General features: G+C 42.2%; 1 protein-coding gene across 1 annotated transcript; it reads right to left on the bottom strand.

Moving 5' to 3' along the window:
* Window positions 1-64490: 64490 nt before the first annotated feature.
* Window positions 64491-134456, bottom strand: LOC147446722 (putative LRR receptor-like serine/threonine-protein kinase At1g67720). Its single transcript, XM_086526292.1, has 3 exons — window positions 134245-134456; window positions 64940-65072; window positions 64491-64775 (listed from the first exon to the last, which is right to left on the bottom strand). Exons 1-3 carry the CDS (start codon window positions 134454-134456, stop codon window positions 64491-64493), a joined length of 630 nt encoding a protein of 209 aa, XP_086382418.1.
* Between the last annotated feature and the right edge of the window lie 9723 nt (window positions 134457-144179).

The following is a 144179-nucleotide window of genomic DNA, read 5'->3' as shown; positions in this document are numbered from 1 at the left end:
CAGGTTCTGAAACTATTTCTAGTTTCCTGCGTGCTCTTGTGGACGCCCTCTTGGATACTTCAGGCTGTTCTTCCTCCTCATCGGCTTCTCTAAGCCACTCATTCTGGGAGGGAACCTTTGGCCATTGATCTCTGGCTCCAATAGCTTCATAAGCTATTCTTGTCAGAACTTCAGCTCCTCCTATATACTTTGGCTTCTCGTTGTGCATGGCAATTACTTGCTCATGGATGTGTTGAGCGTAATTCACCTCCTTTGGCATATTGCTCTTCAATGCCCATGTGATGGTAGTTGCTATGGCATGGGGTGGTGTCGTGTACTTTTGCGGTCTTTTACTGCAAATATGGAGAAATTGGTTGTACAGTCGGCAAAGGGTTGCCACTCTTTGGTCTGCCATATCTCCATAAGCTGCATTCTGTTTCTTGGACCCATAAACCTCTATAGCCTCCCTTCTTTCCCTGACAGAGCTCCCTTTGTTGTGCAGCTTTAATGCATCTGCAATGAGCTGTGGAGTGATCTGTACCTCTACTTTCTCTCCATCTATTGCTGTTGATCCGAGCCTATCACAAATTTTTGTTTATCATATTTTGTTGGTTTTCCTTGCTTCTAGAGGTTTAAAATAAAAGAAAGAGTGAGAACAACCTCTTGGAAAAATTTTAAAAAAAATGATTTTTTCTTGACTAGTTCAACGGAGGTGAAAGGTAGAGGGAGAACCTAGTGGTAAAGGGAAGGGAAAATATGTAAATGTGAAAAGAAAAGATATGATGTGGTTGTGGAGCCATGCACCCATGATTCAAGGGTCATGAGTGGCTCATATCATCATGGCTTTGGAGCCATATGATGATTCAAACAAATGGGACCCAAGTGGAAGACTTGGTAAAGGAAGAAACCATACACATGATTTTGCTGAATTTTTAAAAAATACTTCCACTTCGATCCAAGAAACGTTGTCTTCATCAAAGTTGTAGCTGATGAGCTGGAGATTCCGGCCATATTTTTTTTATAATTTTTGCATCTACGGTCTAGGAGATATGGAAAAAATGGTGGACGCCAGTTTTTTCAACTGTGGTGGAGACCACCCCCTCTACCTTTACACACACACACCCTTCCTTTTCCACATTGAGACCTTCTCTAAAATCAACCATTAGTCTTCTCACCCTCCTCTCCTTCCTTCTCTCTCTCAAGCTCAAAAACCCATCAAAGTTCCTCTTCTAATCACCTCTCAAGTCATGCTTAATCTTGTACCAATTCATAAGTTCTCATTCAACCCCTTCCTATTATTACTAGATATGTATTGATTTTATGTAGATTCTTTACATTTTAAAATAAGGAAGCTCTTGGACTCAAGCTATGGAGAAAGGAGTGAAGACAACACAAGTGATGATGGCGCTAATTGGTCAACAAATCACTTGGAAGGAGCTTCTTCATTGGTTGAATGTCCCTAATCAAGCTTCATTTGTACAAATTACACTTGGATCTTAACCTCACTCCTAATCACTCTCTTTCCTATATAAAGAGGCCTTCCCCTTTGTAATTTCAAGCCTCCCTCAGCCCCATTGAGCCTTTGTATCACTCACCATGAGCCCATAAGCTCATTCATTCACTCTATTCTTGCACATCCTAGAGTGCAAATTGTTTCATGCTAGTAACCTCTCCTCCTCTCACTTATGTTAATTAAGAGAAATGTTTTATATGTGTGTGAGAATGCTTGATGTGATCTTGGCTAATCCTTGAGTGATTGTTTGGTAATCTATATGCTATTTGTGTTGGGAGTGTTTGAATTCATCCATTCCTTGTACACACACTACGGTTAATGCTTCATTCATAGTGATCTCTCTCTCTCTCTCTCTCTCTCTCTCTCTCTCTCTCTCTCTCTCTCTCTCTCTCTCTCTTTGTGTAGCGGTTCTAGTCCACGCTTCCAAGACTAGGTGGTGCCCTCATCTCATTTCCCTTGTGGTGCAATGGAGTTTGTTTTGGTGTAGAGGCCGCCATTCCAAATTTCCTTCGTCATAAATTGGTGCCCCCACGGAGGAGTTCTCAAGCAGTGCTCTATCAATCCTATGAAGGAAGATCCATCAAATTCTCCAAGACTTCCACTATGGTCTCTCCAAGAAGCTCGAGAAAAGAAGCATCTTTATCGACAAACGGCACGTATGCGGGTAAAGAGAGTTAACTACACACACCCTTCTTTGCTTCAAGGAAAATCTTGTAGTCATCAAGTCCCTAGGTCAAAAAATTGTGTTGAGTGCTTTGTGGCTAGTGTGAAGACACTTCCTTTGAAGCCTCCACTTCAAGTGGTGAAAGCACTCTCAAACTCAGGAATTAACAAGTTTTTGGAGAGGGAGCTACACATCAATGGGGTGCGGTATTGGCAAGAGGCTACATATGGTGATGCACTCCAACTACTACTAGCAAGAAGGCTCAAGGTGGTTGAGAGGGTAGCCATCGAACCCTATGAACTCTACAAAGCTGAAGATGGTCACACCAAAGCTAGGCTAATCACTGGTGAGCAAATTCTTCGCATCTCTCAAATGGTGGGATCCAAGAGAGCTCAACTTCAATGAAGTGCTTCATGGAAGTTTGTAATTAATGCACCAATGAATAATCCCATTTTCTACAACTTTCAATCAGTTCAGAATATTAGGGTGAATGTGCGCATTGATTGAAAGATTTTTTTCCAACAAAGATTGGTCTTCTATTTTGGAGCTGAGAGGTTGAGAGAGATATTGCTGTCCCCTGACCCTATAATATTTCCTATTTTGGAGTATAATGTATCTTTTGATGTTCACATCTTCATCTTGCTTTAAGCATACTCCATGAATCATAGGGATTTATATGGACCTTTCCAACCTCTTGCTAGACAAACTGTGCATATAATAGCTAGCACAAAGCTTAGGTTCCAAAACATCATAAGGGACTTACTAGGCCCTCGTCGTCTAGCTGAGATTAATGCATCTATCAATCCATTTATTCTACCCTTAATAAGATATGATTTGGGCCTAGACATTTTCATCTTTGTGCTGTATTGAGAGGAAGGCAACCCACTTTTATGATGGCTTTCCCAAAAAATTTTGGGCGTAGTGGGGAAAATGCTGGGGATTTTTTGGATAACTTGGAGATGGCTTTCCTTGTCTCTGGGAGGGATGACGAAGCATTGAAATTGAGAGCTTTTCCTTTGGTGCTCAAAGAAGAAGCTAGGGTATGGTTCCAGGCTCTAGATCCAACCCAAAGAATTGATTGGGAGGGATTGAAGGTGGCTTTCCTACGAAGATTTCAACGAGCCAATTCGGCAGAAGAACTATGGCAACGGCTTCTGTCCCTTCATCAAGTTGACCCTCATGGTTATGCAACCTATGAGGAAGGTTTTTTGAAACTTTGGGGCCAATGGTCAGACTCACTAAACCCTGGTGAGCGAGCTCCCAATTGCCTCCAAAAGTATCGATTTATCTCAGGTTTGTACCCCTTGCTAAGGGAGAAGGTAAAGAGCAAATTTCCAAATGCTTTTGAAGATGCCTTAAGAATTGCTAGGGAAAAGAATAGAAAGATTCTCTATCAAGCCCAAGCTGGCCAGCTAGCTTTGGGAGGCAATATCACAACTATGGAAGCTTCTCACATACCTCCAAATGTGCCTAATGCACCAGACCTCAATAGAGGTCAACAAGAAGATATGCTCCAACAAATAAACACTCTCACAAACCAGCTAGAGGGGTTGAGAGTAAATCTTGTGCAGGGTGCAAGAAGGCCTATTGAGGGAAATGGTGGGAATCGGCCACCAATGCGACGTCAAGCAAGGGAAATGTTGTGTTACAATTGTGGGGAAATTGGCCACGGCATGTATAATTGCCCTCATCCCAGAAGATATGACTACCCTGTCAGAGGTCCTCGACAACAAGTAAGTCCACCCCGTGCTAGAGCTCAAGCACAAGAGCAACCACAACCTCAAATTTTGCAGCCACCTCGTGCTCAAGCTCAAGCCCCTGCTACTCAACCAAATGTGAGCATCATAAGGATGGAGGAGGTCCTCAAGGGCAGAAGCAACCAGGAAGAAATAGCTAAAGGGAAGATGAAGATAGATGAAGTGGCTACAATGCCTATCAAACATGTGCGTGTCCAAGAAGAAGTAGGTAAAGAAACAAGTAAGGATGCAAGCAATGAAGCAAGTACATCTCGGGCAGCTAAAGATGAAGCCAAGAAGAGAAATACCCGTACTAGGTCTCAAATTGACATCTCTGATTTCCCTATGGGATCTCGGACACAACCTTATGACTTGACAGCTGATGTGAGTTCTCAAGGACCAAAGATTACTTGGCCACAACTACTTCATATCTCCCCAAAGCTTCGACGACAATGGTCAAAAATGGTGAGCACGAGGGCAAAGCGAAGTAAGCTAGTAAGTGTAATCAAAGCATATGGTCTCAAGGATATAGTGCCTTTGGTGGAGGCTCAAATCAAGGGACAACGGATTCCAAAAACTTACATTGACAGTGGAGCAGAGGTTTGTGTCATGACAGAAAAGCTAATGCATCAATTGGGTTTAGAGGTAATGGAATCATCAAACTTTAGGGCAAAAATGGCCAATAATGTCTCTGTCACTTGTGTGGGTGTAGTGAAAGCTTTGAGAGTTTCTGTTTTTGTAATCACTACAGAGGTTGATGCTTATGTGATGCCAGTAAAGGGAGAAGGATACCCCCTTATTTTAGGACGACCTTGGCTCATGGGTATAGGAGCTAGGCAAGATTGGGCAACAGGAGACTTGGAGTTGAGGCCTCGCATGGGTGGCCATAGTCGGAAGGTGGTTTATAACCTAAAGAATGGGCGACAAGAGAACCTTGAACTAGAGACGTCAGCTGATGAGTGGAGCTCAAGTGGATGCTCCTCATCTATGGACGAGGAAGAGAGTTCAAGTGAAGAGAGTGATAGAACTCTCTAAGTCATGGGCATCACCATAAAGGAAACTACCTCATCAGAAGACAACCCAAGGATCCAAATGGAGAATGTGTGGGATGCCAGCCTAGAGGAGATGTTATCCCAGGATATAAAGGAAGAAGAAAAGGAGGGTTATGTAAATGTTCTCAAGAAGCATGCATCATTGTTTATTTCTGATTACACTCACATTACAGGTGTCACTGCAGTGAAGCATCATATCCATCTAAAAGAAGGGAGCAAGCCAGTAGTACAAAAACTAAGAAGATTAGGAGTTGTGCAACAAAATGCACTGTTGTCTGAGGTGAAGAGACTCTTAGAAGCAGGATTCATATACCCAGTAGAAGATTCAGAATGGGTCTCCCCAGTAGTGGTGAGGCCAAAGAAGAATGGTAAATGGCGAGTGTGCGTGGATTACAAGCCACTAAATGCTGAAACAAAGAGGGACCACTTCCCTCTCCCATTTCAAGATGAGATTCTAAATGAAGTAGCAGGCCATGAGAGATACACAGTGTGTGATGGCTACTCTGGCTACTTTCAAATACGCATTGCAGAGGAGGACCAGAAAAAGACTACTTTCATCACACCATGGGGATGTTTTGCATTCCGAGTAATGCCTTTTGGTCTCACCAACGCTCCAGCCACCTTTCAACGATTCATGAACATGGTCTTCCAACCTTACTTTGGTAAGTCCATAAGGGTTTTCATAGATGACTTTTGTATTTACAGCTCCAAAAGTATGCATCTCGGCAAGATTGATGAAGGATTTACTCGTTTAGCTAAGCTGGGTGGACAACTAAACAAGGACAAATGTCACATTGGGGAAAGCAAGGTTACACTATTAGGGCATGTAGTGTCCATTGATGGAATCGAGGTAGATCCTGAAAAGATAGAAACATTGCTAAATCTACCTTCCCCAACTTCCATCAAACAATTAATCTCCTTCTTGCAAAAGCTAAGATATTTGAGTAGATTCATACACTTACTCTCCCAAGTGATATTTCCTCTACAACAGCTGACTCGTCAAGAGACGCTTGTTTGGAGTGAAGAAAGTGAAGGGCATTTTAGAGAGATTAAAAAAATGTTAGGGTCACTCCCTATAATCCTCCAACCTTGTTGGGAAGAAACATTCTTTGTAAACCCTAGTGTGGGAGAAGAAGCCATTGGTGCTGCCCTCCTACAAAAAGATCCAAAAACATCCTTTATGAGGCCCGTGTATTTCGCTAGCCGCCTCATGGAAAACACAGAGAAGGCCTACACCCTGATGGAACAGCTAGTGTTAGCTCTCATGTTTGCGGTAACCAAATTTCGGCCATACTTGCTGCCGAAGAGGTTTGTAATTATCACTGTGGAGGATATGTTTCCCTATGCACTACAACATATGGAAATCTCTGACAAAATAGCAAAGTGGGTGGTGCGACTTCAAGAGTTTGATTATACAATACAGGTTGAAAGAACAACTCAAGCATGCTTAGCCGACATTTTAACAAACAAGTGCTATGAAAAAGTTTTCCATTTGAAGAGAAAGGAACTTCCACCACCTCCAGCTCCAGAGGCTTTGGTCAATGCTTATAGCCTCTACTTTGACGGAGCATACAAGAGAACCAAGGATAAGGCAGCTGCAGGCATTGTGGTCTTATCTCCATTGGGAGAGAGGATCCATGGTGAAGGGATCACTCTAGAAGATGTCCACTCCAACAATGAAGCAGAATATCATGCTCTAATTCATGGCCTTTGTTGGTGCCTCGATAATTCAATTAAGAGATTAAACGCTTTTGGTGACTCCATGCTTTTGGTAAGGCAAATGCAAGGTACATGGGCTTGCAAAAATGCCCGTCTCTCTACTAAAATGAGAGAAGCCAAAGCTCTTATGAGGAGATTTAGGGAGGCACAAGTACATCATGTGCCAAGAGACCAGAACAAGGATGCAGACCACCTAGCATCATCAAAGTTAAATGAGTCAATAGTGGGAGCAGTGGCCATCAAACTTCCACTTCAGCAAGGCAAGGAGGACTTGGAAGATATTATGCACATTCTGGAGCAAGGAGAGGCTCCTAAACACTTGAATGCAGGGGAAAGGCGATGGTTAGCTAGGAAGGCTACCAGGTATCGCATAGTAAATGATGACTTGTATTGTCTAGGTAAGGATGGTATGCTTAGGAGAGTGCCTTTGAAGAGTGAAATTGAAGAGTGAAATTGAAGAAATTTTAAAAGCTTGTCACGATGATATATGCGGAGGACACTTTGCACACGACGTCACTAGTAGAAAGGTTCTACAAGCTGGGTTTACTTGGCCAAGTCTTCACCGTGATGTCAAATACTGGTGTCAAACATGTGACGAATGTCAGAAAGCAGGACCACGACGGCTCATAGCTGAACCTCAGAACCCAATAAAGGTATATGGGCCCTTTGAGAAGTGGGGAATTGATGCCATGGGGCCTCTACCACGTACTCAGTCAGGTAAAGAGTACATCATCATGGGAGTAGACTACATGACTAGATGGGCTGAGGCTATGCCGACCAATAGAATTACTGCTAAGGATGTGAGTCAGTTCATCTTTGACCACATCTGTTGCCGGTTTGGCACCCCTCTTGAAATACTATCTGATAGAGGACCAGGGTTTAGAGCAGACTTGGTAGGAGAACTCATGAAGAAGCTAAATATTCAGCATCAACACTCTACTCCTTACTACCCTCAGTGCAATGGTTTGGTGGAAAAAGTAAATGGAATCATTTGCAAAATTCTCACCAAACAGGTACATGCCAGGCGCCAAGATTGGGACAAACACCTGAATGGAGCTCTATGGGCCTATAGAACCTCCTTCAAAACCACATTAGGGTACACACCCTTTCATTTGGTTTATGGAAAGGAGGCGCTTTTGCCCATTGAAGTGAAGTTAACAAGTCTTCGAATATTGGGTAGCCAGGTAGGCTCTCAAAAGGAGAAAGTACATCAAAGGATCATGGATCTAGAGAGGCTGCAATTGGATCGTGAAGAAGCCATCAACCACTATTCTCAAGAAGCAGAGAAGCGCAGAGAAACGTTCAACAAAAAGCTAGCATCCAAAGACATCAAAAAGGGATCTCTGGTGCTTCGATATGACAATCGCTTCGACACTCGTAAGGATGGAAAGTTTCTTTTTCGATGGGAAGGCCCGTTCTTGGTCACCAAAAAGTTCAAAAATGGCTCTTACAGACTTCAAGACATTGATGGTAAAGTGCACAAGACCAGGACAAATGGATGGCGTCTAAAGCCTTATCACATCAGGATAAGGTCAGCTCAAGATCAAAGAAAGTAGGCTAGAGGCATAAATACCCCTAGCCAGGTTTGGGGGGGCTATGATCCGAGCCTATCACAAATTTTTGTTTATCATATTTTGTTGGTTTTCCTTGCTTCTAGAGGTTTAAAATAAAAGAAAGAGTGAGAACAACCTCTTGGAAAAATTTTAAAAAAAATGATTTTTTCTTGACTAGTTCACCGGAGGTGAAAGGTAGAGGGAGAACCTAGTGGTAAAGGGAAGGGAAAATATGTAAATGTGAAAAGAAAAGATATGATGTGGTTGTGGAGCCATGCACCCATGATTCAAGGGTCATGAGTGGATCATATCATCATGGCTTTGGAGCCATATGATGATTCAAACAAATGGAACCCAAGTGGAAGACTTGGTAAAGGAAGAAACCATACATATGATTTTGCTGAATTTTTAAAAAATACTTCCACTCCGATCCAAGAAAAGTTTTCTTCATCAAAGTTGTAGCTGATGAGCTGGAGATTTCGGCCATATTTTTTTTATAACTTTTGCATCTACGGTCTAGGAGATATGGAAAAAATGGTGGTCGCTAGTTTTTTCAACTGTGGTGGAGACCACCCCCTCTACCTTTACACACACACACCCTTCCTTTTTCACATTGAGACCTTCTCTAAAATCAGCCATTAGTCTTCTCACCCTCCTCTCCTTCCTTCTCTCTCTCAAGCTCAAAAACCCATCAAAGTTCCTCTTCTAATCACCTCTCAAGTCATGCTTAATCTTGTACCAATTCATAAGTTCTCATTCAACCCCTTCCTATTATTACTAGATATGTATTGATTTTATGTAGATTCTTTACATTTTAAAATAAGGAAGCTCTTGGACTCAAGCTATGGAGGAAGGAGTGAAGACAACACAAGTGATGATGGAGCTAATTGGTCAACAAATCACTTGGAAGGAGCTTCTTCATTGGTTGAATGTCCCTAATCAAGCTTCATTTGTACAAATTACACTTGGATCTTAACCTCACTCCTAATCACTCTCTTTCCTATATAAAGAGGCCTTCCCCTTTGTAATTTCAAGCCTCCCTCAGCCCCATTGAGACTTTGTATCACTCACCATGAGCCCATAAGCTCATTCATTCACTCTATTCTTGCACATCCTAGAGTGCAAATTGTTTCATGCTAGTAACCTCTCCTCCTCTCACTTATGTTAATTAAGAGAAATGTTTTATATATGTGTGAGAATGCTTGATGTGATCTTGGCTAATCCTTGAGTGATTGTTTGGTAATCTATATGCTATTTGTGTTGGGAGTGTTTGAAGTCATCCATTCCTTGTACACACACTACGGTTAATGCTTCATTCATAGTGATCTCTCTCTCTCTCTCTCTCTCTCTCTCTCTCTCTCTCTCTCTCTCTCTCTCTTTGTGTAGCGGTCCTAGTCCACGCTTCCAAGACTAGGTGGTGCCCTCATTTCATTTTCCTTGTGGCGCAATGGAGTTTGTTTTGGTGTAGAGGCCGCCATTCCAAATTTCCTTCGTCACTGTCAATGTGGCTTTCCCATCCTTCTGAATGGAGGTTGCCAACTCATACACTCTTCTTGTATCTACACCTGATGGTCTCGAGGTGAAGAATCTGTGCAAGTCTTCCCTTTCCAGGTACCTGCTGATGTTCTCTGACCTGCTATAATCCACCAATTCTTGTGGGATCATCGGTATATCCACCGCTTGCCCTTGAGGATCTCTGAAAGTCCCCTGGTAGATCTTTATTCCCTCTTGTTCCAGTACTGCTTCCTCCACCCAAGTTTTGGTTGGCTTGAGGGTTTCTGCTAGAATGTCAAAGGGTTCTGCTTCTGCAAGAGCATCTTTGATTGTCGGTCTTTTTCTCTTTGTTGCTGATGACTTGGCGGAATCCATGGATCCTGTAACTCCAATTTCAGAAGTTAGCGTCTTTTTAGTACTGAAAGCCGAAATGAAGCTTTTAACTATTCAAATGACTTGAAAATTGAAACGTGAGCTATTCAGGGCCTAAGGATGCAGGGTAGGTGAAAAAAATGCAAACTGGGCTCAAAATCATGCAGGAGACATCATACGCGTATGATGTCTTTTGTGTCAAAATGACTTCATATTGGTTGTGCTTGTAGCTGATAGTGTATACATGAGTATCATATGCTTGGATTTGAGTTTGGATACCATTTGGTCAAGTTTATGCCAGTTTAGTCCAGTTCAGGCTCTTGGCAAAATTTTGAAAGGGAATTGGATTTTATGATCCAAATTGGATAAAACTTGGTGGTTCACCTTCAAATGGCATGTAGATCACTTCTGTTTGGTGGTTGAAGCCCTGAGGTGCCAAAATCACATAGTGAGACATCATACGCATATGATGTCTTTTAGTGTATTTTTGGACCAAATTTCTCTATAAGCTTGGATTTGGCTTTAGATAGGCTTATTCAGTGGATTTATGAAGTTTGGATAGATTTTGGGCTAAAAATGGCTCTGGAGACATCATACGCGTATGATGTCTTTTTCATCAATTTTTTATGGGATTGGTTATGTGGACTCCCCATGTACTAGTGAAGGACTGTCCCTACTCAAATCTTGGTTTGGACTTGAGTATGTTGGATTTGGGCTAAAATAGGCTTTGGATGAAGGATTTTCCCTTACTTGGACTAATGGGGTGATCCACTTGACCAAATGGTTCCAAACTTCATATGTAGCATGTATTAGATATATATAATGGATGCATGATGTCAAATGAGCAGTTTTGACTCTGTAAGTGCAAATAGACATCATACGCGTATGATGTCTTTTGTGTCAAAATGGTGCTTTTTGGTTCCAGATGGCTTGTAGATGTGTTAATCAACAATCCCACAAAGTTTCAATGAGTTTGGAGTTATTTTGACAAAATTAGGACCAAAAATCAATTTTATGGCCTACTTTGCGTCTTTTGGGTTTTCCTTGGGTTTTCTAACTCCAATTCTCATGATACTTGGTTCATAGGATGTGATTAACATGTGGAATGAAGCTATGCACTCAAATGTTGAAATGGATGTGAAAATCATGCTGTGAGACATCATACGCGTATGATGTTTTTTCTTGAAATGTTGGTCTTTTTGTGCAAAGAATGCTTTGTGCTAGTGCCCTAAGCCCTGCTAACTAGTTTTCAACTTAAAAAGTCATCAGTTTAGCTAAAAAGCCCCCTTATAGGCATTTCAGTCTCCGAAGTCGTCTTTTTGCCTTGGAGTTGAATTTCTTCAACTTTTCTTCTCGAGAGTTGCATTTCCAGCTCATTGGATATGTTGTGAAGCCACCTATTTGGTTGAACTTGACTTTGGCTCCCCGTTCTCCATCTTTCTCCATTTGGTTGCCCGAAAGCGTCTTTTTCACCATCGGTAAGTGAATCAGCTTTCTTTTGGGTTTTGCTTGCAAACATAAGTCATCCATGTATACTTGAAGCTGCTTGTGAAGTTTCATGTCATTTGGTCGTCAATTTTAGCCGTTATGCCAAAATGACGCTTTGTGTGTCCGCAGCCAAATCGGTTGTTCCGACCTACTTTTGGTGATCCAAACCCGGAGATACTCCATGGTTGCATTGCCCTCGATGTTGTTAAGCTTCCTGAGAAGTTTTGTGTCGTTTCGACAACTTTTTCCTGTTTGCCTCTTGCAGGCTCTGTCGACCTAGGGTTTTTCAAGTCGTTCTTTCTCGAGCTTTGAGTGTTAGAAACCCATCTTCTATGCTAGGGTAACCCACCTCTAAGTTCTTGCAAGGTTTGGTTAGGCGGTTGTGCCCCTACCTAGCGTTCTTTCCCATTCCCCGTCTGCTCTTGTTTCTTGGTTTTGGTCAGTTTTCACGACAAAAGTTAACGATAAGCATCAAAAGCTTATGGCAACGAGTCTACCTCTCATGTCTGGTGTCCTCTGAGCCCTCGTAGCAGTCGTAGAAGGCGGTAGAAGGTCGGATGCTCCTGTGTGCTCTTTGCTCTCTCGAAGAAGGTAATAGTGGAAATGAGCTTGAAAGTGATGTGAAAAATACTTAACTTCGGGCTTCCCGGATCACTTGTTACCAAATTTGACATGTGCTCCTATCTCGTCGTGAAATGCACTTTAGGATTTGAAATTTCTCAATTTGGACTCCGTTTGACCTGTTTCTGAGAAATCTGTCCACTTTGCCAAAATTCTGTCATTTCGGGCTTTCCGCAACTTTTTCAGAATTGTACCCAATTTTTACCATGGGTTGCCCTTGTCATTAGGACCATCACCGTCTATTCTTTTCTTTTTTCCGATCTCATTTCACCTACTTTTTATTTTTCTTTTACTTTTATTAAGAAAATCATAAAAAATAAAGGAAAATAGCAAATTGAAGCCAAAAAATTCCAAACATACACGATAAATAGCTGGTAACCTTGTGTATATTTTAGCTCCAAAAACACTCTTATTTAGTGATATTTACACGTCTAGAGACCCAAATTCATCATTTGATCTCTTCTTGTTGCAAAACAAGGTATATAAGGGCATAAATATTATCAATATCCGCAATCAAACATAAAAATTGCAAAATCATGTAAGACACTGCCCTTGTAATATAATTTTTGTTTTTCTTTGTTTTTGGCGCTTGTAGCTGCTTTGTAACTCCTGTATACCTGTATACCTCCCCCCCTCCTAGTCTGAGTCCTCCCGGACGACTATGAAGTGTCTGTGGGCGAAGCATTGTAGTTGTTTTGGTCATAAGTTCCCAATGCAATTGCAGAGCGATGATACAACAGTCTTTCTAGTAAAGCTGCTCTTTGTTTGATTGAAGGATTGGTGGTCGGGTTTTGGGTTGGTGATACTTCGGTAGTAGAATCAGTAGATGGATTCATCTTTACCTTGTTGTTCTTTTGCACAATCCAAATTTGCTTCCGCTTCGCTTGTGCTTGCCACAAACTCTTTGCCACCCAAACCTGCTTTGTCCTTTGTGTTGATTTCCTCGGCTTGAAATACCTAGGAGTTTCCGTTGATTGTGCTGAAGGGAGTTCCTCTTTACAAATCTTTGGGATCCAAATTTGCTTGCTATGGCTTTGTGCCGTCATGAATTTCTTTGGAATCCAGATCTGTTTCACTGTCCTTGATTGTCTGGAATCACTCTGTTGTCTGGAATTGAAGACTCTGTTTTCCACCTTTGTGTTCTCTGGCACAACCTTTTTTGGTCTCCATACCAACTTTGACTCCGTTTTTTTCCAAGGTTGAGCTGTTATATTATTGTTTGTCTTCCTTATCCACTGTTGAGAATTCCTCGTCGAAGAGCAATCCGATTGTGTAGAAACTTTTGGTTGCCATTGCTTCTTCTTTTTCTCTGGTTGTTGTTTACCTTTGTCTTTGGATTCGTCCTTTGGAGTTGGCTCTTCTCCTTTGGTGAACTTAACTGATTGGCTTTCACCTTCGTATTTGATAAGCACTGATTTAGAACTCCAGTCAATCATTGCATTGTATTGTTTCGGCCATGGTTGTCCTAGCAATAATGGTTGTTGTGTAGCTTGGTCTTCAACCACGTAAAACATATGAGGATACACATATTGGTTAATCTGTATATGTAAAACTGTGCATCCGACAGTTTTGATTGAATTCTCAGAGTAACTCTTTAACTCTTGCTTGGCAGTTTGTAGTTTAGTGTCATTTGTCAATTGTCTATACAAACTGAGTGAAAGTAGGTTAGCTTGAGCTCCTGAATCCAATAGTGCTCTGGCTTTGATTTGGTTGGTTCCTACTTTGTATTCAATGATGGGTTCTTCTTTGTCATTATCCATTTCTCTTATACTGACTACGTTTATTCGTATTGCTCCTTCATTGCGGTGTTTCTGACGTAGTAGTCTTCTTTTCTCCATTCTTTCTTTCGCCTCGGCTTGCGCTTCCTCCAAAATCATTTTCTTTTTCTGGACACGCAGCTTTTCTTGATGTATTTTGAGAAGAATGTCTTGGGTTAGCGGAAAAAGATACTTTTTCACTCTGCATCCACTAATCCAATTGGGCATTTCTTCTCCGTCTAATGTAGCAAGCTTGACGGCTCCACTTGGTGATAGATCTTTAATCACCAGAGGTCCCATCCCTCGCTTTTTAAGCTTCTTAGCATGCTGTTTCAGAGTGTAAACTAAGACATAGTCCCCAACCTTAAACTCTTTAGTCCGCACATGCTTATCAAAAAATTCCTTTTGTCGCCTTTTTTGAGCGTAGATAGAAGCTATTGCTTTTAGGCAAAGCTCGTCTAGCTTTTCCAGGTCATCTATTCTATCAGAAAGCTCGTGCCCTGTCCACTCTAGATCCTTAGCCACCCTTAAGGTTGAAATCAAGAATTCTATTGGTAAGATAGCATTTAGCCCAAAAACCATGTTATATGGGGTCGTTCCTATTGATGTTTTATATGCTACCCTATATGCCCATAATGTTGAATGCAACTTCTGGTCCCAGTCAGTTCTCGACTCAGATACAATCTTCGTAAGGACCGTGCATATGGTTTTGTTTGTTGCTTCAGCTTGTCCGTTTGCTTGTGGATGATACGGGGACGATTTCTTATGGATTACCATGAATTCATCTAGAAGGATCTCTATCACTTCATTTATAAAATGTGTGCCTCGATCACTCACAATTTCTATTGGCAATCCATATCGTACAAAGACGTATTCATATAGAAATTGTGCCGTGGTCCTGGCATCCGCTTTTTGAGTTGCCTTTGCTTCGACCCACTTTGTTAGATAGTCTGTAGCCACAATGATGTATTGTGCATGAGTCTTATATGCAGGAGGTGAAATGGGTCCGACATAATCAATCCCCCATTTTGCAAAAGCTCTTGCCCCCATCATTGGTCTAAGCGGCATATCATCTCTTTTAAGTGGTACTTTGGTCCGCTGACAGTCATCGCACCGTCTAACGTATTCCTCAGCGTCCATATGTAATGTTGGCCACCATATTCCTGCGGCTAAGACAAGTTTTGCTGTCTTATCACCCGAGAAATGGCCTCCACCTACTCCTCCATGAGCTTGCTCCAGGATTATCACATACTCAGACTCTGATGCGCAAATCCTAAGCTGGTTGTCTTTACCTCTCTTATAGAGTTGATCTCCTATTAACGCGTAATCTCTAGCTTCTGTCTCTACAGATTTCTGACGAGCTTTTGACGTTCCTTCTGGGAAAGTTCTATTTGTGAGATATTCAACAATATATTGACTCCATTTCGGAGCGATCATTATCTGATATAATGTCGAATACTCTGCTGGCGGTTTTGATGAACATACAATACATACAGTGACATATTCATGTACGCTTTCTTTCATTCCTGGCCAATAGACTCCCAATTGTAACAAATTCCTATATGTGTTCCTTCTTGAACAATGAAATGCACATTCTTGAACATGTGCTTTGCGCAGATATATATTATATTCCTCAGGATTGATGCATAGTCGTAAAACATGATCATTTCCCAATTGATACAACCTTCCTGCAACCAATTGAAGATTCTTGGATTGCTGAATAGCAATATGTTTCTGGTTGTATTCTCTTCTATCGAACTCTCCTCCATAGGTTAATAGGTTAACGATATTTTGAGACCACTTCGGTATCATTTCTATGTTGAACAAGTACGCGTCTGGCATGTCATCATCTACTCCTATAGGGTCTTCTCCATTCGTCAATCGCGAAAGATGATCAGCTCTAAGATGTGTTTTTCCTTTCTTTACTACTACCGTGAAGTCGAATTCCAGCAAGATAATGAACCATCTCACTATTCTCCCGGTATTGCATGGTTTATTCACTAGGTAGAGCAAGGCTTGGTGATCCGTAAAAAACACAAACTTGTTGGCTAGAAGATAATGCCGAAATTTCTTCACAGCATATATCATTCCTAATCCCTCTCGCTCTGTTGTGGTGTAATTCTTCTCTGCATTGTTGAGCTGTCGACTGGCGTAACAGATAGGAAAATCCATGTTTCCTTCTTCTGGCTGAGCCAGAATGCATCCTATTGCATATGTCGAAGCATCTATATGCACATGGAATATCTTCTCCCAATCTGGTGATTTCAAGACTGGAGCAGTAATGAGTGCCTCTTTCAATTTCTTGAATGATTCCTCACAATCCTCTGTCCATTCAAAGTTCACTATTAGCCTGTAAAGTGGTTGGCCTATTATAGCGTACATGTAAATGAATCGTCTATAATATCCGCAATGTCCCATAAAGCTCTGTACTTGTTTCGCATTGGTAGCATATCCACTATAACTTTTATCTTCTCTAAATCCGTGGATATTCCGTTTTGTGAGACAATATGTCCCAGAAATTCTGCCCTGTCAGACCATAAACACACATTTCTCAGGATTGAGACAAATGCGATATGTCCTACATTTCTCAAATACTTTTCTTAGGTGTTCTAGATGCTCATCTCTCAGAAGAGAATGTACACATAAGTCATCCATGTATATTTCTAGAAACAACCTTAAGTATTCTTTGAAAGCATGCGTCATCAGCCTCTGGAAGGTTGCCGGAGCATTGGTTAGACCAAAAGGCATAACCCGATAAGCATAAATTCCCCACTCCGTTGCAAAAGCTGTTTTATGTTGATCTTCCAGTGCTATGGCTAGCTGGTTATATCCTGAAAAACCATCAAGAAAAGAGTATGCTGTTTTCCTTGATACACGCTCTAGAACATGATCAGTTATCGGCAGGGGATAATTGTCCCTGATTGTTACAGCATTCACTTTCTTTAAGTTGACACACACTCGGAGTTTTCCGTTCTTCTTGGGTACCACCACAATCGGAGATACCCAATCGGTGTGTTCAATCTCGTATATGAATTCAGCTTCCATTAGCTTATCTATCTCTTCTTTGATTCTCTTAGCAAACGTATCATTATATGTGTATGGTCTCTGTCTGCTAGGCTTTGCGTCTTGTTTCAGTGGGATTGTGTGGTGGCATATCGATGGGTCAACTCCCTTTAAGTCCTTATAAGACCATGCAAACACATCCCTATACTGTCTGAGAAGACTCAAAAGTCTCTCTTCCTCGCCTGGAGACAAATCTGTGGCTATGTACACCAGTCTAGGTGGATCACCTGGAGCTGCTAAATCAACTTTTTTTGCATCCTCTGGTCCTTCATAAGATTCGTTCTCCTTTCTCTCTCGAATAGGTGGGGTTAATACCACCTTCCTATCCTCTATTGTGAATTTCCTATAGTGAGAGGGAACATCCATGTTTTCCTTGATTTTGGCTTTTTCGTCCTCTCCACTCTCAAATTCTGTTGTCCAAACTTCTTTCAGAGTTTTCTTGAGCTCTCTGTACTTGTTTCTATGTTCTAACTTGGACTCCGTGTGTTCTCTGTTGCGCTTGCTCTTTTCTGTTTTTTCTGTTTCTGTTTTCGTTCCATTCCTTTGAACTTGATTTCTTGAGCCTCTTTTATTTTTTCGTAAGCTCTTTTGATCATTGCCTCTCATTCTTCCAGAAACCTTGTCCTTAACACAATCTTCCGCCTTTACAAGCATTAGGAATTGATTTTTTCCTCTTATTCTAGGCATCGGATTGGTTCTAACCCCCTTTGTTTTTTTCTTTGCTCTATAGCGTTTCTGGCGTTGTTTAATTTGGTTCGGAAAATCATAAAATCGGACATCCGTTATAGTTTCTTCGTTTCCGCTTGAATTGTCCGTTGACTCGTTGTCTGCTTCATTTCCCCACTCAGGATGATCGCGAATGTCGTGAAACACCTCCTCTTCATCTTCCTTTTCCAGTGTATCGTTCTTTTCAGTTTCTTTTTCGAGTACAGTTCTCAACATGAAGTACGGAACCACGTTGTACCCGTCCTTGTCGCAAAATTTTGTTGTGGGACCATCCGGAATTGCACAAACATCTAGGGTTGCTAGAATGTGTGTCCATTCTAATGGTTGAAGTGTGTCCTCTGGAAAGGGTTCTCCTATATAAGTTTCATCTTCGATAGCCCTTTCTAAAACACATTCTTCTCGTTTCAGACTTCCACATTTCAAAGCTCCACACATCCATAACTCCTTGGGTTTACCTAACCAAGCTGGAAATTCGGATCCTGCCAAAGTAGTTGAATCAAACTCCTCCACCGGTGTTCGGTTCACATCTTTGTAGCTATGGTCTTTCAGGTTCACACGTGTAGTGGTTTCCATATTTCTCAGGTATATGTGATCGTAGCCCCAATCCTGGACCATTTTCAACTGTCTCATGAATGGTCGTCCCAGTATGATATCATAGTTATTCTCCTTGCCAAAATCGACAATAGCAAAAGTATGTTCATATTCAATGCCGCAAGAAGTCACTACAACTTTCTCTAATAACCCCATAGGTTTCTCCATGTGTCCATCTGCTAATTGGAGTTTCAACCTAGTCTTCCTTATTGCTGGTTTCTCCCATTTTTTCCAGATTTCTTTTGTAGCAATGGCTACCCCAGCTCCGCTGTCTAGTATTGCCATCGTGTTCACTCCTTGGAATTCAACTGGTAAGGTTGTATTCCCCTCTTCACCTTCGCAATACTCTCCGACCTTGTTTAAGGGTACAGGCTTAGCGTTCTTTTGTGGTTTACTCAGCTCCTGTATACCCTCTTGCAGTCTCGATGTTGGGTCTTTTACCCACAATTTCTCCAAGCATTTTCCTACAGTGGTCCACATATGTGGTCTTAGCCTCAAAAGCTCAGCTAGAGTGATAGTGCATGCCACAGGTGTTGACAAGATCTCTATCAATCCTTGCGAGTCCATGACTTTTTCTGATGAGATTCTTCGTGAGGGAAGTGCTCTAATCTCGGATTTTTCTTCATACTCTCCTAAGTATGAAGGTAAGGTATTCAGTGAGTGAGGTTTGCTCTCCATTGTTCTAACAGAGCCCTCATCTCCTCAGTAAGATTGCAGATCCAAGTCCACTTGAGATCCTGCCTCAAATTCCACTATGGGAGGGGTCGTGATGTCCTTTTCCCAATTTGTCTGATTAGCTTGGCAACTTAGCTCGTTTGCAAAGTTTGCCTCTCTCACTTGTTTCCAAAATTCATTGTAATCCTCATCTCTTCCGTAAGACCTCTGTATGACTGGATGAAAACTCTCTATCTCCTGATCGGTTGTGTTCAGTACTATGCGTTCATCCTTGTGTGTGTTTTCAGGCTTTTGTGCACTGGGAGTCTTTTCAGCTACCCGTGAAACGATAGTCTCTTGCTGAATTGGGTTTTCCGTTCCACAATTCATTGTTTCTCTTGGTGGTTCTAATAAGGCTTGTGCAGTCTCGATCATTCTCTGGCACATTTCAAGTCTCTGCTTTTCCAATTCCGCGTTTGGGTATGTCATCCACCTCTGTTCTTGTGTTTGGTTGTTCTTTAACCTAGCTTCGTAAGCTCTCATCAGTGCGTCCAATGGTTCGTGTACTTTGTCGATTAGCACTGATCCCCCTGAGCTTAAGCTAGTTGTTTCTTTGATACTCTTTTTTTTCGTTCTTTCAGGGCTCATCTCTCGTTTCCCGTTTTGACTCTCAAGTTTTTCTAATCTATCTTTCGTTCGCTTTAGTTCCTCAGCTAAAATAGCGTCTTCACGTTCTTTTCTCAACTTCATGCGTGCTTTTCTAGATTTCCATGTGTTTTTCTGACTCCGCGGTCCTGGACTAACCATTTCAGTCGCTAACTTTCCATTCTCATATTCTCTAGTGGTTTTCTTAGCTTGAGCTCTAGTAACAACTTGCGTTGGTATCAGAGTTTCATTTTCAGACCCACTGCTGGTAGGAAGAGTTTCTAGCATATTCAATGTCGTCTTTTGCACTTTGTTTGGATTCTTTGAACAATCCTCAATGAAGTGAGTAACCCCACACTCAGTGCAATAAGCGTTAATTCTAATGATTTCCGTATGTGGAAAAACATTCATCAGATGGTCACCTCCACACTTGTAACAAGGTCCTAGTGATGGTCTTGGTCCCATTTGATTCGTTCTTTGTGGATAGGATGGTCTTTGTCCTGTTAACCCTCCATGAGCTATGAACATCAATGTTCTTGCGTCCAAATTGTATCTTTCTTCATCAGAAGCACTAGTAACTGTTGGTGTTCCAACATTCCCAATCATGCCCCATGGTTCTGGTTGTTTGGGTTCTTCTGGTGGGTAATACACAGTTGGAGACATGTGTCCACCAGATTCTTCATAATAGGCTTGAACAGGCACTAAGGCTTGTTCTTCCTGATTCTCTAAGGTTGGTGCATATCTAATGCCCACTGGTCTTGCTCCTGGTAAAGGTGGTTGTTGTCCCAGTACCGGTTGCGGTCTTTCTATCCCCATAGGTCCTGGTACATTTCCCGTTGGGTATCGAGGTACTGGATGTACTTGAGGTGGTGCTAATTGAGCAGGAGGTGCATACTGACGCTCCCTTACATACCCTTTGTTGTAATAGCACTCCTCTGTTGGATGGTTTGTCCATTTTTGTTCAATAGCACACCATTTCAGTGTTTTTGGCAATGGTTTTTGGTATGGTGCCATCCTTTTTAGAGCATCTTCTATCATTTGCTCTACATTTGGCATGGTTGTTGTTTGAACATTCTTTTTAGTGGTAGTCTCTCTCGCTACTGAGGAAGAGCTACTGGATGCAAAATCTGTATCCGCTAACACCTCTCCATAAACCGTACAGTTATCCACTAAGTACAATGCCTCTCTCGTTACTTGCTCGAAACTTGTACAAGCTTTCAAGTGCAAGTCCTTCTTGAGAGTGTCGTTCCTCAGTCCCTCAATAAAGAGAAAAGATCGTCTGTCATCTTGTGGTCGTTCACGTACTGGACATCTCTCAATGTATTGTTTGAAGCGAAGTGAAGCTTCCTTCACTTTTTCGTGTTCTCTCTGTTTAAAAGCATATATTTGTGAGACCGTATTGTGCTTAATCCCTCGTTTTGAGAATTCCTCAGCAAACTCTCTTAGCAAATGGTCAATGTCATGGAATCCCCTTATGTTCAGTGGTTGAAACCATGTCAATGCCGTGCCTTCTAGAGTAAGACCAAATCCCTCGTATTGTGTATGGAAATCTGTTATCTGCTCAGCTCTTAAGACTTGCTTAAAGAGTGACACATGTGCATACGGATCTCCTGAACCACCATACTTCTTTGGCATACACTTCGCTACTTGAGATGGTCTCATACGTCTATGGTCTGCTACCAATCTCATTGCTCTTGTGTCCCGGCTAAAGCTTTCTCTAGCATCATGGACTTCATGGGTTACCCTTGTCGGTTCCCCTGCCCTGAATCTACTACTAGGAGGTAAATGTGATGGTTCCGCTTCGAACCTTGGACGTGGAGTGGTATATGTGTGGATTGGAACTGCACTACCTCGATTCGTATCCATTGACTCTCTGGAATGTAATGATCCCATTGGTCCGGGCTTCGAGTGCTGAGGTTGACTGAAAGAGTCAGCAGCCTGAGTTCTTTGTCCTCCTGTCGTCATTGGGTTTTGCCCTCCATTTGTTGGTGCTGGTCTTTGTGAGCTAGAAGTAACATAATACTGATGTAGTGGTCCCCCAAAGTATGTATATCCTTCTAATTCTTTCTTGCCCATTGTTGAGTATTGCCTCCCATACTTGTCGTAAGCGGCAATTTTCACTTCCGATCCCTCTGTGTAGGTAAAGACATAAAGTCTTTTTTGGTCTGTCAACTCTCCGGTGTAGGGTTCTTCACATCTATAATAGAGATCTTGCTCCCCATTATTATATTTGTATAGCCCCACATAGATGTTATCAGTGTTGATCCTTGTAGTTTCATTCTCTCTTCTTAACCTCGCATCAGGGAAGTTCATTATTGGTGCTTTCTCCTCAAGTTCTTCATCTACTTTGGCTTTGGTGCCCATCAATCCCCACTTGTCCGCAATGTTAGGGTTTAGGACTTTCAAGTACATGGTACCCTCATCATCTAGATATCTATCTCCGCTATAGCTCACAGGCACTAAGTCCTTGAACTCACTAGGTCTCTCCTCTATCTTTACACAATAGCGGTCCATTCCATCTTTGTAGATCTTAGCACCTTGCTCATTGTTGTACTGGTATTTTATGAACAATAGCTTCATTGTGGCGGAAGGGTTTGATGATCCTGCTGCCATATTTTCTCTGTTGTTCAGGTTCAAGTGTTCCAAGTGTTCGGTGAAAATCTCGTAAGATCTCTCCGAAGAAGTATCAGAGACACTTCCTTCAAAGATCGGCTCTAATGGTTGCACCCAACTTTGGTTTACACTTCCCTCGGTTGATATGACACTTGCTGGTTCCCCTTGTTTTGGTTGGTTTTTCTGGAGGTTCCTACCCGATCTCAAATTCATCAATTCCCCTAAAGGACTTTAACTTTTCCGTCTCGGCAATTTGTTTTCCCCAAGTTTTTGTGGTCAGAATTGATCCAAACTGATTGATACTTGGTCAATTGTTTAATCTTGTCAGTTGGACAACTTCTGTTTCATCAAGTGAGAATTTTGTTGCAGTTATGCTGAAAAAGACATTATACGCGTATGATGTCTTTTTTTCACAGATTTGGACTATTTTGGTTATGCTCACTCTCAGTAGCCCCCTTAAGCTCAGTCCACTCACAAAATTCAGTTTGAACTCTGTTTAAGCAAGTTATGGCTGATTTAGGCTTTTCTTGGCAATTTTCCGCTTTTAACTTGTTTTTTTGGTCAATTGTGATCCAAATGGGATGAAACTTGAAATATAACCTCTAGACAGCTATTACAATGGATCTGTGTTGGCAAAGTATCAAAATATGTCCAAAATTAGGTCAAAGACATCATACGCGTATGATGTCTTTTTCATCAATTTGGGTCAAGACTTGATATTTATGCTTTCTACAGTGTTTGTAACAATCTTGTCAGGTCAGATATCAAAAATAAGCAGTGGATGTGCCAAAAGACATTATACGCGTATGATGTCTTTTGTCCCAGATTTTGACTATTCTTGGTTTTAAGCCTTCTCCAATGTTTATAATTGAGTCTCAAGTGTTTTTGTCAGGTTTGAATATAAAAACAAGATCTGAATCCAAAATTTTCTGTTCTTTGCGTTTCTTGGGCTCCGACTTGTCTTTTTGGGTTTCTTTGAGTGTTAATGCTCTTGTTTAAAGTTGAAATTAGGGTATAACCCCCCTTTTGAACACTCTGGTAAAGTCAAAATTTTTGTTTTGGTCTCTTTTTGGTCATTTAGACATCATACGCGTATGATGTTTAAAGTTGCAGATTTCCAGTTTTTTGGCACAGAATCCTTCCTAAAGCTTTCTCAAGTGCTCAGCAACTCCCAGATACACAGAAAATTTCTCTGACTTTTGTTTATTGCAAGTTTCACTACTAACTCGACGGTTTAGTGATCTAACATGCAATCAACCATATCAAGCAAATACTCCAATGATTATTAGCTCAGATCAGGATCAAATGAAGTCCTACCTAAGCTATTCCTAATCATAAAATGGGTTTGGTAATTGTGATTTTAAAGAGATCCACTGCCACTCACGGACTAGCAAATTCTTCTTCTATCAACAACTACTCAACACCAACAAAACAACAAACAAATCTAAGCTAAACTAAAAATACTGTCAACACGGAAGACCCAGGAATACCCCACTTCCTAGTATCTCTCGAGATCTTCGGAGTCCACCACTCCTAGATCTTTTCTAACTAAAGTATACAAAGTAGTTTATACGACTCACCTCGTAGGATTAGTCTAAGGTCACCTACTTAGGGCTCTCGTCCTCGGCAACGGCGCCAAATGTTAAGGCGGTTACGCCGCTAGCGGAAGCTAAATAGCGAGAACTCAACCAACAACAGAATTTGTCAGACGAGGACGGAGCTTGACCCGCAGGCGCATGGAAACAACTAGGTGGGTGTCAAACACCTACTCGACCTTCTAATGACAATCACTACTAAGGAAATCAAATCTAAGTTCTAAAATACGCAAGTGACTGAAATCCGTACTACGAACGAATGCTATACGAAACAGGATCTAGAATCAGTGAATCGATCTCAAACTCAAGGGGAAGTCTATACACTAGGTAAGAACAACACCCTAAAGACTTGAACTGCAAAATCAACCTATAACCACTCCGTGCGGTAAACGCGTATGAAGACAGGCCGGAAAATACAGGTGATCGAATCTTGACCCAGATGGTACCAATGTGTAGCTCTACTCGTTGTGGTTCTACAGATATGCTGCACGCTCCATTCCGACACACGAGTTGGAAGAAAACTCACACCGAAGCTTGTAGGAACTTACCACACATAGAAGCCGATAGCACGCACTCTTGGTATCTGTGCATAGCTCTCGCCGTTGCTAACACAATGGCGGTGTCGCTTCTCCAATGGCGGCTCCGTAGCTCGCGTAGCAAGTAGATAAGACTCTCTCTCTCTCTCTCTCTCTCTCTCTCTCTCTCTCTCTCTCTCTCTCTCTCACACACACACACACACACACACACACACACACACACACACACACACACACACACACACACAGTCACGGCGCTCAAAAACTCACTTCGATTAAAAACTGAATCCCCCCTTTTAGGTTACAAAACTTTGGCTTATATACCTCAGCCTTGGAGGTGAGAACATCTCTAACTAATTACATCAGCAAGTGAAATTACTTCGGGATTACAAGCTGGAAACTCAATTGAGTCCCGTTACTTAATGAATGGCTCAAATCAAAATTAATGTCGGAGAGACATTTATTACAATCAATGGTTACAAAATGATGAGTGTGAGCAAAAATGTGGGTGTGATCCTCTGCTGGCTCAACATCATGTTAAACCTCCCGACCTCCCCCGAGCTATCTCACTCTCAATCTCAATCACAGTCTAACTTTCAATCACAATCTCAATCTTTGGATTACAACGAAGATCATAATCCGAGTAGCAATACGATCACAATCTCAATCTAATGCCACCTTGTACACATCCCATTTCACTTTGTTGAGTAGATATCGCATTGGTTTCTTTAATATTTACAAAATAGCCAAAACAACATACTCGTGCAACCAATTCAGCATGATAATCAAATTATAAAACATAATTTTGTACCATTATAAATGAGTATAATCACTTCTTGGTTGGATCAAACCAAAGAGATATTACCTGTGTATATTTGATTATAAACTAACATGTTCTTGTTTGTAGGCTACCCTACTGCTACTTTTTTTCTATCATAACTTTGTTATACGAACCCAGAATATAGACTTTCAGGCACTCAAAACGAAGAAAATAGGTCTGTTCGACAAGGCAGAGCGAACAAAATTATAGAAAATCTCTTATTCAGGCTAAAAATGTAGCTTTCACACCAAGACTCATAAAAACCTTTTTTTTTTGTCTCCATGACTTTTTCACCTTACTTTAGGCTTTTCCATGTATTTTAAGCTAAAAAGATAAATATAGAACATTGATATTGATGAGAACATCAATTTTGACTACGTTTTTGCTTTACATTCTATAGCCAAATTATCTTTAATTATTCAATGTTGAGCCAACAGAGGATCACACCCACATTTTTACTCACACTCATCATTATTGTAACCATTGATTGTAATAAATGTCTTTCCGACATTGATTTTGAATTGAGCCATTCATTAAGTAACGGGACTCAATTGAGTTTTCAGCTTGTAATCCCGAAGTAATTTCACTTGCCGATGTAATTAGTTAGAGATGTTCTCACCTCCAAGGCTGAGGTATATAAGCCAAAGTTTTTGTAACCTAAAAGGGGATTCACTTTTTAATCAAAGTGAGTTTTTGAGCGCCGTGACTGTGTCTGAGAGAGAGAGAGAGAGAGAGAGAGAGAGAGAGAGAGAGAGAGAGAGAGAGAGAGAGAGAGAGAGTCTTATCTACTTGCTACGCGAGCTACGGAGCCGCCATTGGAGAAGCGACACCGCCATTGTGTTAGCAACGGCGAGAGCTACGCACAGATACCAAGAGTGCGTGCTATCGGCTTCTATGTGTGGTAAGTTCCTACGAGCTTCGGTGTGAGTTTTCTTTCAACTCGTGTGTTGGAATGGAGCGTGCAGCATATCTGTAGAACCACAACGAGTAGAGCTACACATTGGTACCATCTGGGTCAAGATTCGATCACCTGTATTTTCCGGCCTGTCTTCATACGCGTTTACCGCACGGAGTGGTTATAGGTTGATTTTGTAGTTCAAGTCTTTAGGGTGTTGTTCTTACCTAGTGTATAGACTTCCCCTTGAGTTTGAGATCGATTCACTGATTCTAGATCCTGTTTCGTATAGCATTCGTTCGTAGTATGGATTTCAGTCACTTGCGTATTTTAGAACTTAGATTTGATTTCCTTAGTAGTGATTGTCATTAGAAGGTCGAGTAGGTGATTTGACACCCACCTAGTTGTTTCCATGCGCCTGCGGGTCAAGCTCCGTCCTCGTCTGACAAATTCTGTTGTTGGTTGAGTTCTTACTATTTAGCTTCCGCTAGCGGCGTAACCGCCTTAACATTTGGCGCCGTTGCCGGGGACGAGAGCCCTAAGTAGGTGACCTTAGACTAATCCTACGAGGTGAGTCGTATAAACTACTTTGTATACTTTAGTTAGAAAAGATCTAGGGGTGGTGGACTCCGAAGATCTCGAGAGATACTAGGAAGTGGGGTATTCCTGGGTCTTCCGTGTTGACGGTATTTTTAGTTTAGCTTAGATTTGTTTGTTGTTTTGTTGGTGTTGAGTAGTTGTTGATAGAAGAAGAATTTGCTAGTCCGTGAGTGACAGTGGATATCTTTAAAGTCACAATTACCAAACCCATTTTATGATTAGGAATAGCTTAGGTAGGACTTCATTTGATCCTGATCTGGAGCTAGTAATCATTGGAGTATTTGCTTGATATGGTTGATTGCATGTTAGATCACTAAACCGTCGAGTTAGTAGTGAAACTTGCAATAAACAAAAGTCAGAGAAATTTTTCTGTGTATCTGGGAGTTGCTGAGCACTAGAGAAAGCTTTAGGAAGGATTCTGTGCCAAAAAACAGGAAATCTGCAACTTTAGACATCATACATGTATGAAGTCTAAATGACCAACAGAGACCAAAACAAAAATTTTGACTTTACCAGAGTGTTCAAAAGGGGGGTTATACCCTAATTTCAACTTAAAACAAGAGCATTAACACTCAAAGAAACCCAAAAAGACAAGTCGGAGTCCAAGAAACGCAAAGAATAGGAAAGTTTGGATTCAGATCTTGTTTTTACATTCAAACCTGACAAAAACACTTGAAACTCAATTGTAAACATTGGAGAAGGCTTAAAACCAAGAATAGTCAAAATCTGGGACAAAAGACATCATACGCGTATAATGTCTTTTAGCACATCCACTGCTTATTTTTTATATCTGACCTGACAAGATTGTTACAAGCACTGTAGGAAGCATAAATATCAAGTTTTGACCCAAATTGATGAAAAAGACATCATACGCGTATGATGTCTTTTACCTAATTTTGGACATATTTTGATACTTTGCCAACACAGATCCATTGTAATAGCTGTCTAGAGGTTATATTTCAAGTTTCATCCCATTTGGATCACAATTGACCCAAAAAACAAGTTAAAAGCGGAAAATTGCCAAGAAAAGCCTAAATTAGCCATAACTTGCTCAAACAGAGTTCAAACTGAATTTTGTAAGTGGACAGAGCATAAAGGGGCTACTGAGAGTGAGTATAACCAAAATTGTCCAAATCTGTGAAAAAAGACATCATATGCGTATAATGTTTTTTTCACCATAACTGCAACAAAATTCTCACTTGATGAAACAGAAGTTGTCCAACTGACAAGATTAAACAATTGACCAACTATCAATCAGTTTGGATCAATTCTGACCACAAAAACTTGGGGAAAACAAATTGCTGAGACGGAAAAGTTAAAGCTTAGGGGAATTGATGAATTTGAGATCGGGCAGGAACCTCCAGAATAACCAACCAAAACAAGGGGAACCAGCAAGTGTCATATCAACCGAGGGAAGTGTAAACCAAAGTTGGGTGCAACCATTAGAGCTGATCTTTGAAGGAAGTGTCTCTGATACTTCTTCGGAGAGATCTTACGAGATTTTCACCGAACACTTGGAACACTTGAACCTGAACAACAGAGAAAATATGGCAGCAGGATCATCAAACCCTTCCGCCACAATGAAGCTATTGTTCATAAAATACCAGTACGACAATGAGCAAGGTGCCAAGATCTACAAACATGGAATGGACCGCTATTGTGTAAAGATAGAGGAAAGACCTAGTGAGTTCAAGGACTTAGTGCCTGTGAGCTATAGCGGAGATAGATATCTAGATGATGAGGGTACCATGTACTTGGTAGTCCTAAACCCTAACATTGTGGACAAGTGGGGATTGATGGGCACCAAAGCCAAAGTAGATGAAGAACTTGAGGAGAAAGCACCAATAATGAACTTCCCTGATGCGAGGTTAAGAAGAGAGAATGAAACTACAAGGATCAACACTGATAACATCTATGTGGGGCTATACAAATATAATAATGGGGAGAAAGATCTCTATTATAGATGTGAAGAACCCACCGGAGAGTTGACAGACCAAAAAAGACTTTATGTCTTTACCTACACAGAGGGATCGGAAGTGAAAATTGCCGCTTACGACAAGTATGGCAGGCAATACTCAACAATGGGTAAGAAAGAATTAGAAGGATATACATACTTTGGGGGACCACTACATCAGTATTATGTTACTTCTAGCTCACAAAGACCAGCACCAACAAATGGAGTGCAAAACCCAATGACAACAGGAGGACAAAGAACTCAGGTTGCTGACTCGTTCAGTCAACCTCAGTACTCGAAGCCCGGACCAATGGGATCATTGCATTCGCGAGAGTCAATGGATACGAATCGAGGTAGTGCAGTTCCAATCCCCACATATACCACTCCAGGTCCAAGGTTCGAAGCGGAACCATGACATTTACCTCCTAGTAGTAGATTCAGGGCAGGGGAACCGACAAGGGTAACCCATGAAGTCCATGATGCTAGTGAAAGCTTTAGCCGGGACACAGGAGCAATGAGATTGGTAGCAGACCATAGACGTATGAGACCATCTCAAGTAGCCAAGTGTATGCCAAAGAAGTATGGTGGTTCAGAAGATCCGTATGCACATGCGTCACTCTTTAAGCAAGTCTTAAGAGCTGAGCAGATAACAGATTTCCATACACAATACGAGGGATTTGGTCTTACTTTAGAAGGTACGGCATTGACATGGTTTCAACCACTGAACATAGGGGGATTCCATGACATTGACCATTTGCTAAGAGAGTTTGCTGAGGAATTCTCAAAACGAGGGATTAAGCACAATACGGTCTCACAAATATATGCTTTTAAACAGAGAGAACACGAAAAAGTGAAGGAAGCTTCACTTCGCTTCAAACAATACATTGAGAGATGTCCAGTACGTGAACGACCACAAGATGACAGACTATCTGTTCTCTATATTGAAGGACTGAGAAACGACACTCTCAAGAAGGACTTGCACTTGAAAGCTCGTACAAGTTTTGAGCAAGTAACGAGAGAGGCATTGTACTTAGTGGATAACTGTACGGTTTATGGAGAGGTGTCAGCGGATACAGATTTTGCATCCAGTAGCTCCTCCTTCGTAGCGATCGAGACTACCACTAAAAAGAATGTTCAAACAACAACCATGCCAAATGTAGAGCAAATGATAGAAGATGCTCTAAAAAGGATGGCACCATACCAAAAACCATTGCCAAAAACACTGAAATGGTGTGCTATTGAACAAAAATGGACAAACCATCCAACAGAGGAGTGCTATTACAACAAAGGGTATGTAAGGGAGCGTCAGTATGCACCTCCTGCTCAATTAGCACCACCTGAAGTACATCCAGTACCTCGATACCCAACGGGAAATGTACCAGGACCTATGGGGATAGAAAGACCGCAATCGGTACTGGGACAACAACCACCTTTACCAGGAGCAAGACCAGTGGGCATTAGATATGCACCAATCTTAGAGAATCAGGAAGAACAAGCCTTAGTGCCTGTTCAAGCCTATTATGAAGAAGCTGGTGCACACATGTCTCCAACTGTGTATTACCCACCAGAAGAACCCAAACAACCAGAACCATGGGGCATGATTGGGAATGTTGGAACACCAACAGTTACAAGTGCTTCTGATGAAGAGAGATACAATTTGGACGCAAGAACATTGATGTTCATAGCTCATGGAGGGTTAACAGGACAAAGACCATCCTATCCACAAAGGACGAATCAAATGGGACCAAGACCAGCACTAGGACCCTGTTACAAGTGTGGAGGTGACCATATGATGAATGTTTGTCCACATACGGAAATCATTAGAATTAACGCTTATTGCACTGAGTGTGGGGTTACTCACTTCATTGAGGATTGTTCAAAAAATCCAAACAAAGTGCAAAAGACGACATTGAATATGCTAGAAACTATTCCTACCAGCAGTGGGTCTGAAAATGAAACTCTGATACCAACGCAAGTTGTTACTAGAGCTCAAGCTAAGAAAACCACTAGAGAACCTGAGAATGGAAAGTTAGCGACTGAAGTGGTTAGTCAAGGATCGCGGAGTCAGAGAAACACATGGAAAGCTAGAAAAGCACGCATGAAGTTGAGAAAAGAACGTGAAGACGCTATTCTAGCTGAGGAACTAAAGCAAACGAAAGATAGATTAGAAAAACTTGAGAGTCAAAACGGGAAACGAGAGCTGAGCCCTGAAAGAACGAAACAAAAGAGTATCAAAGAAAAAACTAGCTTAAGCTCAGGGGGATCAGTGCTAATCGACAAAGTACACGAACCATTGGACGCACTGATGAGAGCTTACGAAGCTAGGTTAAAGAACAACCAAACACAAGAACAGAGGTGGATGACATACCCAAACGCGGAATTGGAAAAGCAGAGACTTGAAATGTGCCAGAGAATGATCGAGACTGCACAAGCCTTATTAGAACCACCAAGAGAAACAATGAATTGTGGAACGGAAAACCCAATTCAGCAAGAGACTATCGTTTCACGGGTCGCTGAAAAGACTCCCAGTGCACAAAAGCCTGAAAATACACACAAGGATGACGGCATAGTACTGAACACAACCGATCAGGAGATAGAGAGTTTTCATCCAGTCATACAGAGGTCTTACGGAAGAGATGAGGATTACAATGAATTTTGGAAACAAGTGAGAGAGGCAAACTTTGCAAACGAGCTAAGTTGCCAAGCTAATCAGACAAATTGGGAAAAGGACATCACGACCCCTCCCATAGTGGAATTTGAGGCAGGATCTCAAGTGGACTTGGATCTGCAATCTTACTGGGGAGATGGGGGCTCTGTTAGAACAATGGAGAGCAAACCTCATTCACTGAATACTTTACCTTCATACTTAGGAGAGTATGAAGCAAAATCCGAGATTAGAGCACTTCCCTCACGAAGAATCTCATCAGAAAAAGTCATGGACTCGCAAGGATTGATAGAGATCTTGTCAACACCAGTGACATGCACTATCACTCTAGCTGAGCTTTTGAGGCTAAGACCACATATGTGGACCACTGTAGGAAAATGCTTGGAGAAATTTGGGATAAAAGACCCAACATCGAGACTGCAAGAGGGAATACAAGAGCTGAGTAAACCACAAAAGAACGCTAAGCCTGTACCCTTTAACAAGGTTGTTAACCCTCGTGGCTCACGGACACCCTATCGCCTACGACGGACACTGTAATCGTATTATTTATTTAAGTAGAGTCAGGCACCGGGCTTGTCGGTCCAATAGGAAAAGGTAGAGTGATCGCCGATGAGAGGCGCACTCTAACACGAACATGCTAGGGCTAGTTGGCTAAGCATGGGCGCCCAAGTGTGAATGGGGTGAGCTCACATAAAAGCCAATTAAACCTAAAATTGAGTCATTCTCTCATTGTGCAATAGAAGCTGCTCTTGCTCCATCTCCACCTTCTCCTTCACCATCTCCTTGTGTGTGTGCGTGTGAGAGAGAGTGAGAGAGAGAGTGTGTGTGCGATCGAGCGTTGCGGCGGCACGATGGCGGCGAGGCGGTTGAGCGCGGCGTAGCGGCGTCTCCCTCTTCTTCGCGGCGAGGAATCCTCTACGGCAGGAGCATAAGGCGGTGAGTGACACACCATTGCCCTCTTTGAGCTTACTAGTTAAACTAGTTGTGTGCTTGGAGCCGTCTGCGGCTTGTACACGGTGTATCGGCAAGTCCCTTGCTTCGACAGTGCTGCAAGGAGCGTACATTTTTGGCGCCGCTGCCGGGGAATAGCCCTGCACTAAGCCCAAGAGGCACTTTGTGTTTCTTGTATGAGTGGTTTGCAGTAGGAAAGAAGAGGGAGAGAAAGATGTATTTTTTCTGCAAGTTGTTAATTCTGTTTTTCTGTTGCGCACAGTTTGCATTTTCTGTGTTTTCTGCTGCGTACATTTAGCATTAGTTAGACAGTTAGCAAAATTCTGTTTTTCTGTTTACACACAGTTAGCATTTCTTGCTTTTTTTTGCATTTTCTGTGTTTTCACTGCACAGTTCTGTCAAGTTTCAATTTCTGCATTTTCTGTGTTTTTTGTGTTTTCTGGTTTGTGCACAGTTAGGCGCACAGTTAGTTAATTAAGTAGGTTAGTAATTAGGTGAACCACTGATTAGCAGGTCAGTAGGTAGGTGGGACAGTAAATAGGTAGGTGAGGTCAACGCGCACCAAATAATATCTCAAAAAAAAAATGTTTTCGGAAAAAAAATTTGAAAAAAAAATTTTTCGAAAAAAAAAATCCGAAAAATAAAAACGCGAGTGAGTGGGAGGTTAAATTTTCGAAAATAAAAAACGTGAGTTATAAAAACGTACGGGTTGGTCTATATAAAAGATAGATCGGGATCATTTTCCCAAGCCCAAGCCCAAGCCCAGGCCCAGGCCTCAGTCCTCAGTCTTATGATAGATACTAGACTCACTCTTATATATATACCCTACTCCCTCAAGAGAGAATGAGAGCATGTGGGACAAGTCCTCCACTCTCCTCCCTTCTCTTCCCCCTTGCACCCTTAGACTTTCTAGTTTGGGCCTAGTTCCCTACTGGAAATTGACAGTTTTAGGGATTCCGAAGGTATAGAGTGACCAAACGGAGGGCTGTAAAGCACGGCACGACCCTCTGACCGATACGCTCGTTTCGAGCTATCACACAGCCCATTCCACGACACGCTCTAAAAAATCTAGCAAAAAAACAAACAAAAAACGTGCTAAAAACTAGTCACAAGGCCTCCTAGAGCAGCTTTTTGACACCTTAGGGTATCAAAAGCACATGCACTTACGCTCTGGGCGGGTGCTAGAACACGAGCATATTGAGGGTGCCTCTGTTCATACGGACACCCATTACCCATCCACGATAGGATCTAGACCCTCAGCGGGGACACAAGGTAGCACCACCCAAGACCCTAAAATAGCCGCTAGTGATTCCTCCTCCGACTCAGAAATCATGGAAGCATACCCTACCCAAAACACTGAGAGAGAAAGCCATGCACCTCCCGAAGCTCCACAGCCTAGTACTAGTATGTTTAGCCGTTTCATGGAAACATTAGGTAGAGCTACTCGCTCGGAACCTTATGCAAATGAAGCACACGAAGGGGGTGGGGAAGTGGACTCTCCTTTCACATCGCACGTGGACCCCACACCCCCAAAGAGTGTCCATGTGGATATCCTGCCAACTTCTTACCAAGAAGGCCCTGTTGAGTTGCCTCCTTCAGAAGTTCCCTCTAGAGTACCGTTGGTGACAAGTAAAACCACGGGGAGCAACATTGCTTCTACCTCACAAGAAACCGTTAACACGTCGACTCTAGAAGGATTGTTCATTAATGATCATTGGACATACGACCTCCACACTGAGGTGTGGACGGATCTACACTCTGGCCACGCCTACCATGTAGGATGGATAGAGATTGTACAATCCACCTCTAGTGCCACGAGCATCGAAGATCAACAGAAAATGATCTGTAATGTTATCCATGGCATTATTCAATCAGAAAGGCAAAACCGAGGGGTAAATATACTCTCAACTGGTCCCATGAGATTTCTGGATACGAGCAAGGCTCAACAGCCTACTCCATCACAAATGGAGACTCCTCTAATGAGCCCCATGGACCCATCTTACGTCATTTCACCTGGGGTCTCTATGCAATCTGAGCCTCCGAGCGACAACTTTAGCTTCCCTAACTTGGCTCAACCCTCTATTAAGGAAAACCCAGTGCTCACTCCAGGGATAAGCCTGACAGAAAATGTACCGATGACATCTACGGTTAGCGCAGTGCCACTACCTAGTGTCGTAGTACCTAATATGGGGCCTCGACCGTATGTGCCTCTAGCCCCTTATGCACACATGGCCCCCACACCTCCAATTGTACCACTTGTTTATGCTCCTCGAGTGCCGCTCCCTAGCCCTTATCCGAGTGGACCTATGTCCGGTTATGTTCCATATCCTGCATCATCCACACATATGCCAAGACCGGTACCCGTCCCTCTCCCACATATGATTCCAAGAGTACCTCCACCGGCCCTGCCTCCTCACATAGGTGACTTGGCAGCGTTTGCTCAAACCATAGGTCGATCTATCGCGGAAAATATGCGTCATGCATCTGATAGAGAGCCTAGAAGTAAGGCAGTACAAATTGCCAAACTCACGCAAAAATTCAATGGGGACGAAGATGCTAGAAAACACATTGAAATGTTTGAACAAGTATGTGATTCCTTAGGGGAACGCAACGAACTACATAAGTGCAATGCCTTAAGCTTGACATAAAGTGGGAAGGCTGGAGATTGGTATAGGACCCTAAGGGTGGACGAGAAAACAATCTACCCTACCCTTCGAAGGTTGTTTCTAAAAGAGTACATACGAGAAGGTGTGCTTTGGGGTGTAGCATCTTAGCTACAGAAGGCCGAACGTAAGGAAGGAGAGTCAGTAAGGGACTTCATTAGTCGTCTAAAGCACTTAAACTCTCGCTGCCCTGTAAATGAGCGCTTCAACAATAACCAACTGCTTGATCGATTCATTCGAGGGTTGAGGAATGAAGGAATCTATAATGGACTAGTGATTAGAGGTATCACAACCTGGGAAGATGTCACTGCCAATGCAATCCAACTAGAGGACAACTTGATGATAGCAGGCATGAGGGTGTCTACTGACACGAGATCCACTAGCTCACAAGCCATTGAGTATGAACCCATGACTGCAAAGCCCATTGCCAATGAGCCAAAGGTATTTGAGACATTCTTGACAGACCTCACCAAGGCAATCCAAGAGTCTCTTAAGGATAATCGACCCCCTCAAAATAGTCACATGTATCCAAGAAGGGAGCAACAATGGTGTTCCATTTGCTTAGGTCCACATAGCACTAGTGAGTGCCCTACGTTTAGAGTAAAATTTAATGGAACTTGCAACGCATGTGGTAGGTATGGTCACCAAGCTAAGGATTGTTTAATGATCAAACGTATTATGGCAAATAGACCACCTGTAGCCTGGACGGATGCACCTCGAGCTCCTGTATTGATGCTTGCTCCACCTGTTGAGCAACTACCGCAACACATGGTCCCTAGACCTCAAAATGTTGTACAAGCTACACCGCTACCACCTCCTGTGCTAGGACCGCAGCCCCCGCATCCAAGAGTCGCCCCTATGAACCAAGTGGGTTGCGAGCCATCAAATGCTTATGCAGATGGCTGTGAGGAGGAAATAGACACTAGTATTGCCTACGAACTTGATACATTGGAAGAGTGTCTATATACTACATGGAAGATTGTTGGGGGCAAGTGAAGCCGGTTTATCAAGCTGCTGCTCTCGCATCCAGAGGCCAAAATATCAACACCCAGGCTAGGAGGCCACCTCTTCAATGCTATGAGTGTGGTGGACCACATCGGGCAGCGGAGTGCCCTATTAGGCTGCAAAAGAATGCTGCACAGATGCAAATGAATCAAGGGAGCACATCTGCAATGCCAATACTCACATGTAATCGTTGTGGCATAGATCACTTGATTGCCCAATGCCCTTATAACCCAAATGCGCCTAAAATCACACCCCTAAATTTGGTCGAAATTGCTAGTGTGACATCGCCAATACCACCCATCGCAACCGCTTATGCGATTACACGGTCCATGCTTCAAGGGCCAGGCCATATCCTCGAAGAGAGAGATACCACGTCAGTTATCCAAGCAAAGAAAAAGAAGACACGAAGGAAGAGGTCGCAGAATACGGGAAATTCAAAGCCAAGTTCCAAAACAAACATAGGAACAGGAGATGACCCCGTGTATATGAATGACCTCGAGGATGATTCAGATTCAATCGAGACAATGGAGACTAGAACCAATACCACAAAGGGAAAGACCGACAAAGGAAACCGTAACATGGAACCAAATGAAAACCGAATAAGAGAAAACCATAAAGAGCCTCTGAAAACACCACAAGTGTTTCCAAATCCAATCCAAGACCCCCAAGATAAACCGTAGAGGCAAAAAGGAAAGAATCGTAAAAAGAAGATTGGGACGTATCCAAACCCAGTAGACGAGATTGAGCAGGTGAAACATCTAAGAGGTTTAGTGGAGGAGACTCAAGGGAAACTAGAACCAGAACCCATGCAAGTTCATCCACCCCACATGAACCATAGATCGTTAGCCATATCTAGTATCATCCAAGAAGGGAGTGAGGACGGGACATCAGAAAGTGAGCAAACACCCTTCTTGTTGGAAAGGATGTTTAACGAAGGAATACCTGATCCCATTGAGGAATATGAGATTCCATCCTCACCAGTTCCTAGTCAAGGACCTACACCCTTCAAAATGCCAATGAATGTTGCCAAACTAGTGGACTTCATGTCTTCTGAGGTCCGAACCACGATCATAGCAAAGCTGTATGGAGATCCTGAGTTATTCCTTGCACTTCGAGCATTCCTTAACGGAGAGCTACGGACGGGATTACCACAGTTTGCGCAACCAAATAGGCCTGACTCGATTATGATTGATGAGGAAAATCATGTGCAATCACTTGACTTAGATGGACACGAGTCTGTGATCGAGGTACCCATTAATGAATTAGGGCAGTATTTTGAAGGCGACGAGTCTAATGCGACCCTACCCATCACTACCAAGGGATTAACTATAAAGGGAATTCTTGATGGTGGTGCGAGAGTTAGCATCGTTACAAAAGATTGTTGGGAATCCATGGGAAAACCCCGCCTCAGTGTTACTAACATTGTGGTAAAGATGGCAAATGGTACCATAGCCAAACCTATGGGGATGCTCAAGGATCTTGAGATCAAAGTTCTAGGACACAAGGTACGACATACGTTCATTGTAATGGATTTCTCTAAACACCTTATGTCATATGAAATGATTTTAGGACGACCATTCATGAGGGAAGCACAAATGCTTCATGATTGGTCTAAAAATCATGTCTATTTGCAATTCCAAGACTCTGTCCTTAGAGTGGATTTGGTGACTGGTAAGGTACACCCTTAGGGAGTAAAACCATTATTGATCATCGCTCTGACACCACAGTTCACTCGGCCCCACTACAATATTGTTACACTTGCAAGAAGGATACAGACATTGGCCAAGATTCTCCTTACATGGATGTGTTACCGGGTATGACGGAATCAGACAACGTAGACTGGGTACACCTAGCTGCAACCATAGATACCTGGGGAAATAGAGGAACCACTTGGGTCACACCAGAGGGGGAAGAGGTACCACAAATTGCACCTCTGAACATGATAAGTGCCATACATGCATCTTCTAAGGGCAAGGCAATTGTGGACCAATCTGACAGTGACACCGATAGCTCAATAGAAGACTTTGACCAACACGACTTGGACACTGACTCCCAGAGTGAAACGGATTCTGAATCTCATGAATTAGAGAGTGGAGCAAGTTCAGAGTCAAAACATTCGGAAGGACCGAGCACATCAACCGATGATAGCTCCCCCGAGAGTGAAGAGGACACCAACGAGGACTCCTTTAGTGAGCCAGATCTAAATGCAAATCAAAAGCAGGTCTCAAATAAGAAAAATAAAAACCTTAAGAGGCGTCGATATCGAGCCAATGTACGTGCTAGGATAAAAAAGAAGAGATCCTCAGCAGAATGGCTCAGTTATATAGGGGCATGTGATGCTCATCGAAAATTGGTAGACAATTGGGGTGAATATCTCCAAAATGTTATGTGGTGTAGACCACGACCCCATGACATAGCCCAATTAGAGATCATAGACAAGCCAAGGTTGAGCCGCACTGCAAGGAGGCGTCAAAACCAAGAGTTAGCTCGACAACACAAGAAAGCAGAAATGGAAGCACAAACCAAAGCACAACCAGAATCCACAGACTTGCATCCTGCACCAGAACATTTCAAATCTTACACCACAGGGGAAGCAAAGGTTGTGTACACAAAAGCCCAAAGAATACCTATCGATGGGAATAATGGAATCTATGATGGTCCGGCAATAGTTAAAGAAATAGAATTAGCTGACCCCGGTGAAGAATCAAAACCTGTTTTTATTGCCCAAGACCTCACAGAAGTTGAAGAGGCGGTCCTGAAAGAGCTTCTCAAGGAATTCAAGGACGTATTCGCTTGGACATACCATGATATGAAAGGTGTCCACCTTCTCTGGTCCAACATAGAATCCCTATGATTAGCACTGCGAAGCCCGTACAACAAAGACCCTACCCGATGAATCCTAAGTGCGCAAAGATCATTCAAGAAGAACTAGAAAAGCTTATCAAATGTGGGTTCATATATCCTATTGAACACTCTGAATGGGTGTCTCCGATAGTTATCGTGCCAAAAAAGAATGGGAAACTCAGGGTGTGCGTGGACCTCAAAAAAGTTAATGCAGCTACTAGAAGAGACCATTACCCCCTACCATATTCCGAACATGTACTCGAAAGAGTTGCAGGCAAGGAAGCTTATAGCTTTCTAGATGGGTACTCAGGCTACAACCAAATCACGATAGCGCTAGAGGACCAAGCTAAAACTGCCTTCATCACAGAATTTGGCGTGTTTGCATTTCGTGTGATGGCTTTTGGCTTAACAAATGCCCCTGCTACATTCCAACGATTAATAAACACTGCTTTTAAAGAATATTTGAGAGAGTTTTGTGAAGCTTTCTTAGAAGACCTTTGTGTTTACTCTTCTTGGAAGGAACATCTATCATGTTTGCGGAAGGTGTTTGAAAAGTGTAGGTTATATCGTATCTCATTGAACCCGTTCAAATGCCAATTTTGGGTCAAGCATGGAGTTATTTTAGGGCATATAGTATCCAAGAATGGTATCTCAACTGATGAGAGCAAAATTAAAGTGATTCTAGAGTTACCACCACCAACCAATTACAAGGGAGTTCAAAGGTTCATGGGACACGTGGGTTATTATCGACGGTTTATTTTATTTTTCGTTGAGATAGCACGTCCTTTGTACAAGCTTCTCATTGAATTTAAATGGACTGAAGAGTGTGACCAGGCCTATGAACAATTGAAGAAAACACTAGCAAGTGCTCCGATTTTAAGGACACCTAACTGGGATGTCATTTTCCATGTGCATATTGATGCATCAAACTTTGCTATTGGGTGTGTTCTCACTCAACCAGGAGAACATAAATTGGACTATCCCATTAGCTTTGCAAGCCGTCAATTGAACGATGCTGAAAGGAACTACACCACTACAGAGCGAGAAGGTTTGGCAATGGTTTATGCAGTAAAGAAATTTCGCTACTACCTTCTGGCAAACAAGTTTGTATTTTATGTGGACCATCAAGCGTTGCTGTATCTGGTAAACAAGCCATGCTCCACAGGAAGAATCACACGATGGTTGTTAATTCTTCTGGAGTTTGATTTCACGATTGTAGTGAGACCCGGTAAAAGGCACGTCATGGATGATCATTTGTCTCGCATACCCAATGGTGAAGCCCCTACAGGAGTTGATGATAATTACCCGATACTTCCCTATTCATAGTTGAGACTATGCCTGAATGGAGTGAGAACATTGTTAACTTTTTAGTTAATGGTTTTCCACCCAAGGAACTTCGTAAGGATATCGCTCGAAGGCTAGTAAAAGAATGTGAACCCTATTGTTTGATTGCCGGAACTCTGTATAGATTAGGCAAGGATGATATTCTTAGGCGTTGTGCCCGCGAGGATGAATATTTGTATATCTTGCAAAAAGCACATATGGGCATAGCAGGAGGTCATTTTTCAGGAGACCTGACTGCTAGAAAGGTGCTACAATCAGGCTATTGGTGGCCAACTTTATTTAAGGATGCATCACTTTTTGCAAAAGGGTGTGATGAGTGCCAACGTTGCAAGACCACACAACGCAAAGACAAAATGCCCTTACATCCTATTAAAGTAACCCAACCATTTGAAAAATGGGGCTTAGACTTTGTAGGTCCAATTAGTCCCGCAACTCGCAACACTCAATCTCGATATATTCTAGTTGCTACGGACTATGTAACAAAGTGGGCTGAAGCTAAGGCTTCACAAAAAGCTGACGCGAGGGCAACATCTAAGTTTCTTTTTGAGAACATTATCACAAGATTTGGTTGCCCTTTTGAAATTGTTAGTGATAATGGTACCCATTTTATAAATGACGTAATAAGAGAGCTTACCACGACCTTTATGATATCCCACCATAAGTCTACACTTTATTACCCGCAAGCTAATGGACAAGCCGAGAGCACCAACAAGACTCTAATCTCTATCTTAACCAAGACGGTAGAAGCTCATCGCACTGATTGGGATTTGAAGTTGACATCTGCTCTATGGGCTTATCGTACTGCTTATAAAGTGGCTATTAATTGTACGCCATTCAAAATGGTATACGGCCAAGAAGCGGTTATGCCTTGGGAGTTTGTCATTCCTAGTCTTAGGGTAGCTTCGCAAGAAGGATGGAATGGTAACCCCTTAACCGAGCGTTTGTATATCTTAGAAAAACTAGACGAAGAGAGACAGTTGGCTGTGCAAAATGCTCTTGTGGAAAAGGATAGGAGAAAGAAGTGGTTTGATCGCCATGTGAAGGACAAGGACATCAAAGTTGGTGATAAAGTCCTTATGTATGGAGTATGTAAAGAGAAGAAAAAGTTGAAATATGCTAGTAAAGGACCATATAGAGTATGTGAAATTACCCCACAAGGTACCCTTCGTGTGGAAACTCTTGATGGAGTTGAAACCATTGGATTCCTCAATGGGAGTAAATTCAAAAGATATTATGATCCTTTAAGCCAAGAAGAACTACGGGCCATTCATCAAAAGAAGGCCGCCAAAGCACAAACCGAGTTAAACAAGATACAAGCTCAAGCTGAGGCTAAGGAGCGACAACAACGTATAAGACAAAAACGAGAGGCTAACCTTGGAGTCACAAATGCATTCCACGTGGAAATCGAAGAAGATGGGTTGGACTCTGACACACCTCTACGATATCCCATTGAGTTAAATAGTGCCTATGGAAAAGTGCTATATAACGCCTTATTGGACACGGGTGCTAAATATAATCTGCTATCCTATGGGGTGTGGTGTCAGTTAGGGAAGCCACCTCTATCTGAGAGTATTATCCAAGTCAAGGGTGTCAACAAGAAAAAAACTACGGTTTTTGGAATCTGGCACACTTCTGTCAGTTATGACAATGGGATTGTAGCTCAAGACTTTTTGGTCATGCCTACTGGAACTATGGAGGGTAATATAAACCTAGGCCGCACGTGGATGATAGCCACCAAATGCACTATTGATTGGGGGACTGGGGGTGTTACAACGCAAAAACCAACTCTTAGCCCTACCACTCAAGCCATAGTCCCTCAGATATTGCCTAAGGAAATAAAACCCAAGACATTGCATGTCCAGGAGGTTGAACCATACGTCCCCATAGCCCAACTCTCTAGAGCTTCAACTGATGTAGTTGAAAGAAAGCTTGAGACACACAAGAACCATCCTAATATAACAGACAAAACATACAAGTGGGTCCCTAAAGCCTTTGTAGTGACCATGGTTGATGCAAAAAAAACGGAAACCTAGTAAGAACCGTCCCACTCACTCCAAGAAATGTAAAGAAACGTTGCGTTGGATTCCTAAACGACTATTGGAAGCCCAAGGATACTATGAAGGAAATGATCAAATCTGGGTGCCCAAACGTAAAGTGTACTCTTACCTATCACCTGGCCCATGTAAACCCAATCCTGTGGCTCCAAAACGAATTGAAAATCGCGGAAAGGAAAAAATCATGGAATGTTACACACCCGATCTAGAGCTAGTTTCGGTACCAAAGAAAGAACGATTTGTTCCACCTAGCTCAGGAACAGGGAAATCAAATGAAGCTTCTTGCTCTTCATGTAGTTCCTATACGCAAATAGAAGCTTCGACACAACCTCCACCTACCACTGTACATATCCATACAAGCACGAAAGAGTTTGCACCTCCCGGGGTAAGTTCACCATCTACAACAACGTTGCCAATAAAATCATGGGAGAGTACCTTACCACCCTTGCAACTAGATGAAACGCATAGGGCGGTCGAAAACTATTGGTTAAAACCTTCACCCATAACGACTTGAGACAATTGGTTCCAAAAGGTGACGACCTCATTCCAAAAGGTATGATCTACCCAAGGAAGGGGGGAGTGTTTGCTAACATCAAACATCAATCATTCACTCGCTCCCCTCTCAACCTTCCTCCCTGACCTCTCAATTCCAATCGTAGGGAATGTATATATATAGCCTTATACTCACAAAAAACAAAAATAATAAAGAGCAAGAGCGACTAGCAACAAGAGAGCACCCTATCAGATCTTACATATAAGTCCAAATTCACCGTGTCAATTCAAGCAACACACAAAAACAACTCTTATGTTTTAAAGGCCTAACCAAATCTATCTGTCTTGTCAGAAATGGCTACTTCACCAGAGGCATGCACTTCTATTTTTGATGAAAGGTACCCTTTGTCTTTTCCTCAAGTGTTCTACGTATGCTACCCTATACTTTCTTGCGAATGGGATTTGATAGAGAGCCTTGCATGTGAGAGAAATTTTGAGGAGTTAGAATGGCTGATACGTCTATGGCTAACTAGTGATCCATACCCAATAGCGAATGTGTCTCCAATGGCACATGCTTATTCTTTTGCACAAGATGAGTATCCACGCATCGTGAGGTTCTTGATTAGCATGCTTGCACAAGAGGATGATGAAGAGGAACTAATAGAGACCGAGGAAGACTATGGCCTCACGGACAATGATGTTATTTATCTAGATGATGAGGATAGAGGCCTAGCCTTAGGGTGGCCACCCGGTTTATATAATATCCTCTTTCCTTGATTCTAAAAGGGGTGACAGATAGGTAGGTTAGGGGTCTAGATTGTGTTTTGAGTTTGTTTTTTAGGAGTTTCAATTTTTCACATTGACATGCCTCCTAGAGGTATAGTGCCTGTTTTTGGATGTGTTAGGTAGGACTTATATGGATCTCCATCCACATGGCTGAGGACATCTGCTTCAACGAAATGAGCCACTCCATACCTCCAGGTGTACTACTTTCCATGATTCATGTTGGTGGATATGTGTAATTGCTAATAATGATTTTTCATTCTTTGTTTGAGTGCAATAGTTATGATGTTATCTGCCATTATAGATGTATAAATTTGTCTTTGCTTAAGTTGATTGAACTCCAGTTTAATCTTATGGATGAGCCTGGAGATTAGGAGACCGTGACTTTAAGTTAACTCATTTACTTGACCACTAGGCCTAGCTAATAAAATTATCCGAGTATTTGAGACCTTAGGAATGTTTTAGGCAGAGAAAGGCTTGCTCACTCAAACAGCAAAAAACACTAGTGCGAATACCAAGGAAATGGAAGCAAAAAAAAAAAAAAAAACATAAGTGCCACAAATGAAAAATCTTACGCTGGAAGAGAAATCCTGGCTTGAATTGGTACTTCACTCACATGTATTGTCTATGGTACTAGAGCCCTAGAGGTTCCCAGTGTGGGCGCTTTTCCTTGAGAAGCAAAAAACCCCGGACATACAAAATAAGCACACACGTCACATGATTGTGACCCAAAGTAAAAAAGTATTAAAAATATATATATATATAATAAAAAATTAAAAGACTTCCATTGAGCTTACAGTTAACATTTCAAGCTTTTGTTTGCAGTTGTGAGAGCGAGTTGGCTAATCAAAGCTGAAAAGCATAATTAGGGAATCTTGCATTTAGATAATCTTCTTAGCTTAGCTAGTACTAGAGTAGTTGTTTTAACCTTAGTCATAGCTAACTAATTGATAGACTCACCCATAAGCTCAACACTCTTGATTAATTAATTTACTCAAAGTGCAATTTATTTGTCCTTAATGGCAGTCTAACATTTCATAAATCTTGCATTTACTCATTTCCACATGTAATTTACATTCCCCTCATGATTTATGGCAATATAATTCCGCTTGCTAAAACAGTGACTTTGCCTTGCAGATTCAAATCTAGATGCTCTACAACATGGACATACCAAGCTTCAACTCAATAGCTTCCGAGGACGGAATCTACATCAGGAAGGGGGGCAATGTTAACCCTCGTGGCTCACGGACACCCTATCGCCTACGACGGACACTGTAACCGTATTATTTATTTAAGTAGAGTCAGGCACCGGGCTTGTCGGTCCAATAGGGAAAGGTAGAGTGATCGCCGATGAGAGGCGCACTCTAACACGAACATGCTAGGGTTAGTTGGCTAAGCATGGGCGCCCAAGTGTGAATGGGGTGAGCTCACATAAAAGCCAATTAAACCTAAAATTGAGTCATTCTCTCATTGTGCAATAGAAGCTGCTCTTGCTCCATCTCCACCTTCTCCTTCACCATCTCCTTGTGTGTGTGCGTGTGAGAGAGAGTGAGAGAGAGAGTGTGTGTGCGATCGAGCGTTGCGGCGGCACGATGGCGGCGAGGCGGTTGAGCGCGGCGTAGCGGCGTCTCCCTCTTCTTCGCGGCGAGGAATCCTCTACGGCAGGAGCATAAGGCGGTGAGTGACACACCATTGCCCTCTTTGAGCTTACTAGTTAAACTAGTTGTGTGCTTGGAGCCGTCTGCGGCTTGTACACGGTGTATCGGCAAGTCCCTTGCTTCGACAGTGCTGCAAGGAGCACACATTTTTGGCGCCGCTGCCGGGGAATAGCCCTGCACTAAGCCCAAGAGGCACTTTGTGCTTCTTGTATGAAAGTGAAGAGGGGAATACAACCTTACCAGTTGAATTCCAAGGAGTGAACACGATGGCAATACTAGACAGCGGAGCTAGGGTAGCCATTGCTACAAAAGAAATCTGGAAAAAATGGGGGAAACCAGCAATAAGGAAGACTAGGTTGAAACTCCAATTAGCAGATGGACACATGGAGAAACCTATGGGGTTATTAGAGAAAGTCGTAGTGACTTCTTGCGGCATTGAATACGAACATACTTTTGCTATTGTCGATTTTGGCAAGGAGAATAACTATGATATCATACTGGGAAGACCATTCATGAGACAGTTGAAAATGGTCCAGGATTGGGGCTACGATCACATATACCTAAGAAATATGAAAACCACTACACGTGTGAACCTGAAAGACCATAGCTACAAAGATGTGAACCGAACACCGGTAGAGGAGTTTGATTCAGCTACTTTGGGGGGATCCGAATTTCCAGCTTGGTTAGGTAAGCCCAAGGAGTTATGGATGTGTGGGGCCTCGAAATGTGGAAGTCTGAGGCGAGAAGAATATGTTTTAGAAAGGGCTATCGAAGATGAAACTTATATAGGAGAACCCTTTCCAGAGGACACGCTTGAACCATTAGAATGGACACACATTCTAGCAACCCTAGATGTTTGTGCAGTTCCGGATGGTCCCACAACAAAATTTTGCGACAAGGACGGGCACGACATGGTTCCGTACTTCATGCTGAGAACTATACTCGAAAAAGAAACTGATAGAATAGATGACCTGGAAAAGCTAGACGAGCTTCGCCTAAAAGCAGTAGCTTCTATCTACGCTCAAAAAAGGCGTCAAAAAGAATTTTTTGATAAGCATGTGCGGACTAAAGAGTTTAAGGTTGGGGACTGTGTCCTAGTTTACACTCTGAAACAGCATGCTAAGAAGCTTAAAAAGCGAGGGATGGGACCTCTGGTGATTAAAGATCTATCACCAAGTGGAGCCGTAAAGCTTGCTACATTAGACGGAGAAGAAATGCCCAATTGGATTAGTGGATGCAGAGTGAAAAAGTATCTTTTGCCGCTAACCCAAGACATGCTTCTCAAAATACATCAAGAAAAGCTGCGTGTCCAGAAAAAGAAAATGATTTTGGAGGAAGCGCAAGCCGAGGCGAAAGAAAGAATGGAGAAAAGAAGACTACTACGTCAGAAACACCGCAATGAAGGAGCAATACGAATAAACGTAGTCAGTATAACAGAAATGGATAATGACAAAGAAGAACCCATCATTGAATGCAAAGTAGGAACCAACCAAATCAAAGCCAAAGCACTATTGGATTCAGGAGCTCAAGCTAACCTACTTTCACTCAGTTTGTATAGACAATTGACAAATGACACTAAACTACAAACTGCCAAGCAAGAGTTAAAGAGTTACTCTGAGAATTCAATCAAAACTGTCGGATGCACAGTTTTACATATACAGATTAACCAATATGTGTATCCTCATATGTTTTACGTGGTTGAAGACCAAGCTACACAACAACCATTATTGCTAGGACAACCATGGCAGAAGCAATACAATGCAATGATTGACTGGAGTTCTAAATCAGTGCTTATCAAATACGAAGGTGAAAGTCAATCAGTTAAGTTCACCAAAGGAGAAGAGCCAACTCCAAAGGACGAATCCAAGGACAAAGGTAAACAACAACCAAAGAAAAAGAAGAAGCAATGGCAACCAAAAGTTTCTATACAACCAGATTACTCTTCGACGAGGAATTCCCAACAGTGGATAAGGAAGACAAGCAATAATATAACAGCTCAACCTTGGGAAAAAACGGAGTCAAAGATGGTATGGAGACCAAAAAAGGTTGTGCCAGAGAACACAAAGGTGGAAAACAGAGTCTTCAATACCAGACAACAGAGTGATTCCAGACAATCAAGGACAGTGAAACAGATCTGGATTCCAAAGAAGTTCATGACGGCTCAAAGCTATAGCAAGCAAATTTGGATCCCAAAGATTTGTAAACAGGAACTCACTTCCGTACAATCAACGAAAACTCCTAGGTATTTCAAGGCGAGGAAATCAACACAAAGGACAAAGCAGGTTTGGGTCGCAAAGAGTTTGTGGAAAGCACAAGCGAAGCGGAAGCAGATTGGATTGTGCAAAATAACAACAAGGTAAAGATAAATCCATCTACTGATTTTACTATCGAAGTATCACCAACCCAAAACCCGACCACCAATCCTTCAATCAAACAAAGAGCAGCTTTATTGGAAAGGATGTTGTATCATCGCTCTACAATTGCATTGGGAACTTATGACCAAAACAACTACAATGCTTCGCCCACAGACACTTCATAGTCGTCCGGGAGGACTCAGACTAGGAGGGGGGGAGGTATACAGGTATACAGGAGTTACAAAGCAGCTACAAGCGCCAAAAACAAAGAAAAACAAAAATTATATTACAAGGGCAGTGTCTTACATGATTTTGCAATTTTTATGTTTGATTGCGGATATTGATAATATTTATGCCCTTATATACCTTGTTTTGCAACAAGAAGAGATCAAATGATGAATTTGGGTCTCTAGACGTGTAAATATCACTAAATAAGAGTGTTTTTGGAGCTAAAAAGTGAAAAAAAGTGGTAATCCAAATCCAGAAATCACAAATAAGTGTATATTCATATACACAGGGTTACCAGCTATTTATCGTGTATGTTTGGAATTTTTTGGCTTCAATTTGCTATTTTCCTTTATTTTTTATGATTTTCTTAATAAAAGTAAAAGAAAAAAAAAAGCAGGTGAAATGAGATCGGAAAAAAGAAAAGAATAGACGGTGATGGTCCTAATGACAAGGGCAACCCATGGTAAAAATTGGGTACAATTCTGAAAAAGTTGCAGAAAGCCCGAAATGACAGAATTTTGGCAAAGTGGACAGATTTCTCAGAAACAGGTCAAACGGAGTCCAAATTGAGAAATTTCAAATCCTAAAGTGCATTTCACGACAAGATAGGAGCACATGTCAAATTTGGTAACAAGTGATCCGAGAAGTCCGAAGTTAAGTATTTTTCACTTCACTATCAAGCTCATTTCCACTATTACCTTCTTGGAGAGAGCAAAGAGCACACAGGAGCATCCGACCTTCTACCGCCTTCTACGACTGCTACGAGAGCTCAGAGGACACCAGACATGAGAGGTAGACTCGTTGCCATAAGCTTTTGATGCTTATCGTTAACTTTTGTCGCGAAAACTGACCAAAACCAAGAAACAAGAGCAGACGGGGAATGGGAAAGAACGCTAGGTAGGGGCACAACCGCCTAACCAAACCTTGCAAGAACTTAGAGGTGGGTTACCCTAGCATAGAAGATGGGTTTCTAACACTCAAAGCTCGAGAAAGAACGACTTGAAAAACCCTAGGTCGACAGAGCCTGCAAGAGGCAAACAGGAAAAAGTTGTCGAAACGACACAAAACTTCTCAGGAAGCTTAACAACATCGAGGGCAATGCAACCATGGAGTATCTCCGAGTTTGGATCACCAAAAGTAGGTCGGAACAACCGATTCGGCTGCGGACACACAAAGCGTCATTTTGGCATAACGGCTAAACTTGACGACCAAATGACATGAAACTTCACAAGCAGCTTCAAATATACATAGATGACTTATGTTTGCAAGCAAAACCCAAAAGAAAGCTGATTCACTTACCGATGGTGAAAAAGACGCTTTCGGGCAACCAAATGGAGAAAGATGGAGAACGGGGAGCCAAAGTCAAGTTCAACCAAATAGGTGGCTTCACAACATATCCAATGAGCTGGAAATGCAACTCTCGAGAAGAAAAGTTGAAGAAATTCAAGTCCAAGGCAAAAAGATGACTTCGGAGACTGAAATGCCTATAAGGGGGCTTTTTAGCTAAACTGATGACTTTTTAAGTTGAAAACTAGTTAGCAGGGCTTAGGGCACTAGCACAAAGCATTCTTTGCACAAAAAGACCAGCATTTCAAGAAAAGACATCATACGCGTCTGATGTCTCACAGCATGATTTTCACATCCATTTCAACATTTGAGTGCATAGCCTCATTCCACATGTTAATCACATCCTATGAACCAAGTATCATGAGAATTGGAGTTAGAAAACCCAAGGAAAACCAAAAAGACGCAAAGTAGGCCATAAAATTGATTTTTGGTCCTAATTTTGTCAAAATAACTCCAAACTCATTGAAACTTTGTGGGATTGTTGATTAACACATCTACAAGCCATCTGGAACCAAAAAGCACCATTTTGACACAAAAGACATCATACGCGTATGATGTCTATTTGCACTTACAGAGCCAAAATTGCTCATTTGACATCATACATCCATTATATATATCTAATACATGCTACATATGAATTTTGGAACCATTTGGTCAAGTGGATCACCCCATTAGTCCAAGTAAGGGAAAATCCTTCATCCAAAGCCTATTTTAGCCCAAATCCAACATACTCAAGTCCAAACCAAGATTTGAGTAGGGACAGTCCTTCCCTAGTACATAAGGAGTCCACAGAACCAATCCCATAAAAAATTGATGAAAAAGACATCATACGCGTATGATGTCTCCAGAGCCATTTTTAGCCCAAAATCTATCCAAACTTCATAAATCCACTGAATAAGCCTATCTAAAGCCAAATCCAAGCTTATAGAGAAATTTGGTCCAAAAATACACTAAAAGACATCATACGCGTATGATGTCTCACTATGTGATTTTGGCACCTCAGGGCTTCAACCACCAAACAGAAGTGATCTACATGCCATTTGAAGGTGAACCACCAAGTTTTATCCAATTTGGATCATAAAATCCAATTCCCTTTCAAAATTTTGCCAAGAGCCTGAACTGGACTAAACTGGCATAAACTTGACCAAATGGTATCCAAACTCAAATCCAAGCATATGATACTCATGTATACACTATCAGCTACAAGCACAACCAATATGAAGTCCTTTTGACACAAAAGACATCATACGCGTATGATGTCTCCTGCATGATTTTGAGCCCAGTTTGCATTTTTTTCACCTACCCTGCATCCTTAGGCCCTGAATAGCTCATGTTTCAATTTTCAAGTCATTTGAATAGTTAAAAGCTTCATTTCGGCTTTCAGTACTAAAAAGACGCTAACTTCTGAAATTGGAGTTACAGGATCCATGGATTCCGCCAAGTCATCAACAACAAAGAGAAAAAGACCGACAATCAAAGATGCTCTTGCAGAAGCAGAACCCTTTGACATTCCAGCAGAAACCCTCAAGCCAACCAAAACTTGGGTGGAGGAAGCAGTACTGGAACAAGAGGGAATAAAGATCTACCAGGGGACTTTCAGAGATCCTCAAGGGCAAGCGGTGGATATACCGATGATCCCACAAGAATTGGTGGATTATAGCAGGTCAGAGAACATCAGCAGGTACCTGGAAAGGGCAGACTTGCACAGATTCTTCACCTCGAGACCATCAGGTGTAGATACAAAAAGAGTGTATGAGTTGGAAACCTCCATTCAGAAGGATGGGAAAGCCACATTGACAGCAATAGATGGAGAGAAAGTAGAGGTACAGATCACTCCACAGCTCATTGCAGATGCATTAAAGCTGCACAACAAAGGGAGCTCTGTCAGGGAAAGAAGGGAGGCTATAGAGGTTTATGGGTCCAAGAAACAGAATGCAACTTATGGAGATATGGCAGACCAAAGAGCGGCAACCCTTTGCCGACTGTACAACCAATTTCTCCATATTTGCAGTAAAAGACCGCAAAAGTATACGACACCACCCCATGCCATAGCAACTACCATCACATGGGCATTGAAGAGCAATATGCCAAAGGAGGTGAATTACGCTCAACACATCCATGAGCAAGTAATTGCCATGCACAACGAGAAGCCAAAGTATATAGGAGGAGCTGACGTTCTGACAAGAATAGCTTATGAAGCTATTGGAGCCAGAGATCAATGGCCAAAGGTTCCCTCCCAGAATGAGTGGCTTAGAGAAGCCGATGAGGAGGAAGAACAACCTGAAGTATCCAAGAGGGCGTCCACAAGAGCACGCAGGAAACTAGAAATAGTTTCAGAACCTGAAGAGAATGTGGATGAGCCGCTTATGAAGAAAGCAAAGAAGAAGGTTGCTCCCAAGCAAACCAAAAGTCAGAAAGCGGCAAGAATGGAAAGACTGGTGGAGCAGTTTAGAGCGGAAAGAGCTCTAAAGGGGGACTTTGAAGAAAAGTGGGTGCCAGACCCCACTAAAGTCGGAACTAGCTCAGCCAGGCCACATGTTGATCAATATGATCAATATATTAGAGCTTATGAGGAGTCAGAGGCTATACTGGAGCAGCAACCTGTCGAGCCATACACTGAAGAGGAAGTACAGCTTTTAAAAGCTGAGCTGAAAAAGGATGACAAGGGGAAGAAGAAAGTAGATGAGTCTACTGAACCTCAAGAGAAAGACGGGCAAGCAAACAAAGGGAAATCCAAGATGACTGAGGACAATCAGCCCTCCTTTACTGATGTACCAAGCCCGAAGAAGACGGAAATCATTGTGGAAGAGACCACATTAGAGATGGACACGGCTGGTATGGAAAAGCCGGAGGCCGGGACCAAGGAAAAGGAGATAGATCCAATTCAGCAAAAGAAAAACGATTATGAGGATCTGGTAGCGATAGGGTACACTGAAGAAGAGTCCCTTGAGGCAGTCTATGGGATCCACCTACAAAAACAAGATGATCGGAGAGGGACAGAGGAAAAAACAAAGAGTACAAAAGAGAGTGAAGAGAAACTGGACGAGCAGAACGTACTAGAAGAGCCGAAGCCAGTGGAGGTGGTGGCAAAAAAAGCTTTAGACTTGACAGATGAAGATGAAAAAGACATGCACATGGTGCATGAACTGCTCAACAAGATCAAAGAAAGATCCAAGGCAAAGGAAGTGGAGATTGAGACAGCTAAACAAAGGGAAGCCGAGTTGCAGATGAAATTAGAGGATGCTATGATTGAATCTGAAAGTCATAAAGCATCACTCTACGATGCAGAAAACGAGAGAGACGGCTTAATACTCCAGCTAGCCGAGGCTTCAAGAGAAGTAACAAGTGCACAGGAAGCAAGGGAGCGGATGGACGACGACTTGGAGGCGGCTAAAGATGAGCTCATTGAGCTAAGGGAAAGAGTCGAGCTCCAAGAAAGAACAATCACTAGACTCAGGACTACCCCTAGAGCTAGCAGAGCAGGAACCGAACAAGAGGGAGCTCTTGTACCAGCTCTGGAAGACCAGGTACGAAGCTTACAAAGAGAGCTAAGATTAGAGCAAGTGCAAAGGTTGCACATTGCGGAGGGATCTTTGGCAGCAGAGGAGAGGATCACTTTAGAAAATCAAACACTAAGAACGGAGAATGAGACCCTCCGCAAATAGCTCCAAGATCTACAAGAGCAACAAAGAAGAGAGACAGAGACACCAAAAGAAGAATCAGGTGGAGCAGCCATAGAGCTACCAGAAACTGGAGAGGCAACCACAATTGAAGATCCAGCCCCAGTTCAAGAGGTGGCCTCAACTTCAGGAATCTCTGAAGAAGAAGAACAAAGGCTCCATAACCAAATAGAAAAGTCAGTAGAGGAGAGTGCCAAGGCGGAAATGGAATGGGAGAGGAGACTCCTAATCTCCATTAGACTTCAGGGACTAGACACAAAAGTGCTCCATGAAGAGTGGATGCAACCCAACCTGCCTTTCCCTTTGATGAAGTTTGAAGTGATAAAAACGAAAAAGAGAATAGAGGAGGAGCAGTATGTCGCTCTTTACGAAGGCGACATCACAAAAGAGGAACAATCAAAGAAGATTGTAGATTCGTAGCCTAGATGGAGGAAAGGTTGGCTGAACAAATACCCAGCCTACCTCATCTACTTGGTAGAGGCACCAAAGGAGATTCGGGAGGATGCAACCTTCTGCCCGGTGCCAAGAATCAGAAGCTGGAAAGAGCATGGCAGGATTGCAGAAAAGAAGCCAAATTGGCTTAATTACCCCAGGATGCCAGGACCAAAGGCAGGAGAGAGAATAGGTACAGCCTACATGGTGAAAACCCTAACGGGCACCATCAAGCTCTTTACTGGCTCTCCTGACCTTTCGTGTCAGATGCTCAAGAAAATTTGCAGGACTCTCTTAGCTTGCATTGAAGTGTTCGCGCCAGATAAAGCCACGACCTCGAGCCTACTATCGACGGCCGACACAGTGACTGATATGATATATGATCTTTCATTGCAGCCTTCTCCAAAAGTGTTTCACCTCCTATACCAAAGGATTATGTTTTTTCCTAGCTTCCACATGCAAACATTCGAAGAAGCTTTCTACACCGGCTTTTTCACCCACGAAAGCAAAATATTCGGCCCAACCTTGACCATCGGCAACCTACGATACGAATCACATTTGCATATGCTCAAGACGACAGGACTTTATTGACCAAGCATAAAAGTCATGTCAGGGACGACATGAACGCGGAGGGGGGGAGTGTTGAGCAAGCAGAGGATCACACCCACATTTTTTCTCACACTCATCATTATTGTAACCATTGATTGTAATAAATGTCTTTCCGACATTTATTTTGAATTGAGCCATTCATTAAGTAATGGGACTCAATTGAGTTTCCAGCTTGTAATCCCGAAGTAATTTCACTTGCCGATGTAATTAGTTAGAGATGTTCTCACCTCCAAGGCTGAGGTATATAAGCCAAAGTTTTTGTAACCTAAAAGGGGATTCAGTTTTTAATCAAAGTGAGTTTTTGAGCGCCGTGACTGTGTCTGAGAGCGAGAGAGAGAGAGAGAGTCTTATCTACTTGCTACGCGAGCTATGGAGCCGCCATTGGAGAAGCGACACCGCCATTGTGTTAGCAACGGCGAGAGCTACGCACAGATACCAAGAGTGCGTGCTATCGGCTTCTATGTGTGGTAAGTTCCTACGAGCTTCGGTGTGAGTTTTCTTCCAACTCGTGTGTCGGAATGGAGCGTGCAACATATCTATAGAACCACAACGAGTAGAGCTACACATTGGTACCATCTGGGTCAAGATTCGATCAGCTGTATTTTTCGGCCTGTCTTCATACGCGTTTACCGCACGGAGTGGTTATAGGTTGATTTTGCAGTTCAAGTCTTTAGGGTGTTGTTCTTACCTAGTGTATTGACTTCCCCTTGAGTTTGAGATCGATTCACTGATTCTAGATCCTGTTTCGTATAGCATTCGTTCGTAGTACGGATTTCAGTCACTTGCGTATTTTAGAACATAGATTTGATTTCCTTAGTAGTGATTGTCATTAGAAGGTCGAGTAGGTGATTTGACACCCACCTAGTTGTTTCCATGCGCCTGCGGGTCAAGCTCCGTCCTCATCTGACAAATTCTGTTGTTGGTTGAGTTCTCGCTATTTAGCTTCCGCTAGCGGCGTAACCGCCTTAACATTCAATAATTATTATTAAATACATTTTTAATGTATTGTGAAGAGAATGTAATTTCTCGTTCGATATCTCAAAGTCATTTGCGTATGACTAATACTCTCTGTCTCTTAAACTATTCAACAATCTTTTAAACCATATTTAACAAAGAGTTGTAACCTATTACATTCTTTCCAACTTTAAAAACTTGGAAAAATAGTCCCATTACATTGTTGGCCAAAGTCAAGGCTTGAATCTCCCCTTTAGCAGCAGCACTATCTTCAAGTAATGTTACCAGGGGATGGGAACAAGTGGAAACCATATAAGGGGAAAGTGTGAAGCCTTGTTTAATTGATCTGTTGACCTCAAATGCACCCACAATTCTCTCATTGAAGAGTATCTCTGATTGGCTATCACCACCGAGGGTGCTAACTAGTCGGCACATCTGCGGCCAAAGCCTAATGTCTTCATGGATTCTTGAATGAATGACCATGTGATCATGTCATATGATTTATCCAAGTCCAGTTTCAATAGGATACATTATTGCTTAGTGAAATTAGCATACTGAATGCCGATCATTGCTGCCAGAATGTTATCATAAATGGACCTTCCCTTGATAAATCCATCTTGGTGGGGAGTCAAGACCCAGTCCAAGAGGGGGGAGAGCCTTAGGGCTATAGTCTTGGTGATGATTTTATAGGCTACTGACATTATTGTTATGGGGAACCAATGTTTCAACTAGGAGAAATAGACTTGTTTAGGGATAGGCTTAATGAGGCTTCCTTTAATGCTTGAGTCCATGACTCCATCAACCAAGGCTCGGTTAGCCATTTGTGTGATAGGGGACGTGAGATCATCCCAAAATTATTTGAAGAACTCAATAGTCAATCCCACCCAACCAAGGGACCTTTATTTTCCTAATGCCTATAACATGAAAGAGCATTCATCTTCAGTGAAGGCCTTCTCTAGGGAAGTTGTCTTTAGAAGGCGATATCATACTTTTGACTCTCTCAAGAATAGTAGATCTGGTGTCGTTCATTCAACTAGAGAGGACCTTCGGCTGGCCTATGATCTGTCTAAGGTGGTGAGGCATAAGATGAACCATTTCATTAGGATCCTTAGTCTTCCTTCCATCCACATCTGTAAGAGAGTGCAAGAGGCCCGGCCCCTATTTCTTTTAACTTTAAGAGTCTTGAAGAAATGTGCATGGGTTGGCCTCCTCTAATCGAAGAAAGGTTTCTTTGTAGAGGATTATGGCCTTCCCTCCCTCCTCAAGTTAGAGATCTGATAAGTACACTTTATCTTCAAGCCATATTTTGTGATCGACTTCTGAGGCAGGCCCTTCTTGCTTTTTGGTGGTCAAGAGTTCAACTTCTTCAGTGAGCTATTTAAGACATTCCTCTTGATATTTATTCCTTCTAAGGCCAGTAATTTTGATTGCTTTTTTCATATTCTTGGCAAAAATATCCGAGCCCCTAGGGTTATCTAAGTCCACATCTTTTTTAAGCTTGCTCAAAGCTTTGTGGGTTAGGCGTTTGAAGAGTGGGTCTTTAAAGAGGTGAGCCCCCATAGAGAGTATGTTTTTAGATCCTTGGGGGCATTGATCTTCTCCTTTGGTTTTTTTCAATTTACTTCTTAACACTAGGTGATCCGACATACAACGAGATGTTAAAACCTTCATTTCAAGCCATGAGGCCAGTTAATCGGCTTGATGAGAGTAATAGCAGCGGTCCAACCGAGATGTTGTACCAGCATATTGCAAGCTAGTGTATGTTAACTCAGGCATGTAGTTCCATGGGCCTACTTCCTACATATACACCAGTGCCCATTTCTCGCAGAGGCTTAGCCATTTTGACCTTTCAGATCCAGTTAGTATGTTTGATGCCGCAGTTTTGTCCTTTCTCTTCTCCACCATATTGAAGTTTCCCACCAGGAGCCATTCCCCTTTAATAGGGATGCCTTTCAGTTGATCCCAAAGCTTGGATATTTACTTTGCCAAACAAGGTCCATATATATTGATTATAGAAATATGTTTATCCCCCCATTTTACCTTAACTCCTAGAGCTCTCCCTAATGGATGATTGAACTCCACTTTTGGCTCTAGATCTATGTCCACCACCAAAAGGTTTGCACTAAAGCCATTAGTACCTTCTCCATAGAAGATCAATTTTGTCCCCACATCTTCCCCCCTCTTGCTAGCAAAATCCAAGTGACTCTCTTGGATAGCCCAATAGTTTGTACCCTTTCCTTTTCTGACTTCTTTCCTAAAACGAGAGCTCATTCTCTTGGTCTTGATCCCCTTCACAATTCATGAATGGATTACGAGCTCTTCCATTACTGAGAGAACGGCACAAACTCCTCTCCCTCCTCTTCTTCAGTGATCTCCTTCCTACTATCATCCACCATAAGATCAATCATCTTCCCTCGATAACCTTGAGGTTTTTTGGGATGACATCCGAAGCACCTCAAAGATATTGTCATAGAGGAAGGGGGTTTTGGAGATGTCTGGTGGTACCTCCTTCAGATGCCCAATTGCACGTCCTTGGGATTTGGAATTATCTCAACATATGTTAGAGAACTGGTGCGATCATTCTCCTTTCTTACTAAGTATGGGCGATAGAAAATCTTCTAAACCAAGGGGGGTGATGCCTTTTTTTAGGCAGGGGAGTGAAATGGTATCTGAAGGTGTCCTTATTGCAAACAAGATGGACTTTTGCGGGTTTCTTAATGTTCCATGAGGTTACCTTGTTAAAATTCACCTGCCCATCTTCATATGTCTTCTTCACAACCTTTTGTGGAATATCCTCTTAAGTAACCATTTGGTCTATGACATGCTTGACATTTTCACCATCTATTGGGCCTCGGGTCATCATGGAAGCACCAGGGCATGATCTAGCAAAGTTCCCAAACTTGTTACACTTAAAGCATGCCTCAAAGAAGGTGCCAAAGTTCAGAGGAATGACCTTGAGACCAGCCCCCACATTCACGACAAGATTCTTGGGTTGGGGCTTTCTAAGATCCAATAAGACACACACTTTGTTGGCAGCAGTTCCTACTACTTTGTTTAATGGTATGAACAAGGGGGTACATAAGGATGTTTCAAGGTCTTTTAAGTTAATTCTCAGCCACATAGGAAGGTTGACGAAATCCACCCATACTAGACACATATCTTGGAATGCATCGGATGACTCAAATGATGGATCCCAATGGAGCACACAAATTGGTGACGACTGGTTAAGAAATAGTGAGCTTTTGGAAAGTACCTTGGTCACCGCGACATCGTCATTGAATTTCACAGAGAAGAATCCATTTTCCAAGTATTGGGCATAAGTTACACATCCGCTCTGACTCAAAAAATTGGGACCATGTGACCAATCCACCAATTTAGCTATGGCAAGCCCGTTTTCCATGAATCCAAAGACCAACATAGACTTAGTAAGGTCCATGAGCCATCAAAGCACGAGGGACTGCCACTATGAGAGCAACCTCCACTTCCACGCTTTGCGGGAGTTTTTCTTTTTAAGTTTGGTATGTCTTGTCTCTTTTGGTAACGTCCTGGGGCCCAACGAAGCTGTTACTTCATCCATTGTCCTTTTGTTTAAGGACATTGCATCAAGACGAGGGGGGTCTCCTTCTGCCATCTTATGACTCAGGGTTTCTAAATGGTCTTTCAATTAAGAGGTTTTGTTTTGTTTCTTTTTTTCTTAAAAAGGAGAACTCTTCAAAAAGTGAATCCATTATGCATCAATCTTTCATTGTTGATGATCATTAAGCAATGAGAAAAGGCTAAAGTCTCTCATGACATAGCAAGCCAAAGTTTGTAGTTGTTAGTCACTAAAAGGAGACTAAAAGATAAGAAGAAGATTGAGAAGTAACCCTTATAGAATATCTATGAGTGTGCCTCCGCTTCCCTAAGATTGAGTCATGGTCAAGTTGTGATTCATCATCGATCGCGATCCATCTCCAGTTAGTTACTGAGCGAGGGTCTCTATTGGGAGTGGGTGCACAAGTTGTTCTTGCAGCACCATTAGTCTTGCATTGCAGGCTTGCTCTCACAACCAACTACTTGGGTGGTGGGTGCTCACACTCAAAGGTTGGATCACGATCCATCCCGGCTTGGATAGGGATCAGACTTGCATCTCAAATTTTTTTGACCTTGGCCCATTTTTGTTGCGAGGTGCAAGGGGAGATCACGTGGCCTCGAGCGTTGTCTTAGGCTCTCCCAACAATAGTTGCTATGCCTTGGAGAGCGTGATACGTCGTTGGGAGTTACGTCCAAAGGTTGAGAGCTTAGGATCTTTTGTGCTTATCACCCTTTTGGAGCTGGCCTCTAAAGGGGATCAATAAATCATGATCCTTTGACTACCTACATTTAGCAAAAAAGAGAAAAAAGAGAGAGACAAACAATGAAAAACAAAAATTGTCCTCTTAGCACCTAGTTGTCTTGTGCTACTTGGCAATGGAACTTAACACTCTGGCCGTAGATGAAGATATTGTCAAATTCGCACATATGTTAGCGGCGGAAAAAAACCTGAAAAGGAGTTAGTTGTGCCGACAGAAGAAGGAGATGGCTCGGTCTTGATATTGTTGTATGATGCAAAAATGTCAAGTCCCAATTTGCCAAGGGCTCCAACCACAAAAAAGGACAGAATTGTTTCGACTGAAAAAGTTTCCTTTAGGGAAACAAGAGAAAAAATGGGATCAGCTCAAGGGTTTAAATTCAAGGTAAAAACCCTCAAAGTCGGGGTTCCTCCACCAATAGCTAGCCAGGCAAGCTAAGCTAATGCTTGTATTTGGGTTCAGTGGAAGAATCCCCAACAGGTTTGAGATGATTCAATGGCTTCAGGGCTCGCAAATTCTTGGACATGGAGGAGCAGTTGAAAGTACTTTCTACCTAGCTAAAGGTTTTTGTTCAGTGAGATTCAAAGAGGCCTCCGATGTGGAAAAGATCCTTGATAAAGGACACCTTGTATTTAAGAGGACTATGATTTGTGTGGTGCCTTGGGAGCCAGTGTTCGACTCAGATGAACCTCTACAAGGGTTTCATCCGGGGTAGGTTAAGTTTGTGGGACTGCCTAGCTGACTGTAGGAAAATCTTAGGGTGCTTGCCAGTCAACTGGGCACCACCTTATTTATACCTAGCAAGAGAGGGTTTAACAGAACCTCAAATAGGGTTTGTATAGGCTGGAATGTTTCTAAAATTCCACCTACGAGCATGGTAATCAATGTTGGAGTTGGGCTTGTTACTATTCTGCTAAACTTTGGGACATACTTTGGAGCATGTTTTGAATGCAACAACTTTGGACACTTTGCCAAGGATTTCTGCATGAAGGCTAATAGTACTGCAGCTCCGGCAACACAGGTCCCCAATAAAAAGGAAACCTCGCTGGAAGGGTTAGAGAAGCAAGGAGGCAGTAAAGAAGGGGCAAATGCAGGGAAGGATAAAGAAGATATGGTATGCAACAAAATGGATATAAAGATGCAGGAAAATATTGTGAAGAAATTTATTCCCATACGACAAATCCCCGAAGGCTCATGCATTGATAATGTGATCATTACTTCTCCTGCTACCCTGAAATTTATGACGGTGACAACGGCAACAGCTGTTCAAGTCCCTGGTCTGAAAAGGGATAAAAGGGTGAAGGCAATGGCAAGAGACTCCAAAATGCTCAAAGTTGTGAGAACACTTGAGGTGAAAGTATCTACTCCATCCTCCACCCCTTTAAAAGGAGGGGGGTACACTATCCCACTTCACAATCCATTTGCCGCACTGCAAGAAAAGAAATCCCCTGACTTAGAACCCCTGGATTCTCTTGAGACCAAGGATAGGGGGTGTGGGCATGATTCGGATACTGAAGAATTTGCTCCTCTATCCCAATGAACCCCTCATGAATGATGGAGTCTCTCACTATCGAATCTTGGAACGTAAAGGAGTTGAAGACCCGAAAGAATAGTACCCTATTCTAGGAGGAAATAAAAAAGGAAAAGGTAGTCAATTGATGGGCCATTCAGGACCACCACTTGGATTCTCATAGCAAGAGAAAGCAAGCTCTATGAAAGAAACTTGTATTCTATGGAGAAGTACGTAACGGTTTCAGTGGCATCCTCAACATTGCGGACAGAGAATTGGAGCCAAAGCTGGTTCTGAACCACCTCTTCGGCAAAATCCCGAGGATTAGAATCAGATGGGAAGGGCATCCCTTCACCATTGTGAATGTGTACGGCTCTTGTAATGCAAAAGATAGAGCTAAATTATGGATGCATCTTAAGAGATACTCAATACTCAACTCCACAAGAGGTGCCATAGATTTTTGTGAGCTTCACTTACAAAATTCATCTCTCTCAACTCTTATGTTGATGGTATAATTCAAAGAGCCTCTCTTAATAATAAGTACTTTATTTGACTCTATGTTTGATACTTATGCTAAAGATGATGATTTCAAAACAACATGGTTGCTTATACTTGACAATTATGTGCACACGTTTTTTTATATACTATATAGGAAGATTTCATTTATTTTAAAAAAAAATTGTGTCACAAAACCTTTTCATTTTTTACACATTGAAGAGTTGCATAAACTTCCCTACGTTGGCCATAGAGAATTTAGTACTACATTTCAAAAATTATCTTATGTTGTTTATTAGCGTAATATGAAAAGTGATTTTAAACAATACGTTTTATCTTGTTTAACATTAGATTTGTGTTTGAGCCACTTAAGTGGCTTGACACCTCATTCTATAAAATTGGCTCTAAATATTTTGTAAGAAATCTTGATTAGAGGATATCATTGAGGTCCTATTACATAGAGGAAAATTCTAGTATACCATTTATCCCAAAAAAGTGTAAAATTTTAAAAAAATATATTAAGAAGCCGTAAAACTGAATTTTAAATTGAATAGCATACATGTTTTTGAGGCTTAAAACAAGTCAACGATTTTTCTTCTAAAAATAGTATATACATAGATTCTCATTGTATACATATCAATGTATTTTTCAAAAAAGTTTCAATGTGCTTTGAAGGTTTTTAAGGGGTCTACAAGGGTTATCCAAAAATTTGAGCGATTTTTGTTCGATTTTACCTAAAAGATGGCTCTTCAAAAAATAGTACTTTTATATGAAATTATTTCTTTTTTCTTCAACTCCCTACATGCCTTGAGAACAAATCCTTGAAAGGTTTTGATGAGGTTTTTTGTGGTCTATGAGAATAAGAATTTACAAAAAAGTTGCTTATAGCCACAAAAGTGACTCATGTTCACACAGGCCTAGTGTTAATTTACCAAAAGATTAAATCAAAAATAGTAAAGAGAGTGGGCCTTTTACACGCTCTCCCTATTCATGAAAGACACTGAGAATACATTTCTAAGGATTTTGTTACTAGTTTTCCACTCACTATTTCTAAGCTTGATATGATCTTGATTCTCATTGATCATTTTTCCAAACAAATATACTTTATTCCTTGCAAAAGAAATCTCATAGTAGATCAAGCTACACTTCTTTTTCTTAAATCCGTCTTTCCAAGATTTTTAGTACCTTTTGGACTACAGTTTTTGAAAATCTTGGTACTATACTTGATTTTACTTATAGGTTCCATCCTTAGTCTAATGGTCAAACAAAAGTAGCTAATCATACCATTATTGATTGTCCATTTGAGATTGTATATTGTATTTGATATTTTTAGGGTGCATTTAAGATTTTTTCCATTATAAATGATGTTTCATTTTGTTTAGATTTACCTTCACAATGCTTTTTGTACTAGCCTTTTACGACTTTTTCAAGTATCCTTATCTACACATCACAATTATGACAATCCATCTTCACTTGTAAATCAAGAAAAACAATTCATCCCTACATAAATAGATGATCATGTGACCACCACCACATGCACTGACATGGTTTACAACTGCTATCTTTTGACTTTTAAAGGCCATTCTAGAGAAGATGCTAATTGGATACTAGATACTCTTCACACTTTCCATCACTCACATTCTACTTGATTCTCTATTGAACAACTGAGGATAGTTGCTATCCCTAGTGAGAAAGATGTTACAAAGGCATCCTTCTATTTTATGTGGTTAGCATTACAATTGGGATAGCTGACGTGTAATGGTTAATTATTGTGTTGTCTTTTATTTTTACTAGTAGTGAGTTGACGTTGTGTAGATTGAACCTTTGATAACTAAATATAAGGGGCCAACAATAAAATATTTCTTCTCGACCATTCACCTTTGCATAGTGTTGTAGTGATTTTCACCAAAATAGCAATATGGCTCGATTGTACATATTTCATGAGAATTCATCCTATAAAGGATCATCCAATAGGTGACAACTACCACTCGTGAACTAAAGTGTATAGAGGCTTAAGATATTTGGTAAATATATTTAGTCAATAATAAAATTAAATACTCATCTCCACAAGAGGCTCCATGGAGTTTTGAGGGCTACATTTTTAGGCCATTCTCTTGCAAGATTCCTCTCTCTCTCAACTCTTATGCTAAGTTGTGTGTGCAAAAACTGTGTCTACATCTCTTTCTCTTATATGCTATCACTATCATATCCATTCTTGTGTGTGTATGTGTGTGTGTGTGTGTGTGTGTGTGTGTGTGTGTGTGTGTGTGTGATGTCCTTGTCTATTTGTGTATACTTGGTTTTGATAGAGATGGTGATAGATTTGATGTGTGTGTGTGTGTGTGTGTGTGTGAAAAGTTGAATAATTTAAGCATTCTCTCTCCTAATTTCTCAATAGGGAAGTTTTTCTTTTTTTTTTAATCCTAAAAATGATGCAAAGGGAGCTTGATAGTGTTGTGGCAAAGAGACTTAAGATGCAACAGCAAGTGGAGGACAAGACCTTGTAATTTTTTGGGTTGTTCAATATAATTCACTCACAATTGTGAGTTTTGCAAAAAAAAAAAAAGAGATGCAACAGCAAGTGGAGGTCAATATGCTTGGTGAGAGACATGACATTTTCTTAAAGCCTTACAAAACATTTGTTTGAAAAAAAAATAAAAAAACCTTATGAAACTGTTTGGAAAAATGACTGTGGAAAAAATGAGAAAGTTTTTCTTGCAATACTTAAGTAACCCATTGCAAGAGTACTACTAGATCTAGGTCTATAACATGTTCCTTTTCCAGCAGAGACCCTATATTTTAAGTAGATTTTAAAGGGAATTTTGTTTATATAACCCATAAGATGTGGTATTCCAATTAGGTATAACTGAATACATTAAGCCACAATACACAATAGAGTATCTCAAGAGTATGAAAAGCCTTAATGGTGGCACATTGAGATTGAAACATAGCAAACAAGATAGAGAAATCAACCTTTGCACATAGGTGGCGCCTATGTGCATTTTAGACATGTAGATGTGTTTTTACAAGGAATATGTGCTACATCACCATGATTGCAATTACCTTGTTGGACTACATAAGGAGTCTTTAGTGAAGGGTGGATTTTTGGGTGCAAATCTGGACCATTGGAAAAAGCTTGTCGATTAATGCCACATGACAAGCTAATGATATTTTTAAATTAATATTTTTAGGCCCTTGTGAGAGGGTGTTGACATTTATGTACCACTATTTTTAAAGAGGAACATTGAGTTTTGTGTCAAACATTATTTTTTATGCCTTTTGAATATATCGTGATGTAAATAATTCATTGTTACACTTGTTTTCAAAAAACCATAATATTGTATTGTGACACTACATGTTTACAAATAATCGTGTCACTTTCTATTTTTCTCAAATAAGTTTTTTATTAGGAAATTATTGGCAATAGCCTTGTGTAGGCCATAGTGAATTTTCACCTTGTGTTCACTTGTGTAAAATGAATTGTGCCAAAGTTTTCTCCAGAGAGCTGCATGGAGGGTATATCATATAGCCTGCTTGCTCCAGATTCTCCTTCAATGCGGTGAGCCTCCTTTAATTCAAGGTTTACTGTATTCATTGTGGGTCTTTTTTCACCCTTTTCTTGAAGACACGCCAAGGCAACTTCAATCACGTGCCACACGGAAGACACGTTATAATTTTTTCCCATCTTTACATCAATAAGGTCCTTTAAGCTTCCACAATCTATCAGTGGTTTTACCTACACAAAGGAGAGAACATACGAATAACCCTAGCTTAGATTAGTGAAGAAGGAAGTAGAGTCTTTAGAATTTGAACATTATTTTTACCTAATCCAACATGACAATGAAAACATTGTTATATACATCTGCTTCTAGTGAGTAGTAGTATGAGATATTTTTTTACCCAATGTACAAGTTGAATTTGCTTTCCAAGGGAGTCAACAAACATAGCTTTCTTCCCACTCAACACCTCAAATATAAGCACTCCAAAGCTATAAATATCAACTCTCTCCGTTAATTGTGACGTTTGCACATACCTGCAGATTTAAATGATGTGAGAATGTAACCAAACAAATGACAACACAGTTCAACAGTGATTAAGCATTTCAAATTAACAGCTCACTCAAATATAAGAAGACTTATAACCATTTCAATGTTCTAATATAAAATTTAGATGAAATTAGCACTCTACTTGAGCCAATATATAGTGCAGCAAGATCTAATTGTTGATAATCTCTACACTCTTTGATAATCTATGTCTCTACTGAGATAGGACCCATCAAGCTAGCGATGCAAAAGTTTGCCATTGACTTTATACATATGAGCATGGAACTTTATTTGTAGACCCATATTTGGAAATCCTGCTACAATGTTTAGAGATTCAAACAAGTGTCAATCATATATCACAATGATGGCCGACACAAGACAATGCCTAGTCAATAAATAGAAGGAGCGAAAGATAATCGATAAGCTTTCTCCGACTATCCACCAAGAGTTCCATGGTTTACTAAGGATGTGATCACTCAAAGCATAGTTACCGGTAAAATGTTAATGATCCAAGTATGCCAAAGTCGGCATAGTTACAAAAGGACTTGCATAGTTGCTTATTAGACAAATAATTGGTGCACTTATGACCATGCATGATGCATTACGTCACCACTTCATCCTTTTGAGTGGTTGAAGAGCCATTCTATAGCTACGAATACGGCCATCCGCCGAAGGCTCTCTCTCTCTCTCTCTCTCTCTCTCTCTCTCTCTCTCTCTCTCTCTCTCTCTCTCTTTATCGCATGCACGTGAGCTTCTCTCACTTTTGGCATTTAGCCTTCATCTCACAGCTTGCACCACGTGTAAAGGGAACTTCCCTTCGCCATATTATGTTAAATAGATTTTGGCTTTGCTAGAATGTACTTTGCAGCTACATGCCTTGGAGGAGAAGGACCATGGGTTTTTAAAAGTTGGTTGGGCGGTCGCTTACATGACCAACATGTTCACATGATAATTTAAACACCTTTCTTTGTTGTTGTAAATGGGGCTTTTAACTATCTTTGTGTTGCCTCTTGGTGCAGGGGCCTCAACTTTAACTACCACATGCGTAAGGAGGTGGGATCTAAGGTCCCTTTTACAAGTGGGCACCGATAACAATCGCGCATTGTACATCTTGCCGAAAATTGATCTCGAGTATCCGAGTTTTTTTCCAGCTCATGATGTTTCACACATAAAATACAAACGCATTGACATTTACATCACAAAATGCACACAAGTGGCGTGGTTAAGGCATGTGTCTAGGGAAGTCTAGGTGGTGTGTTCAAGTCCTAGGATGGTAGGGGGAGGGGGGGCATGGCCCCGAGTTTCCTTTCTCATGAAATCTCCACCATAGGTCTTGAGAGTGTGATAATCACCGTGATACCACCCCTCTTGCTTGGTTTTTTTTTGTCTTTTTGGTGTTTTGGTGCCAATTGTTACTTGTTTATACTTCTACTGCATGGTTGTCAAGGACTTGGGCTTGAGTGCAATGATGAAGCAGTTGAGCCCTACACACACATTTACAATAATTTGTAGCTCTTTATGAGATGATGTCTTGCACCCTTAATTAATGTATGTTACATACATATACACACATCTATATCTATATGTATTCTATAACATATGTCCGAGTATCCTTTACACATGTCATAATCTGCGAGCTGAAGGCTAAATGCCAAAAGTGAGAGAAGCTCACATGCACGGGATAAACAGGGGGATCGAATTTTAAGCGAAAGAGGGAGAGAAACCAATCAAAGAGCACACATTGCACTGTGAGATTTGTAGAGTTTGACCTGCAACATGGATGCCCTCGCTACTACGTCCATCTCCAATGTTGCTCCTCTGGGCAACAGCCTTGCTACCTAGAATGCCCTTCGCGAGGAGGTCCCTGTGGTGCAGACCAGAGTCAACATGAGCTTTGACTATTGGTATGGTCCTGATCGCCCCAAATACCTTGGCCCCTTCTCTGCCGAGACCCCTTTCTACCTCAAGGGCAAGTTCTTTAGCGGTTATGATTGGGACACCGTTGGCCTGTCTGCAGACCCTGAGGCATTTGTCAAGAACAGGGCCTTGGAGTCTAATATCAAAAACTGATCGGCCATGCTTGGAGCTTTGGGATGCATCTTCCCAGAGGTTGCATAGACGTATTTGAATGTGTCCTTCAAGGAGGCTATCTGGTTGAGAGAGAGAGAGAGAGAGAGAGAGAGAGAGAGAGAGAGAGAGAGAGAGAGAGAGAGAGAGAGAGAGAGAGAGAGAGAGAGAGAGAGAGAGAGAGAGATAGATAGATTTTATTATCGTCCTCGGAGGTCAAATATGACCTATGGGACCAAAGTTACATGTGATGTAGTATGTGTATGGCTGATGAGTGACTCTCGATGGTCCAAAATTGTAGTGATGAGAGTCGCAATCGAGAGCCCACACTTTGGCTGGGAGAGGAAAGTGTGTAGGTCTAAGTTATGGCTGAAAATGTGAGAGAAGCAAGTTCGGATGTGATCAAAAGCTGAGCACTCTAGTAGTGTGTGGTACTGAGACTCTCGAACTTGCAGTGAGCATAATGTGCACAATCGATTTGACTCTTCTCCATTGCCCCAACGCCCTATCTCGCATCGAAGGAAATGGGAGCTAAGCCGAATTGCTCCGATAGTGCGTATCGCGGACAAGGGAATAGGCTCAAGCATGTAAGTGTGAGTACGGTTTCCTCTCTCAGCAAAGAACATGGTTTTGTAGTTGGGGGCAATATAGGTGGTGTAATGTATGAAGCGTGACCCACCGGATTTCTCCCAAGTCGTAATACATTGGCGTTGTAGAAAAGCTTCATTCACTTGCCACAGCTGTAGGAGTGCCTACAAAAGCTGGCTGCTTTGATAGAGGGTGTGATGAAGGAGCTGGCAAGCATACGACATGAGAACTGCCGACCGAGATGTGAAGCCATTTGTTTGCAGTGTGGCAGCATGTTCTACCAAGCCAAAGGACATGGTGTTGCAAAGCATGATACTGTACACCAGCCTTCAGGACTCAACAGATCCTACTGGTCTAGGGATAGGACACTTGTCATAAAAGCTAATATCTACCCCACCCAAATGATTTTCTCATATTAAACTGATCACTTAATGTGGGAGAATAAACGGGACCAAGGGTTAAGATATTGAGATGTGCTTATAGATCCATCTCAACACGGGGCCAATGGTAAAGGGGCCCAAATGAGAGATGGTCTATCAATGAGCAAGGCTAACCAATGGAGCATAAGACCTTAGGGTTATCTTCATTGAAGACCCCCAATAGTTAGTGTAAAAGTCCTTTGACCTTAGGTAAGCTAGGGCTAAGCTTGAGGTGGGAACCCGGCCCAAGCTTAAAGTGCTTGAGGTGCTTGAGATACTTGATGATTGAGATTCTTGAGGTGCTTGTCATGCTTGAGATGCTAGGGTAGTACTTGAGGTGAGAACCCAACCCAAGCTTAAAGTGCTTAAGGGCCAAGCTTGTGGTGGGAACTGGGTCTATGCATGAGGGTCTTGAGGTGTCAAAAGGTCAAGATTCAATCCCTACAAGGAGGGGGCGAGCCCTACAAGAGGGGGGATGAGAGAGAATACCCACACACTCACACAAGGCATGCATGGTACAAAGAAAGCAAAAGGGACACTTGTCAAGTTCCTCCTCATGTTGCCCTCATGGTGTGCCTGAAGCCTATTGGTTGGCCACCCAAGGGGTCCAATGATAATTTAGGAGATTTAATTAATTTATTTTGCATTTATCAAGTCCTCTCTCTCAAAGGGGAAAGGGGGACACTTGTCCCAAGGCTACGCCTGCTGTTTGTAATGCCTCCTACTTGTGATTGGCTAGGCCTGGAGGGGTCCAATGAGCTTCAAGCATGAGCTACAAGGGGGGGGGGTCGACCCAAGAAATCTAGGGGGTTGCTTAGGGGGTATACTCACCCACACACACTCACAAACACTCTCATTGTCTGCTATGAAAAGTGCAAGAGCTTCATATCCTTCTCCAAGCTCCTTGAGAATTTGAGAGCCTACACCAACACTGTTGGCTATGGAGTACAAATCCAACCAAGAGCCATGCTTCAATGCTTGAGCTTTCCATATTCTCCATCTTCAGTACTATTCTATTGTGTATGCTAGAAAGAAGAGTTATGATAAGTGAGGAACTAATTCCCTCATGTATCATGCTTATGTAATTTCCCTTCCTCTTCAAGAGGAGAGAGAGCTTAGGCGGCCTCTTGAAGAGAGCCCCAAAAAAAGAATCTCTCCCATTCGAGAGGAGGAATCCAAAGAGCAAGAAAGCAATGAAAGTTTAAGCTCCATTGAAGATGTGGCTCCATGAAGATGGTGGTCTAGATGATCGCCCACTCCTCCCAAGAGGAAAAGATCAACACATAGTCCTTCTCCTCGTCAATCCAAAAGGGAAGAGAGGAAACAAAGGAAGAAAAGGGTTAGAAAGAGGTCACCCTCTTCTCCTTCTTCTTCATCTTCCTCCTCTTTCGATGAAAGTTATGGCTATTCTCCTAGAGAATACAAGAGGGGAGGACATCGCGAATTTTTCCCGACATGCTGAAGGTCACAGAAGCTAAAAAAGTTCAAGGAGGGGGGAAAGAGTATCTCTTTTTGCACCTATGATGGCACCTTTGGTGCTACCAACAAAGTGTTGGCCTTCATCCAGCAATTTGGTGTGGCCTTTGGAGACGAGGGCTTTACGGAGTCCTCCAAGCTACACCATGTAGCTATGCACTTTTAAAAATCAGCTCTTCAATGGTGGGCTAGCCTTCGTGGCAACGGTGAAGCCCCAAAAACATGGAAAACTCTACGAGTTTCCATCATGAAGAAATTCCTTGCAAGCAATGCAAAGGACAAAGTGCTTACCAAATGGCGTAGCTTGAAGCTTCTCTCTCATGACTCTATCCATAAGTATGTAGACATGTTTTGGGATTTACATCTCAAGGCTACTCTCTTTCAAAAGATAGAATTTGTCGAGCAAAGGTAGCAATTCTGTGCGGGATTACTTGAAGGTATGGTCGAATACATCAACTCTCAACGGCCTGGTACTATTAGCAAAGTAGTCCATCACACCATGGTTGCTTCACGCATCAATTTCCATCAAGGGGCTAGACGTAATGTCAAGCCATGGAAAACAAAGACCAAAATGATGCAAAGGGGAAAACCAATGCTCAAAATTCTTCCCAAGGCACTTCCAACAACAACAACAACAACGTTCAGTCGAAGGAGAAGGGAGTTTACAAAGGTAAAAAAAAACTCTCTCCTAAAGAGCTTGAAGCTTTTCGCAAGGACCATAAGTGTTTCAAGGGTGGAAATCAAGGACATGGCTATCATTCTTGCCCAAAGAAGAATAATCGCAATGAGACTCCTAGGGCTTCCACCATTGAATCTCCAAAAGAGGATGCTCATTGCAAAGGATCATCACTTTCCTATGCTTGGGGAAAGGTAAGACAGCGTGATGCCTTCATCTTGTTTGACCATGGCTCTATCACAACTTCATATCAATGGAGTTGGCCACCAAGTTGGGCATTCAAGCTTTTGAGATGGGAGATATGGTAATGGCTGACGCAAATTTCAAGGGACAGCAAGCCTCCGTTACTCCCTCGATTGGGAAGTTGAGGCTTCATGTCCAAAGCTATGTCGACAAAGAAGACTTCTTCCTCTCTCCTCTCCAACATGAGGATGCTATCCTAGGGGCGCCATGGTTTGATCGCATGGCTGCCAATATGAAGTTCTCTGAAAGGAGAATCTACCTCACCTATAGGGGAAAGAACATGTATATAGATTCTAGTGAGCGTGGTCGCACTATCCACTTGTAAATCCTCCTGCTTTTCATAAGTCAATGAAGAGCTCAGTTTCTGCATACATGATTTTTGTCAAAGAGTCTCTAAAAGATCCTAATGTTTCATCAAATGTAAATGGTAGGAATCAAGAAGAGTTAGACTTGTCTAATTTTCTAAATGGATTCCAACAGTGCTCATTGATGATATTCCTATGGACTTACCTCCAAAACAAGGGAATGATGACCATCGCATTGAGCTCCTTTCAGGAAGCTCACCACCTAACAAGCCTCCATATCGAGTCTCACAAGCTCAACAAGAGGAGATCATGAGGCAAGTACAGGAATTGGTAGACAAAGGGATGGTGAGCCCTAGTTCCTCTCCCTTTTGTTCTCCAATTATTTTAGTGAAAAATAAAGATGGTACATACCGTATGTGTGTGGCCTATCGAGCACTAAACCAAATCACTATCAAAAAAATATTTCTCGTGCCTCGGGTAAAAGATCTGTTTGATAAGCTACAATGCTCTACCTACTTCAGCAGGATTGACCTTAAAAGTGGCTATCATCAAATAAGGATAGTGGATGAAGATACCCTAAAGACCGCGTTTCGCAAAACATTTGGTCTTTATGAATATCTAGTCATGCCTTTTGGCTTGACTAATGCACCAGCTACATTCAATCATTTAATAGAGACAAATTTTAGACCTTATTGTAAATTCACTGGAGTGTTGTTTGATGATATCATCATCTAATCCAAGTCTTTGGAGCAACATAAGCAACATCTCCAAGTGATTTTTCAAGCATTGAGGGAGAATAAGCTTTTTCTCAACAAAAAAAAAGTGAATTTTTCCTTCAAGAGATTCAATATTTAGGTCATATTATCTCTCAAGATGGTATCCGTATGGATCCATTGAAGTTAGAGGTAATAAAAGCATGGCCTAACCCAAGGAATCTACATGAGCTAAGAAGCTTTATTGGTATGTGCGCATACTATAGATGCTTCATAGCAAAACTCTTCCAAGTAGCAGGACCACTACATGACTTAACTAAGAAGAGAAAAATGCTTTTGGCAAGCTCAAGGAGAAGCTTATCTCTCAACCAGTCCTCATGCTTCCCGATCTCTCAAATCCATTTGAGGTCCAATGTGATGCTTACGGTGATTGACTTGGAGCAGTTTTGCTTCAAGAAGGGCATGCCATAGCATATGAGAGCCGAAGGCTTAATATGGATGAACGAATCTTGGGCATTTATGAGAAAGAGATTTTAGTTGTTCTACATGTCCTAGACACATGGAAGCACTACCTATTGGGGACTCCATTTATCCTACAAACCGACCACCAAAGTCTCAAGTATTTCATGACGCAAACCAAGCTCTCCGACAAACAAATGAGGTGGAAAAATTTTCTTCGTAATTTAATTTTCATATTGCTCACTTTGTTGGTAATCACAATCAAGTGGCCAATGCACTTTCACAACGACCAAAAGTTAATGTGGTGTCTATAGCTACTCACAATGATCTACCTTCTATGATAGATGAGTTTGCTACTGACCCTACCTTTAGAGACATAATGCTAGTCCTTGCTTTGGGGAAGAAACAGGAACCATTCACCTTGCAGGATGGTTATCTTCTCCACAGCAATAGGCTATGTGTTACCCATTCCCTTCGTGAGAAAGTTATGTATGAATCCCATGCTCCTCCCTATGCGGGGCATAGAGGTATTCAACCTACTCTCTGAGGAGTAGAGATGTATTTCTATTGGCCTACCACGAAAGTGCACATACAAGAGTATGTTTCAAAATGTGTAGTATGCCAAAAGACCAAATATGATAGAGGGAAGCAACATGGATTACTCCAGCCATTGCCTATCCCAAATTCACCATGGGAGAATATATCCATGGATTTCATCTTTGGATTACCTAAGTGTATCCATGGGAATGTGGGAATATGGACAAAAATCGACAGGTTTAGCAAGCAAGCACACTTTATTCCTGTCAAAAAGACTATTAAGGCACACCAAATGGAAACTCTCTTCATATCTCAAATTTTCAAACATCATGGATTACCAACATCCATCGTGTCAGATGGAGATCCTAGAATGACCAGTAATTTTTGGAAAGGTCTCTTTGAAAATCTAGGAACAAGATTGAATTTCTCTTCGGCCTATCATCAACAAACGGATGACCAAAGTGAGATAGCCAATCTTACGATACTTGATCTACTCAAGACTTATGTTACCAGTAGATCAACACTCACAATGGGAAAAGTACTTACCTCTTGTAGAGTATGCCTATAATAATATTGTACATATACATATTTCTACGGGAAAAGAATCTTTTGAGATCATTGAGGGAAGACCTAAAAGTCCCTGGCTACTCAAAGTACATGGGAAGATCTTCGCCGCCGATGAGTATAGCCGTGACCTACAAGAATCTTTTCAAAAGGTTAAGGAGGCTATATCCATCACTCAACAAAGGCAAAAGGCTGCTGTTGATAAGCCTAGAAGGGCCTTAACGTTCAAAGAAAATGATTGGGTCTTACTTAAGTTTCCTAAGGCCCGATTAAGGCAAACAACGGAAAAAAATCCTACGGGCCATTAAAAGTGTTATGCTAAGCTAGCAAACAGATACTATGGTCCTTTCCAAATCTTGAAGCCCATCAATGAGATGGCTTACCAGCTCAAATTTCCCAACCATTGGCTCATACACAATGCTTTTCATGTGAGCCTACTCAAGCCCTACAAAGAAGAGCCACCAAGTGAACCAATTATTGAAGACCCTCCCGAAGTTGAAGACCAAGAAGAGGTGCTACAACCCAAAGCTATCCTTCAGGATGAAAACAAGGTACTACGACATGGTAAGATTATCCGACGGTATCTTATTAAATTCAAAAATTATCCTTTTGAAGATGCTAGATGGATGCAAGGAATACAACTTAGGGATAGTATCAACCTGTTAGAAGCTGGACACACCCTACGGAAAATGATGGCTCGGTAGATTATCATTTTTTGTAATTATTCATTCATTGAGAAAACCTGACATTTCACCTTGTAAATATTGGGGCTTACAAAAGTTTCCAGATTGTATCCCAGTTTTGACATTTAGATTGAGTAGATGGTTAATTTGGAACTTTAGGGTTTGAGAATTGTAAGGTATTTATACCACTTTTTGACCTTAATGAAAAAACCTTTGTCATTTTAAAAATTTTGAAGTCTGTGAGTGAGCGTACTGTGTATGAGAGAGAGTGTGAGCTTCATCTTGACGCTATGTGTGCACTGGTGGTCGGAATTGAGTGCAAAAAAGTGCAGCGGGTTGCCCCCTACGAGAGCTACGCACCTATACCTACATTACGCGTGTACGGTCCGGTTTTGCGAGCTCCATCTACGAGCTTCATCTAGTGATTCCGTGAGCATACGTTGTCCAATTTTGCATTGCAGCATATCCATACATTCACATTGAGTAGAGCTACACGTTAGGCACTTTAGATTTCAAAAACGAAGACCTGCAAATTTCTGCCAGACATTCTACGTGATTTTGCACCGTGTGTTTTGGGTTGGGGTTTTGGTTCATAGACCTTAGGGAGAGCAACCTATTGGTGTTAGTAGGATCTCCTTCAAGTTCTATGGTGTTTCGAGATTGTTTGATGGGTGTTCGGCTCTAGAAAGCGTTGTAGGAAGTTTCCTCTTATGCACTCTCGAAGGTTGTGACTTAGACATTGGGTAGAGACCTCTGTAGGAATTAGTTAGGAGTCGTTTGAGTGTAGGTTGACACCCTATCCTTGCTTCCACGCGCCTGCGGGTCGAGCTTTGTCCTTAGTTGATAAATCTTGTTAGGTGAGTTCTCGCTGTGCTGACGTCCGTCGCGACGTATCCATCCAACATTGGCGCCGCTGCCGGGGACGAAAACCTTAGGTAGGTGACCGAGACTAGTCCTTGAGGATAAGGATGTTTTGGCTCGCCAAGAGTCTCGTTTTACATTTAGATAGGATCAAAGGGTGGAGGACTCTCTAGGTCTTAGAGGGAGTCTAGGAAGCGTGTGTCTGGCCTAGATCCTTCGACTTAGGTAGATTTAGGTAGACTGAGATAGTTTTAGATATTAGTTGAGTTCTAGAGTAGGAGTTGGAGTGGTAGAAACAGTGAGAGGAGAGCTTGAGAGTCGGGAGAGGCCAGAGAGCAACCAAAACACCATTATCACCATTTCACATGATGAGTAGAAGTAGAGTAAGTAGGACATCATGATTCAGGATCTAGAGCACTTCATGCATGTATACTTGCTTGGTAGATTCATCACAAGGTTGTAAAAGACGCTAAAGTGTGTTTGAAAGCTGAAGTGAAGTCCAAAAGTTACTTTGAGTGTTTCTGATAGAGCTGCAGAGCATCAAGAGCATTTTTGTCCGGAAAAAGTTTAATTTTAAGCCAGGAGACATCCTACGCGCAGGATGTTTACAGGCTAATCTGGTGGGAATTTTGGGATTTTGAGTTGACCAATGTGTTCAGAAGGTGGGGTTTACCCTATTTTCACCTAGAAAGTGGAAATTTGATCATATCTTGATAGGATAAGGCCAGATAGACTGAAATTGACAGACATCCTACCCAAATTGTGCCAAAGAATTATTTTAAGACCAAAACCATAGGATGGTTGCATGAGCATGATTTGCATGATATATTGAGTGACTGAGAGAGGTTTCATCTCATTTGGGTGAAAAAATTGGTTTCTAAGCAGACTTTAGCACTTTTGACTGAAAAAGGCTAGAACAGCTAAACCTGGGGACTTTTGAAATCCAAACCAAAATCTAAGCATACCACTAGGTTGCTAACATCAAGCGGAAGCTGTGGGTCAAGTCTGGGGTCAAACGGGCCAAAAAGACATCTTACGCGTAGGATGTCTTCTGTGTGATTTTGCACTCCAAACCTAATTTTGAGCATACCAAAGTGATCAACACCTCAAGGAGAGCCTGTGCTTTGAAGTTGAAGCCATTCTGGGCAAAAATACATCCTACACATAGGATGTCTAAAGCAAGAAATTGAAGCCAGATACTGACTGTGGGCATAGCAAGGTGTTGTATAGCCCGAGACAAGCCTCCTAGTCAATTTCGGTCCAAATTGGAGTTGATTAGGCTGATCAAGACCAGCAACAGGCTGTCGAAACAGATTTTTGATCCATTGACCAGCTTATAGGTGCCCAAATCAAAAATTAAAAATAGCTGTGGACTCGGCACATCAAGGGGAATCCATAGTACAAAAATCCAGGCAAAACAGAGCAGGAGACATCCTACACGTAGGATGTCTACTGGGACCTACTGAAGAGAAAATTTGACTGGGCTTAGACAGTGAGGTTCCATTTGGCTTAAGGGTTCCATAACTTCTTTAAGAAGTGAATTTGGACCTTGTTTGGCCATTTGACGGAGCAAAGACTGAATTCAGACTTTTTTACGTAAATTGACCAACATCCGAGGGAAGTACAGTTCCAAATTAGCAGACCTAATCCAGAACATCGACAGTGTATACAATACAGTATTGGTTGAGATTAACTCTCCAAGTTATACCAATCATTACTAAGATCACCTCTAGCAGTTAAATACTTTGATTCGATTGCCAAAATTAAACGCTTGTGTACAGGTATATTCAGTAGCAAAGCAAGAAGTTGTGCGGAGACTGATCCTTTGCCAGGTGAGTGGTTGGATTTGTGATAAATTGCATTGATAAGTTTGATGAATTTAAGATCAGGAAGATACATTTTTAGAGACCAGAAGGTGGCAGGTGACCAAGGTATCTTGGTGTCCACCGAGAAGAGTGTAACTCGGGCAATGCTAGATCCATTAGCACCGATTATTGAGGAAGGTAGTGATATTGACACTTCGTCAGACAAATCTTTCTCATGATGGGTAGTCAACAGCCAGGATGTTTTACCTATGACAGACCAATGCCAGGAGGAAGCACATCCCTAAATCCTTTGAATGATTCCAAGTTCACTGTGATCTTCTTAGAAGGAACAAACTCGAGAGGATTCCTAGTCTATTCTAACTATCGAGGACGCAAGTGCATTTGTATTGAAGAAAGACCAGCTCAGAGACTAGAGATAATTCGAGTCTATGATGATGGAGATAGATTCCAAGATGAAAAGGGGAACCACTATCTGATAGTTAGTAACCCTGAGGATTACAACAGATATGGAGATAACGTGGAGAAGGGGAAAATGGTTTCAGAAACTCAAGAACCGCCACCAAACATTGATCGACCTGGAGAAATTTTTATGTATGATAAGAAAACAACCGGGGTGTCAACTTATAATGAGAACGTGGGAATCTACAATCATGAGAGTGAGGGAAAAGTCTCTTACTTTCGTTGCAAGGAACCATACTTAACCGAGTTAAGCAAAGACAAGGTTCTTTACTTATTCTCTTATGAAACTGCTATGGGGAAGGATATAGTTTTTGTTGATAGGTACGGGCGAGAATACCAACGTATTCTCCTAGAGGAGGTAGAAAAGGCAACAATTCCAAGAGCATCAACATATGCCCTAGAAGAAGTTCCAAGAGCCACCTACACCCCTAGCAAGTCGACAAATCCCTTTTCAGAAGAGTATGATGCTACCTCACATTCTACTCGACGACAGACATTCAACAATCAGAACCAACCAGCAACTCAGCCATCATTGCAGGCATGGCTTCGACAAAGTGCAACATTGGAGCAAGACCAAAATCGAGATGGTTATCAAGCCGCACAAGGGCTAAGGGATTTGCAAGAACCACCACTCTATTCAAAGTATCAAGGAGAGAGTAAACCAAAAACTCAAGGGTCAACAGAGCCTGGAAGACCACCCATAGAACGAGTTCAAAGAGATGAACCATCTCTGGCAAGAACTGTTAGAAATTATGACTTAGGAGAACCATTGGGAGAGGAATCAGCTTACTATAGAAGACTAGAGGAGGTATATCGATTAGGATGTGGAGATCCAATGATGAGGTTTGTAGACCATCGTAGAATTAGACCTTCTCAAGTGCAAAAATGGGTAAACAAGAAATACACAGGAAATAGAGATCCAAGAGATCATGTAGCAACCTTTGTGTGTGTAATTAGAGCGGAAGAGGTGTTAGACTTCCCTACCCAATTTGCAGGGTTTGGACTAGCCCTCGAGGATGACGTTACTACTTGGTTTGACTCTGTGGAGCGTAGAGACTTTGAGTCTATGAAGGAGGTGTTTGACGAGTTTATTGAGGAATTCTCACAAAGGGGGATAGCTCATAATACCGTCTCACAAATCCATAAATTCAAACAGAAAGACGGGGAATCTGTGCGAAAGGCAGCCCTAAGACTAAAAAGGTATGTTAAGTTCTACCCTGTGGAAGAACTGCCAACTCAGTCCAGAGTTATGCTTATATTCATCCAAGGACTAAGGAATGCAGATCTCCACAAGGACTTACATATGAAGAGGATCACGACGTTGAATGAGTTAACCAAGGAGGCTCTTTACCTTGTGGACAATTGTTCGTTCTACAAAGAGGGTGAGTTCAAGGACCTTGACGATGATTCATCTTCACAACAAAGTGGAAGCAAGTCTTGTAAGACAGCACCGAAAGGGGAAGTATCTGTAAACCAAGAGAAGCTTGTAGAGGAAGTGCTAAAAAAGATTAACTTGTACGCCAAACCCCAGGCTAAACAACCCAAGTGGTGTGCTATTGAACAAAAATGGACAAACCATGGGACAAAGAAATGTTATTATAACAAGGGATATGTGAGAGAGAGACCTTACGCTACCCAAGCTCAGGTAGCTTCTCCTCAAGTTCCACCAATGCCTAGGTATCAAGCAGGCAACCTACCAGGACCTGTAGGTGTAGAAAGACCACAACCAGTGTTGGGACAACAACCACCCCTACCAGGATTACGACCAGTCGGCATAAGATACACACCAGTTGTAACCGAATCAGAAGAGAAGGCTTTGGTGCCTATGCATGCATATTATGAAGATCCCAATGGATATGCGGAAAATCCTGTCTATTATTCACCGGAAGAACCCTCGACACCAGAACCATGAGGCATGATAGGAAATATAGGACCACCAACAGCTGCACAGGCAGCAGGAGAAGGAAGATATAGCTTAGATGAACGAACATTGTTGTTCATAGCCAACGGAGGCATGGGCAGACAGAGACATGCATACACAACAAAGAGGAGCTCAAGGAGCACCTCAACAACCCAAGGGACCCTGCTACAAGTGTGGTGGAGACCATTGGCTAAGAGACTGTCCTCATGATGAAATCATTTGAGTCAACGCATATTACACCGAGTGTGGAGTTACTCATTTGATTCCTGATTGCCCTAAGAACCCAAGCAAAGGAGCAAAAACTACCTGGAACATGCTGGAAACAGTGCCTTCCAATGGAGGGTCAAAAAATGAAACAATCATACCTATTCAGGCGGTGACACGAGCCCAAGCTCAAAGAATGACGAACAAACCCATCATAGAAGAACCAAAAACCAATGCCCCAAGTTCAGAAACAAAAAATTAGAGAAGCACTTGGAAAGCTAGAAAGGCGCGTATGAAAGCCAGTAAAGAACGAGAGCAAACAGCTCTATCCGAAGAGTTAAAACACACAAAGGATAGATTAGAGGGGTTAGAGGATCTAGCTAGCCTAAGCTCACACACCACGGCAATCATAGCACCCAAGGAAATAGCAGAATCCAAAAGTGCAGGATCAGGAGGATCAGTACTGGCAGACAAGGTAAACGAGCAGTTGGATGCACTTCTAAAAGCTTATGAAGCCAGACTAAAAAAGAACCAAACCCAAGAGCAAAGATGGATGACTTATCCATATGCTAAAATAGAAAAGCAGAGGTTAGAAATGTGTAGAAAGATGATTGAAACAACTTAATCTTTGATAGAAAACCCACTTGGTAAACCTGCAAATTGGTAGGAGGTACCAGCTCCAACCCCTATCCAACCAACTTTAGAGGAACAAATAGAAACGAAGGAAAGACTCACGAGTGCCTATGAGTCTATGGGAGAGCCTATCATAGTGCCAAATACAACAGATGAGGCAAGTGACGGGTTCCAGCCTAAAACATTGGCAGAAATGGGTAAGGACGGTAACGGTCTAGATGATTTGTGGAAGCAAATCTGTGAGGCCAATGAAGCTAACAGAGTGAGTAACCACATGAATATCACGAGAAAAGAGAAGAATGAGATCTTACCTCCTATTGAAGAATTTGAGGCAAGGTCAAAAATGAACTTTGATAAACATTCACAAGGGAGAGACCAGGGATCCATTAGTTCGGGGCACAGCCAACTAGACTCGCTGAAAACTCTACCCTCTTGCCTAGGAGAGTATGAACCCAAGTCTAAGGTGAGAGCAATCCCATCTCAAAGACTTTCTTCTAACAAAGTGATGGACTCACAATAGTTGATTGAGTTATTGTCCACCCCGGTGGCATGCACAATCACATTATCCGAACTCCTAAGGTTACGACCAAACATGTGGACCACAGTAGGCAAATGCCTAGAAAAATTTGGAGTTAAAGACCCCACCTTGAAGCTTCAAAAAGGGATCAGAGAATTGGACAGGCCTCAACTAAACACTAGGCCAGTACCATTAAACAAAGTTGGAGAGTATTGCGAGGGAGAAGATGGAAACACCATGCTACCAGTAGAATTCCAAGGAGTATTTTCCAAAGCCATTCTTGACAGTGGAGCGGGAGTTGCCATCGCCACCAAGGAAATCTGGAAAAATGGGAAAAACCAGCTTTAAGAGCTACTAGAATGAAATTGCAATTGGCATATGGGTTCATGGAGAAGCCTTTAGGACTCTTAGAAAAAGTGATTGTCACTTCATGCGGAATCGAGTATGAGCATACATTTGCAATAGTCGATTTCGATAAAAAGAACAATTACGAGATCATCTTGGGAAGACCATTCATGCGACAATTCAAGATGGTCCAGGATTGGGGTTATGACCACATATACCTCAGACATGGCGAGACAACAACCAAAATACACCTGAAAGACCATAGTTACAAGGATGTAAACCAGACACCAGTGGAAGAGTTTAATTCAGCTACAGTCACAGGATCGGAACTCCCAGCATGGTTAGGGCAACAAAAATAGCTATGGATGTGCAGAGCTTCACATTGTGGGAGCTTAAAAAGAGAGGAATGCGTCTTAGAAAGAGAAATTGAGGACAAGGAATATATTCCGAAACCTTTTCCTGAAGATGCCTTGGAACCTCTAGAATGGGAACATCTACTAGCAACATTGGATGTATGTACCATTACAAAGAGTCCAACAACAAAATTTTGCGATAAGGATGGCTATGATGTGCTACCCTACTACATGGTAAGCATTATACCAGGAGGAGATAGGACGATAGAACCACCAGAACAAGAAGAGTTTTATAACTCCTCTGAACATCTGGAAATAAATAATGATGCAGATAATGAGTGTTCAGACAACTCAAGTGAGCGTGGGGGGGAGACAGAGAATATCAAGTTTTATGATTTTGCTAATCAGCACCCTAGACTCCAGGAACACTATAGGAGGAAACGAGCAGGCAACAAAGCAAGAGAGAACCTGATGCCCAAAATAAAAGGTAAAACTCACTATTTGATGCTTGTAAAAGCAGAGGATTGTGTAAAAAATCAAATATCAGGAAGATTCTCAAAAGTTCGAAGGGAAAGAACGCAAGAGGAAAAAAGACAAGTACGAAAAGCTAAAACAGAAGCAAAATCACAAAAATTAAAAAAAAAAACAACAAAAGACCAAGAGTGGACCAAACTGGAGCGTAAACAGAAATACCAAGAACTGAAAAGGTCTTTACGAGAGATATGGACTACTGAGGAAGATAGTCATGGTAAAGGGGAGTCAGAAAAGGGAAACATGAATGTACCATCACACTATCGGAAATTTACCATCAAGGACAGAAAAATCATAATGACACCACCAGTTAGGGAAAGAACCAACCAAGAATCTTACGATGGGCCAGAAAATGCAAAAAGGATAGACCTCATGGAACCAGGTGAGAAGCCTCAGCCGGTCTATATAGCAACCGATTTAGAGCCTGAAGAAGAAGAACGGCTAACACAACTTCTCAAGAAGTATAAAGACGTGTTTGCATGGTCCTACAAAGACCTCAAGGGAGTTGATCCATCGATATGCCAACATACAATTCCTTTGAAATCAGATGCAAAACCTAGCAAACAACGTCCTTATACATATAATGACACATTTACTAAACGAATCAAAGAGGAGATTGACAAGCTGATGGAAGCTGAATTCATTTATGAAATCAAACATACAGATTGGGTGTCACCCATTGTGGTAGTCCCCAAAAAGAACGGAAAACTGCGAGTGTATGTAAACCTCAAAAAGGTAAATGCAGCCACCATAAGGGATAATTATCCTTTGCTAATCACAAAACATGTACTTGAGAGGGTGGCCGAGAAACGGGCTTATTCCTTTCTAGATGGGTTTTCAGGATACAACCAACTGGCAATTGCAATGGAGGATCAACACAAAACAGCGTTTTCCACAGAATGGGGAATTTATGCGTATCGAGTTATGCCATTTGGCTTAACTAATGTCCCAGCTACCTTTCAAAGGTTAATGACTCACGCATTCAAAGAATTCTTGAGAATATTCTTAGAAATATACATGGATGATCTTTGTGTACACTCTTTTCTACGAGAGGAACATATTGACCATTTGCAAAAGGTATTTGAAAAATTCAGGACATATCGAATCTGTCTTAACCCGGAAAAGTGTATTTTTATGGTTAGGCAAGGCCGCATCGTAGGAAACATTGTATCAAGAAATGGCATAACCACTGACCTAGATAAAGTCAAAGTCATAGTAGACCTACCCAGGCCTACTAATGCGAAACAAGTACAATCCTTCATGGGACACTGTGGGTATTATCGAAGATTCATATATATGTATGCAGTCATTGCACAACCTTTGTATCATTTTCTAGTCAATTTCGACTAGACCGAGGAGTGTGAAACTTCATTCCAAAAGCTGAAGGAAAACCTTGTATCAGCACCTGTACTTAAAGCATCGGATTGGGAAAAGATATTCCATGTTCACATTGATGCTTCTGCATATGCAATCGGCAGTATTATGGCTCAACCTGGAGACGGAACAATGGATTTTCCAGTTTGTTATGCAGGCCGACAGTTAAACAGTGCGGAAAAGAACTACACAACCACCGAAAGAGAGGGTTAGGAATTATCTATGCTGTAAAGAAATTTTGGCATTATTTGCTCGCAAACAAATTTGTGTTCTTCACAGATCATCAAGCTCTTTTGTATCTAGTAAAAAAACCATGCAATACAGGGAGGATTGTATGATGGTTTATTATATTGCTAGAGTTTGATTTCACAATGGTGGTCAAAAAGGGTAAAACCCATCTACGGGCGGATCATCTTTCAAGGATACACAATGGGGAAGCTCCTGAAGGAGTAGACGATGACTACCAGATGCTTATCTTTTCAATATTGAAATGATATCCAAATGGTCTCAGGAAATTGTTAGCATTATTTCCTTTGGAGGTAGGTTTGATAACACGGAATAAAGATCCAAACAACAAACAATTCGACAAAAAAAAAAAATTCCAGTTGATTGCACGACGGCTGTATCATCTAGGATCGGACCAAATTCTACGATTATGTATAGATCCGGAGGACTTCAAGTGTTACCTAGAAGAAGCACATGTCCAGGATTGTGCATTTCATTGTTCAACAGTGAAAACACACTAGAGACTGAAACAGTTAGGGGTTTATTGGCCAACTATGTACGCAGACACACATGCTTATGTTACCAATTGTACTATATGTAGTGCCAAACGACCTGTGGATCATGCGACATTGTTTCAGGTAAACATTGCACCTGCATGGAGTCAATATATCATTGATTTCTTAACCACAAGGATGTTTCCTGAAAACACAACAAAAGCACGGAAAAGGGCTATAGAGATGGAGGCTCTTGACTTTCAGTTAATTGGGAACCAAATCTATAAGCGAGGAAAGGACAATCAACTTAGAATCTGTGCAAGTGAAAGTGAATACCTGCTGATTTTAGAACATGCACATAGCGGAATAAGTGGAGGACATTTTTCGGGCGATAAGACGGCAAAAGTCATCTTAACCGCAGGAATATGGTGGCCTACATTGCACATGGATGCTGAAGAGTTTGTAAAGCGTTGTGACGCATGTCAGCGCACCAAGGTGCCGATAAAGAGAGATGAGATGCCACTACGGCCAATGATGGGAGCAAGGGAATTTGCAAAATGGGGCATTGATTTTGTGGGACCTATTTCACCCCCTGCATATCGCACCCATACCCAATATATCATTGTGGCTACGGATTATCTCACAAAATGGGCAAAATCCAAGGCAACACAAAAAGTAGATGCACAGACCACGGCACAATTTTTGTATGAGAATGTTTTTGTACGATACGGTTTACCAATAGAAATTGTCAATGATCGTGGAACACATTTTCTTAATGAAGTCATTGAATATATGCTAGAGGAATTCATGGTCATACATAGGAAATCTACTCCATACCATCCCCAGGCAAATGGACAAGCTGAGACCACAAATAAACCACTATGCACGGTTCTCACTAAAATTGTGTCAGAGTCAAGAACAGATTGGGATCAACAGCTACACTCAACACTATGGGCATACAGGGTAGCTTACAAAACATCGATAGGAACAACACCATACAACATGGTGTTTGGCCTAAATGCTATATTACCCATAGAGTTTTTAATTCCAACTCTACGAGTAGCGAAACGCTTAGAATGGACAGGGCATGAGCTCTCTTCAAGAATAGATGACCTTGAAAAGCTAGATGAACTTTGCTTGAGAGCTTTAGCTTCGATCTATGCTAAAAAGATAAGACAAAAAGAGTTTTTTGACAAGCATGTGAGTATGAAAGAGTTCAAAACTGGTGATTATGTACTTGTTTATACTTTGAAGCAACATGCCAAGAAACTGGTGATTATGTACTTGTTTATACTTTGAAGCAACATGCGAAGAAACTTAAAAAGCGAGGGATGGGACCCTTTGTGATTAGTGATCTATCGCAAAGCGGAGCTGTCAAGCTTGCTACATTAGCAGGTGAAGAAATGCCAAATTGGATTAGTGGTTGCCGATTAAAGAAATACCATTTACCACTAACACAGGACATGCTTCATTAAATCCATCAAGGAAAACAACAAATGAAGGAGAAATAGAGAGTACGAGAAGAAGCTCAAGCAGAAGCAAAAGAACGCATTGCAAAACGAAGACTTCTGCGACAACAACAACAAGGTGGAGCACCATTGTGAATGAATACCATACGACTAACGAAGTTTGATGAAGACACAGTGGAGCCAATAATTGCGGTCAAAGTGGGTAGCAATCAAGTTGAATCGACGGCATTGCTTGATTCTGGAGCTCAAGCAAATTTGATCTCTTACAGATTATACAAACAGCTCAAGTCCACCGGTGAACTTCATCCTACTCCACAAGTGCTGAAAAGTAGTACATCACATTCGTTGAAAACATGGGGCTGGATTATATTGCATCTACAAGTACATCAATATATTTACCCACACAAGTTTTATGTAGTCGAGAATGAAAGCACACAACACCCAATGTTGTTGGGACAACCTTGGTACAAAGAGTACAATGTGCAGATAGATTAGAATGCGAATGCAGTCAAAATACTGCATGCACAGGAACAACAGGTAATAGCCTTTGCTCAGCAACCCTGGAATAATAAGCTGCCAGCAATGAAATCACTGGAAAAAGAGCCAAAAGCAAGGGTGCCACCAAAGAACAACATGATACCCAAGGCTAACAAACAAGTAAAATCCAACAATGTTCAGTACAGGTATGAAAAGTCACCAACCGCAGTAAAAAGATCGAGTTTACAAAAACGAAAGAAACAAGTATGGCTGCGAAAGGATCGAATTGACATGGCAGACAAAAAACAAGACAATGGAGGAAGTCAACATAAGCAGATAATTCAACCAAACACCAAGAACATAAAACAGATATGGATCCCCAAAAAAATGCTCAACAATAACACAAATGTTACTCACATTTGGATACCGAAACAAAAGCAAAAGGAACTCCCTTCAGTACAAGCAACATCGGCAAGCAGACAACTGCATTTGCAACCGGCAAATCGACTTATGTGGATGCCAATAAGCAACAAAACAGTGGCAACCAAGGAAGAAGCAAGAAACCTACAAAAACCGGCAAAAACAAGCTACCAATGGAAAGCAAAAGAGATAAGGTCTACGGCCATACCGGCCAAGCCAATTCTCTCCAAAGAGACAACTACGGCTATATCAATAGTAGCGGCAAAGCCAGCGACTTTTGCAAGAAAGACAATCAAACAAAGAGCAGTAGATTTACAGCTGTTACTTGCAAAGAAAACAGGAAACAACGGCGAATGCCAATAAGCATTTTACTTATACCCTTCTGCACTTTGGCTTTTGCATTGTCGTCCAGTTGTGGGTACTGAAAGTAAGAGTCGGGCTTTCACACCACCAATGGATAGCTTCTTTGGAACATCCCGGATTTTTCGATCTCTTCTCATTCTGCTCTATCTTAACATGTCCTCAGTGCAAACCCATTTTTGAGAAGGCCGTCTCGAAGGCTGAGATTGTGGTCTAGGCAAAAAAAATGTAGAGAAACATTAGTTTTTCTATTATTTTACAAACTGCATGCATTGTGCATATGTGTACTCTAGATAGTGGGATATCCAAAATGGGTCAAAAGTTAGGGTCGCACAGATGCCTATCCAAAGCTCTTCTCCAAAATGGTTTAACAAGGATGTGAACCCCTTCCATACAATACAAGCAAGGGCTTTTGCCATACAATACAAGCAAGGGCTTTTGCTTGTTGCTCCTTTGGAAACGTTGTACATGCATTTCAAGGTTTTTAGGTCTCCAGCCATGTGCCACTCTAGATTGTAGGATCCGATGCCCTCCACATCCAATTTCTTTCCATTCTTTGTTCGCTTATTGTTTCTGGTATGTTTGTTTGATAAAAAACCCAATTTAATATATTGAAGTTCTCAGTGGGCACCTGAAAGGATAATTTTGAACGCATTAATTTTTCCATGCATTGATCGAGTATGCATACAATAGGTCCACATTACACGGCCAAGCTTTAGCATAATTTTTTCAACCTATGCACGGTACATACTCCGAGGTGATACCTTGTCGTCTGGGAGGACTCCGGCTAGGAGGGGGGGAGGCATTCTCAAATGCGGAACCAATAGCAGAAAGAGAAAAAAAGGGCATCATTTTCGACTATTTTTAAGGGTTGTTGTTTGAGTGCGAACTTTTTTGGACTAACCCAAGTACATATGCTCTTATACAGCATGAATCTAGAGGTATATGGGGCCAAATGCCAAATCAAGCCCCTAGGTGTGTGTATATAAGTAGAAATAGCCATTTTTCGGGCAAAATATTGGTAAGACAGAGAAATCCGGCCATAAAAATTGCATGTGAGTGTATATAATGTTTTGCGGTGATGTTTTTGTTTTATTATGATTTTTGGGGATTTTCTGGGTTTGATTTTCTATTTTCCTTTTAATTTTGCCAATTTTCGACAGAAAAACTTCAAAAATACAAAAAGTAGGTGAAAAACGGTCGTAATGAAAAACAAAAAATATGGGGATGATCAGTGACTATAGGACGACCTATGGAACAGTGGGGGTGCAATTATGAGACTGGAGCGAAAAGCGTGTTTTTGCCAGATTTTGACCGAAATGCCAAATCTCTAGTAAACAGGGCAAATGTAGTCCAAATCACAAACTTTTTGAGCCTAAACCGCATCTCGCAAGAAGTTGGGAGCACATATCAAATTTCATGAAAAGTGGTTCGGGGACCTCCATTATAGAAATTTTCACTTCATTTTTAGCTCATTTCCACTATTGACATTTGAGAGAGAGCTTCTGCCACCTAGAGCAAGCGGCACTTCTAGCAGCTTCTACGACGCGCACGACTACCCGACGGGCTTCAGACATGAGAGGTAGGCTCACCACCTTGAGCTTTTCGCGCATGTTTGTCGTTTTGTCACGAAAACTACCGTAGGGTTCACACACAAAGCGGGCAGTAGAGACCTACAAGTAGAAGTGGCCACCTAACGGCTAACCCAAAAGCAATGAGGATTCATCCGTAGCTTACCCTAGCATAGGAGACCAGTCTTGGATGTCCAAAGGTAGTAAAAGACCATCGGGAAAAACCCTAATTCCTAAAATCCCACAAGAGGCCACCAAATGGGAAATCGGCGGAAAGGCGCCCAAATGCTACCAAAATTCATGGGTAGGAGCATCTCGACATGCTCGACAAGTCTATCTAGCCCACATGACCAAAAGGTGACCCGAAGCGGCACTAAACTTCAGAAATGGCAGCAGACACACAAAGCGTCAAATAGCTCTCGCGGCCAAACCGCATGTCCGTTTGCCACCAAACTTCACGAGCGGCTTTCCTAGACCATCAACAACCAAGTCCTATGGTGGTAGACCACCACAAGTCATCGAAGACATGTAAACGCAACCACGGGTGCTTCTAGAGCGACAAATTGCCAAATGGAGCTCTGGTAAAGCCAAAGTCGACAAAAACCATACAATTAGGATCTCCAAGGGATCGGGAAGCTATGGAGACCAACATCAAGAAATTTCATTGTCGAAAAGCACTCCAAAAGTCAAAAAACGGCTCGGAGGCTCTGAAATCCACACAGGGAGTTATTTTCTATCCATTTGACTTTTTTGTTAAAATTAAGCTTAAAAGGGACTCAGGGGGACTAAGGGCAGGCACTAGTGACAGATTCCATGAAAAAATCATCAGGAGACATCCTACGCGTAGGATGTCTCAAGGACAGTTCTGGGCACAGAACCCAACATTTCTCATCACACACATTTTCTGAATAGTCTTTACATGCTAGCCACCAAGTTTCATCACATTTGGACCAAAATTGACCTCATATGCATGAAAAAAACGCAAAGTTAGGGCATAGAGGCAATAATGGGCCATAGACCTACAAAATCTTGTCCAAATCACATGAAACTTGCACGACACATTCACAAGCATATAGCCAACCAACCTGTGTGGTCACCTGCAAGAAATGATGAAGTAGACATCCTACGTGTAGGATGTCTATTTGACATTTTTGGCCTAGAGAGGGTATCTTTTCATTCTAGATCTTTTCTTATCATCTTCAAGAGCTCATATATCAAGTTTGAAGCCATTCTAATCATTTTGACCCCCAACACCTTCATGATACACTTTTTGAGCCCAAAAACACTACACAGGGTTCTACCAACATCAATTCTTGTCCAAATCAAAATCCAAGAGCATGGCCATGTTCCACATGCCAAGGACTACCCACAGAACAAATCCCAAGCCATTTTGATGAAATAGACATCCTACACGTAGGATGTCTCCAGCATGTTTTTGACCTTCTGTGAAAAGAATGACATCATGGGAGCCATTACCATGGTGCAAGGAGCCCATATATCAATTTTCAACCCATTTGGACATCACTTGCTACCTGTTGTGGACTTTCTACCCAGTTTGTGACCTAAAGCCTAAATCAGCCCAAAAATCCACTTTTTGATGCCCAAATCCAATTCCGAGCTCATAGCCATGTTGTACAGGCCAAGGACCACCAGCATGACAAGTCTCACCCAAATCTGATGAAAAAGACATCCTACGCGTAGGATGTCTAACTGAAAATTTTTGGCCAGAATTGCACTGTGAGCACATGCACAGTTTCACAAGTTCCTTTTAAGCTTTATTTTCAATTTTCAAGTCATTTGGATAGTTAAAACTCAGTTTCTCAGCTGATATGAAAAAAACGCTAACTTCGGACTACTGAATGCAGCAGGATCTATGGCAGCCGCAAAGTCACCGGCAAAGAAGAAGAGGATGACCATAAAGGATTACCTAGAAGAGGTAGAGCCCTTCGTCATACCAGAAGGAACTCTAAAGCCAACCAGCACATGGATCCAAGAAGATCTTCTAGAGTCAAATGATCTAAAGATCTACCAAGGCGTGTTCAAAGACACCGAAGGAAATGTGATAGAGCTACCAATGCTACCGTGGGAACTCAATGAGTTGGTCAGAAGCAAGATGGTGGAGTATCTGGAGAAGATTGATCTCCACAATTATTTTGAAGCTGTGCTGGCAAGTATTGACATAAAAAGAGTATGGGAGTTTTTAGGAAGATGGAGTGGCCAGAGTAACGGATCTGTAGGGCAAGCCAGGCACGGAGATTCTAATCACAGAAAGAGTAGTGGCAGCTACACTAGACCTCTCCAACAAGGGGGATAGTGTAACCAAAAGGAGAGACGAAGTAAAGCTGTACACTAAAAAGAAAGCCAACTACACCTTTGAAGACATTGCCAACCCTAAAGTGGCAATCATGAGTCAGCTATACAATCAATATTTCCATATGTGTACAAAGCGGCCACAAAAGTACAGGATGCCGCCTGCAGCAATTGCCACAACATTCACCTGGGCAATGCAAAAGAGCAAGCCGAAGGTGATCAATTATGCAGCTTATGTACATGATAATCTAGTGAAGATGGGCAACAAGAACCCCACATACATTGTTCCGGGTGAGCTAATTACGAAGGTGATTTATGGAGCATTGCACGCCAAGGGGAGATGGCCAGACCCTCCATCACAGAACGACTGGTTGAGGCTCAAGGAAGATAAGGAAGACGAACAGCCAAAAGCACCAAAGGTGGCAACCCATTTGAAACGCCGGTTAGAAACCCTGCAAGAAGAGTAGCCAGAGCTGAAGAAGGGAAAGAAAGAATCTGCCCAAGTGCAAGTAAAAGAGACGAAATCACAGAAAGCGGCACGGCTAGAGCGGCTAATGGAAAGCTTCAGGACAGAAAGAGCCCTCAAAGGAGATTTAGACGAGCTATGGAAGCCGTCTCTAGAAGAAATGTCGGGATCATCCCAAAGGGTGCACAGAGACAGATTCGATGATTACATTAAGAATTTTGAGATTCTTGATGCCATAGCAGAGAATATCCCACATGTACCCTTTACAGAAGAGGAAGTGGAGCAAGCCTGACAGAAACTGCTAGAAGAGCAGGAAGGCTAAGAGAGAGAAAGGAAGACAAAGGTGGACAGAGATTTCAAGAAAAAGCCAACAACTCCACCGGCCAGCCCTGAGTCCATCCCACCGCCCTCACCACCTCCTCGTAGCCCTCCACAGACTCAAGAGAAAGAGGAGCAAGACAAACCAGAAGACCAAGAAGAATCAAAGCAAGAACAAAGCCAAGAGCAAGAACCAAAAGAAGAGGCTAAGCTTAAGAGTGAGCATCCAAAGCCAAATGAAACAAGGTACAACACATCTCTAAACCTGCTAGCTGCCGGATATACAAAAGAAGAGGCTGCCACAGTCGCATTTGACTTGGCAAGCACGAGGCCCAAAGAGCAAATGCAAAGCCTACGGTTAGTGGAGCTAAAGGAGATGGCCACTGATACAGTGGAACTTCACCTGCCCACCAATGATTGGGATGTGGTGATGACAAAGCTAACCGGGCTAAAAACACAGTCAATGGCCTCAGAAAGTGAAATGGCAACTCTCAAAGCCACTAAAGTGCAGATAAAGCTTGAAGTTGACACGTTACAAAAGCAAAGCCAAAGGCAGATAGAGAGAGAAGCAGAGCTGCAAGCCAGTCTGGCAAAGGCATTGCAAAGATGCCAGGAAATGGAAAGAGAAAATCAGGCAGCAGCTCAAAGACTGCAAGGAGCCGAAGAGGAGTATAGACAACTCAGTAAGTCATTGACAGATGCAGAGAGGGAAAGGGATAACCTAACCCTACAACTTGCTGAGGAATCCAAGGAATTTGAGGCCATGAGAAATGCCAAGGAGAAGGCAGAAATAGACCGAGAGGCTAGCCAGGATGAGGTCCTTGAGCTCAAGGACCAGCTTAAAGTTAAAGATCAAACCATCCAGCGGCTACGGGCATCCCCGACCAGAGTCAGAGCTACTAGCTTGACTCACACCACTACAGAGAACCAGATCTATGAAGAACAGATGAAAGATCTTCAGAAAGATTTGACCTTAGAGAAGAAGCAAAGGTTGATGATGGCAGAACGTTCGGTGGTTATGCAAACACGCATGGAAGAAGAGCAGAAAGCAATGCAAGATGAGCTAGAAAATATCAAGAGAAAGCTCGAGGAGGCGGAGAAGATAAACGCCGAGTTGAACGACACTCCAAAAGCAGATAGATGAGCTAAGAGGCCAGCAGGCAGAAGAGCAGACAGGCACAGGGCCAGCAGCCATGGAAGGCATAGACCTAGAGAATGTGGCAGATCTTGTGGACACACCCATGCAAGAGGAAATCCTAGTAGGACCCTCTCAAGAGCCACAAGATCTGGCACAAGAAGATGAAGAGAAGCTGCGCAAGGCCATAGAGGCAGAAATCAGAGAAAAAGCCAAGGAAGCCTTGGAATGGGAGCAGAGGGTTTTTAAATCCATGACCATTCAGAAGATAGATGCCAACAACCTCCGGTGTGAATGGCTACAGCCCTCTCTCCCATATCCTTTGCTAAAGTATGAAGCCGCCACCATCAACAAGAGAATCAGAGAAGAGCCAACAGTGCCACTCTACACAGCAGATATCTCCCAACCTGAAGGGGCAAAGCTAATAGTCGACTCCCAGCCCAGGTGGAGAAAGGCATGGCTGATGAAGTATCCACAGTACCTAATCCATTTGGTAGAGGTACCCAAAATCATCAGAGATAACCTAAGATTCTTCCCTCTACCAAGGATGCGGACGTGGAAGGCTTAGGAGATACTACAAAGAAGCCAACCCACTTTGCTTAACTATCCGAATCTGTCAAGCTTGAAGGCAAGCGAGAGAATAAGTGTTCAATACGTGGTGAAAACCCTAACGGGCGCCATCAAATTGTTCACTGGCTCGCCTGACCTTTTTTGCATAATGATGAGGAAGATCTGCAAAACCCTTTTGGTAGTCTTCGAGACATTCAAACCGGGCCAGGTGACAGAAAGTATCTTCTTCATTCAAGATACTTACAGATGTGCATATGATCTGTCTGGTCAGCCTTCCAAGGAGGTGATACATGCACCCGAGGCGGTCACTTTTTAGAATGTGTATGCTATCACGTGAGTTAACCAGAGAGGATGATTAAAATATCAAAATGTATACATACAGAGGGGGATGGGGGTTTTTTAAATAGGCACGTAGTGTAAATATAGTACGTATGTTGAGGTATTATTAATAACCTCTTGAACGCATGTGATATAGGAAGCTTTTGATAAGTGACCGCCCCGGGTACATGCATTGTATCAAAGGATAATGTTTCTGCCATCCTATCACCTCCAGGGCCTTTGAAGAAGCCTTCTACATCGGCTTCTTCACCATCAACACTGATATATTCAGCCCAACACTACTGGATTTACATGCAAGATACGAGTTGCTGCTCAAGACGCGCGAAACCATAAGATGAAGAAGCAGCTCAACAGCCATGTCGGGGACGACATGAGCAAGGAGGGGGGGAGTGTTAGAAGTTGGACACACCCTACGGAAAATGACGGCTCGGCAGATTATCTTTTTTTGTAATTATTCATTCATTAAGAAAACCCAACATTTCACCTTGTAAATATTGGGGCTTACAGAAGTTTGCAGATTGTATCCCAGTTTTGACATTTAGATTGAGTAGATGGTTAATTTGGAAGGGTTTGAAAATTGTAAGGTATTTATACCACTTTTTGACCTTACTGAAAAAACCTGTCATTTTAAAAAATTTGAAGTCTGTGAGTGAGCGTACTGTGCACGAGGGAGAGTGTGAGCTTCATCTTGACGCTACGTGTGCATCAGTGGTCAGAATCGAGTGCAAAAAAGTGCAGCGTGTTTCCTCTGACGAGAGCTACGCACCTATAACTACATTGTGCGCGTACGGTCCAGTTTTGCGAGCTCCATCTACGAGCTTCATCTGGTGATTCGGTGAGCATACGTTGTCCGATTTTGCATTGCAGCATATCCACACGTTCACATTGAGTAGAGCTACACGTTAGGCACTTTAGATTTTGAGAACGAAGACCTGCAAATTTTGCCAAACATCCTACGTGATTTTGCACCGGGTGTTTTGGGTTGGGGTTTTGGTTCATAGACCTTAGGGAGAGCGACCTATTGGTGTTAGTAGGATCTCCTTCAAGTTCTGTGGTGTTTTGAGATTGTTTGATGGGTGTTCGGCTCTAGAAAGCGTTGTAGGAAGTTTCCTCTTATACACTCTCGAAGGCTGTGACTTAGACATTGGGTAGAGACCTCTGTAGGAATTAGTTAGGAGTCCGTTGAGTGTAGGTTGACACCCTATGCTTGCTTCCACATGCCTGCGGGTCGAGCTTCGTCCTTAGATTATAAATCTTGTTAGGTGAGTTCTCTTTGTGCTAACGTCCGTCGCGGCGTATCCGTCCAACAGAACCTTTTCAATGCTTACAATGCTACATTAGAGTAAGCAAATGAACAAATTTCTTTTAAATGACTCATGTTTTTGTCTTATAAGACTAGTTCTCTTTTTAATTGTGCACAAATTTAACTAGTATGCATGCTTACAATCATGTTTATGATGAAGACGTCTCTCAAACACCAAGTAGAATTTGTCACTCTACTTTGGGAGAATGAAATGGACTAAAGACTAAACATGCTTGCGGCAGTTATGTCCTTCAAGCACCACATGGATTAGTCATTCATCTTGGAAAGATGCCGTAGGGTAAAAAGAGATCCTCTACCCGCTAAGTAAGATTGACTAATGATTGAGGCTTTATCTCTTCTACCTCATAGTCGAGGACCGCTATGATTTCAAGAGAGAGGTAATGTCATAGAAATTAATATATAACCAACCCAAATGATTTTCTCATATTAAACTGATCACTTAATGTGGGAGAATAAACGGGAACAAGGGTTAAGATATTGAGATGTTCTTATAGATCTATCTCAACATGGGGCCAATGGTAAAGGGGCCCAAATGAGAGATGGTCTATCAAAGAGAAAGGCTAACCAATGGAGCATAAGAACTTAGGGTTAGCTTCATTGAAGACCTCCAATAGTTAGTGTAAAAGTCCTTTGACCTTAGGTAAGATAGGGTTGAGCTTGAGGTGGGAACCCGGCCCAAGCTTGAGGTGGGAACCCGACCCAAGCTTAAGGTGCTTGAGGTGCTTGATGATTGAGGTTCTTGAGATGCTTGAGGTGCTTGATGATTGAGATGCTTGAGGTGCTTGTCATGGTTGAGATGCTAGGGTTGTACTTGAGGTGAGAACCCAGCCCAAGCTTAAAGTGCTTAAGGGCCAAGCTTGTGGTGGGAACTTGGTCTATGCATGAGGGTCTTGAGGTGTCAAAAGGTCAAGATTCAATCCCTACAAGGAGAGGGAGATCCCTACAAGAGGGGGAATGAGAGAGAACACCCACACACTCACACAAGGCATGCATGGTACAAAGAAAGCAAAAGGGACACTTGTCAAGTTCCTCCTCATGTTTCCCTCATGGTGTGCATGAAGCCTATTGGTTGGCCACCCAAGGGGTCCAATGATAATTTAGGAGATTTAATTAATTGATTTTGCATTTACCAAGTCCTCTCTCTCAAAGGGGAAAGAGGGACACTTGTCCCAAGGCTACCCTTGCTGCTTGTAATGCCTCCTGCTTGTGATTGGCTAGGCCCGGAGGGGTCCAATGAGCTTCAAGCATGAACTACAAGGGGGGGTCGGCCCAAGCAATTTAAGGGGCTTCTTAGGGGGTATATTGACCCACACACACTCACAAGAACTCTCATTTGTGTGCTATGCAAAGTGCAAGAGCTCCATCTCCTTCTCCAAGCTCCTTGAGAATTTGAGAGCCTACACCAACACTCTTGTCTATGGAGTGCAAATCAAACCAAGAGCCATGCTTCAATGCTTGATCTTGCCATCTTCTCCATCTTCATTACTATGCTATTATGTATGCTAGCAAGAAGAGTTATGATAAGTGAGGAACTAATTCTTTCTTCTATGAAATGTTTCTTCTCCCTCTTCCCTACCCTCATTCCCTGCTAGCTCTCTCCACCTTCGAAGGTGTTTGAGGTCTTGGGTCTGAGGCTTGGGATAGTTAAATCTTTCTTCAAGTTTATGTAATGCTTGTGATGCATGAAGCTTTCCATCTTCATTGCATCACTTAGGTCACAAGGAACACAAAGATTGTATTGTAACAAGTCTCTCTTAATGGGAGAAATCATAATACAAATGCCTATTGGAGGGGGGACCGGCTCCACATAAATCCGGTCCTCAACTGTTGTCATGTTCTCTAAATTCTCTCTGTTGCAAAAGTATTGTTTATGCCAAGTTAACTAATTGCTATGATTATGTTGCTATCTTCAATTATGTTCACCCCCTATGCTCACAAAGTCATTTATCAAAAGAACTCTCATTAATTTCCGCTACTCTCAAGTTAAATAGGCCAATTCCATTACAGCATTCGTGGAAAATTTGTGCCTTTAGCAAGTGGAGACACGCAGCTGGATGAATCTCCAGGACGAGAATGGAGAATTGATAAAAACTGCCCCTTACACAGATTTCAACAAGGAGTATCCGACTTGGATGAAGCCTTCCATTAATGAGGATAATGCAATCAAGATGTGGGAGAGTCTCTTCTTCCACTTTCAAAAAGAGCTGGTGGATAAGCTGAATGAAACATAATAACCATCAAGAAAGCGTGCATTAGCGCTCACCAGAATATGCTTGCCACCACATTGCAACTGATTTAGCAGCCAACCAGTGGCTTCCAACGTGTAAGGGGGAGGGGCTCGAATCCCTTACCCTACTATAGACTTGCACCTTGAAAGCATGTGGCATTACACAAGATGCTTACATGGGCGAAAGAATTCACGATGATATTGTTAGACTAGGGTTGTTGAAAGATAACATTGTGCTTTGGCACTACCTCGATCAACATGTATCCCAAATGTGGTGCACTTCATAAAGCACAAAAAGTGTGTGAGGAGCTTCCTATCTTGGATGTCATCTCTTGGAATGCATTGATTACGAGATTTGTCCAACTTGGGCAGGGCCAAAAAGCTCAGGGTTGTTTTTGGTAGATGCGAATCAAGGGTGTCTCTCCATATGCAATCACATATGCTTGCATCTTGAAGCCAAGGATCAGCATCACAAAAGCTCCAAGCTATTTTCAGTAGGTGCAGAGAGAGGGCCTCTTTCCAACCACAATCACATACACTTGCACCTTGAAGACATGTGGCATTACACAAGATCCTCATATGGGCAAAAGAATACACGACTTAGGTTTTTCAAAGAAAATCTCGTGCTTGGCACTACCTTGGTCGACATGTATCCCAAATGTGGTGCACTTCATAAAGCACAAAAAGTGTGCGAGGATCTTGATGTCCGGGATGTCATCGCTTGGAATGCAATGATTGCGGGGAATGTAGGGCCAAGAAGCTATGGGCTCTTCTCGATAGATGTGAAGCGAGGGTGTCTCTCCAAATGCAATCACATTTTCTTGCATCCTGAAGGCAAACATGGCAAGGCGAAGGGGTAGATCTATGATGAGACATCTGTAGCTTTTCTCCAAGGCATTGTTGTGAGAATGAGATAGACATAGGCTCCAAGATTGTGCTAAGAAGAAGGATTTTTACCAAGGCAATAGGATACATGCTGATATTCACGATAGGGGGTTTCTTGAAATGAGCACACTATCTATCTATACTATATATGAGGGGGGAAGAATTTCAGTCCCTCCCTTGGTCACGTGTCGCAAGCATCTTGATCTGGTTGTGTTCTCTGTACTCCCAATGTGCAAGACAACGCGTGGAGAGAGAGAGAGAGAGAGAGAGAGAGAGAGAGATGTGCCAAGAGAAGTAGAGAGCAAGAGGCTGCCAAAGATGGCTGGCCATACTAGTACAATATATGCTACATACATATACACACATACTTGCTCTTGCTCTATGTATTAGCTGGAATATTCTAAGATTCTTGCTCGTCTGTTCCCAATGCCTTTGCTTGCAGGTTGCTCCCACGTCCCACCTTCGAGCTCGTCCACTTCACCCAGAGCGTCGGACACACTGCCGTTGCTCCCCTCTCATCGGGGCTCGAGACGAATGCTCACCCTGTTTGCCTCCCCTTTGATTTGCAGATAGCTACACCCTTCACACACTGTGCCTCCTCCTTCCACCGAAATCTCGCTGTAGACATCCATCCTGCCTTGCACTCTCGCGTCCTGGGCTGTATCGCAACACACACACACCCACGCGCTGCGACCTCCCTTGCTTTCCCCACTCAGTGCAACCCCTTCAGCTGCACGCTTCTCCCCCTTGTCACACTCATAGGCAGACAAAGACCGGCTCAAGTCTCGTGGCCTACCTTCTTTGCCCTCAAAAATTGCCCCACTCGCCTGGCGAGACACAGAGAGACACAGTCTGCACGACAGAGAGAGAGAGAGAGAGAGAGATAGAGAGAGAGAGAGAGAGAAAGAGAGACTCTCTCCATCTGCAGCCCCCCCTCAACACTAAAGGGCACGGATGGAAAGAGATGGGATCCGCGGTGGGGGTCAAATGTGGGAATCTCTAGGTGAATGGAAGGTGGAAAAACTTATGCGATCATCGTAGGCACCCGGATTCGAACCCTTGCCACTGCTGTAAGAGCCCAATGCACTAACCGCTACGCCCGTGACGTGGTCATTGACAAGTGGACAAACCATAAAATGATAAATAAACTTGGAAAGGCTTTCCGCTTGTCCAAGTTTATTATATTTTGTCCTAGTTTACCCCTGAAATCAAGGGCTGTGCGCGCCTTGATCTCCGCATCCTATTTTGCTTGCCATTGATCCCACCGTTCGGTCTTCATTAAAGGCTCCATGTCCTTTAGTGCTAAGGGAAACCCCCCCCCCCCCCCCCCCCCCTCTGCTCTTTGTCGCCATTTTCGCCACCTCGAGATCTGCACACAACCCATTTACTTAAGTAATACCAACTTGAGCATTGTCCCAATGACACTTTGGATCACAGTTGTAAAATAAACCTTTGCTTTGCTTGAAATTGCCGAGGGGAAATTTTAGGAAACTAAGTTTATTTTCTAGATTTCTACACTATTTTTCTCTATTTCGGGGCAGAATTTCTCCTTTTCCCCTTGCCTTCAACAAGCATTTTTGAAATTGAAAACCGCAGGACATTAAGCTAAGAGACATTTCTCCCGAACACAAAAAAAAAGCTATTTATTGAGATTTATAATGACAATGCTCTAATTTTTGCCTTGAAAATTAAGGTCCAATGAAAAGGAGTTGGATTTCCCATTACCAAAAAATTACAGCACAATGATTTTGGCAGGTGTTTTGAAAAGGCAAACTAATTAGAGAACCGACATACACACAAAACATAAGCTATTTCAAAATTTAACTGCGGAGAACTCGCTCTTGCTACTCGTGTTGCCCCCCGAGCTTGCTTTCTCCATCACACTCAGCCCCTCCTGCTTGCCTTGTTGCACGCTCCCTTCCTCCCCTCCTCGCCATCCTCCCCACTCACAGCCCCCCCCCCCCCCCCCCCCCATTCTGCTTGTCGGGCTTCATCAACATCTCATCAATTTTGCTTGGCGTGTTTGGTCTAGCAAGAGAATGCCTTCTCCTCTTCACCCTCACTTGCAGTAGCAGATATAGATGGAAGCTTGTGCTCCACCTAAGAGGAACTCAGATGAAGCCCCCTCGTTCGACCCCACCGAGCCCAGCATCTGACTTGCTATGTTTCCACCAGCAGAGCAAGCGAGCCTGGGAGTAGAGGTGGAGCACTTTCAGGCCACCTCTATCATCTGCAAGATTATTGACAGTCTTCCTACTCATGGAGAGGTACATGACCTTCTACATGCCCGCCGAGGTGGGGAAGATCATTGACATCCAGCTTCCTAGGCGAGGATACTATCAGATAGAGTTTGAGACTCCCAAGATGGCTTCCAAGGTCATCTCAATGAGCCCAATGGCCATCCGAGCAATCATAGCTCATTTTCGACAATGGCGCCATGGTTTCGATCAGCAATGGATGTTCTTGTTGAGGAGGTAGACTTGCCTTTTTCGGTCTACATCCCTAGCCTATGAAGGGAGTATTTATCGCTTCTTTCTAGGATTCGTTCCGAGATCGAGGCAGTCTTGGAGACCCCGCACACGACAGCTTATGTCATAATAACTAATATCTAATTCTCCTAAATTATTTTCTCATGTTAAACTGATCATTTAATATGGGGAAGTACCAAGGGAGAAAAAGCTAGAATATTGGTTAAGCTGGCAAACCGGCCACAGTAGGGATCGAAAGGGGGGGGCATCTGCAAAAGAGCAATGTGCAACAATGGGCTTTAAAGACCCTAAGGTTCAGCGGCCATTAAAATTTCCAAAATGCTAAGGTTCCAAAAAATCAAAAGTTGTGTCCAATGGTTAAGCTTAGGAAAATTGGATGCTTTGTGTGTGTACAAAAAGTCTTCATGAGTCCTACAAAGGAGGGGGTGAGACTTGCAAGTAGGAGATGAGAGAGAAACACACACACACACACACACACACACACACACACACACAGACTCACAAGCTTCCTTTACAAAGGGAACAGGGACACATGTCAGCTCCCTAGCCCAGATGCCCACAAGGTACACTCAAATCCTATTGGATGGCCATAGAGGTGGGCCAATAAGAATAAAGCTCTTTAGAAGACTATTGGACAGTCTCCCAAGGGGTCCAATGAGGATTCAGCAGCCCAATGGCTGTCCTGATTCCTATTGGCCAGAAGACAAAGGGGTCCAATGAGAGTTTAGTTGCATTAATTAGTTACCTAAAGCTCTCACAAAAGGGGAAACGGGGACACATGTCAAAAGGCTATCACTTATGCTTCTTAAATCCTATTCGCTAAGCCTAGAGAGGTCCAATGAGGTGCCAACAAGAGCATTTAGCAATAGGGGTTGACCAAGAGAGAGAGGAGGGACTGAATTTCTCAAGGCATTATTCCACACACACTCACACTAGCTCATGTGTGAAGCAAGAAGACTCTCTCTCTCTCTCTCTCTCCTTCTCAAGCTTTAATGGAAATCTTATCACCTACTCCAATCTTGTGATAAGGGAGGCCTACACCAACAACTCTTGGCTTTGTTATGAAAATCCAACCTAGAGCCAAGCTTCAATGCATGCTCATCTCCTCTAACATGCTAATTACTAAGCTATGATATGCTAATATGAGTGATTATGTGAGGAGATGTACATCTTTCTCATAAGACTACTCCTCCTTCCTCTCAATATACTCTCATACCCCGCTAGCTCTCACCATCTTCGAAGGTGTGTGAGGTCTTGGGTCTGAGACCATGAGGGAATTGATGTTGTGTTTTAAAGTGTTTGCTAGTGCTTGAAGCTTCCATATTCTTTGCACTAGCTAGTTATTGAAGGAACATGAAGAATTGTATTGTAAAATGTCTCCCTTGATGGGGGAAACCTATAATACAAAGCCTTTTGGAGGGGGGACCGGCTCCATATAAATCCGTTCCTCAACTGTTGTCCATAGGTTAATTTATCTCTCTTTTGAAGTATAGTTCATGCCTATCTAACCAGGTGTTATGATTTTTGTTTCTCTCTCCATCCAAGCACTCTTGCTATGCTCATTAGGAATCTATTCTAATGAAATGCTCACTATGTCTATGCTAATTTTTGCTACACACAAGCTATTAGGCCATTAAATGTTACATTGGTATCAGAGCACAATGTTTCTCTTTTCTTGCTCAAGAAGGGAGGTCCTAAAGCTAGCTATGAATGGTTGGTATTATTAATTGCAATTGAGTAAGTAGAATAGGGATTTTTCAGCCTTGCAGTGCGCCTGCCTTTGTGCAGATAAGGGGGCATCACCGTCGAGAGCTATTGTCTTAATAGTGGAGTCCTACGGGACTTGCCGATGGCTTAGCTAACAATAGTAAAGAGAGTGGAATTAATGTTGATAGCTTTGATCTTTCTAATGAGAACTCTACTAATGATGCCCCTATGCTTGTTAACTACCTTGTTTCTAGGCTTCAACAAGCCATGGACAATCCATCCCTCCAAAGTGAAGTGCAACGGCATCTTCGTGCTCATGGGATTCTCCAAACTTCCCACCATGACGAAAGAGTACCTAGGAAGCCTCCTTGCAAGACTTCCAAAAGAGGCCTCTCTCCGATTCAGGAAGAAGAAGAGGATCCATACGAAGGGCTCAAAAACTTTCTTCTTGATGACGCATCTCAAAGCCACTGTTTTCAAAAAGGAACGAGAAAGAAGTGATTCTCCTGCCACCTGGATATGTCTCCACGAAGACGGCAGGTGAAACGATCTCCATCACCTCCTAAACGGAGAAGACCATCACACACTTATCCACACCATAATTCAAAGAGGGATGACAAAAAACAAGAGAAGAAAAAGGCGAGAAAGAGGTCACCCTCTTCTCCATCTTCTTCATCCTCTTCCTCTTATGAAGAAAGCGATGGTGCAGACAAGGAGGACAAAGGCAAGAAAAAGGCGAGAAAGAGGTCATTCTCTTCTCCATCTTCCTCAAATTCTTCATCTTCTGAAGAAAGCGATGGTGCAACTTTTGAACCATCAAAAAGAAGAGGCCATAGTAAATCCTATGCCGCGTGGAAGAGATTGTCCAAGCTCAAGAAATTCAAAGAGGGAGGAAAGAGCATCTCTTTCCTTACCTACGATGGCACCTTTGGTGATATGGACAAAGTCTTAGCTTTCATCCAACAATTTGATGCGGCATTTGGAGATGAGGGCTTCATGGAGTCCTCTAAGCTATGCCATGTAGCTATGCACTTTCAAAAGTCTTCCAGGAAAGGGTGGTCTAGCCTACGGGCCAATGGTGAAGCTCCACGAACATGGAAAGCTTTAACAGCTTCTATAATGAAGCAGTTTTTGGCCTCTAATGCCAAAGACAAAGTACTCACCGAATGGCGAAGCTTGAAGCTCTCTCCCTACAAATCCATTCACAAATATGTAGACAAGTTTTGGGATTTACATCTCAAAGCCATTGTCTTCAAGAAGATGGATTTTGGAGAGCAAAACCAACAATTTTGTGTAGGCTTAACTGAGGAAATGGCAGAGTATGTCAACTCCCAAAGACCACGCACCATATCTGCGGTTATACACCATACTATGGTGGTTTCTTGAATAAATTTCCAATCAGGGGCTAAGAGAAATCTTAAGCCCACTGAAAACAAGGGTTCCAATGAGCCTAAGGGGAAGGATAGTGTCCAAAAGTCTCCTAAGGGCAATTCCAATAACCACAAAGCTAAGGAGAAGGGAGTTTACAAAGGCAAAAACAAACTCTCTCCTGAAGAGCTTGAGCATTATTGCAAGGATAACCGTTGTTTCAAATGCGGCGAGCAAGGGCATGCATACCGCGCTTGTCCCCAAAAGAACACTCGCCATGAGCCTCCTAGAGCTACCTTGGTCGAAATCCAAGAAGAGGAAGCTCACCACAAAGGATCTCCTCTATGCCATGCTTGGGAAAGGTAAGAGAACATGATGCTTTTATTCTCTTTGACCCTGGTTCTACTCACAATTTCATATCCACAGAGTTGGCCACCAAGCTAGGCATACAAGCTTACGAGATGGGAGATGTCCTACCCGCACATGGTGCTTTCAAGGGGCAATAAGCTTCAGTCACTCCCTTAATCAGGAAATTGAGGCTCCATGTCCAAAGCTATGTGGACAAAGAGGACTTCTTTATCTCCCCTGTCAAGCATAAGGATGTAACCCTAGGGGCACCATGGTTTGATCGCATGGCTACCAATGTTCAATTCCCTGAAAGAAAAAATTAATTTAAGTACAGGGAAAAAGATATGTACATAGATGCTAAGGAGTTGGGTAACACCATACCCATTGTACATACGCAAGCTTTCAATAAGTCAATATTTCCGTGTACATGATTTTTGTTAAAGATTCTCAAAATGAACCTAATGCTTTAGCAAAAGAAAATATAAACGATTACAAGGAATTAGAGTTATCCAATTTTCTCAAGGGGTTTCAAGATGTTTTTATTGACGTCGGACGACATCCCTTGTGAACTACCTCCTAAACGAGGCAATGATGACCGTGCACTTTGTGAGATCCCCAACCCGCCAATACCAAGATCGGGATGGGATCCTTGACAGGTCTCTAGGTCTGATAAAAATCAGAGTCTCTAAACAAGAAAAATCCAAGGAATAGACCTTTACCATTGACAATGGCTTGGGTCTATAGCCTTAGAAGAAGACCTAGTCCTGTCTCGCAGCGAAAACTGGAAAATGTATTAAAAGTCCAAAAAATAATAATTTCGGCCCTATAACTTCCATCATTTGGATTAAGGTTTCCTTAGCCAACGCTTTTTTCCCCCTATCATGTATGAGGGCACAGCCGCCGCTGGTGGATTCCTCTTCCAAGTGGAGAAATTTCTAGACGTTTTTAGTGCGCGGGAATGGATAGTTACCTGACTAATCAGGTCCACCCGTCCTTGATTGACAACCTTAGTCAGTCCCCACTTACCACCTCGCACTCACACATGATGCTTTACTATGTAATTACTACCACATTCATATATGAGGGCACAGCCGCCGCTGGTGGATTGCTCTTCCAAGTGTCTCGAGAAGTTTCTAGACGTTTTTAGTGCGCGGGAATGGATAGTTACCTGACTAATTAGGTCCGCCCATCCTTGATTGACAACCTTAGTCAATCCCCACTTACCACCCCGCACTCACACATGATGCTTTACTATGTAATTACTACCATATTCTTGTCACAATTAAAATAATGATTCCTTTTATTCTTCATAACAGGATTTCTTTAAAATAGCCCTTGAAAAACAATATTGAAAACATTCTTTTAACAACCAAACATCTTTAAACTTAAGACAGGGTACTGTCCATCAAAACATTGTCCATAATAACCATGACCAGTACTCTTCTTGTCTCAAGATCATCTAAGGGTGAAAAAAAACGTCACCCATTCCTTATTCATAATCCGGAGTGGATAAACCCCCACCTAAGGTTCCGGGTGCCCATACACCAAACCAGTTGCCCATACAACCAGGCGGCTCCGTTGGGATAAAAAAACGGTATCCTGACTTATGTAGAAACATCAAGACATGACACGGAGTAGAAACTCATTGTTCATGGGGGTAGCCGATTTTTTCGTGGCTAGAAATCCATCATTATCTTCAATTTATACCAAGGAGTCGGAGGTGTCTTGAGACAAGCTGTCTTAAGGATGATCAATCATATCTTTCTTAATTCAACCAATTTTAACCCAAACAATTCTTTCCTACATTATAAACAATGCACGTTGGAAGTTACCCTCCATTTTTTGTCAATTATTTCTTTTCTTATTCTTACTCAGTTCTTACGTATGCAATGCTAACTTATAAAAGAATTTAAACTATTTAAAGACTTAATTGAATAATGGAAACCCACATGGGATTGATTGGCCATCTGTTGCTACGCTGGCGCCTGAAGACTCTCCTCTGTAGGCCTACTACTAAGCCCAACGTCATCGTCGTGCGACGCTCTGATTCTTTTTAGACCTCTGTCCTCATCATCAGATGTAGGATTGGCTTGGGTCCTTTTAGGTGCCATAACTTCTTATCCTTATAAAAAGTATGTCTAATCATTAGGTAAATTATTCGAAAGCTAAACTTAACCTTTGTATCCAATTTTACCCAAATCTAAGTTAAATTTATAGTCTTAATTGGTAAATTCTTGACCTAGTAATTTCTTCTTTTCCTATATAGGCATGATAACTTTTCCCACGGTTTCCCTAAGGGTTTTCTAAGCTATCCTAATCTTCATATGATTTTGTACATCCTTTTCCTAATTTTTCTATCGAATTTTAAGCTTGGAATCTGCTTATTTTGATATTAATATTTATTTTATTTATTTTCTCTCAAATATTTCATTTCTTCAACTTTATATCATAGGTTTACACTTACTATAATTTTCCTAAAAACTTTTGACTGCAAAGTCTATTTAATTTAATTAATCTTTTACCAAAAATAGGACTTTTAGTCAATTATAATTTTCTAAACTCACTATTTAACTATGGTATAATTATCACAATTAGAAGAGAATATTTTTTACCTCTGGTAAATATCTTATTATTTTCTAACTTAATTGTCTAATTTCCATCTTTAATTTTCAGCTAAAATTACTATAATTTGACTTAGATAAATATTTATACTAATTTTCTAACCTTGACATAATTATCACGGTGTTTTCATCATGTAATATAACTCTAATAGATAGTATGTAATCATATAAAATGATTTACTAATTTCCCTCTTTAATTCTCAGCTAGAATTAGTATAATTTGACTTAGATAAATAACTATGCTAAGTTTCTAACCTTGACATAATTATCACAGCTTTTTTGTGATGTGATATAGCTCTGAAAAAATAGCATGTAGTCATCTAATATGATTTACTAATTTTCTCCTTTACTTTATAGCTAAAATTAGTATAATTTGAGTTAGATAAATATTTATCCTAATTTTCTAACATTGACATACTTATCACGGCTTTTTTATGATGTAATATAGCTCTCAAGAATAGCATGTAATCATCTAACATGATTTACTAGTTTTCTCCTTTATTTTTTAGCTAAAATTAGTATAATTAGACTTAGATAAATATCTATCCTAAGTTTTTAACCTTGACATAATTATCACATATTTCTCATGATGTAATATAGCTCTAAAAATAGAATGTAATCATTTAACATGATTTACCAATTTTCTCCTTTACTTTTTAGCTAAACTTAGTATGATTTGACTTAGATAAATATCTATCATAAGTTTCTGACCTTGACATAGTTATCATGGTTTTTTCATGATGTAATACAACTCTAAAAAATAGCATGTAATCATCTAACATGGTTTACTATTTTCCCCCTTCTATTTTCCACTAAAAACAATGCAATTCTATTGACATAATTAGTTAAACTATTTATCTGAGATTACTATAATTATCATGGATCTCATAAGATATAATTTACCTCTATTAATTATCTCAAAGTATTTTGGATAAGTTTACTATTTTTTCCCTTTTATTTTCTCCTAGAAATAGTGTAATTCTGTTGAGATAATTAGTTAAACTAATTATCTAACATTAGAATAATTATCACGGGTTTTGTAAGATGTGATTTACGTCTGATAATTATCTCAAAGTATTTTGGATCAATTTTCTATTTTTCCCCTTTTTATTTTTTCTAGAAATAGTGTAATTATGTTGAGATAATTAGTTAAACTAATTCTCTTAGGTTAACATAATTATCAAGGGTTTTCTAAGATATGATTAACCTATGATAATTATCTTAAAGCATTTTCAATCAATTTGCTATTTTTTCCCTTTTAATTTGTCCTAAAACAGTGTAGTTGTGTTAAGATAATTAAGTAAAATAATTATCTGATGTTAACATAATTATCATGGGCTTACTAATATGTGATTAACCTCTGATAATTATCTGAAAATATTTTGAATCAATTTTCTATCTTCCCCCTTTTAATTTGTCCTAAAAATAGTGTAGTTCTGCTAACATAATTAGATAGACTAATTATCTGTTGCTTACATTATTATCACAAGGTTCCGAAGATGTGAGTAACCTTTGATAATTATTTGATAGCATTTTGAATCAATTTGCTATTTTCCCCCTTTTAATTTGTCCTAAAAACAATGTAATTCTTCTAAGATAATTGGGTAGACTAATTATTTGATGTTAACATAATTCTTACGAGGTTTTGAAGATGTGAGTAACCTCTCATAATTATCTGAAAGCATTTTGAATTAATTTTCTATTTTCCCCCTTTTAATTTGTCCTAAAAATAGTGTAATTCTTTTGCGATAATTAGATAAACTAAATATCTGAGGTTAACATAAATATCACAGGTTTTCTAGGATGTGATTAACCTCTGATAATTATCTTAAAGCATTTTCAATCAATTTGTTATTTTTCCCTTTTTAATTTGTACTAAAAATAGTGTAATTCTTATAAGATAATTAGGTAAACTAATTATCTAAAATTAAAATAATTATCACACGTTTTCTAAGATTTGATTAATCTGTGATAATTATCTTAAAGCATTTTGAATCAATTTGCTATTTTCCCCTTTTTAATTTGTCCTAAAAACATTGTAATTCTGCTAAGATAACAAGGTAAACTAGTTATCTGAGGTTAAGATAATTATCACGGGTTCCCTAAGATGTGATATACCTTTGATAATTATCTTAAAGCATTTTGAATTAGTTTGATCATTTCCCCCTTTATTTTTCTCTCAAAAACAATGTAGTTCTGCTTAATTAATTATGAAAATTACTCAAAAAGTTATAAGATAACTTTCCTAGCATAATGATAGTCTAACACAGCTCTGATAATTATCTCATCTTAATCTAAACTTAATTAGTATAATTCCCATTAATTTATGGTTAAAAAATGGATAATTTCAGTCCTAATATGGTATAATAATTAATTAACTTAATATCCCTAAGATTAATTACAATAATCAGCAGAGAATATTTAATTAAGAGACGATTTTTGAGTATACATAGGATTAATCTTCAATTAATTAAGATAATTGTAAATAGGTTAACATAGCTTTGCTAATTAAGAAAGATTAGGGCTAATTACCATTTAATTAACCAACTAGAGTTTGATCTCTAGTGATTTCTGCGTAGAGGTCTCTCTAGATGAGAGAGAATGTGCCAAGGCTCCGAGTCTATCCAAAATCGTGAAGCAAGGGTCATATTTATAGGTCTCTAGGCACTCACAGGTTGGAAAATGGCAGTAACTTGCATCCCAAGCAGCCCTACAGCTCCAAAAACGCCCCCTGCTACTAAATTTAGTATGGGAAAGTTCATCATTACCCCACACAGCCCCCCAGATACACAGAATCGATTTTCTACTAGTTTGTTGACTTTTAAAGATTAGTTTTGGAAATATCTGCAATTTCTAAAACCTTAGGATAAAAAGCCTTTAGCAGTAATAATTACTGAAATCATTCAATTTTACTTAACTAATTAAATTCAAAGTGTAACCTTTCAAAGCCCGTAACTTTTCCAGATTTTATCAAAATTCAGTTTTGAAAAATTCTAACCCTAGTAAAGCTCTGGTTACAATTCCAAAAATACCAATATTTGCCATAGTTGGATCATTCTACAGTGTTTTCTTAACAACCAAGTTAGTTTGATTAGGCTTTGTACAATTTCTAAGGTTTCAGAAACTGGAAACCTTACACAATTGAACTTCTTCCAGGAAGTTCACCGCCTAATAAACCTCCTTATAGAGTTTCTCAAGCTCAACAAGAGGAGATTATGCGGCAAGTGCATGAGTTAGTTGAGAAGGGCATGGTTAGGCCTAGCTCATCTCCTAAACCAAGGAATCTTCATGAACTGAGAAGCTTTATAGGTATGTGTGCATACAATAGATGCTTCATAGAAAAGTTCTCACAAATTGCGGGACCATTACATGACCTAACAAAGAAAAATGTTAGGTATACATGGTCTGCCAAGGAGAACAATGCTTTTGAAAAGCTTAAAGAAAAGCTTATCTCTCAACCTGTTCTTACACTGCCGGATCTCTCAAAGCCATTTGAGGTCCAATGTGATGCTTGTGGTGATTGCCTTGGAGCTGTTTTGCTCCAAAAAGGGCACATCATAGCCTATGAAAGTCAAAGGCTCAACCCTGTTGAGCAAGCTCTAGGCATATATGAAAAGTAACTCCTCACATTTCTACATGTCTTAGACTCATGGAAGCACTAAATCTATTGGGGACTCCTTTCATTCGATGGACGGATCACCAAAGCCTTAAGTACTGCATAATGCAAGCCAAGCTCTCCGACAAACATGACATTTGAGGTCCAATGTGATGCTTGTGGTGATTGCCTTGGAGTGGTTTTGCACCAAGAAGGGAACATCATAGCCTATGAAAGTCAAAGGCTCAACCCTGTTGAGCAAGCTCTAGGCATATATGAAAAGGAACTCCTCGCAGTTCTACATGCCTTAGACTCATGGAAGCACTAAATCTATTGGGGACTCCTTTCATTCTGCAAATGGATCACCAAAGCCTTAAGTACTGCATGATGCAAGCCAAGCTCTCTTTCGCAATTTCATTTTCATATTGCTCACATTCTAGCAAGCATAATCAAGTAGCTGATGCACTCTCAAGACGGCCGAGAGTGAATGCGGTTTCCATATCAACTCACAATGATCTATCTTCTATGATAGATGAGTATGCTATTGATCCCGATTTTAGAGATGTGATTTCAGCCCTTGCACTAGGGAATAAAGAGAAACCATTTACTTTACAAGATGGTTATCTTCTCTATGGCAATAGACTGTGTGTTACTAACTCACTACGTGAGAAAGTAATGTATGAATCTCATGCTCCTTACGGTGGGGCATAGAGGGATTCAATCTATCCTAAAAGGGATTGAAACATATTTCTATTGGCCTACCATGAAAGCAAACATACAAGAGTATGTTTCTAAACGTGTGGTATGCCAAAAGATGAAGTTTGATAGAGGGAAGCAACCAGGATTGCTTCAACCTTTGCCAATCCCTAATTCACCATGGGAGAGCATATCCATGGATTTTATCTTTGGATTGCCTAAGTTTATCCATGGGAATACGGGAATATGGACAATAGTAGACAGGTTCAACAAACAAGCTCATTTTATACCTATCAAAAAGACTATCAAAGACCATCAAATGGCAACCCTCTTCATTTCACAAATCTTCAAGTACCATGGCTTGCCAATGTCCATAGTGTTGGATAGAGATCCTACAATGACCAGTAATTTTTGGAAGGGTCTCTTTGAGAATGTAGGGACAAGGCTAAACTTCTCTTCGGCCTATCACCCGCAAAGGGATGGCCAAAGTTAAATATCTAACCTAACAATCCTTGATCTACTAAAAGCCTATGTAATGGAAGTAGATCAAAGGTCCTAATGGGAGAAGTATTACCCTTAGTAAAGTATGCCTACAATAACACTGTGCATACTTCCATGGGAAAAGAACCTTTTGAGGTAATTGAGGGAAGATCAAAAAGTCCCTTGCTGCTTAAGGTACACGGGAAGATCTTCGTTGCAGATGAGTATAGACGAGACCTACAAGAATCTTTCCAAAAGATTAAGGATGCTATCTCCATCTCACAACAAAGGCAAAAGGCTACTTCTAATAAGCACAAAAGAGCCCAAACCTTTAAAGAAAATGATTGGGTCTTGCTTAAATTTCCCAAGGCTCAATTAAGGCACACCACGGGCAACAATCCTACGAGACACTAAAAGTACTATGCTAAGCTATCAAAAAGGTATTATGGTCCCTTCCAGATTATTAGGCCAATCAATGATATGGCCTATCAACTCAAGTGCCCAGCCATTGGTTCATACACAATGCTTTTCATGTGAGCCTACTAAAGCCTTACAAGTTGAGAGCCACCTCAAGAACCAACTATTGAAGACCCACTGGAGATCGAGGACCAAGAAGAGGTGCTGCAGCTCGAGTCCATTCTCCGACATGAAGACAAGGTATTAAGAGGCGGTAAGACTGTCTAACGATATCTTATTAAGAATTATCCTTTTGAAGATGCTAGATGGATGCAAGGCATACAATTAAAGGATAACCTAAACCTTGTCAATGCTTAAAATGCTTCCCTAGAGTAAGCAAATGTACAAATGTTTAAAATGAACAAAGTTTTTGTCTTGTAAGACTCTTTTTCTTTATTGTGCACAAATGTGAAGTAGTATCCATGCTTAGAATCAAGTTTGTGGAGACGACGTCTTCCAAACACCAAGTAGAGCTTGTCACTCTACTATGGAAGATTGATAGGACTAATGTGAAGATATTCTTGTGGCATCTTAGGCTCTCAAGAACCAAATGGATTAGTCACCCATTCTGGAACAATGTCGTAGGCTAAGATAGGGATCCTCTACCCACTAGGAAAAGGACTAATGAATAGGCTTTATCTTCTCTACCCCATAGTCGAGGAAGACTATGATTTCAAGCGAGAGGTAATGTCATAATAACTAATATCTAATTCTCCTAAATGATATTCTCATGTTAAACTGATCATTTAATATGGGGAAGTACCAGGGGAGAAAAAGCTAGAATATTGGTTAAGTTGGCAGACTGGCCACAGTAGGGATCCAAAGGAGGGAAAATAGGGATCCAAAAGTGGGGCCATCTGCAAAAGGACAATGTGCAACAATGGGCTTTAAAGACCCTAAGATTCATCCCATTAAGACTTCCAAAATGCTAAGATTGCAAAAAATCAAAGGTTGTGTCCAATGGTTAAGCTTAGGAAAATTGGATACTTTGTGTGTGTAAAAAAGTCTTCATGAGTCCTACAAAGGAGCAGGCAAACCTTGCAATTAGGGGATGAGAGAGAAACACACACACACACACACACACTCACAAGCTTCCTTTACAGAAAGGGAATGAGGGACACATGTCAGCACCCTAGCTCAGATGTCCACAAGGTGCACTCAAATCCTATTGGATGGCCATGGAGGTGGACCAATAAGAATTAGGCTAGAGTAAATCTAGTATAATTCATTAAAAACACTTAATAAAAGAAAAAATAATAATTAAGCTATCTAGAAGACTATTGGACAGTCTCCCAAGGGGTCCAATGAGAATTCAGCAACCCAATGGCTTGCCTGAATTCTATTGGCCAGGAGACAAAGGGGTCCAATGAGAGTTTAGTTGCATTAATTAATTACCTAAAGCTCTCACAAAAGGGGAAAGGGGGACATATGTTGTAAGACTATCACTTTTGCTTCTTAAATCCTATTGGCTAAGCCTGGAGAGGTCCAATGAGGTGCCAGTAAGAGCAGTTATGGCAAGAGGGGTCAACCAAGAGAGAGAGGGGGGCTGAATTTTTCAAGGCATTATTCCACACACACTCACACTAGCTCATGTGTGAAGCAAGAAGACTCTCTCTCTCTCTCTCCTTCTCAGGCTTTAATGAAAAGCTTATCACCTACTCCAAGCTTGTGAGAAGGGAGGCCTACACCAACTACTCTTGGCTTTGTGATGCAAATCCAACCAAGAGCCAAGCTCCTTCTTCCTCTCAATCTACTCTCATACCCCGCTAGTTGTCACCATCTTTGAAGGTGTGTGAGGTCTTGGGAGTCTGAGACCGTGAGGGAATTGATGTTGTGTTTTAAATTGTTTGCTAGTGCTTGAAGCTTCCATCTTCTTTGCACTAGCAAGTTATTGAAGGAACACAAAGAATTGTATTGTAAAATGTCTCCCTTGATGGGGGAAACCTATAATACAAATCCTTTTGGAGGGGGGACCAGCTCCATATAAATTCGGTCCTCAATTGTTGTCAATAGCTTAATTTCTCTCTCTTTTGAAGTATTGTTCATGCCTATCTAACTTGGTGTTATGATTTTTGTTGCTCTCTCCATCCAAGCACTCTTGCTATGCTCATTAGGAATCTATTCTAATGAAATTCTCACTATGCCTATGCTAATTTCCGCTACACACAAGTTATTAGGCAATTAAATGTTATAGCTTCAGTTGCAACCAAGGTTGCCTGTGTGCCTTCGGTAGGCGTGCTGGTTCATGACACCCATACTCTACTAAAGGTGGTCCTTCTACCTAGGGTGAGTAGGGGATGGTTACACGAGAGTGGAGTATTTGGACTCCCGAACCAGTGCTTCATTTTCAAGCAGATGGGCCACTTAGCGAAGGCATGTCCTCACAGGAAATAATGACCCATAGCACATGTGCAACCTCCTGAAGCTGGGCATGCCCTGCAGGTAGGTACCCAAAACACAGAGGCTGATACCTTGATAGAGGCCAACAATCAGACAATTGATGGTTGGCAACAGGTGCCCGATCGCCGTCGACAGGGACAGGCTAGCCACACTGCCCCCCCTAGTGGCCGACCTCCTGTAACTCAGTGGCATTGGGTTTTGACATGGAACTTTTTCAACCCCCTCCAGTAGGAGGCCCCCTCCACCTCAACTCCACCGCCCCCTCCCCCCCACCCCCTCCACCTTCAAACTCCTTTGTTACACCACCTCCACCCACATCCCCACCTTTCGCTCCTCCTATCTCCTTCGTGGGGCCTTCAACCTCATTACCCGACTCATCTCACACTCCTTAGACGCACAAGACTGGAGACACATCCACAACGAGAAGATCTCTTGGTAGTGATTTTGCTACAAGTCGCATGGCTCAAGAGGGAGAGCCCCATCTGACAATGCCACTTCTGGTTTAGACCTCTCCTTTTGCAACAATCCCTTGGGGTTTGACCAGCTTTGACATTCACAGACAAAGGACTTCTTTGACTATAGATTCACTCTCTTTCTCTTGGTGACTCTTCTCTCGACCTGGAGGAAGCTTGATTTTGAATTCACGTCCTCTTTCTAGCAGCCCGAGGCACTAAGGCTTTGGATACAGTAGTAGGTTTCTCCTTTCCACTATGCAGCAGGGATCAAACAGACTAGACCTTGTACTTAGTTCTTGACTGGCTCCAGGTCCATGATATTGAGTTCTCACACCACACATGGGACATGAGGGTGACAGATCTCGTACAGACACTTTGGCCTTTAGCTAAGTTTAGTGTGATGCTGTCGGATGCAGCCAGTTGCAGACACATCGTGGTGCACTTGTTTGCTAACACTAGAGTCCCACTTTCTATGTATTTGTACATGAGGATTCTTAGATAGAGGATGTAGCCCTACGGACTGCACGCTCGGCCTGGGTCTGGGTGGGACAGTCACTTCAGATTATTTTTTCTAGAGGTCGCTTGAATGTGGATTACTCCCCATCCAAACCGGCGTCAAAGATAGCAAGGTTGGCTCTGCTGCTGCAGCATTTGTTTTTTCTCATTAACTCCATGAGGATCGTCTCATGGAATGTGTAGGGATTAGGAGGCCTCCAATTTCAGTGTCAGAGGGCTCGGTTGCGTCATGAGATTCATCCATGCCTTGTGGGTGGTGAGATTGATATTTCTTATGATATAGGAGCATCATCATTGTGAGAGCCGCATTAGACGATGTGGTCACTTTTTGCGTGGTCGCTCTAAGACATTTTGGTCAGCTGCATTTGGACTTGGAGGTATCCAAGGAGGGGTATGTATGACTATTGTCATTATGGGAAGAGGTATTATTGTGACAAGTAGAGCTCAATGAATTACTATGCAGGTTAAGGTAAACATGTATGCGCCCAATATGGAAAGTACACGAGTAGATTTTTGGGCCTCATATTCTTGAGTCTTTTCTGCATGCAAAGCAATGGTGTGGTGGGGGGGACTTCAACATGTTGGAGGACACATTGACAGGATTGGAGGCGGCCATTCTACTATCCATGGGGCTGAGTTGGCAGCTTGGGAGCAACTATGTAGGACTTTGAGGGTTTTTGATGCTTGGCAACACTCACGCTTTGTGAGGCCCCCAAATAGCTTGTCTTTCTCTCGCTCTGACCGTAGAGTAGGAGGAGTGAATCTATCTTGGATAGATCACTTTATTACCAGTGACCACGTATGTGACATGAGGGAATCTATTTGCGACCTGACAGGGACTACTTTTTCGACCATGCGCCAGTGATTCTCACTGTGACAAACAGATAGAGGAAGGGGGAGGTGCTCTCATAAATGTCATGCAACACTAAGAGTAACCTTTTGGATCGAGAGCGTAGAGAGTGAGTGGAGGCACTTTGGACAGAGAGCTTGGACACGCAGTACACCCCTGTTGGTAGAGTGGCTGAGCTTAGTCGCTTCTTTCTCCAGGAGTCTATAGCTCACTTGACTATAGCTCGGGAGGAGGAGAAGCGTCTTCGACCGAGCATTGTGTCCTTGTAGAGGATGTAGGAGCAACATCCAAAAAGTCCTAAGCCCAATGCTTTAATAACGTCTTCTATATAAGACCAAAGTCTGATTGTATGCTTTATCTACGTCAAGTTGGAAGAAGATGCAATCTTATTTGGTGACATTTGTGTACTCTATTCTTACCATTATTGATGGGATTTTGTCGTAGGTCAGTCTAGCTTTAATAATGTCATGATGGGTGAGGGTTCCAGCCACATTATCCAAAATTAGAGACAACCAAAGGATAAGAACTTTGGCTAAGAGATCTCTCTCCCAAGGGGTCTATGCAAGAAATATAAAATTTACACTTTTCCATCAATATAAGAATTACAACATACATGAGAATGAAGACACAATAACATAGGGGAGGATTTTTCAATGTCCGGCCTAACATGGAGTTTAAGCCTCGTTTGAGCCATGGGGCGGACTACATCTAGAGGTACTTAGAGGTGTGCTATCCCTGAATGTGCATGAATGAAAGAGTAATCAAAATAAATGACCAAGTGGATGGTGAATATATGTGTATATTGAACACACACACACACACACACACACACACACACACACACACACACACACACACACACACACACACACACACACACACACACACACACAGGGGTGTAATAGAGTGCATAGATGACACAACAGACTAAAAAGGAGTCTTTCAATGTTCCATCTAAATGAAATAGGAAAAACCATGAATTTATGCTATTAAGGGTATACCATAAATTTAAAACCATGAATGGCTAACTAGAAGTACCAGACCCTGTGTGCGACCGGTACACCCACCCTCATCCGTTCATACTATGGATATAGAGAATTTCACTTCATTGGGAGCGAGCTAGAACACCTCCAACTTACTTAAGCCAGACATAAGCTAGGGTCGATTTGCCTCCCTCCATGAATCCGAGCTCTAAAAGCATTCCAAATACTAGTAGGTGATAGTATATCAATACCAACCATATACACCAGTTTAGTTGCCACACCTCTTTGTTTTCACACCAAGTGTTTAGGCTAAGCAAAGAGAATATCCCCAACGTGTTAGCCATGTAGGTCATTCAACCCTTGATGTGCTGCCATTGTAGATGAGCCTAACAAAAAAGGAAGATCTAGGCAGCACCCCTGATCCATCAAAGCTCCAAGTCATCGACCGTTTTATCAAAGGCTAAGCAATGCAGGTGGGCATAATCTTGTATCAATGTTGTCATGAGAAACATAACACATAAGTCCAAGCATATCATAATATTTTGTATATTCACAAATAATCATTTCCAAGGCAATCAAGCTATACAGGGTCTTTGTCCTTACACATCTTAGATAAATCATCAAATCCGTCCATAATCCAATCCAAAACCATAAATCCGAATCCAAATTGTCATCACATGGGTGAGCAATCCACCCTACTCTAGGTGATGCACATCTATCCTGCAAAACGTGTCTTTAGCACATAACATGGCTCTAGAAATTGTGGTAGCACAACCATAACAAAAAAATAATAATCCAAGAGCCACGTCAGCTATCACAACCAAAAATCATCAATTGTAACCATAAGGAGTCTTTGGCCCTTGACCAAAACCACATTCATTAGGATCAATCATTTTCCCAGGAGGGTCAGCACCTATAACAGAAGGCTCTTCGGGTTCACTGGTCAATTTAACCATGAGAGGACTCATAGACATTGCACTTTTCCTCCTACTTTCCCATCATAGGTGGACTAGCATCCTCACTAACTGCATCCTCCACTACATCCTTGTCACACCCTTCCTTCGTGGTAGTGCTTGTGTTCTCAGTTTCACTGGAAGCTTAAGATCTTAATCAACCGGCTTCTATGTGGTTTTGACCAAATGGTTATTGACAATCCAAGCCATCAGGCACTTCCTAGCACAATGACCAATCCTCTGACATTGGTAGCATGTAGTGGGAAATGGAGAAAGTCCTAGCTCTTGACAAAATTCTCAAAAGAATGCCACGGTCACATCCACAAACTTTGGGATGAAAATTTCCATGTTCCAAAAAATGCACAACTTGATATCGAAGCCAGATCCCATCCAATGCATCTTCTCAGGGGGATAATCACACGGCCCAACATCGAGGCAATGGAATGAATGTGACCATACAACCACAATAGGAGGCTTTTATATGTGACCCACATAAGGTAGAAGTGAAATATCTAATCCTCTAGGCACAACTTTAGTGTCTGCATCATTGCATATGAAAAAAATAAACCCAACACTCCATACCCCTCCTCTTATGATTAGATATCGAACAACAACTCAGAAGCACACGTAGCTGCATGAAATCCTTTGTTCATCATCGTGGAGTGTTGCACCAAAAATCTACTATTGAACATAGCAGTCGCCTAATCCCATAAGCCTTAAATTGTCATCTGTTTGCCCATGAAGTACAACACTACCCATTTTGTGCATTCAATTCTTTAGACTTTGAAGAGAGGGGTCAGGATTGAAGTACACTTGCATCACAAAGACATCAACACTCTTATTGTGGCTAAACACAATAAGAGCGGGGTCAGGATTGAAGTTCACTTGCATCATGAAGCCATCGGCACTCTTACTTGTTGGGTTAAAGGCCCAAATGGCCCCCTTTAATGTATATTTTAAAGGTTACTAACCTTTGTCCAAGTTCACATTGAACTTGGCCACTAACTGATAAATTGGTCCTATACAAATTAATAAAGGGAATGTGAGTTTTACAACTCACTCACTTATTCCCCTGCAGCTAACGAGCGTGCTCTCTCTCTCTCTCTCTCTCCTATCGTTCACCTAGGGCCTTGAAGGGGATCGGGGAGCACACCACAGACGGAGAGTGAGAGAGAGAAGGAGACACACGACACACAGATATGGGTGGGGAGACTCAAAGAGTGAGCAGCCCCCTATACACTCATGCTATGTATAAGGTATACAAGTCAGTGGGCGCCCAAACTCTGGGCGGTCGGGCAAGGCACAGGCGCCTATACCCCAACAACCTCCCACTTAAAGGCGAATGTGCCTTTAAGCAAGGGAACCTAGTCAAAAGACTACAAAAGGTGAGAGAAAACCGCTCTCAACCGATGTCCATTGGCTGGCTACGATCGTGTGCATCCGGTTGTCCTGCTCCCATGTAAGTCCATACACCACCAGACGTACCGCACACGTACTGCAAGTATGTACGCAATACCTGCATATCTCCCTCGTGCACTATGCCATCATCAGTCGACAAACGACTGACAACCCCAACTGCAAATGCTCCAACTGCAGCTGCGATATTCGGTCTCAAGATCAACATCTCATACATGAGACCACCGAATGCCGATGCAATGCTAGCGGGCCCTGCTAGCTCTACGGAGCATGCATCAACATATATATCCCTAGCAATAGGCATCTCTGACTGACGAGGCATGTCAGCCACATGCATCTCCGACACTACATCTGCCTCAACTGTCAAAGCAACAGAGTCCATGGCATCACTACATACATCTCTGAGACTGCCATGTCTCCTACGATGTCGCATACAACGAAAACAGTGCCGTCTAACGTGTCCAGAATGACCACAATACCAACATGTCACCTGTCGGCGTGCTCGTGAATGTACATGTCTCACACGAGTCCGTGATGACTCAGATCTATCATACATATCATGTAATCTACGCCAAAGTGCTCTCGAAGTAGTCTCATACATAACAAGAGAATATACAGATTCCGCAAGGTGCAAAGAGAGCGTAGATAGTGCCATCTCCTCTAGCTCCTGCCACTGATCGTCAGACATGTTTGAAGGTCTACCTGCATCACCACTCAATGGTCGATGCAACCCTCGCTGTGTCAATGCATCAAGCATACACTCTCTCCATGCCGCAAAGTCTGACCCATCAAACACGCGCATCTGTGAGAGGTCACAATCTGATCGATCACTTGTCTCTGCCATGAGCACAAGTAGCAAGCTAGAAAGCAAAACCACCTCACCAACAACACCTGGAAACTGTCTACCAATATGGCCAGAAACACAATGTAAAACCTGTGAGACACACTCCAAAATAGAGCTCCCACAATGTCAATACAAGTCAGCCCTAAACTGGCTCGAATCGCATCAACAAAAGTCTGCAAATATGGCTGTAAAATCTGATGCAAATTTGCACCAGTAACCGTGCAAAACCTTGCACAAAATCACAAGTCAATATGAGTCAATCGCGCATAAATATCTGACAAAATTTTGGCAGAGTCTCCTTTGTAACTGGAGCAAAATCTCAACAGTAAACCTCAAAGAGACAATAATATATGCCACAATGGCCAATCCGGGAATAAACTCGACCGGAATCACCTCACAAAGTCATACATATGAGCATACCCGCTCTTGCCGGAGTACCACTCAACGGCACCTCAAATGACATACATGTGAGTGATGATTGCTGCCAAAATACCTTTCAATCGATGACCAAATGTCTGCCAGATAACTATAGCAACATTTCGCAAAACCTTGCAAGATCTGTCGCTATGCACAATGCGAAATACGGCACACAAGGGCATACACAAGTGACTCCAAACTCCAACCAAATGATGACTGAAAATCACCTGTCAAAGTGGGAGTAAACTCAACCACTAAACTTTCAAAGAGCAACCTACGGATACGTAGAAGCTATGGCGAGAACCTGGATAAAATCCAACAGATTGCTTCTATAAATTGAGCCAAATCTCAAATAATCTCAGCCACAAACAAATACACAAATCCATATATGGCATACATAAACCGCCAAGACCATGGCAACATAGCTCACTCTCGCATGAGTGGCTCTCTGGACAAATGCATATCCAAAAACCTGTGTACACCTATGAATTTACTGGTTGCTGCAGAAAATACTCCGTGTGTGTGAGATATACCAAAAACAGTGTTTTTGGGACCCGAAAGTGCACAAATAAACCTGCTGCTGTACCTGCTATAATTCAAAGCATAATTTCAGCAAATAGACATCACCATCGCGTCCGGAGCATGCCAAAACCCTGACCTAGACTCCTGGATCATGTAGATCTGACTCTGTATGACGGAGCTACGCAAAAAACTGCGTTTTAGAGCCCGAAAATGGCAAAAACGAGCTGCACAAAGTCTTGAACCTGCTCCTGCTCCACTCTGCGTGATGCAATGTCCTCTCAATGCAAGCTCCAACGCAAGAGCTCTGCCACAACAGCATCCAAGCACTCGAATGTCAAGCTCTCCTCCGCTGAGCACTTCTCTAACGAGCTCCTCTCACCAAGGAAGCCGCAACCGCCTCCTCGACCAAGCTTGACCACACCAAGCTCCTAAACTCCAAAGACAATGCTCCTCAAGCTAAAATCGCTCTCCGTGAAACTCCACGATCGAACTCCACCGTCGAGAGCGAGCGAGCTATCGTCTCGAAGCTTTCAAAGCCGTCGTGCTCTCCGCGGTCACCATAGCTCTGATACCAATTGAAGGGGATCGGGGAGCACACCACAGACGGAGAGTGAGAGAGATAAGGAGACACACGACACACAAATATGGGTGGGGAGACTCAAAAGAGTGAGCAGCCCCCTATACACTCATGCTATGTATAAGGTATACAAGTCAGTGGGCGGCAGGGCAAGGCATAGGCGCCTATATCCCAACAGGCCCTGCTTCCTGCTGGCTCTTGCCACCTCTCTCTGCACACACACTGCACTTCCTCGTGTGCTCTTTCACTTGCACACACCGCCGCGCGCTCATCAACTGGTATCAGAGCCAAATTAGGGTTTGCTCCCAAACCTGCAAACGCTGATTTTCAGCCAAGGAGGTCAACTTTCACACGATATTTTGCAATTTTATCGCCAAAGGACTCGTCCCCGGACACTAGAGAGCTCTTGGCAAGTGAAATTAACCTAAAATGGGCTGAAATTAGGTCAAAATCAATAAATTACAGGTTATGACAACAAAATATAGGTTTTGCAAATGATGTATTAAGGTGTGGGAACACTTTTGCTAAGTCCCCTCTACCCAAAAACACTAAAATTGCCCAAAAGCAGGTCCTAAAATAGGTGTTTTCAACAAATTTCAGATTTACGCAGGTTTTTGCAAGTGTTTTTATGATGCGACTACATTGGGAAAAATTGATGCAGTCTACACACGTTTGACAAATTTTGGCTATATATGACCATTTGTGGCTCAATTTCATGCAATTTGATGTTACAAATTGGGGCTTTTGCTCTTACATGCTTCTAAAGGCTGTGTATTAGCCTTATGTATGTTCTGTGAGGCTAAAAACAACTAAATTTGTTGTTTTCGAGCACAAATTCGCTCGTTGAAATTTCCTGCGCATAAATTTCAGAAATTGTTTTTTGTGCCCAAATCGACCTATTTTGCCCCAAATTGCTGCTGTGACCATTTGGAGCTACAGTGCACACGTCTGCGAGACAATACTCCGGTTTTTGTGCATTTTGCCCAAAAATTCAGCATATTAGCCCTCTTATTCATGCAACTATGACCTCATCTTCTTCGGATGTGAAGCATCTCTTTGAGATTAGGAGGTTCGATGGAACAGGCTTCGACCTTTGCAAAGACAGAATCCATGGAATCCTATTTCTTAAGGATTGTGAAGGGGCACTTGAACAGGTAAAGCCACAGACTATGACGGATAAAGCATGGGTTAGCCTGAATAGGAAGGCTGTTACATACATGAAAATGTCCATGACCGATGAGACAGTCATTGATGTGAAAGGTCTCACAACTGCTTTTGATGTGTGGGAGAAGTTAAAAGGAATGTATCAGAGTACAACGTCTATCAATCAAGTGCATTTGATGCGAAAACTTGTTGGCATGCAACTAGATGAGTCCAAGAGCGTTGCACAACACTTGTCGTTGTTCGCAGGTACTTTGTCGCAGTTATAGGACTCTGGCTTGCCTCCTTTTGATGATAAGCTGAAAGCTATCTTCTTGCTTATGACCTTACCTGAGTCATGGGAAACATTGGTGGTTTCATTATCCGATAACCCCAATTTGACCTCTGATGGTGTTAGGGGTTCTATCTTGAATTAGGAAATCAGGAGGAAAGCAAGTGGAGAGGGAGGCAGCTCTGCCAACATGGTTAGAGGAAGAACAGAAAAGAAGAATGCTTATGCACAAAGGAGTAAGAGTAAGAGTAAGGAAAGGGGAAATGCCAGCAAAGGCAAGGGTGATGTGACTTGCTATCAGTGTGGCAAGAAAGGTCACAAGAAACCCATTGTAGGTACTATAAAGCCGAGTTAGAACGGAAAAATAATGGCGGAGAAAACAAGAAAGAGAAGAAGGAAGTCAAGGCAGATGCATAGGATAGCTCAAAGGACAAAGAGAAGGCCAATGTGGCTTCTAGTATTTTGATTGAGGAGCTGTCAAATGTAGAGGACATCTTGTGTGCCACTTTGTCAAATGATGATGCTTATGACTATGATTCCTCTCTTAATGTTCATTCACAGGACATGCAGATCACCAAGAGTGATCTTATTGATGCTTTGTTGACTGTCAATGGTGCATTATCCCAGACTTGGATTGTTGATTCCGGTGCTTCATTTCATCTGACTCCTATCAAGGAGTGTTTCTCTACTTTAAATGCAGGCAAGCGTGGCCATGTATACCTTGGAAACAATCATGCATGTTCCATTGAGGGTATTGGCACTGTGCATCTCTCCATAGATGGCACAAATGAGCTTGTCTTACATGATATTAGATATGTGCCAGGAATCAAGAAGAGTCTACTTTCTATTGGCCAAATGGATATGCATGGTTACATCATCTTGTTTGAGAGAGGATCATGGAAAATGACTAAAGGCTCAAAGCTGATTGTAAAGGGCACAAAGAAAGGGACACTTTACTTCATGCATGGAAAGGCCGTGTTGGGAAACTTTATTGCATTGGCTGAAATTAACTCTCACATGGAGTTGTGGCACAAGAGGCTTGGCCATATGAGCCAAAAGGGCCTTTCTAAGATTTGTACTTTGAACAAGCTTGATGCTAAAGGCACAAAGCTTGACTTTTGTAATGAATGTCAATATGGAAAGCAAGTAAAGCGTTCTGATTACTCCGGTGTCTCTCGTAAATCTTGTGTGCTTGATCTTGTACATTCTGATGTATATAGCATGCCTACTAAATCTATGGGAGGTGCATGTTATTTTGTCTCCTTTGTTGATGATCATTCTAGGAAAATTTGGGTTTATTTGCTTAAATCTAAGGATGAATCCTTTGCTGCGTTTAAGAGATTTCATGCATTTGTGACCAACCAAACAGGTAGAAAGCTAAAATGCTTGCGTACGGACAATGGGGGGGAGTTCACAAGTGCTGAATTTAACAAATTTTGTGAAAATTTGGGCATTAAGAGGGAGCTTACTGTGCCATACAACCCCTCTTCTAATGGTGTGGCTGAAAGATTTAATAGGACACTTTGTGAGAGGGTGAGATGCATGCTGTCCACAGCTAATCTCTCTCATGGATTTTGGGGAGAAGCTTTGAAAACTGTAGTGCGTATATGCAATCGATCCCCTCACATGTATTTGGAAGGTGACATCCCTAAAGAGGTTTGGTCTGGCAAGCCTGCTTTATATGATCACTTATGCATTTTTGGTTGCGAGGCTTTTGTGCATGTTAGACCTGAGCTGAGGAGTAAACTAGATGCCAAGTCCATTAAAGGACTTTTCATGGGATATGGTGAAGAAGGAGAAATGGGTTACAGGATTTGGTTACCTCAGCTCAAAAGGGTTGTACGCAGCCAGGATGTTGTTTTTAATGAGGCAAGGCTGCTTCAAAACAATTGTGCCTCAAAGCATGACCATAAAAGGGTCAAATTTCAGCATGACCAGCCACCTGTTAGGCCTATTTTTGACCCTCAGGATGCACCACGTATGGTTGAAAATGTAGATGATCCAGTGGTGTTTGAGTCAGATGATGTTGGACATCTAATTGAGGCTCCTGAAGGGCATTTGCAGCCAAGAAACAATGCTGAAAATGATGTACAATATCCCATTGTTGATGATTTTATCATGCCACCTAATGTAAACCCATTGCCGGATAATGTGGATCATTGGGTGAGGCGTTCTACTCATCTAAGACGACCTGTGAGTAGATATGACCCCTCTTTGCATTACATTATGTTGACAGATGAGGGAGAGCCTCTTACATATAAAGAGGCAAAGACATGTGAGCACAGCAACAAGTGGGAGCTTGCTATGCAAGAAGAGATTAAAGCTTTGCATGCTAATCATACTTGGGATTTGGTTGAATTGCCCAAATGAAGGAAGGCTATTCCTAACAAATGGGTGTATAAAATCAAGACTATTGATGCAAAACCCAAGTATAAGGCAAGGCTTGTGGCAAAGGGATATGTTCAAACCAAGGGCATAGACTTTCAGGAAGCGTTCTCTCCTGTTGTGAAGATGATCACTTTGCGTGTATTGATTGTCATAGTGGCTGCTCTTGATTTGGAAATGGACCAAATGGATGTACATACCGCTTTCTTGCATGGTGATGTGGAAGAAGAGCTTTACATGAAGCAACCCGAGGGTTTTGTTATTCCTGGCAAGGAACATATGGTATGTATGCTCAATAAAAGCTTGTATGGGCTGAAACAATCATGTAAATAGTGGTACAAGAAGTTTGATCGCTTCATGCTTAAACATGGTTACAAAAGAAGCCATGCAGACCATTGTTTGTATACTAAACGTGATGAGGATGGCAGCCCTATCATTCTTGTGCTCTATGTTGATGATATGTTGATAGCTGCAAAGAAAAGAAGCAATGTTGATGCTCTTAAAGGGCACCTGAAATCTGCATTTTCAATGAAAGACCTTAGGGCAGCAGAACATATACTTGGAGTGCGTGTTACAAGGCAAAGAGATAAGCACCTATTGTATTTGTCGCAAGAAAAGTACATTCAAAAGGTGTTGAACAGATTTCAAATGGCTGAAGCAAAGCCTCTTGGTGTGCCATTACAGCCATATGTCAAAATCTCCAAGGATGATTGTCCCACGTCAAAGGAAGAAGCCAATGACATGCAAAGTGTGCCTTATGCTTCAGCTTGTGGTTCACTTATGTATGCTATGGTTGCTACTAGGCCTGACATAGCTCATGCAGTGGGAGTTGTGAGCCAGTTTATGGCTAATCCAGGCAGGTTGCATTGGGATGCAGTGAAGTCCATTATGAGGTACTTGAAAGGGACTAAAAACAAATGCCTCTGCTATGGTAAAGGACCAATGGAGTTGAAGTGATTTTGTGACTCTGACATGGCTGGTGATGTGGATACACGGAAATCCACAAGTGTCTATGTATTTACTCTTGCGGGAGGTGTTGTTTCATGGTGTTCTAGATTGCAAAAGATCGTTGCATTGTCTACTACAGAGGCTGAATATATTTCAGCCACTGAGGCTTCTAAAGAAGCTATTTGGTTAGCATGCCTATGCAGTGAGTTTGGTTTGCTTGCCAAGGCACCTATGCTTGGTTGTGATAGCCAGAGTGCCATATGTCTGGCAAAGAACACCATGTTTCATGCACATACAAAGCATATTGATGTGAGGTATCACTTCATACGAGAAGTGCTTGAGGATGGCCTTATTACGTTGGTTAAGGTCCATACATCACAAAATCTAGCAGATGCTCTCACTAAGTGCTTATCCAAAGCACAACATCATCTATGTATAGAGATGGTGGGAGTCACATAGCTTAAAGGCACCATTTATGCCTTTAAGTGGGAGGTTGTTGGGTTAAAGGCCCAAATGGCCCCCCTTTAATGTATATTTTAAAGGTTACTAACCTTTTGCGTGCTCTTTCACTTGCACACACCGCCGCCCGCTCATCATTACTGTGGCTAAACACATTCACGCCGTGAAGGAACTCCTCAACCAATGTGTGCTCTCCAAAAGGGGTTGGTATGAGAGCTTTCTCAAGCCACCTTGCATATAGGACTCATTTTTAGTACCCATTTTTTCCCCTCAAATGAGAAGATAAAATCCGGTTTAGCTGATGGATCTGAATCCTTCTGGAGATTGTCATTACTTGGAGGCTCATAATCGTGAGCCATATAATCCTCCATGGAGATGACCTCAAGGATGGACATTAATTGGATCTCAAAGGAAAATGTCCAACAAGGTTGCTAAGTAAGGGGTACCAGCTGCGCAAAAGTTTTAAAAAATGGGATCTGACGTGATACCCTGTAAGCAAAAACAAAAATTTGAGAGTAAGGCTACAACGGCGAACACGTGCACGACAATCAGTGCAAAAAAATAAAGAGAACTGGATGGAGCTTGAGGTCATGGCGCTAGTAGGAGAGGGCGATCGGGCATTGCACAGGGGAAAGACATAGTGTCGCATGGCTTTTTTGGGGGGAGGGAGGCAATTTTTCTTTTAATACGTGAGGTGAGCTTTCTAGGCATTAACGACTATTGTGCTACTTGGTTAGCACAAATGATAGTGAATATTATCCCGATGTCTTAACCTAGTAAGAGAGGGTTTGGTAGAACTTCAAACAGGGTTTGTATAGGATGGGATTCATCTAAAACGCCACCTAAAATCATGGTCATCAATGTTGGAGCTGGGCTTGTTACCATTCCGCTAAACTTTGGAACATACTTTGGGGCATGTTCTAAATGCAAAAACTTTGGTCACTTCGCCAAGGATTGCCCATTGAATTCTTATGGTACTACAGCTCCGGCAGTACAGGGCCCCAATAAAATGGAATTCCCGATGGGAGGGCTGGAGAAGCAGGGAGACAATAATGAAGGGACAAATATAGGGAAGGATGAAGGAGGGACGGTATGTGAGAAAATGGATACGAAGATGCAGGAAAAGATGGTGGAAGAATTGATTCCCATACAACGAGCTTCGGAAGGTACAGGCAATATTAATAGGATCATTACTCCCACTGCTACCCCCAAATTTATGACAGTAACAACGGTGATGACTGTCTAAGTCCCTGGTCTGAAAAGAGCCAAAAGAGTGAAGGCAGTGGCAAGAGACTCCAAAGTGCTGCAAGTCGTCAGAACACTGGAGGTGAAAGGATCTAGTTCATCCTCTACCCTTCGAAAGGAGGGGGTTTCATTATCCCTATGCACAATCCATTTGCAACACCGCAAGAAAAGAAATCCTCTGACTTGGAACCCCCGGATTCTCCTAAGACCAAGGAGAAGGGGGGGGGGGATGATTCGGATGCTGAAGAATTCGTTCCTCTATCCCAATGAACCCCGTATTAATGATGGAGTCTCTAACTATCCAATCTTGGTACGTAAAGGGGTTGAAAACCCGAAAGAAGAGTACCCTTTTATGGGAGGAATAAAAAAGGAGAAGACAGTCAACTTTTGGGCCATTCAGGAACACCATCTAGACGCCCATAGCAAGAGAAAGCAGATGCTAGGAAAGAAACTGGTATTCTATGGAGAAGGAAATAACGCCTTCAATGGCGTCCTCAGCATTGTGGATAGAGAATTGGAGCCGAAGTTGGTTCTTAACCACCCATCCGGTAGGATCCTTGGGATTAAAATCAGATGGGAAGGGCGTCCCCTCACCATTGTGAATGTGTACGGCCCTTGCAATGAAAAAGATAGAGCCAAACTATGGATGCATCTCAGAGATACCCCTATTGAGGGGAGTGGTTGTTGGTTGGTGACCTTAACATGGTAGAAAAGAGCAGGGATAGAACAAGATCCTCCAGTGTGCTGGCTGGCTCAGAAAGGTCTAAATGGCAAAGTTTGTGCGAAAAGTGGTCAATGATCGACTTATGGGATGTTGGCCCATGGAACAACACGCTTGGGTTCACCTACACAAGCCTTCAGTACGCCCGCACTACCTCTAGACTGGACATATGCTATTGCTCGCACCAAGCTGACTGGATACCGACGCTGATGGAAATGAAGGTAGTCCCAACAACAATCCTCTCGGATCACATTCCTTTGCACATTCAATTTAAGAAGAATAAAGAGGAGGAGCAGGCCCCAAGAGGTTAAAAAAAATTGTTGGTAACAGGGGCACACCTATTCAAAGACCCTCTTTTCAAGAATCTAGCCAAGAAAGCACTAGGTAAGCTAAAAAAAGATGTTGACCTCAACAAACACAATGCGTGGGACCTCTTTGCTCGGAGCATCCAGAAAGCAATCAAAACCTCGGGCCCCCGAATCAAGAAAGCTAGGGAGGATTACCTGTTGCATCTTTCAGCGGAGGTACAATTGCTTACCGCTATAAAAGCCAATGGGCATGCTACTGAGGTCAAACACAAACGATGGCTTGAAGCCAAATTGAACCTTGCTAATGAGCAGTTAGAAGATATCAAAAAGGCTAGACTTCCCTCTAGGGAGATTTATTTGCAACCGGAAGCCTCCAATCAAGCTCATTTTTTTAGGGCTCTACAAAGCAAGAAGAGCCGGGGCCACGTTCGCTCGCTCGATGATGAGAAAGGGACAACAGTTCATAACCAGGATGAAATGGCTGGTATGATGCTGAGCTATCTCAATCAAATCATTGGACAGCCGGAGACCCAGTCCCAAGAAGTGGAAGAAGCTAGAGGGACCTTACTTCAGAGTGTTAAAAAGGAAATTCCCCACTTAAGTGCTAATAACTTGGAACGGGCATTTTTCGAAGACGAATGTTCACTTGCATTGCAAGCCCTGGGCAAGGAAAAGTCCCCTGGTTGGGATGGGATGAGGATGGAAGTCTATGCAGAGTTTTGGGATGATCTCAAGGCCCCAATCACAAGTTTGGCCAATAAAGCCATGGGCGAAGGGTCGTTGGAGACAAGTGTGAAGAGAGGGCTTATCAAGCCCATCCCAAAACAGATCTGCTGCTCTAAACTACAACATTGGCGCCCTATAATGATGATGTCGGTGGCCTACAAAATTATAGCTAAAGTAGTGGCCCTCAGACTAGCCCCCTTACTAACCAAGATCATCTCCTCCCATCAACATGGCTTCATTAAAGGAAGGTCCATATACGATAACATCTTGGCAGCAATGGTGGGAATAGAATACGCAACTGTCACAAAGCAGGAGTGCATTCTGTTGCAGCTGGACCTGGACAAGGCCTATGACAGAATAACATGGACATATATAGAAGCCATCATGGAAGCTCTAGGCTTTGGGCCGCGCCTCTGTCGGATGGTTCGTGTAATGGGGGCTGGAAGCCAGTCAGAGCTCCTATTTAACGGTAGAATTGTGGGCTCTTTTGAGGTTAAAAGGTCTATTAAACAGGGATGCCCTCTTGCCCCCTTACTTTTCTCCATAGGATCACATCCTCTAATCACGATGCTCGAAGCTAGTGCTGAACGCGGGGAGGTGCAAGGCCTTGTTTTACCAGGAAATAGACAACTCCTGGCAAAACTTTTTGCATATGATTCTCTCTCTTCTTAAAGGCGTGCCCCCAGGTCATCAGAAAAGATCTGGAGATTGTACAAATGTTCTCAGTAGCTTCGGGGTCCCAGTGTAATATAGAGAAGTCAAGGATGATTTCCCTATCAGAAAATGACTCATTTGACCCTTCTATCTGGTCAGGGGAGATTGTCACAAAAGGAAATATCTTCAGACATCTCGGGGGCCCCTTGGGCATAGATGTAACTCACAAGCAAAGATTCGAGTGGATGCTTGAAAAAATCAAAACAAAAATGAGTAGGTGGGAGTATGCTCTTCTCCCATTCCCAAGTCGGATAAAAGTGATGAATGCCTTCATGATTCCTTATATTGCCTTCACTAGCCCGCTTCTCAAGATGGCTAAGTGTCACTGGAAAGAGTTCTTAAAACCAGTAAAAACATTTTTATGGAAAAATAACACGAAATCTTCTAGGCCATGGCAATGGGCCAGTTGGGAATCAGTTGCTCGGGCGGGGAATCAAGGAGGCCTCGGGATTCTTAACCCTGTGACCCATGCAAAAGCTTGTTGCGCCAAATTTGTTGTTTCCTTGGCTAAACAGGATCAAGTTTGGGTAGTCATGATCAGAGATATGATAGAAGCAGCTAAACTTGGCTCGAAGGGAGGAAAGTAGAGAGGGGTGGAGGTTCATGACAAGCTGTTGTCCCCAGCGTGGTCTACCTTAAGACTGGGGGGCAGCTCAGGAGAATTGGTAAGAAAATGCAATAGAGTAGCAGGAGTCTTAAAGTGGGGGGAAGAAGCCAGATACTTCAAGAACTCCATCCTACATTGGTCCCCCTGGCTCTCCAAAGTTGTAGATCCGCCGCAAACTCCATATTGGATTGAGACAGCAAGGAAGCTGAATAATAAGGGTCTGATCCGACTTGAGCACTTCTGGGACAGTGTCAACAAGAGTTGGAAAACCATTGACCTTATGATTGCCCAGTACCAAGTCAATAGCTTGGAGGTCTTGCTTGTCCACAAAGTGATGAAAGATCTGGATACTCTAGTGATGCCAATCTGTGTCTCAGAGTTGGACTGGAAAGCATGGAAATGGCCCGGAAGCAGTCTTTTGTGGAAACCCATACTAAAATCATTTATCAGACAATGATGCAAAAGAAGAATTGGTCTAGCCCCCTTAATAAGCTATGAAAAAGCAATGGCTGGAGGAAAGGTGGGAGCATGTAATGGAGAACATATGGAAGCCAAAGGTTCGACAATACATGAAGGTTTTCTTATGGAAGGTTATTTGGGGTGCTCTACCGACGGGGGTGAAGATTCAGGTGAGAGGGATTGGGTCAGATCGATGCTTGGGGTGCAGGTTGACTAGTGAAGATCTGGCCCACCTTTTCATGGACTGCGTAGCTATAAAAGGCCTCGCAGGGAAAGTATGCAAGTGGGTCCAGAGAACATGGAAAATTAGGTTTTTCAAGACTAGCCTATGCTTTGGAGGTAAAGGTAGTCCTGCACTCCTAGTCAGCACTCAGATCGTTAGATACTTCTTCTTTCATAATGTATGGCAAACAAGGAACCGTCGTGTTTTTGAAGGAGGATTTGCGGTGGCAAGCTTCGCAGAAATTATATAGGAAAGCAAAGTGCTAATATGGGCACTAGGGCACAAGCATCACTCGGAGGATTGGTTTAGGACTACTTGTGCCTTGTTGTCAGCAGATGGAATACCTGGGAGGGGGGCAAATCTTGGCCATCGATAATTAAAGATCTCAGAATGACAAGTGTATGGACCTTGGGTATCAAGGACGTAGAGGCGGGGTGGTAGGAGTGACTGCCCTAATAGCCGTTGTAATAGATGGAATACCTGGGAGGGGGGCAAATCTTGGCCATCGGTAATTAAAGATCTCAGAATGACAAGTGTATGGACCTTGGGTATCAAGGACGTGGAGGCGGGGTGGTAGGAGTGACTGCCCTAATAGGCGTTGTAATAATGATCCCCGGATGTTGTCATGGCTTAACATGAGCATGACAAAACCTTGTAAATTTTTGGGCTGCTCAATATAATTCACTCACAATTGTGAGTTTTGCACACCACAAAAAAAAAAAAAAAAGCGCAAAGCCTCATCATGGATGGTAATTTTATCCCCATTTGCTAGTGAGACTAACCACGTGGAGAAATATGTGGAATATGAAAGCAGCCAGTAGTAGGAGCATAAAGAGCATAAAGGCAACCAATTATGGGTGCGCTTATTGTAGACCTAAATGGGCATGCTTAGTGTACTAAGGCTGGGTTCATACGAGCCTGACGACAAGCTGAACCTCGTGAACCATCGTCGTTCACAAGAAGCGGAGGTAGAGGAAAATAGAGTGTGTATGTATGTCTTGCTCGATTTTAGAGAAATCGTTAAAAATTGGAATCTGGAGGTGATGCATTTTGAGTGTTCCCTAGTACCAATCCGTAAAAATGGAATGTAAATCCTGGGATTGTTGACTACTAAGAGTCTCTCTTATCATTCTATGGAGTTTCCATAGATAGGTAAGGTCGTAAGTCCCACCTTTTCTATTTTCCCCTCTCCAAACCAAGGGTGGGGCGGCAAAGAAGATATTGGGTCTCGAAGGCTGTATACAAGTTGCACGAAGGAGGGAGATTTGAGGCAGGTGGCACGTGGAGTGTATATCATTCTCCTTTCTTGTCGAGACCGCCCACCGACTCTCTCTCCTCGTCCCCACATGATCACATCTGTTTCCCGCAAAGACACAGCACCACTCGCAGCCTCCCAAAGCAACAGAGAGAGAATGTGACCCTCTCTCGCTCTCTCTCTCTCTCTCTCTCTCTCAGCCAGCTCGGCCAGCAGGGTTGTGTGGCGATACCTGATGTACGCGTGCAGGTCGTGGAGGCTATGATTGTGTGCTGCGGGCGGGATTGTGCAGACGGAGGTTGCCAAGCAGGGGCAATGTTGCGCATGCGGTAGAAGGTAGAGGCAAAGGGTTACGTGGGGATGTCGGGACGGAGTGTGGGAGAGAGTTGGGTTTTGTTTAAAGTGAGCGGGGGCTCGCGTAGGCACTGCGAGGAGAGGATGGGTGCACGCAGAGAGAAGAGCCGAGAGGGGCAAGGTTGGCAAAAAGGAAGGTGCAAAGTGCTGCTGTTGGTCGAGGCAGAAGCCGTAGCAGGGCTGAACAAAGGCTCGAGGGAGGAGGGAGGCAGGCGGGGGGGGGGGGGGGGGGGGGGGGGGGGGGGGGGGGGGGGAGAGGTGTGTGCGCAGAGCGCTCTCTCTCTGTCTCTCTCAAATAGGCTCATAGTTGGGCTAAGGTAGGCTAGTGGATGCCATCGATTTAATCTCAGCTCTTGCGATCCATGTTTTGCGCTTTAAACGAGGAGGCAAGCCACACATTTCTTGGTGGGGGGGTCTCATTATCTGAACCCAGCCTAAAGCAAGACCAAAATTGATGCAGCTAAAATCAAAGGCCCACAGATCACACACAGTACTCATTCGCTGCACTTAGGACCTCCTCAGCTCACTGCCGTACCCTTCTCAGCGCCCCACTGTCGTAAACTCCTCAACCAGCTCGCTACCACCCGTACACTCCCCAGCCCATTGTCGTACCCTCCTCAACCCTCCTTAGCTACCCACATCCATATCCTCCTCAGCAAACGACATTTTTGCATTTCCTTGAGAAGAAAACTTGTGGTTGCTCAGTTTCCTTCAAGTACCCAGTGCATTTAACTGAATCCATGAGGAGAGCTTGAACGGAATACATAATAGGGATGTTGCTCTAAGGTGAACTATTGATAAAATTAAATAGTAATCTGAAAAAACATTTGGCAAAAAAATTTAACAATTAGTAGTACAATTGCAAGCGTTGTAGCTCACATAGGAGCCAAGCCAGCCAGTGACACGAGGAGCTGTCTAGAAGAAGTTTTTTTTAAAAAAAGAAGTGCACTTCTCAGGAACCACCAAGCCGGGTATGAACTGGTTAGAGCAATGGCCCTTAATCTACACGCAAATGCACAAGATCAAATCCAACTTTTGAATCGTGGTTTATGTCTCATTGTATAACAAGGCAAGGATGTGGTGGAATTTGTGGAAATTTCGGGCAATAAAATGAAAGATCAGCTAGTATGGGCTTTAGAGTAGTCAATTCCCAATGGAAGCAATCCTAAATTTCCTCATTGTACTATACAATCAAGCTAAACTTATTGTACCCAAAAGAAGAGTAATGAAATCGACTCCCTTTATTATATTTATCTTGTCAGAGAATGTTTGGTCATGAAGCCACTTACTCTGGATCCATGTAGCCATGGCTACCCATCAAGACAGTGGTGCCTGTCGTCTTGAGAATGTTATTCCGCGATATCCCAAAGTCGGATATTTTTGCATCAAATTTAATATCTAGGAGAATGTTGCTACTTTTGACATCCCTGTGGATGATGGGTGGATTGCATCCATTATGCAAGTAGTCAAGACCTGCCATAAAAAGAGCATATTGCACCATGTCAAGGAAGTAGCACAATAGAAACACATCAAAGCTAGCTAACTTCACATTTTTGATGAAATATTTCTACCTTGGGCTGCATGTAGCAAAATCTTCAATCGTAGGTCCCACGACAAAGGTGGGATATTTAAATCTTCTGCTTCAAGAAGATGACATCCATGTTAAGGAGAGTGAGTAATGACCAATTCAATATACATTTGAGTTGAGGCATACATATACTTACTATGAAGACAATCATATAAGGAACCATTTGGCATGAAATCATAAATGAGTACCGGGCTCTGATCAGTGCAATAGCCCACAAGCTCCACTAGGTTCTTATGATGAACTCTTGATAACAAGTCTACCTTTTTTGGCAATATAAGATAAATTAAAGATAGTTAGCTCAAAACATTGTATTGTTTATTTTTCAGCAACGTTCAACATTATTTTTTCTTCCTTAGCCATTGTACTACATTGTAAATTAAAAAAATTAAACTTACAATTATTGCAATTTTAGTTTAATTACAAGAAGAATCAACTTGATGTTTAAATCCTTAATTTCAACTTAATCTATGTTTTGTCACATGTGTTCCATCTATAAAACTAGCTACCTTCTCAAGTCTTTAACAATATGCGCATACTAAAGTAGATTACCTCATTCAAGAATTCTTTCATTCCTTGATAACTAGAGTTTGAAGCAACTTTGACAGCGACAAATTGACCATCCGTAAGAATCCCTCTAAAAACTTGTCCAAATCCTCCGGTCCCAAGAAGATTTGCAAAATTGTTTGTGATTGATTTAACATCATGAAAGCAAAACTCCTTTATCGTAAGCTTTGATTTGAAATCTTCAAAAGCTGCACAACAAGAAAAAAATACTTTTCTTACTCAAAGGACATAAAAAATTAAATAATTTCATTGTTGAGGACACATATGCATGTTTCAAAGTATAGTTCTTAATAGAGTATAATATTACAAACTCAAAGCTTCACAAATGTTTAATATTTGAATGACTATAGATAATGAATTAAAAAAATGATATACTATGATTAGAAGAAATAGCAACAGGTAGTGGCTATCTCTCACTCCATCATTGTGATAGATACACCATCTCTATGCTCCTTCTGCGCATAGCAATGACGTAGCTATCATTAGCTAGCCACGCTGTTCATATGGAGCCTAAATAGGGATGTTCCTTCCTAGGCACCCCCCCATCTTCAATTCCATCAGGAAGAGAATGGGGTCTAGCAGGGCCTCTTTATTAAAAAGTCAAACCTTTAATATTAAGAAAGTAATCAATGGACAGTTTTTGAATTCAATTAGGCAAAATGGCTAGTTTATTTGAATTCAAAAATTCTCTCCAAAATGAAATTTAAAATCTAGCGGATAAAACCATATCATGTAACACATCTATGGAAAGAGCTCGACACGTATATTGCAGATCTATGTTCTCTGCTCAAATCGGAGATCATATGTGAAAAGTTATGGAACGCCAAAAATCATAAAATTTTCCACGTCCTTTTTGGGGGGAAAAGTGCATCCTTTGACCACTCTTACACATCTCTTACACACCCACCATTCTTGCACACATGACGTACACCTATTTGTCAAAATGTTAATCACCTCCATTAAGCTCATGGCAAATAAAGAGGCCCTCCTACACCTTATCCTCTTCCTAATGCATAGGACACCTCAAATCCTCTCCCTCACTGCTCTCTTATCATCCCAAATGGCCCCTCGCTAACTACCCTATCTAGGTAACATCTCATAATCTCCCACTTCACTACCACAACCATCGTAACACCATTTCTTTGGATTTGGGAACAGTCATACGAGCAATATGAGGTGTGACTCTAACCGCTCCTAGCACCCTCAGGTGATGATTGAGATAGACCTCCTTTTTGAACCCATGTTCTATGTTCACCTAATCGTGGGAGACCTCTTGAGTTGAACTCATGTTCTATATTTACCTAATTGTGAGCAACCTCTTGGGTTGGGCCTTCTTTGTGTGTGTGTGTGTGTGTGTGTGTGTGTGTGTGTGTGTGTGTGTGTTTTCTTGATGGTAAAAATTATATTTCTCTTCTGCTCGCACAAGCCACTCCGATTTCCACAATACTACTCTTTCCATGCTACTACTCTAGAGCCTTGTAGTAGACACAATTTTGAGACCTACTAACAATGTACTTGAAGTGAAACAATGGTTGAGATCAATCTTGATAAAGATAAACTTGGGCACTAACGAGATCAATACTAGCTACGTGCTTGCTCCTTCTACCCCAACTAGTGGGTATAGGAACTAGTCAAATTTAAATGCTAATTTGTGCAAGCAGCTTAGGAATCATAATACTAAATCCTATTAACATCGAAAGCCCTCCTACGATTTGGTTCTTCTAGATCTTAGAGAAAATCACTCAAAAGAAGTAAATTGATGGGTATTATAAACAGTTTTTATTTACTTTCTTTGGACAAAAGAGAACACACACACACACACACACACACATAGAGAGAGAGAGAGAGAGAGAGAGAGAGAGAGAGAGAGAGAGAGAGATCCTTTTCAATCTCTCAAAATCCTCTTGTAGGTGGAAGCAAAGTGGGTCTGGAGATCATCTACCTCAGAGGACTATTGAGACTTTCTCATCAAAAGAGACATTAGTGGATTCAAGTTAGACTCCTATAAGGATTGGACCAATGTGAGCCAAAGAGAAAACATTACAACCCTAGAACCTAGCATTCCTTTTGGAACCAAACTAGTATTATGTAGGTTCTAGGAAGCATGAAACTCCCTCAAATCTGAATGGGAACCCACACAACCCTCACAACCATTGAAATCTATCTTCTCCTTCTTCATTAATGACTCCCCATGGTTTGGTTGGTTTGCATCTTAGTGTAGGCTGGGGCTAGGAACAAAAGTCCCACCTTTGCTACAAAGAAGGCTTTTAAAAAATGGAAGGATCTCTATCTTGGCAACACCAAGATGGACACGTAGCAAATCAGGGCATCATATAGCTTATCTGAAGCTTGTGCCTCATGGTTGCATTCAAGACTTCAAAAGGTGCGTAACATTTCTAGCCCTTTCCACAAAAGGAGCTATATAAGTAGAAGTTTGTACTCAATCTTGACCGACCCCCTTTTCACAAGCTCCATAGTATCAATTTTCCTTTTTTTTTTTTTCCAAATTCACAATTGTGAGCTTGAGGTTACTTTGTACACCAATTGGCCACTCTAAGCATGTGGATAGTTCATGATTTAAGAAGGAACATTGCCTTTGACACTATGATCTTGATAAAGAGACCTACAATTTTTTTGTGAAAAACTCACAATAGTGAGTAGATTATATTCATAAAATCCAAACAATTAGAGATTCCTATCACGTTCGTGACGAGCCATGAAAACTTCAACGGTTCATAGATACATTGGCTGATAGGGGAGGCCCCACGACGTTGGATGAGCCCACACTTCACCTATGCAAGTCCTTCAATGTGGTTTCCAAGATCCTATTCCACTCCTAAGAGTTCCTTTGTTTTCCAATGTCGATGAGCATTATCGTACTTTCTTGGACTATCTCCGTGAACTTAGTTAGCTCCATGGAGTTCTCAAAGATCCGACCATTCCTTGACTTCCAAATGTGTTTTAAGTAGCAATACCGCACGAATGGCATTGCTATGAGTAGTGCATGGCTCTTAAACACCTTCCCTCCCACGAATAGATTGTTCTTGAAGAATCCTATATTCTAGGTCTTTGAGACCCATTTGCAAATCTACCCTGCAAGACTACAGATCGTTAAGCACTCCTTGAAAAGGTAAGGGAGGTCTTCACAAGCTATTTTCAATTGCGAGAATCTATCTGGACCCATTTTCCTGGCAATAACTTTCACCTTTTGTAAGAAAACTTTCGTCCCGTCCGGCCAATGAGGTCTCCATATGTTTTTAACAACCATCTCCCATCTTGACCGTGGCGTGTTTTTGCCCCACTACTTGAACATTAAGCAGGGAGAACCAATACTTTAATGCCATAAGGGTAAGGTACACATCATTAATTGTCAATTTCAAGAAATATCTATTCACAAACCACTGCCAAGCTTTCCATTCAAACTTCGACTCACAATTCGGCAGCTACCAATTGTTAAGCTGTTCTAGGGCTCTACTAATCATCAATCTTTTTGTCCCACCTAGGTTAAATCGGAAGGCCAACTAATCCACTCCTTTCCAGTAGCTTTTGTTGTAGTCCCACAACTGGTCTATACGTGTAATACCCTTTTTATTAACCGTTCTGGAAACCTCCCTCCAAGAGAGGGTCAAAAGAAAGCCTTCAGACTTAGAGAGCCAAGGGGAATAGTGAGCTATAGAATTGTGGAAACACCTTTCCATATCTCCCCATTCCAAGGACTCTAATGTTTTATTGCATTTGGGAGTGAACTTTCTCGTTGCACCCCCAAGTTTGAGGGAGGCCCATTGAGGGGACAACAACTTGTCTTGCACCTCGAGCCCTTTCCATCGGCCGCTTTGCGAGAATACTCTGGAGTTGTCCATCATATCCTTAGCCATAATAGCCCAAGCCTGACCTTGCTTGGTGAGAGCCACCACAAAATTGGCAGCTTGGGCCTCCCAATGAGTGCTATGGTTAAGAATCCCGAGCCTGCCTTGCTCCATTGGTCTCGCAATTGTCTCCCATTTAGCTTATTGCCAGGATGTTGCATCTTTAGTGTTGTTCTTCCACATAAATATCTTTATCAATTTCAAGAACTCTTCCCAATTTCATTTAGAAATCTTAAGTAGCAAACCATTTTAGGATAATTAGGGGAGCATAAAAGAATTGATAACCTTCAATCTGCTCGAAAATTTGAGAAGCACATACTCCCACCTTCGCATCTTAATCTTCATATTCTCCATAACCCATAAGAATGTTTTCTTGTGAGTAACGTCCACCCGCAGAGAGGATTTTAGGTGTCGAAATATCTTCCCATTTGACACAAGCTCCCCGGTCCACATAGATGGATCAAACGAGTCGTTCTTGGAGAGTCCACATAGATGGATCAAACGAGTCGTTCTCGGAGAGAGATATCAATCTTGATTTTTCAATACTACACTTTGACCCCGAGGCAAAGGCAAACATTAGAAGGGAATCGTCAGCAAAAAATGGGTCAAAGTGTAGGCTACAAACATCATTGTTATGGGTCACCAATGCTTTAGTTGGGAGAATTACACGTGTTTGGGGATAGGATTATTGAGGCCTGTTTTGATGCTCAAGTCCATGACTTGGTCAACTAGGCTTGGTTAGCCATTCTCGTGATTGCAAACTTAAGATCACTCCACAATTCCTTGAAAAACTGAGTAGTCAAACCATCCCAACCATAGGACCTCTCTTTGCCCAAAGCTTGAATCATGATGGAGAATTCATCCTCGGTGAACGCTTTCTCTAGGAGGTTGGATTCAGAGAGGGATATCCTTCTTTTGACGCTCCTGGCATCCTCAATCGTAGGGGAGCGGCCTCAGACTATTCTACGATCTATTGTAGGGGACTGAGCATTAATTGAGCCATTTCATCAAGATTCTCAATATCATTTCCATCCACATCTATTAGAGGATGGACCACGCCCACTGACTTCTTTTAGCCTTGAGGGTCCTGAAGAAGTGTGTACGACTGGCGTCCTCCGACTGAAGAAATGTTTCTCTTGACAATATTTTGGCCTTCCTCACGTCGTTTAGTTGGTGATAAGCTAATTCCTCTTTAGCTTCCAACCCTCTTTTGTGCTCCACCTCTGAAGTGAACCCTTCTTGTTTTTTGGTGGTTAAACTCTCATGTTTGTCAATGAGTTGATTGAGCCGTTGGAGAGGGGGAATGGGGGACGACACCCGGCACGACCAGAAGTGCCTCTCTATAGCCGAGGGTCAACACAACAGCCCAATCCACTCGAAAACACCTTCAAAACGAAAATTTGCACATAATCCGCTTCACTTGCACAGTTCCCAAGTGCACACGCGCTTTCCAAGATTGCAAAAAGGGTCCACACTTCACTGCACCTGCTCTACCTTCCTTCGCACATACAATTACTCTCTCTCTCTCTCTCTCTCTCTCTCTCTCTCTCTCTCTCTCTCTCTCTCTCTCTCTCTCTCTTTTTGCAAAGCACCAACGATCCGAGCGTACACACGCTTCAATGGCACCGCGGCTGGCAACAGACGAGACGACAAAGAGAAAAGGTGAAGGGGGGTGCAACACGGCACAATTAGCCAAGAGGGTTGTTCATTAATAGCTTCCAAGCTCCATTACAATGCTCCTTTGAGCTTCTCTCTCTCTCTCTCACTTGCTCTCCTTCACATCCCGTGCCAAAAAAACAAAGAGCCCCCCCTCTTTACAAAGAGTTTGGCCCCTTTATTGGGCTCGTTTTTGAGTTTTTAGGCATTTTTCATCGTAGGCCGACACATGGCACTCCCCTTGGGAGGCTCAGCTTGACTTTGACTAGCTTGGTGCGCGTCCTGAGGCTTCACACTTTACTTTACACACGAGCACCCTCTAGGCAGCAACGACGGCGCCGTCGTTGCTCCTAGGGATTCACATTGCCCTCAAAAACGTTGTGGGCAGATTTGGTCCGCAGGAAACGGCCCCCTCATGGGCGGGTGGCCATGTCACCTGGGCATTAATAGACCGGCACGCGCGGGTGCGCCATCGCGCCGCCCCGCCTTACCAGTCGCGGCCAAAACCGCCGGCAATTCCACCCAACGCAGCGCCCCCAGCGCCGTCATCGCTCAACACCATAGCCAAGAGCTCCAAGCTCCCCTCGCCACCTTGTATGCCAATGGGTGTGCACGGCCCAGCGTATAAAGCGCGCCCTCTCGGCCCTTCTCTGCGCATGTGGGGCTATGCCCTCCGACACGTGGCAGTCATGGGCCTCATGGCCCCTTAAGCCCACCAAAACATAAGTATTTAACCTCTTTTTTTTTCTTTTGGCTCTTTTCTGTAGGCTCCCATTCATTGTTCCCAGACCCGATGGCAAAGCCGCAAAACCGTGTCGGATCTTCACTGAGTTGGATCTCGAGCCGTGCAAACCCCACTGCATTTCAACTTCTCTGAGCTAGCTATCTGAGGCCGCCAAAATCCGGGAAATGCATCTGCATGCCTCTCACTGCCAAATGATCCCAACTTCATCTAGCTGTATCTGACTAACCGAATATCCGATTGATGTGCAGTCGATTTGTGCTAACTCCATATGGTGCTCACTTCCACCAAGAATCTTGGCGAGGCCGAGAAACTGCCAAGTTGCACATCTTCCAATGCGGCCAAGTGGGCTCAGACTTAGCCCCTGGAAGATCTTCAATTGCCCATATCTTGCTATCCAGAGCTCCGATTCACATTCCCAGAAGACAAGCATGCTCCACCACCCGAGCACTTCACACATATACACTGACATCAGCCCGGGCCACCTGTCCCCAACTACCCTGTCCGTCGGGGATCTGCTACATACCCTTTCTTTAAACTGCAATATCTAGAGCACCGGGGCTCCGTTTGACAAGTCGTTTGAACCGGCCTGGAGAGCACACTGAAGACCACACCTTGGCACATGCTTGCCTCCTTCTGGATACCGTTGACTTCCAGCCCTGTTAGCCCCCCGTCTGGAGCCTTCTTGGCCTAAAAAACCACATTGGACATACATTTCCGCTTCCACTTAGCCACAACAGCTTTAGACACATGCCATAGCACCACCATGTGCACCTGCATGCATCCATACCCTTGCACGAGTCCCTATCTGGCGTCAACATGTTTTGGGTGCACCATCATTGCCCAACCCTCTTGTTGAGCATTCATGCTCAACTGAAAGCACACTTTAAAACCGAAAATTGCAACACTTGACAAGCACGGAATGAAGCAAAAAACCATAGTTGTATGTACATGCTATGTACAGAGTATGTACAAGGTGTCCTCTCTCTTCACAACCTCCCTCTGTCTAGGTTGGTTGCCCAACCCCCGTAGTTACAATCTGGTGTACGTCAGGCACTAACCCCCTGGAAAAGTACAGTTTGAGCCGCACACCATTCACCCTATGCCTCAAATGCTTGCCATTGTCTCTCACCAGCTGGTAGGTCCCATTCGGAAATGCTTTATGCACTTTGTACGGACCCGTCCATTTCTTCTTGAACTTCTTTTGGAAGGTAAAGTCCAAGTAGCTTTCATACTTCATCACCAGATCTCCTTCTTGAATCTCCTTGTTTGCCAAGCTCTTGTTGAACTTCGCTACTCGCTTATCCCTCTACTTCACATAAAAATCTGCCGCAGCCTCCCTATCCATCTGTAAAGCCTCCAAACTAGTCATGTGATCCTGCAACACGTCCTATTGAGTGGCACTGAAACTCCACATACCCTTCAATGCACCTAGCTGTGCATGCACTGGCAAAACCGCCTCCTTACCATAAACCAGATCAAATGGGGTGAAGTTTGTGGCCACCTTGTAGGATGTGCGGTAGGCCCACAAACACTTCTCCAAGTTCACCTCCCACTCTATCAGCTGCTTATAAACATACTTGGTCAACATCTTCACAATCTGCCCATTGGCACTCTCTACCATACCATTGCACTGCGGGTGATATGGCGAAGAGAAGCGGTGTTGGATACCCAGCTTTTCCACTAAAGCCCGCACCAATTTGCTTCGAAATCCTTGGCCTCTGTCAGAGATCAGCACCCATGGAACACCAAAACGACAACAAATGCTGTCAAACACGAACTGAGCTACCACATTTTCATTCACCTCTTTGACAGCCTTGGCCTCGACCCACCTGGTAAGGTAGTCAATCACCACTACAATGTATTTTTTACCGCTTGCCGACTTCGGTAGTGGACCAATGGCATCCAAACCCCACTTCTCAAAAGCATCTTGGGCAATGATAGCTCCTTGTGATTCGGCTATCAGCCTCCTCTTGCCCATAGTCTGACATTCATGGCAGGTTTTGCACCAATAGTGCACATCACGTACTATCAACGGCCACCAAAAACCTGCTCTCAAAATTCAAAACAAAACCTGGTCTTTACCTGGATGCCCACTTTCCTCATGACATTGTTGCAACACCATACGGATTTCTTCCTTATAAAGTATCCTTCGCAGCACTTCATCCAGCCCATAGGTTATAAGATCCTCCCCTATCAGTGTAAACTTGCGAGATTTCTGTACTACCCTCTGCTTTTGTAACTTCGACAATCTTTCAGAGCACTGACCAGTATCCAAAAAGTCTTCAATCTCTTTCAAGGTTTCACGACCAGCATAGGTGGTTGGGGCCACATATATACCTGCAACCTGCACTTGTACTTTGCTGCTTGCAAGCTGATCTGCTTCTTGGTTCTGCTCTCTTCTAACATGCTTGAATTGAACCTCCTCAAAAAACTTCAGCAACTTCTTGATGGCATAGAACCAATGCTTTAATGAATCCCGCTTCACCTGCCATTGACCCAATAACTGTTTGATGACTAACAGCGCATCACCTTTCACCACCAGCCTCGATATACCAAACTCGACACACTGTTTCAAACCTAAATGGAGGGTAAGATACTCCGCCTCATTATTGGTATGCACATCCTCCAAGTCGTAGGCTTTTGAAAAGATCACCCTGTTGCGTGGATCTCGTATCACCACACCTCCACCTGCTTTTTGTATTACCATTCTATATGCTCCATCAAACCACATGGTAAAAGCTTCCGCTAAGTCAGGCTCCTCCCTGGTTTCATCCCGCACCACCCTGGGATAGATTGGCAAATCAA

The sequence above is a fragment of the Adiantum capillus-veneris genome, chromosome 12, assembly GCF_014529385.1.
Source record: "Adiantum capillus-veneris isolate H3 chromosome 12, ASM1452938v2, whole genome shotgun sequence".
NCBI lineage: Eukaryota > Viridiplantae > Streptophyta > Polypodiopsida > Polypodiales > Pteridaceae > Adiantum > Adiantum capillus-veneris.
The sequence above is the reverse complement of the archived record's forward strand: the minus strand, read 5'-3'. Positions and strand labels throughout refer to the sequence as shown.

Coding starts and splice junctions, on each gene's coding strand:
- LOC147446722 (XM_086526292.1), bottom strand. CDS start 134,456: ATGGTGCAATATGCTCTTTTTATGGCAGGTCTTGACTACTTGCATAAT. Junction 65,073..134,244: donor CATGGCTACATGGATCCAGA/GTAAGTGGCTTC, acceptor TTAAATCTGCAG/GTATGTGCAAACGTCACAAT. Junction 64,776..64,939: donor AAATTCAACTTGTACATTGG/GTAAAAAAATAT, acceptor TCCTTTGTGTAG/GTAAAACCACTGATAGATTG.